The following is a 144,179-nucleotide window of genomic DNA, read 5'->3' on the forward strand; positions in this document are numbered from 1 at the left end:
AAAATAACAAAAACCAGACATCCTTGGAGAAATGACTAATTCTAGGCCTGGGGCAATGAAAACACAAGATGAGCCTGGAGCATTATGTAGGGCCAGGAAATAAGGCAGCACTCAAAAATCAAAAGGATAGAGGCAGATCAAAGGGACACAAGAACCCAACTGAAGGAGCACCTGATGGCCTAAGCTGGAACAATTTGAGTCATAAAATTAATTAAACTTTAAAGTTATAGAGAAATATAAAATAAATATTCATGAGTCCATACTGATAGAAATAACTGAATACATAGATAAATGGGGAAAAAGGTACAAATCTTTCTTACAAAGAATTTCAAATAACATATGTAAATACTCTTCCCTCCAGGAGATGGGGCTTAAACTCCCTCTTAGGAGTATTGGCTGGATTCCAAAAAATAGATTATGGAAAGGGAACAATAGTAACTTCACAGTGAAGAAATCTGGCAGACCTCACCTTAACCAAGTGACCAAGGTTAACATCACCAGTAAGTCATTACTGACACAAGGTGATGAGAAAGACATTTCACCTCTATGGTAATCTTCCCCAAAACCCCCAAAACCCTGGTCTGTCTAATCATGAGAAAAACAGCAAACAAAGCCAAATTCAGGGCCATTCTACAAAAGGCTGGCCAGTACTTCTCAAAATTATAAAGGTCATGGGAAACAAGGAAAGGCTGGGAACCTGTCAGAGACCATAGAAGAGAGATGATAACTAAATTCAATGTGATATACTTGATTAGGTCCGAGAACAGAAAAAAGACATAATTGTAAAAAAAAAATCGATAAATCTGAATAAAGTCTGGAGTTTAGCTAAAAGTAATGCACCGCTGTCTTTTTAGTTTTAACATATGTACTACGTAAAATAGTAACATTAGAGTAAGATGCGTGAAGAGTATATGAGAACTCTCTGTACTATCTCTGCAACTGTTTGATGAATCTAATATTCTCAAAAAAAGGTTTAGTTTTTGTTTAAGTGCATAGTTGCGTTGCATTATGATGAATCAACACAGAATAGCTATTAAGCATAGTAGAAACTGTAGCTCCTGTAAAATGCAGATTTGCAAAACCCCCTCTCTCCATATAAATTGTATCAGAATTTTCTAGAAATGGAGCCAAGCACCTGCATTTCATATAGCTATAGGTGAATCTTATGCACACCAAAATCTGAGGATTCCATTTCTAGAGCCCTGTGCCTTTTATAGTCCCAAAAGACTTTTAAAGGCTTTAAAAACCAAAGTAGTAATGGTATTATCCAAGGTAACCAAATTTGAAGAAAGTCAAAATTCAGCATATGCAAGATAGTAAGGAAAGATAATATGTATATAACTGGTGGGCACACAGGATAACAGGGTCATGATAGTTTGGCAAGTGGATTCAAAGTATGGTAAGTATCCAAGTGGCAGCTCAAAGACTAAAAGTGGAAGCAACTTGCTTATTCAATCAACCCTTCCTGGGTTGAAGAAAAGTGATATTGCTATGGAGTGCAGAGAAATTACAACGGGCCTGTTCAATCAATAGGCAACAACTGCCTTAGTATGAAGTGATACTACTCCAAAAATGAATAGTGCTGTACTGACAACCAAAACCAACACCACTAAGCTAATAAACAAATGCTCAAGCAAGTTGAAAGGCTCTGACTGGAGTGTTCTATAATGAACAGATGAACAAGGGAATGAGAATAAACTATGAAAATCAACGTGATGAAACTCACTGGTTAAATGAAGCCTAATTGGTCTCAAGTATGACATCCTGTGTGTCTCTGCCCACCCTCAGTTGCCTACCACATTTACTGTGGTAGAATTCATGCTGGCTCAGGGCACCAGTTTTGAGCCCCAACAGATTCAAGTAGTCCACAACCTTGCTGCCTCCTCCACCCACACAGCATATGCCAGCCCTCCTCTGATACCCAATCACATTCCCTCTGAATGAACCCACTTCGGCATTCTTCTGCCTGCATCAGCTAGCCCTCACTCATGTTTACCATTTATGATGGTTAATTTTACATGTAAACTTAGTCTATGGTGCCTGGTTCTTTGGTCTAGAAGCTGCTGTGAAGGTGTATTTTACATGTGATTAACTTGTAAATCAGGAGACTTTGAGAAAAGCAGATGATTCCTCCATAGTGTGCTGGACGTCATCCAATCAGTTGAAGGCCTTCAGAATGAAGACTGAAGTCCTCCCATGAATAAAGAACTATGCCTCCAGACAGCAATAGAGAAATTCTGTCTGAGTTTCTAGCTTTGGGACTCAAGACTGCAACATGAACGTTTACCTTAATTTCCAACCTGCTGACCTACCCTGCAGATTTCTGACTTGCCAAGCCCCAAAATCACATAAACCAAAGCCAATAGACAATTCCTTAAAAGAAATCTCCCCTCCCCACATATATACATTTGATCCTTGGACAACATGGGGGTTAGAGTGCAGTTAAAAACTGCATAATCCGGTTCTGCGTCTGCAGATTCAACCAACCACGAATCGTGTAGCACTGCAGTATTTACTGAAAAACATCCGTGTATAAGTGGACCCACACAGTTCAAACCCATATTGTCCAAGGGTCAACCGCAATACGATAGTTTACCCTATTATATAAAATACAATAACCTATTATATATCCAATCCAATCCAATATAATATAAATATCCTATTAGGTCTGTTTCTCTGGAGAACCCTAACTAATACACTACTCTGATCATTTTTCTACCAGTAACACTGTAACTATCTTCTCTTATAATGAAATACACTGCAGCTATTTTACCATTGCTACACCCAATGATATTTTTTCTTAGTAAGGTATGATATTTAGATAAGTTATAATCAATATATAGACTGAGAGATTCCCATTTTGTTCTTTGCATCAAATAGCATAGAATCAATATTCCATATCCTGGCTGAGTATCAGAATCACTTGTGGCACTTCTTAAAAGTACAGTTGATCCTTGAACCACACGGACTTGAACCGGGTGGGTTCACTTAATCTACAGTACTACTCAGTCTGGGGTTGACTGAATATGAAGATGTTCAACCATAGATACGGAAGGCCGATTGTAAAGTCATACTTGAATTTTCGACTGTGTGAGGGTCCACACCCTTAACCCCAAAGTTGTTCAAGGGTCAACTGTACATATGCCAGAGTTCAACCCCGAACTTGCTGAATCAGAATTTCCTCAACTGATTTTGATTCACAGCCAACGGCTGAAATCCCTGGGCATAAAATCATTTGACCACAGTATCTGCAACAGGATCTAGTCCAAGGTCACTTTTTTAAATAGAGAACTTGAGGTTAAGGGAGAATAAATTACTTATTCAAATTCCCAAAAAGGGTAAGAATGAACAGTATCAGGCTGCTATGTTTTTCATATTTCTATAAAGTACCTTTTATTTTCTTATATAGACATTTCCAGAAAAAAGATAACAAGTGGCATTCCAATCACTCAGTGCACACAGTTATGCATAGCTTATCATCTGATCCACAGCTCCAGTTCACTAATATAGATAGATTATAATATTTAGAAAATAAAAAGAGGCAGCTCTATTTTATAAGGTAGTTCATGCCATGTACACATCAAACTATCTGGTATATAGTTAGAAGACCTTGTAAATAGCTAAAATCTTGGCTATTAATTGTGTTGTAATAAAACTTTGAGGACATGTAAATGGTACTATGTTATGTTTGATGATTTAATCAAAGAAGGGTGACCTCACTTTCCTAGTGATGGAACTTCGGTAGATGCATTCAAAGAGCTAACATAAATCTTAGCTTATTTTCTAGTAGCTAGCAAAAAACTTCCAAAATCACTTCATATTGTGGATATGAAAACACAAAATAATCAATAACCTCAGTTTTTCACTACCGCTGACTTCTAACACTCCATGGCTTCTAATACAACATTTGAATTTTTTAAAGAATTAAAAATTGACAGAGTATATACATACACAATCAGCTAAGATGCATGTTTCCACTAATGTCTACTTTACCTAACTAACGTCCAATATTGGAAGGGTAGGCAAAAATATTCAATATTATTATTATTTTTAAATTATACCACTCTAACCCTAATTATAAAATACAGAATACTATTTTATATTAATAATCATATCTCTTTATAATAATTTACTACATATATATTCATACTACAATCCACATTAAGGTACAAATTTTAGCGAACATTAACATTAGTGATCAAAGCCCAATATGTACGTACGAATCTGTGCACTCCATACATACATACACACAGAATGGTTTTCTAAGATGTCACTGAACGTAGCGCAAAATGTGAATTGAGATGCTATTTTGTAGAGAGTTCTAATATTATATTATTACCTGTTTTCTCTTGTTCATTTGACCCAACAGCATTCTTTTGCAACAAGATAGTCTGAGGGATGCTCTACATCATCCAGCTATGAAACAGAGTTTTATAAACCCAAGTGTCCCATAGAGACATTTACTCCAAGGAACTGGTATAATTCAAAATGTAATCTAACCAAACATGCTTCATAGTCTGGCTAGGAGAAGCAATACCATGGTTTATAGAATAGTGTCTCTGGAAAGAAAAGGAAGTGGACTCTTGGTTCTGCATAAAATCTTGTTAATCCTACTTCCATTTCCCCCTCCTACATTTGTAATAACTGAATAAACTGATTATGTTTTTTTATCTTGTAGCTGCAATCTCTGTAGACAGACTGATTAAAATACTTACATTGATGTGATCAATATAGTTACCAATCAATAACGCTCCAGGAATTGATTTTTATAATCTGAGGAATTCTGCACCTTGATTCATTTATATACTATTGTCTTTTTTCTAAAAATTAGGGATTGTTAATGTGGAAAATAAAAAAAAGGATTAAGGGGGAAGGGCCACGAAGGGAAAATTGCAGTTCTCTACAGCATAACTGAGGAATACATGTGATTAAGGAAAAAGTGATGATTTGGGGGGGGGATAAAAGCGTGGATAATTGATAGAGAACTCGTGAAAGAGGGAAGCAATTGTAAATAGATTATTGTGGATGTGGAACTGACATTTCCAGTTATCATTACTGTTTTTTGTCCTTGACAGTTAAGATCTGAGGAATGTTAAGCAATGTTTCAATAGCTGCATGTATAAGAAAATAATATTCCCGCCACCAGAAGCTGCTCTAGTACAGCTTCCCCCTTCTACTCTAGGCCATGGACTCTACCACACAGACACTCAAAGGCAAGAGTGTTATCCCTTAAAATTGTCAGTAGTTCTCTTCCCCTCAACTCTCAGTTCCAACAGCCTCTTCCCTTTCTAATGGGCTGCCTTTAGCCTCACCTTCCTTCCCAGATCCAGCAGTTACTCCACAATAGATCTGCATTGCACGTCCTGTAAAGGAATGCAAGGTTTTGTCTTGGCGTTCAGTCTCTCTTCCAAGAGATACACACACACACACACACACACACACACATATAATGTATAAATTCATATTACTGCCAATGGTTTCAAAGAATCACTTTTCTGGCAGAAGAAAATCAAGGGATTACATTACTAATGGAGCATTGAGTCATACAGCTGACAGTATTTGGCAGATTATTAATGAGCCTTTAATCCTGGGTTGCTTGTCATGTATGAAATCAGAACTTAAGAGCACCATCTACATTAGAAAAAGCAGGTTGATAATCTTTCTATTTAAAGAACGTATGCCAATCTTTTAATTCACTTTATAATAAATGAGATTTAAAATCATTTGGGCAGAAAGTTACTAAATATCAGATATTTCCTAGAAATTTGAAACTTTAAATAGGTTTAACTGACCTTAACTACTCAGATATATTTGGAAAATGGCAAAAGACTTCAAGAAAATAAGTCAAAAGGACATTGTTTATTTTTCATGTATGAACTGAAATATAAAAAGGTCAGAGGAAAAGTAATAAATGTGAGTAATACACAGGAAACACTTTACAAAACATTTACTTTGGAAACTGTGCTTTTTGCTGAGTTTAACAGTGGTTGGTTGAGGTATCATATTTTTATAAAAAAGGAAATCAGCAAATAAGTCATTGAGAATATGGTTAAAAAGTTTAGAAAATTAGGGCTTCCCTCGTGGCGCAGTGGTTGAGAGTCCGCCTGCCGTTGCGGGGGACACGGGTTCGTGCCCCAGTCCGGGAGGATCCCGCATGCCGCAGAGCGGTTGGGCCCGTGAGCCATGGCTGCTGGGCCTGTGCATCCGGAGCCTCTGCTCCGCAGCGGGAGAGGCCACAACAGTGAGAGGCCCGCGTCCCGCAAAAAAAAAAAAAATTAGAAAATTAAAATGTGAGAGCATATTACTCATGTCAAATTATGAAGAATAATGATTACATTAAATACAAGCTTATTAACACATTGGGTTAATAGTATAGTAAGGTATGGAATCATAAGGAACATTTTATAAGGATTTTGCATTTTTTTCCTAACTTGTTTGGAAAAACTTACACTTGATTTTAGTGAAACAAAGTATCTACACCTTCAACCAAGACATTCTGGATTTGTAGGTTGACTAACACCATTCCACCAAAATTATTTTCCCTAAACCTAATTGCTATGTAGGAAAAGGTATGAGAACGTCTGTAGCAATTTCTGTATCTGTGACAATAGTAGTAAAGATTTCAAACAAAATATTATTGAATATATATGAATATTTCAATATATATATACATATTCTATTACCAACTCATTAGCATCTAATTTTACATCCATCACATATACATTCTGTCAGTGAACATAGTGAACTGAAACCGACTCTAGGGCCCATGAGATTAAAGTCAACGCCTGTTGCAATCATTCAGCATTTAGCACAAAGCTGGAATATATTAGGTCCTAGATAGTTATTGACTAGACATATGGTGTGTCCATGCCATTCTAACTCAGTGTTCTCTACCTGTATTTGTGAATTCCATGGATCTGTTCTTGTGTTTACATCCAAATGAAAAATTCCTGGAAGCATTTTCAAAATTATCTGGATCTGTCTATAGCTCAATGCAGCAGCACAAACTCACTGTCCATGCCTGCGTGTGTGTTTTGAATCACACTGAGTGTGACTGCTGCTAGGCTGGCATGTTCTAGTGTAAAAAGGACAACTGTCGCATGTCCACCCTTATAGTCACATTTTTACCAGCTGCAAACACTAAAATTTCCTTTTAAAGTGATGACTGGGAGGTGAAAAATAGTTTAATAGAATGAAACTCAAAGGGAAGAGTGTTATCCCTTAAAATTCTGTCCGTAGTTCTCTTCCCCCTCAATTCCCAGTTTGAACAGCCTCTTCAGTTATTGAAGTTACTGAGGCTTTTAATGGTATTTCATGAAATCAACAAACTGCATCAGAATTACTTTTCACAAACTAATAAAAAAGAACATGGACAGACACTATTTGAATGATGACTTCCACTACCTGAAAGCAGAAGTACATTATGAATCATCATATGAGCTAAAGTATGTCATGTCTTCAGTACAGAAGGGCGGTAGAGCACTGAGATCTTTCATGGATGTCGGGACACAGACACGGCGCACTCGAAAGGGAACCTGCATCTCGTCAACTAGTGTGTTCTCAGTGACAAGGGACTGTGTTTAAGACAAAAAGCATAATCGGGTGCATAATTGGAACTCCTTAATTTTAATAGTTTTATAGTTGTATTTGCATATATTTACAAATTGTCTGGTTTACAGTTATAAAAGCATACCAATTTCTATGCCTGGTTTTATGTTTATGCATATTAAACTAAAATTATAATAGTAATTTATCACCATTGGGTGTCTTTGATTTTTTTTCCTTCTAAAGGAAATAGAGTTTAAATATATATTCAACATCTACTCCCACTCATTTTTTTAATTTGGAGAAATAATGAGACTAAAACTTTTAATAGGCCACTCAATATTTTAATTTATATTTTTGAGCCCCTACTATGTGAAATTTAGCATCACAAGTTGAACAGTCTTTGTTCTAATGGAGCTCATGGTCCAGCCAAACTTCCCAAACTACCTAGAGAGGAATCCAATTCAGAGTGTCACTCTGCTATTTATAAGCTCTGTGTTTGATCATGTTACATACTTTAATTCACAATTTCTTTACCTGTAAAATATGGGTAATAATAATCAAATCTAATCCAGTATCTGTAATAATGAGGTAATGCAGAGTGAACAGCCCAGAGATATAGAATATTGATGTATCACTTTTCACTACCTCTCATTAAATGATTGATTTATACATATGTATACACACACACACACACACACAAAACACAGAGAGTGAGATAAGCCACCAACTGCTGCTACTTATGGTCTACTTCCTTAAGATTATACCATTGATCCTACTTCATCTATTAATTTTCAAAGAAGGAATTATATGTAACATTTACTAGCACTTAGCTACAAAAGAAATACAAATATGAGGAGCTTATAGAACAAGTTTTTATGTTAGTACCTATAAAATACCTGTCATATAATAGGTGCTCAATAGAAATATGCTGAATGAATGAATGAGAGTTAATCATTGACACGGAGTCAGAACTTATTGTCTAATATCAGTTGTGTAACTATTAGTTCTGTAACATTTGTAAATTAATGAAGGGAACTGAAAGTCAAAACAGTTTTTGCAGATTATAGCATGAGAATTTTTATTTGTTGACTCTGCATTTATCATGAGTAATACTGTGATAGCTAATTTTTATATGTCAACTTCAAAGGGGGAACCCAGATATTTAGTCAAATGTTATCGTTTGTGCCTGAAAGGGTGTTTTTCCATGAGGTTAACATTTGAAATAGTAGACTAAGTAAAGCAGATTGCTTTCCTTAAAGTCGATGAGCCTCATACAATCATTTGAAGGCCTGAATAAAATAAAAATGCTGACCTTCCTCTGAGTAAGCAGGAACTCCTCTTGCCTGACTGCCTTGGAGCAGGGACATTGTTTTTTCCTGCCTTCAACTTGAATTTCCTGGGTCTTGAGCCTCCTGGCCTTTGGACTGGACCTACACCATGGACTCTCCTGGTCTCAAGTACAGCAACTGCAGATTTTGAGACTTGTCAGCCTCCATAATCACGTGAGCTAATTCCTTATTTTATATAATATACAAATATATCTTCTATTGGTTCTGTTTTTCTGGAGAATCCTAACATAATACCAACACTGACCACAAACATTTCAAAGAAGCCTTCATCTTATAGTCCTATATTGATATTTTAAAAGACATTATCTTAGCACAGACCAAGTTATAAACTATAAAATTTGATTATCAAATTTTTTTAATTTCGGGGGCTTCCCTGGTGGCACAGTGCTTAAGAAACCACCTGCCAATGCAGGGAACATCCGTTTGAGCCCTGGTCCGGGAAGATCCCACATGACACGGAGCAGCTAAGCCCATGTGCCACAACTACTGAGCCGGCATGTCACAACTACTGAAGCCCAAGCACCTAGAGCCCGTGCTCCGTAACAAGAGAGGCCATCGCAATGAGACGCCCATGCACTGCAACAAAGAGTAGCCCCCACTCGTTGCAACTAGAGAAAGCCCACATCCAACAAAGACCCAATGCAGCCAAAAATTTAAAAATAAAATAAATACATTTAAAAAATAAAATTTAAAATTTTTCTAAAAACATCATCTGCTCTGAAGTTTTTTCATTCTGTGTTTGTATTTAGCTTTACATTCCTCATTAAAGAAAAACTGGATGCAATGTTTTTGTTTAGATATATGTATATTTCCTTCATGGAAATTTGAGGTTCCAGTTCATGCTAGTTTATTGATTTCCCTTTAAAAAGTTAGATTTTAAACCTTAGGTTTCTCTTAGTTATAAAATGTATTTTAACATTATCTTCTAACCTAGGGAGTAATGATGAGGGATAAAAAATCTGAGAAACACCATTATCACCCCTTAGTATACATAGAACCATTCAATAGTATTATTTTAATATTTGAAGAGTAAAGTTGTCCAGATAAATTAATTATTAAATGATCTTGGGACATAAGGAGAAAATGTCCTACAAAATCAAGATTTCTTCTATTTAAATAGATTCTTCCAGTGAAGCCTACAATGGACTATTCCAAGGAAATTTTTGAAAGATTGCAATTATATTAAGACTAAACACTGGTGTTAAGCAAACATAGAATACAATTTTATCTCACTGAGAAACTGAGCATGTAGTTCTTTTCCATCTCTAATGTATGATCCTATCATTAACATCAACTTATCAAATAGACATTGTTATTATTCTATTTCTTTACAGACTCAACAATTAAATGCCTCTAAAATTGCTTAGATAAGTGTACAAAGTGACAGTTGATATTTGATCCTTTGCTTCCTTCATAAACAATGATTATAGCACAGCATGAGCTTTCAAAGAGAAATAAAGGGACCCCCCAAAAAAGTACATTAGTCAAAGTCATGGTAATAAAACTGTAAGTGAAAACAGCTATTTTATCCAAAAACTTTAAAACCATTGAGAGCACTTAAAACAGTCCATCACTCTTTCTTGTACCTTGAGAACAGAGACCATGTCTGATTCTTCTGTGTATCTCCAGAGTCAAACACAAAATATTATTACACATATTTGGAATACTGTCTAGAAATGGCTGTTGAATTAATTAATTATAAATACCTAGATTGGTCTTATGTCTTCCACTATAACATCCTTAACTTCTAAGAAAATATTGACTTTTTAATATCATATACATGTGTAATATCTTATACGTATTTACTGGAGACAAGAAAGGGAGAAAAACAGTAGTTTTTTGTTTTGTTTTGTTTTGGTCTGCTTCTCCACTAGAATACAAACCTCATGGGAACAGACTTTGTCTCTCTGTTACTAATATATGCCCAAATCCCATACCAGTGCCTGGGCCATATTAAGTAATCAATAAATATTTACTGAATGAATGAATGAAAGATAATTTGAGATCAATGGTATTTCCTACCACTGTGGCTCATTCCATACAACATAATTGAGGCGTTACAAAAAATGCTTGCTGAGTGGCAGTGAAAGGACAAATGAGGCTGGAGGGGATAAATACATCCACACAGTTAAGCTCTTTCTCTAAGAATACACCTAAGCCTTTTGTTTTCTGACAAACAAAAGAGAAGTCTGCACTTACCCAAGACGAAGGAAATTGCTAAATCACGTGAAAGGGACTCCGAGACAGGTACCGCAGGCCCCGCGGCTTCGCCTTCACCTTGGCCTTCACACCCACCATGCTGCCCGCGCCGCCCTCACAGGTGCGCCAGAGCTACCACGCCGACTGCGAGGCCGCCGTCAACAGTCATTTCACCCTGGAGCTCCACGCCTCTTTCGTGGGCCTGGCCGCGGCCTTTTACCTCCACCGCGACGACGTGGCCTTGAAACACTTCAGCCGGTTCTTCCTGCGCCACTGTGGGCCCAGGGCCTGAAGCGCCTGCAGAACCAGCGCGGGGGGCCGCCTCAACTTCCAAGACATCAGGAAGCCAGTCAGTGACGAGTGCAAGAGCGGCCTCAAGGCCATGAAGTGCGCCTTGTTCCTGGAGAAGCAAGTGGTCGACCCGGAGCCTGCTCCACTGCACCAGCTGGCCACCGACAAGTGCGACCCCCACCTGCTCCACTTCCTGGCAACTCACTACCTCAGCCAGTAGGTGGCGCTCATCAGACAGCTGGAGGGTCATGTCACCACCCTGAGCATGATGGGGGCCCCAGACGTCGAGCTGGCAGGGTAACTCTTTGACAAGCTCACCCTGGGCGACAGCGACAAGAAGAACTGAGCCTGGACTGGACTTCCCCAGAGCCACGGGGTGACCAGAGCCCTGGTCACCATGCCTGCCATGCAGACGGCAAGAGTGCCCTTGCAGAAGAAGTTCACTTAAGTTTTGGTTCTGTTTTTTTTTTGGCAACAAGGGCAGGACTCTCTTTTCCTGGACTTTATCACTTAAGTTTTTTTCTTCCAGTTTTTCCATTTCTTCCAATAAAGTTATTGGTTCATAAATAAATAAAGGTCTCTGGTTGATTCATGTGGGCAAATCTCTCATTTTTTAAGTTTTAAAACAGGTATCCAGGAGTTTCTGAACACAGCCATACCCCAACCAGATGCAGCTCAGGATCTCCATAGTGGGAGGGAGAAGGTGTTCCGTGGGGCCCTGGAAAACACAAAATCAGTCTTCCCCTTATAAATAATGTAGGTATATGGGGGTAGACTGGGGTGGCGTGGGGTGAGGTAGGGGTACCTGGTGAATGTGGGTGCATGTGCATAGTGAAAGTATAGAACCATAGCCTGAAAATCATGATTGCAGTTGCCTCTGGGGAACAAGTGAAGGGAATGGGATTGGGCAGGAATTAAAATAAAGGGTGTCTTCAGTTTCACCTGACATGTTTATGTGCATTAATTATGCAAATACTAATGGTTAAGTATGAGTAGCAGGATGGGGGGTGGAGGGGTTTGGAAGTCTGAATGGTGGAGTATCTCTTTGACAAGTTCACTCTGGGCAACAGTGATAATGGAAAAATGAGTGTTAGGCTGTCTTGCTCAGAAACACGGAGGTGACCTCCCATGGTCACCAATGCCTGGCATGCATGTTGTAATAACAAAACATCCACTTATATATGTTTTCTTTCTTTGTATCATATGTATATATGCATGCTTGTGTGTGTGTGTGTGTGTATACATATATATATGTATAAACATATATATATATATATATATATATATATATATATATATATATATATATATATATTTTTTAACTCCAACAAGCAGCAGAGCTCATTTTGAAGTTCATTAGGAAGACGCCCTTTGTTGAAAAGCAGTTCGGCGATCACATTACTGGAAATGATATAGCTGCTTCCTAGACCTTTCCTGAGCCTGGCTGTATTTCTGCCCTTGGGTTTCACATATCCAACTTTGATTTAGTTTTTGTTATTTGCTACCAAGAGAACCTAAGCTAATATGTCCTATTATCAACACACTTTTACCAGCCTCCACTGTATTTACACTAGAGTAAATAGCTCTTCTAAGGTAGTAAATGACATTTTTCCCTTTATCCCTACTACAGAGTCCACTGAAAGGAAAAAGGATCAAGGGTGGAAGGGATCAAATAAGAACAATTTCCCGAATGGAAATACAGAATACTGAAGCCTGCTACCATATGCATCTCTTCTCACCTAAAAGTGTTTTCCTCATAATTTACAGAATTTTAATTCCTTAGATCAACCTTCCCAAGACTGTGTTCAGTATCAGCCAGTGCCTCAAAAACATTCACAAGTGTTCAGTGGAAAACTTGTATTAATCGAATTAGCAGGATTTTTTGTTTTGTTTTTTCAGTTTTTGTTTATTCTAGGAATTTTATCTCTGATGTAAAAAATATACATTTTGAATGTATAACGTGGGGATAAAATATTCAGTGTTTCCCAAACATTCTGATCATGGGATTCTTTTTCTACCAAATCTCACAGAACAGTATTCCAAAGAAAATAGCTTTGGAAACAACGTTAAAAGGTCCCACTGTGGGCTTCTCTGGTGGCGCAGCGGTTAAGAATCCATCTGCCAATGCAGGGGACATGGGTTTGATCCTTGGTCTGGGAAGATCCCACATGCCGCAGAGCAACTAAGCCCATGTGCCACACTACTGAGCCTGTGCTCTAGAGCCCACAAGCCACAACTACTGAAGCCTGTGCACCTAGAGCCCATGCTCCGCAACAAGAGAAGCCAGCAAAATGAAAAGCCCATGCACCACAATGAAGAATAGCCCCCACTTGCCGCAACTGGAGAAAGCCCGCATGCAGCAACAAAGTCCCAACGCAGCCAAAAAATAAAATAATATAAAAATAAAGTAAAAAAAAAAAAATAGGGCCCTTCGTGTGTTGTTCCAGAAGCACATACCTGGTAGCTAAACCTCATTCACTTTCACTTAGAGGTCATTATGAGGAACGGGAACCTTTGCTGTGAAGGTTTCAGCACAGTAAGCTTTAGACAGTAAGTGTAATGCAGGGCCCTCACCATGACAGTGGGTAGGTATCACACACATCCATTTTGTTTCCTGATAGGTAACTCCCAACACTGTATTTTTCCATCTGTTCTAATTTACATTTCTAAATGAATGGTCTCTGGGAATGATAACATTGATGTTTCTCCAGCACTTATATCAAAGTCAAGAGAAAGTTTAAGGCTGCTAAGTAGTTTATATTCTTCACCTCCCTCTACCTATGTATTCATCTCACCAGCAGCAGAATTCTTCATTTATTTTCCAGACTAGATGGCTGAATTTTGGTCAGTAATACACCTTTTGGTCAAAAACAGTCTGTGCCTGCATCTTTTTGAAAATAAGATGACTGTTCCTCTCACCAAAGCATGCTGAAATTTCTCAGAATTCAGACATTTAACTATAAGAAAAGAAATAAGGCATACATACTACAAAACATTGTATTAATGAAGTCCAAGATTGTTAAATAAATATATAATAAGTAATGTGTTTAATGTGTAGCATGTTTTTCCTCCAGTAGAGATGATCAACATTATTCACATCATTATTTGATTTTTGAATGAGCACCTTATGGCAATGCATTCCTCTTTAGGTTCAATGCAGGACTTATCAAGTTTCTCTCCAGCCCTAAAATACATGCTGCAATTCTATAAATTGAAACTGCATTATTCCCAAACAATATAGTGGGCATGAGACAATATCAAAAATCTTGTATATTTTTAAAATTTAAATGTGTTCCCACAACAACCCTTAGGTATCAATTCTCATGACACCTCCACTGAATTTGATAAGGTGTCTATTTTATTCCCAGGCAGATTCAGCGTAATACAAAACTATTATTTTCTCAATATGAGAAATATTCTATCACATTAATACACGATTATATAAGGCTGGAAAATAAGAAGGTGATTAAAGCAAGCTTCTCAACAAGAATACTATTTCAGTCTGGCCCATCTTATTAACCACAACTTTCATTTGTCTACTGTTTGGCTGATTAATTCGATTCAACAGGCATTTACTCTTTTTTTTAAAATAAAGTCCAATATTCTCGACTGTTTATTCTATTTTATTTTATTTTATTTATTTATTGGCTGCGTTGGGTCTTCATTGTTGCGCATGGGCTTTCTCTAGTGGTGGCGAGCAGGGGCTACTCTTCGTTGCACTGTGCAGGCTTCTCATTGTGGTGGCTTCTCGTTGCAGAGCAGGGGCTCTATGCATGTGGGCTTCAGTAGTTGCAGCACATGGGCCCTACAGGGCATGGGCTTCATTAGTTGCAGCATGTGGGCTCAGTAGTTGCGGTGCACGGGCTCTAAGGTGTGTGAACTTCAGTAATTGCGACTCACGGGCTCTAGAGCGCAGGCTCAGTAGTGTGGCGCCCAGGCTTAGCAGCTTCGCGGCATGTGGGATCTTTCCAGACCAGGGCTCAAACCCGTGTCCCTGCACTGGCAGGTGGATTCTTAACCACAGCACCACCAGGGAAGTCCCAAGCATTTATTCTTTTTTTTGTTGTTGTTTTTTTTGTTTTTTTTTGTTTTTTTTGCGGTAGGCGGGCCTCTCACTGTTGTGGCCTCTCCCCTTGCAGAGCACAGGCTCCGGACGCGCAGGCTCAGCAGCCATGGCTCACGGGCCTAGCCGCTCTGCGGCATGTGGGATCTTCCCAGACCGGGGCACGAACCCGTGTCCCCTGCATCGGCAGGCGGACTCTCAACCACTGCGCCACCAGGGAAGCCCCCAAGCATTTATTCTTAATAAATGAGTTTGTGCTGGGGAATCAAAGCTAAATAAGACATGTACTTGGTCCAGTTAAACTAAATATATTAGCACTTTGCCAATTTTCTAAGAGGAAAATACAAGTCCAATATGAGGTTATTTTAATAAACAATTAAATCAATAGTATAGCTAGGGAGTGTTTTCATTTATTACTCTCCATTTTAGCTTTATAAAGAGGTATGCTACCCAGTCGTTCAACAAACTCACAAATGGGAATGCAGCAATTTTTAATAAGTATGAGAAATAATGTAGGCCAGCTATTCCTCTCTGAATGGTGGACTCTAAATGAATCTAAAGCATCATCAAAAAAAGTAAAATAAATCAAAAACAAATGAAGCATCATCATAATGACCATCATCTGGGTAAATTATGCTGTCGAAATAACATGTTAAGGAACTTCCTCTTCCTAATAATAAGGAATGTTACCTGATGGAGAGAGAGAATTTGGGGAAGAGCAATAATACAACATGATCAACAGATTAAATTTTAGCAAACAAGGACACTCATTTGTTTACATATTTTACACTGCTGTTGCCTACAGACAGAGGAGGCACCTGAAGGTATATTTTACTAGTGTGGGTCACATAGGAGTCTTCTAAGGAACTGGTTTAAAAACATCATTCCAAAACTAGTAAAAAAAAAAAAAAGTTATTTCCACTGTAGATTTGAACCTGTAAGTAATCTATAGGTAAATGTAATCTAAAAAATATTAGGGCAGCCTTAATGGCAGTGCTTTATATAAGAAAGAAACACATACTTGCTGAAAGCTTTTACAGCATCACTAGCTTGCATCCAATAATAAAAACAGCCTACACTTTTTATTTTTACATCTTTATTGGAGTATAATTGCTTTACAATTTGGTGTTAGTTTCTGCTTTATAACAAAGTGAATCAGTTATACATATACATATGTTCCCATATCTCTTCCCTCTTGTGTCTCCCTCCCTCCCACCCTCCCTATCCCACCCCTCTAGGTGGTCCCAAAGCACCAAGCTGATCTCCCTGTGCTACGCAGCTGCTTCCCACTAGCTATCTATTTTACGTTTGGTAATGTATACATGTCCATGCCACTCTCTCACCTTGTCACAGCTTACCCTTCCCCCTCCCCATATCCTCAAGTCCATTCTCTAGGTCGTCTGTGTCTTTATTCCTGTCTTACCCCTAGGTTCTTCATGACATTTTTTTTCTTAGATTCCATATATATGTGTTAGCATACGGTATTTGTCTTTCTCTTTCTGACTTACTTCACTCTGCATGACAGACTCTAGGTCCATCCGCCTCACTACAAATAATTCAATTTCGTTTCTTTTTATGGCTGAGTAATATTCCATTGTATATATGTGTCACACCTTCTTTATCCATTCATCTGATGATGGAAACTTAGGTTGTTTCCATCTCCTGGCTATTGTAAATAGAGCTGCAATGAACATTTTGGTACATGACTCTTTTTGAATTTACGGATTTTGAATTATGGTTTATGGTACATGCCCAATAGTGGGATTGCTGGGTCATATGGTAGTTCTATTTGTAGTTTTTTAAGGAACCTCCATACTGCTCTCCATAGTGGCTGTACCAATTCACATTCCCACCAGCAGTGCAAGAGTGTTCCCTTTTCTCCACACCCTCTCCAGCATTTATTGTTTCTAGATTTTTTGATGATGGCCATTCTGACTGGTGTCAGATGATATCTCATTGTAGTTTTGATTTGCATTTCTCTAATGATTAAAGATGTGGAGCATTCTTTCATGTGTTTGTTGGCAGTCTGTATATCTTCTGTGGAGAAATGTCTATTTAGGTCTTCTGCTCATTTTTGGATTGGGTTGTTTGTTTTTTTGGTATTGAGCTCCATGAGCTGCTTGTAAATTTTGTAGATTAATCCTTTGTCAGTTGCTTCATTTGCAAATATTTTCTCCCATTCTGAGGGTTGTCTTTTGGTCTTATTTATGGTTTCCTTTGCTGTGCAAAAGCTTTGAAGTTTCATTAGGTCCCATTTGTTTATTTTCGTTTTGATTTCCATTTCTCTAGGAGGTGGGTCTAAAAGGATCTTGCTGTGATTTATGTCATAGAGTGTTCTGCCTATGTTTTCCTCTAAGAGTTCGATAGTTTCTGGCCTTACATTTAGGTCTTTAATCCATTTTGAGCTTATTTTTGTGTATGGTGTTAGGGAGTGATCTAATCTCATACTTTTACATGCATGTACCTGTCCAGTTTTCCCAGCACCACTTATTGAAGAGACTGTCCTTTCTCCACTATACATTCCTGCCCCCTTTATCAAAGATAAGGTGACCGTATGTGTGTTGGTTTATCTCTGGGCTTTCTATTCTGTTCCATTGATCTATCTTTCTGTTTTTGTGCCAGTACAATAGTGTCTTGATTACTGTAGCTTTGTAGTATAGTCTGAAGTCAGGGAGCCTGATTCCTCCAGCTCCATTTTTCGTTCTCAAGATTGATTCGGCTATTCGGGGTCTTTTGTGTTTCCATACAAATTGTGAAATTTTTTGTTCTAGTTCTGTGAAAAATGCCAGTGGTAGGTGGATAGGGATTGCACTGAATCTGTAGATAGCTTTGGGTAGTAGAGTCATTTTCACAGTGTTGATTCTTCTAATCCAAGAACATGGTATATCTCTCCATCTATTTGTATCATCTTTAATTTTTGACTCTTAATGGACATTTGGTTTGTTTTCAGTTTGTGCTAATGCAAATCATGGACAGGAATCCTGCTGTACCTGTTATTCTGGTGCATTTACACAGGGCGGGGGTGAGGGCTGCTGGCTCACAGGCTATTTATATACCTTCAGGTGATGGAGAGGGCTAAATGCTTTCCAAAGTAGTTGTGTCGATTTATACTCCAGTATAAACAGGGTAGAAGATTCCCATAGTACTTCAGGTCTACAATACCTGATACTACCAGACTTTTTATTTATGTATTTGTCAATCTGATTGACATGTAGTTTCCTTGGTTTTGACTCACTTTTCACTTATTACTTAATGAAGTCGTACACTTTTCTGTGTTTACTGGCTGTATGGATTTCCTTTTTTATGAGGTTTACATCAACTATTGTTATTTTTATTATTATTTTTATTATTATTATTATTTTTATTTTTTTTTCCATTTTTTTTTAAGTTTATTTATTTATTTTTTTAATTAGTTTCTGCTTTATAACAAAGTGAATCAGTCATACATATACATCTGTTCCCACATCCCTTCCCTCATGCATCTCCCTCCCTCCCACCCTCCCCATCCCACCCCTCCAGGCGGTCACAAAGCACCGAGCTGATCTCCCTGTGCTCTGCGGCTGCTTCCCACTATCTATCTACCTTACGTTTGGTAGTGTATACACGTCCATGCCTCTCTTTCGCCTTGTCACAGCCCACCCTTCCCCCTCCCCATATCCTCAAGTCCATTCTCAAGTAGGTCTGCGTCTTCATTCCCGTTTTGCCCCTAGGTTCTTCATGACATTTTTTTTTTAAATTCCGTATATATGTGTTAGCATACGGTATTTGTCTTTCTCTTTCTGACTAACTTCACTCTGTATGACAGACTCTAGGTCTATCCACCTCATTACAAATAGCTCAGTTTCGTTTCTTTTTATGGCTGAGTAATATTCCATTGTATATATGTGCCACATCTTCTTTATCCATTCATCTGATGATGGACACTTAGGTTGTTTCCAGCTCCGGGCTATTGTGAATAGAGCTGCAATGAACATTTTGGTACATGTCTCTTTTGGAATTATGGTTTTCTCAGGGTATATGCCCAGTAGTGGGATTGCTGGGTCATATGGTAGTTCTATTTGTAGTTTTTTAAGGAACCTCCATACCGTTCTCCATAGTGGCTGTACCAATTCACATTCCCACCAGCAGTGCAAGAGTGTTCCCTTTTCTCCACACCCTCTCCAGCATTTATTGTTTCTAGATTTCTTTTTTTTTTTTTAATTAGTTTCTGCTTTATAACAAAGTGAATCAGTCATACATATACATCTGTTCCCACATCCCTTCCCTCATGCATCTCCCTCCCTCCCACCCTCCCCATCCCACCCCTCCAGGCGGTCACAAAGCACCGAGCTGATCTCCCTGTGCTCTGCGGCTGCTTCCCACTATCTATCTACCTTACGTTTGGTAGTGTATATATGTCCATGCCTCTCTTTCGCTTTGTCACAGCTTACTCTTCCCCCTCCCCATATCCTCAAGTCCATTCTCAAGTAGGTCTGTGTCTTTATTCCTGTTTTACCCCTAGGTTCTTCATGACATTTTTTTTTTAAATTCCGTATATATGTGTTAGCATACGGTATTTGTCTTTCTCTTTCTGACTAACTTCACTCTGTATGACAGACTCTAGGTCTATCCACCTCATTACAAATAGCTCAGTTTCGTTTCTTTTTATGGCTGAGTAATATTCCATTGTATATATGTGCCACATCTTCTTTATCCATTCATCCGATGATGGACACTTAGGTTGTTTCCAGCTCCGGGCTATTGTGAATAGAGCTGCAATGAACATTTTGGTACATGTCTCTTTTGGAATTATGGTTTTCTCAGGGTATATGCCCAGTAGTGGGATTGCTGGGTCATATGGTAGTTCTATTTGTAGTTTTTTAAGGAACCTCCATACCGTTCTCCATAGTGGCTGTACCAATTCACATTCCCACCAGCAGTGCAAGAGTGTTCCCTTTTCTCCACACCCTCTCCAGCATTTATTGTTTCTAGATTCCTTGATGATGGCCATTCTGACTGGTGTGAGATGATATCTCATTGTAGTTTTGATTTGCATTTCTCTAATGATTAATGATGTTGAGCATTCTTTCATGTGTTTGTTGGCAGTCTGTATATCTTCTTTGGAGAAATGCCTATTTAAGTCTTCTGCCCATTTTTGGATTGGGTTGTCTGTTTTTTTGCTATTGAGCTGCATGAGCTGTTTATAAATTTTGGAGATTAATCCTTTGTCAGTTGCTTCATTTGCAAATATTTTCTCCCATTCTGAGGGTTGTCTTTTGGTCTTCTTTATGGTTTCCTTTGCTGTGCAAAAGCTTTGAAGTTTCATTAGGTCCCATTTGTTTATCTTTGTTTTTATTTCCATTTCTCTAGGAGGTGGGTCAAAAAGGATCTTGCTGTGATTTATGTCATAGAGTGTTCTACCTATGTTTTCCTCTAAGAGTTTGATAGTTTCTGGCCTTACATTTAAGTCTTTAATCCATTTTGAGCTTATTTTTGTGTATGGTGCTAGGGAATGATCTAATCTCAAACTTTTACATGTCCCTGTCCAGTTTTCCCAGCACCACTTATTGAAGAGGCTGTCCTTTCTCCACTGTACATTCCTGCCTCCTTTATCAAAGATAAGTTGGCCATATGTGCGTGGGTTTATCTCTGGGCTTTCTATCCTGATCCACTGATCTATCTTTCTGTGTTTATGCCAGTACCAGACTGTCTTAATTACTGTAGCTTTGTAGTATAGTCTGAAGTCAGGGAGCCTGATTCCTCCAGCTCCGTTTTTCGTTCTCAAGATTGCTTTAGCTATTCGGGGCCTTTTGTTTTTCCAAACAAATTTTGAAATTTTTTGTTCTAGTTCTGTGAAAAATGCCATTGGTAGTTTGATAGGGATTGCATTGAATCTGTAGATTGCTTTGGGTAGTAGAGTCATTTTCACAATATTGATTCTTCCAATCCAGGAGCATGGTATATCTCTCCATCTATTTGTATCATCTTTAATTTCTTTCATCAGTGTCTTATAGTTTTCTGCATACAGGTCTTTTGTCTCCTTAGGTAGGTTTATTCCTAGATATTTTATTCTTTTTGTTGCGATGGTAAATGGGAGTGTTTTCTTGATTTCATTTTCAGATTTTTCATCATTAGTGTACAGGAATGCCAGAGATTTCTGTACATTAATTTTATATCCTGCTACTTTACCAAATTCATTGATTAGCTCTAGTAGTTTTTCGGTAGCATCTTTAGGATTCTCTATGTATAGTATCATGTCATCTGCAAACAGTGACAGCTTTACTTCTTCTGTTCCAATTTGGATTCCTTTTATTTCCTTTTCTTCTCTGATTGCTGTGGCTAAAACTTCCAAAACTATGTTGAATAAGAGTGGTGAGAGTGGGCAGCCTTGTCTTGTTCCTGATCTTAGTGGAAATGGTTTCAGTTTTTCACCATTGAGGACAATGTTGGCTGTGGGTTTGTCATATATGGCCTTTATTATGTTGAGGAAAGATCCCTCTATACCTACTTTCTGCAGGGTTTTTATCATAAATGGGTGTTGAATTTTGTCGAAAGCTTTCTCTGCATCTATTGAGATGATCATATGGTTTTTCTCCTTCAACTTGTTAATATGGTGTATTACATTGATTGATTTGCGTATATTGAAGAATCCTTGCATTCCTGGGATAAACCCCACTTGATCATGGTGTATGATCCTTTTAATGTGCTCTTGGATTCTGTTTGCTAGTATTTTGTTGAGGATTTTTGCATCTATGTTCATCAGTGATATTGGCCTGTAGTTTTCTTTCTTTGTGACATCCTTGCCTGGTTTTGGTATCAAGGTGATGTCGGCCTCGTAGAATGAGTTTGGGAGTGCTCCTCCCTCTGCTATATTTTGGAAGAGTTTGAGAAGGATAGGTGTTAGCTCTTCTCTAAATGTTTGATAGAATTCACCTGTGAAGCCATCTGGTCCTGGGCTTTTGTTTGATGGAAGATTTTTAATCACAGTTTCAATTTCAGTGCTTGTGATTGGTCTATTCATATTTTCTATTTCTTCCTGAGTCAGTCTTGGCAGGTTGTGCATTTCTAAGAATGTGTCCATTTCTTCCAGGTTGTCCATTTTATTGGAATAGAGTTGCTTATAGTAATCTCTCATAATCTTTTGTATTTCTGCAGTGTCAGTTGTTACTTCTCCTTTTTCATTTCTAATTCTATTGATTTGAGTCTTCTCCCTTTTTTTCTTGATGAGTCTGGCTAATGGTTTGTCAATTTTGTTTATCTTCTCAAAGAACCAGCTTTTAGTTTGGTTGATCTTTGCTATCGTTTCCTTCATTTCTTTTTCATTTATTTCTGATCTGATCTTTATGATTTCTTTCCTTCTGCTAGCTTTGGGGTATTTTTGTTCTTCTTTCTCTAATTGCTTTAGGTGCAGGGTCAGGTTGTTTACTCGAAATGCTTCCTGTTTCTTAAGGTGGGATTGTATTGCTATAAACTTCCCCCTTAGAACTGCTTTTGCTGCGTCCCATAGGTTTTGGGTCGTCGTGTCTCCATTGTCATTTGTTTCTAGGTATTTTTTAATTTCCTCTTTGATTTCTTCAGTGATCACTTCGTTATTGAGTAGTGTATTGTTTAGCCTCCATGTGTTTGTATTTTTTACACATCTTTTCCTGTAATTGATGTCTAGTCTCATAGCATTGTGGTCGGAGAAGATACTTGATACAATTTCAATTTTCTTAAAATTACCGAGGCTTGATTTGTGACCCAAGATATGATCTATCCTGGAGAATGTTCCATGAGCACTTGAGAAAAATGTGTATTCTGTTGTTTTTGGATGGAATGTCCTATAAATATCAACTAAGTCCATCTCGTTTAATGTATCATTTAAAGCTTGTGTTTCCTTATTTATTTTCATTTTGGATGATCTGTCCATTGGTGAAAGTGGGGTGTTAAAGTCCCCTACTATGATTGTGTTACTGTCGATTTCCCCTTTTATGGCTGTTAGTATTTGCCTTATGTATTGAGGTGCTCCTATGTTGGGTGCATAAATATTTACAATTGTTATATCTTCTTCTTGGATCGATCCCTTTATCGTTATGTAGTGTCCTTCCTTGTCTCTTCTAATAGTCTTTATTTTAAAGTCTATTTTGTCTGATATAAGAATTGCTACTCCAGCTTTCTTTTGATTTCCATTTGCATGGAATATCTTTTTCCATCCCTTTACTTTCAATCTGTATGTGTCTCTAGGTCTGAAGTGGGTCTCTTGTAGACAGCATATATATGGGTCTTGTTTTTGTATCCATTCAGCCACTCTGTGTCTTTTGGTGGGAGCATTTAGTCCATTTACATTTAAGGTAATTATTGATATGTATGTTCCTATTCCCATTTCCTTAATTGCTTTGGGTTCGTTATTGTAGGTATATTCCTTCTGTTGTGTTTCTTGCCTAGAGAAGTTCCTTTAGCATTTGTTGTAAAGCTGGTTTGGTGGTGCTGAACTCTCTCAGCTTTTGCTTGTCTGTAAAGGTTTTAATTTCTCCATCAAATCTGAATGAGATCCTTGCTGGGTAGAGTAATCTAGGTTGCAGGTTTCTCTCCTTCATCACTTTAATTATGTCCTGCCACTCCCTTCTGGCTTGTAGGGTTTCTGCTGAGAGATCAGCTGTTAACCTTATGGGGATTCCCTTGTGTGTTATTTGTTGTTTTTGCCTTGCTGCTTTTAATATGATTTCTTTGTGTTTAATTTTTGACAGTTTGATTAATATGTGTCTTGGTGTATTTCTCCTTGGATTTATTCTGTATGGGACTCTCTGTGCCTCCTGGACTTGATTAACTATTTCCTTTCCCAAATTAGGGAAGTTTTCAACTATAATCTCTTCAAATATTTTCTCAGTCCCTTTCTTTTTCTCTTCTTCTTCTGGAACCCCTATAATTCGAATGTTGGTGCGTTTAATGTTGTCCCAGAGATCTCTGAGACTCTCCTCTGTTCTTTTCATTCTTTTTTCTTTATTTTGCTCTGCATCAGTTATTTCCACTATTTTATCTTCCACCTCACTTATCCGTTCTTCTGCCTCAGTTATTCTGCTATTGATCCCATCTAGAGTATTTTTCATTTCATTTATTGTGTTTTTAATCGATGCTTGATTCATCTTTAGTTCTTCTAGGTCCTTGTTAACTGTTTCTTGCATGTTGTCTATTCTATTTCCAAGATTATGGATCATGGAAATAGAATCTTGGATCAGCTTTACTATCATTATTCTGAATTCTTTTTCAGGTAGACTGCCTATTACCTCTTCATTTGTTAGGTCTGGTAGGTGTTTATCTTGCTCCTTCACCTGCTGTGTGTTTTTCTGCCTTCTCATTTTGCTTATGTTACTGTGTTTGGGGTCTCCTTTTTGCCGGCTGCAGATTCGTAGTTCCCGTTGTTTTTGGTGTCTGACCCCAGTGGCTAAGGTTGTTTCAGTAGGTTGTGTAGGCTTCCTGGTGGGGGGGACTAATTCCTGTGCTCTGGTGGTTGAGGCTCGATCTTGTCTTTCTGGTGGACAGGTCCACGTCTGGTGGTGTGTTTTGGGGTGCCTATGGCCTTATTATGTTTTTAGGTAGCCTCTCTGCTAATGGGTGGGGTTGTGTTCCTGCCTTGCTAGTTGCTTGGCATAGGGTGACCTGCACTGTAGCTTGCTGGTCGTTGACTGAAGCTGGGTGCTGGTGTTGGGATGGAGATCTCTGGGAGATTTTCGCTGCTTGATATTATGTGGAGCTGGGAGGTCTCTTGTGGACCCGTGTCCTGAAGTTGGCTCTCCCACTTCAGAGGCACAGCACTGGCTCCTGGCTGCAGTACCAAGAGCCTTTCATCCACCCGGCTCAGAGTAACAGGGAGAAAAAGTAGAAAGAATGAATTAGTAGAAGAAAGAAAGAGAGAGGGAAAGAAAGGAAGAAGGGAAGAAAGGAAGGAAGGAAGGAAGGAAGAAAGAAAGGAGGGAGGGAGGGAGGAAGGATGGAAAGAAAGAAGGAAAGAAAGGAGGGAGGGAGGGAGGAAGGAAAGGAAGAAAGACAGGAGGGAGGGAGGAAGGAAAGAAAAAGAAAGTGGAAAGAAGAAGGGTGGGAGGGAGGAAAGAAAAAGAAAGAAGGAAAGGAGGAGCGGAGGGAGGGAGGGAGGAAGGGAGAGTAGGAAAAAAAGAAAGAGCAGGTAAAGTAAAATAGAATAAAGTATGAAATATAGTAGCGTTATTAAAATTAGAAAGTAATTATTGAAAAAAAAAAAAAAACGGACCGATAGAACCCTGAGACATATGGTGGAAGCAAAGCTATACAGAGAGAATCTTACACAGAAGATTACACATACACATTCACAAAAAGAGAGCAGGGGGAAAAATCAAAAATCTTGCTCTCCAAGTCCACCTCCTCAATTTGGGATAATTCGTTGTAAAAAGAGGAAAAGGGCGAGAAGTCTGAAATCTTGCTCTCTAAGTCCACCTCCTTAATTTGGAATAATTCGTTGTAAAAAGAGGAAAAGGGGGGAAAGTCTTAAATCTTGTCCTCAAAGTCCACTTCCTCAATTTGGGATGATTCGCTGTCCATTCATGCACTCCACAGACGCAGGGCACATCAAATGGACCGTGGAGCTTTAATCCGCTGCCTCCGAGGCTGCACAGAGAGATTTCCCTGCCTCTGCTCTCACAGCTCCCGGGTCTCAGCCTTGGACCTGGCCCCGCCTCTGCGCGTAGGTCGCCGGAGGGCGTCCGTTCTTCGCTCAGACAGGACGGGTTTAAAGGAGCCGCTGATTCGGGGGCTCTGGCTCACTCAGGCAGAGGGGAGGGAGGGGCGCGCAGTGTGGGGCGGGCCTGCGGCGGCAGAGGCCGGCGTGACGTTGCAGCAGCCCGTGGCGCTCCGTGCGCTTTCCCGGGAAAGCCGTCCCCGGGTCTCGGGGACCCCGGCAGTGGCAGGGTGCACAGGCCCCCCGGAAGGCGGGGCGGACAGTGACCCGCGCTCGCACACAGGCCCCGCGGCGGCGGCGGCAGCGGCGGCGGCGGCGGCGGCGGGCCGCGGCGGGCGGCGGTGGCGGGCGGCGGCGGCGGCGGTGGCGGGCGGCGGCGGCGGCGGCGGCGGGCCGCGGCGGCGGGCGGCGGTGGTGGCGGCGGCGGCCCACGCCCGTCTCCGAGGTCCGTGCCTTACCCGCGGCTCGTGCCTGTCTCCGGCGCTTCCCCAAGTAGCCCTCTTAATGCCCTCTCCTCGCGCACCAGGAAACAAAAGGGAAAAAAGTCTCTTGCCTCTTCAGCAGCTCCAGACCCTTTCCCCGGACTCCCTCCGGGCTAGCCGTGGTGCACTAACCCCTTCAGGCTCTCTTCCTGCCGCCAGCCCCAGTCCTCTCCCTGCGCTCCGACTGAAAGCCGATACCCGAGCCTCAGCTCCCAGCCCCGCCCGCCACGGCGGCCGAGCAGACAAGCCTCTCGGGCTGGTGTGTGCCTGAGGGCACCGGTCCTCTGTGCCAGAATCTCTCCGCTTTGCCCTCCGCACCCCTGTTGCTGTGCTCTCCTCCGCTACTCCGAAGCTTTCCCCCTCCGCCACCTGCAGTCTCCGCCCGCGAAGGGGCTTGTAGTGTGTAGAAACCTTCCCCCCTTCACGGCTCCCTCCCACTGGTGCAGGTCCCGTCCCTATCCTATTGTCTCTGTTTATTCTTTTTTTCTTTTGCCCTACCCAGGTATGTGGGGAGCTTCTTGCCTTTTGGGGGGTCTGAGGTCTTCTGTCAGCGTTCAGTAGGTGTTCTGTAGGAGTTGTTCCACGTGTAGATGAATTTCTGATGTATCTGTGGGGAGGAAGGTGATCTCCGCGTCTTACTCTTCCGCCATCTTCCTCCGGGGTCCTGAAGCATGTCCTTGCCTCCTATCACACTGGAATCCCATCAAGCCTTCAGGCTTCCTACCAGCTTACAGGATGGAATCTGCTGGCGTCTCCCCGCTTTTCCCCTCCATTAATGGCAGGGTCCCAATGTGTACTTGCGACCCATGCTTTTCTCAAACCAGTGCTTCTCCCGTTTAGCGCGCGCCAACCCCCCTCGCGGGCTCCTTGCAAAAGACTCTATTATTTTTATTATTTTATTATTTACTTATTTGTGGCTGTGTTGAGTCTTCGTTGTTGCATGCAGGCTTTCTCTAGTTGCGGCGAGCGGGGGCTACTCTTCATTGAGGTTGCTTCTCTTGTTAGGGAGCACAGGATCTAGGCGCACGGGCTTCAGTACTTGTGGCACGTGCGCTCAGTAGTTGTGGTTCACAGGCTCTAGAGCGCCAGGTCCATAGTTGTGGAGCACGGGCTTCGCTGCTCCGTGGCATGTGGGATCTTTCCGGACCAGGACTCGAACCCATGTCCCCTGCCTTGGCAGGCAGTTTCTTAACCACTGTGCCACCAGGGAAGTCCAACTATTGTTATTTTGAATTCTTCTCCATTTCCAAGTAATACTCTTCCATGACTATTTTCTCACTAAATTGGAGGCATTATCTGTTCACTTTCTAACTTACTAATAAGTAAGGGTTTAGTTCCTTTACACTCTTTCCTATGTCCACACTGCTAAGTTATGTCATCATGAGTTATTCCAGTGCTCATGATCTCTGACTTGTAGTCATATACTTAAAAACCTACATTGTTGATCAACCAGAAACTCTCTCAACGTCACGCTTTGTAAAATGAGGACATTCATACCATCTTCCCTTTTTTCTACCTCCTGTCTATCTTCCAAACCTAGCTTTTACGTTGTCAAAGTTGAAATTTATATTCTATGTGCAGTTAAGTCTTCTGTTATTTGAGAGTCAGTACAGAGTAAGGTTTAAGAGAACAGGCGGAGAGCCTGAACTCAAAGCCTCGATCCAACCTTAAATTAGGTACAGCCTGGGCAAGTTCCTTCCCTGACTTAGCTTCCTGTTCTCAAAAGTGGGAATGATATTAGCACCAACCTCATAAGGCTATTCAGAGGATTAAATGAGTTAATATATGCAAAAACACTTAGAGCCTAATATATACTAAGTACATACTAGTACACAATACATTTCAGTACATACCAAGTTAATACTAATACATACTAAGTATAGTTTACTTTAGTTATTTGTGATTACATGCATGTTGACAATAAAAGCTGCAAACCAAGACAGTATTGCCATTATTACAATGAAATTAATATTGCCCACTGCAGATGTACTGTGTCTCTGTGTATAGACTACACCTCGTTCCATACTGTGCCAGTGTCACTGCCCTTGTGCAGGGTGACCACATACCCCAAGCCGCCTTGGGCTGTTCCAGTTTATACCTGTTGTCCTGATGTTACAGCATTAGAGTGCCTCCTTACACTATTGAAGTGTAAGGAGTTTGGACAAGTTCCGGTTTGGACAACCAATTAGACAGGTGGTCATTACCCCTGTGTGTCACTGAAAAGGGGGACATCTATAGTGTCAAGTTGAAGTGGATTCTTCCCTTCCTCACCAATAGTAGGTTAAAAATCAACCATAGTTCAGTGTGCTTCAGCTTTATGTCCGTATAGCCTTTTCTCCTCTGGAGTTCAAGTTCCTTCTCCTCTTCCTCTCCCTCCTCCCTTCCAACAGTGCCTAACACCTAGTAAGTACAATATGCCTCAAGGTGTTTCTAAGCTCTCAATCACACAATCAATAGAAGCCTCTCCACTCTAGACTAGCTGCAATCTGCACTGAATCCCCTATTACCTTCCTTCTTGGTTTATTGCCTCATTTTGCTGGATTATGTCTATAAATAGCTTAAGGTGTAGCACAGGAGGTCAATTTTTCAAATTTCTTTCTGTACAAAATATCTTCTTCAGCCTCCACGTATGACTGATAGTTCGGCTGGATACAAACCCCTAGGGTGAAAATTATGTGCCTGAAAAACTTTGGAGGTATCTTTCTAATGCCTTCCAGGATCCATGGTGCTCATGACAAGTATGATAAAGTCAGATTGTAACCTTTTTTTTTAGGTGACCAGTATTTTTCTCTCTGGAATGGATGTATCCTCTCAGTATTTTATTCTATTTTAATTTATTTTTTAAGTATTTGAAAGTTTCACAATGAAGGGTGCCTAGGTATGAGTCTATTCTTGCTCATCTTGCGTAACTATTTTCAATCTGAGGCCTGATGTCTACTTTCAGCTGTGGGGAATTTTGTTGCCCTTTGACAGCTTCCCTCTATTTTTTTTCTGGGTCTGGACTTTCTAATAGTAACATGTGGGATCTCCCAGATGCAGCCTCTCTAACATATTTCTATCACATTTTCCATTGTGTCTTGCTTTTTTATATATTGAGAAATTTTTTTAATTCCTACTGAATTTATTTCAGCACCCATATTTTCATTTCCAGGAGACCTCTGTTGCTTTCTGACCATTCTCCTTTTCATTAATACCCTAGTCTTCTTTTATAGTTGCTAGCTCTTTTTAAACCTCTCTCAGGATACTAATTAGGGTTTTTTCTTAAATTATTCTGTTCCCTAAATTGTCCCTGGTCCTACTAGGATATGCTTTCACTCTTTTTCCCCCTCTCTCATGTTGTAAGCTTTACTCAACTAACAGGCAAATGACACTTATTTTCTATTTAAGAATGAGCGCAGAAAGCTCCCTGAAGTCAACGATTGATTGGCCTCTTATGCAGGAAGGAGCGGGCAGTAACAGTAATAGGATCTCCCCCAAACACAATTTTCTAGGGTGTAAAAACTCACACTAGCTGCCCCAGTTCTCGCCAGTTTCACTGTTTTCAAAATGAAATCATCTCATTTCAGGAGGGTGAGGGCGGGGCTGGGAGTCCACTCCTCCAAACACAACCCTTCAATGAGCTCCCCTATTTCAGTCACACTTTTAACTAACTCCACACTCTCTCCTACATGCGCATCAAAGCGCGGAGCTACTTCTGCAGGTGGGGTCAGAATCCTCCTCAGTTGCACGTGGTCCCTGTGCATATTCTAGGTGATGCTTTTCCTCTGTTCTACTGCTTCAGTTTCACACTCTTCCACTTGTCTTCTGTCTTTCAAAACTATGTTGAAATCTCTTGATTTTTGTGGGCATATATACTTAAACACTTTGATACCATCATTGTAGTGTCTTGTCAAAACAGAGAAGAGCTAAAAGGGTTCTCAGTGCATTCTGAATCTGCTATTCTGTGGTCCCAGTGTTTAAACTTCTTGGATTTCCCCAGTGTCTATTACTGCTTTTACAAATACAATCTCGTGGGCTATTCGTGAAGGAAATGAATACACCACAACTAAAATGACAAGGAATGCGGGTTAGATGCTCTAGGGTCTTGTCATACTCTGCCATTTACTAATAAACCACTTACGTTCTACAAATTGTAGGTGCTCATTTATAAAACGAAAGGGAGTAACTCTACATGAACTATAGATTTCTCATACTCTAACGTTTCATAATTTTCTAAGTTCTTTTCTTAAAATTTCTCTATATTATCATTAATTTTAATTAAAAAATAAAAACCGGGGCTTCCCTGGTGGCGCAGTGGTTGAGAACCTGCCTGCCGATGCAGGGGACACGGGTTCGTGCCCCGGTCCGGGAAGATCCCACATGCCGCGGAGCGGCTGGGCCCGTGAGCCATGGCCGCTGAGCCTGTGCATCCGGAGCCTGTGCTCCGCAACGGGAGAGGCCACAACAGTGAGAGGCCCGCGTACCACAAAAAAAATAAAAAAAATAAAAAAAAAAAAAATAAAAACCTAACTCTTTTGAAAATCAAAGAGTAATTCCCATAGTCCTACAATAACGGGATAATTAGTTCTGAAACCTGTCAAGTGTCATGTTTCATATGAAGAGAAAATCATATTAAATAATTTTAAAAAATTAAACATGGACTTTGTAGCACAAAGACAAGGTCCCCCCCAAATGGTGTTCCTTTATTTACTAGAAATGTTCAGCTCTGCATTAAAGTTGAAATAAAATAAATATATTAATTTTGAGGTGCAAAAATTTCTTATGAAAATCAATTTTTCTTTTCTGTCCATACAAACAAAAGTATGGAATGACATTAGAGGTCAGGTTTATTTGGTAATAGAATGAAGCTTCTTGATATTTTTGATTTTAGGAAAGGAGAATATCAACATCGAAACGTTTTTCAACTTTACTTTTATTTAAAATGAGGCCATATTTTCCTCTTATAAAAAGAGAGTTCAACTAGAACTGTCCATTTTCTCATCTGTAAAACAAGAGCACTGAATCAGCTGACTGTATTCATTCAGAACTCAATTTCCTTATGATCACTAAGGTTCTCCCTAAATCTAATATACTAAGGTTCTAAGGAAAGGAAAATATATTACTAACGACATGTTTTGATTTTAGTTTCTTAGAGTTCAAATGTCCACCATTCACCTTGGTCTAAGCTTAAGGAACCATTCAAGGGGATACAATGCAGGTGGGAGGAGAAAACAGAACCCTCACACAAGCTGTGCTGTGTTGCAATCAGCCTTCCGTTTGAAAAATAATCTTCTCTATAGCTTTAAAGTGATAACTTTGTACCTGCAATGCTTCTTGTTTCAAACGGATTTTCTCTGGCTCCTCCTGAACACGTTCTGAGGAATCATCGACCTCTTCGATTTCTGAGGAGGAAGGACTCCCTACTGTCACAGTCACAGGAAATTCTGATGGACCTGAGTGTCACAAGAAGAAGATAGGAAACCACAGAGTTGTTACACTAAAGTGCAAAGAAAGAAGACAAGATTGTATAAAAGACAACACAAGCCAGATACCAAATATCCAAATATTAGAGGACATTTAACAAAAGTGATCTGAGGTATCATTCTTTATAAATGTCTCTCACTGCTCTTTAGTGTAAAACAGGCAATGACTAAGTAAAAGTACAGGAACTTATTTTTGCTATGTTACTGTACAGACCTCTGTTGTACGTGGTTAGGATTAGTAATGGGAATTGCCCATATTATTTTACTACGTTTCTTTCACAGAAGCCAAGTGAAGATCCAAGGTAAACATTTTTTCTCAGATCAACTTTATGCTGCAAATGAAAAATTTATTCTTCACCATCAGACAAAAACAGTCTGGAAGAAAATGTAGTTTTTCAGAGGAAAATACATCAGTAAAGGGACTGATGAATAATCAGGAAGTCAACATATCTAAGCTGTGAATAATAGACATTAGAATTTAAAAAAATAAATCACATACACATACACAACTAAAACTGACCCATCAAAAATTTCATCTTCTCACCACCCTTAAGCCAAAACTAGGGCAACAATTCTCCCAGCAAGCTTCACTGCCACTGCAATGTTGTTCAATAGGACATTTCCAAACATTTAAAAACTGACCTGGCCACAACCCCATAAAAGTCTACAGATCATAAAGAACTGTGCTGGGATTATATAACCACGCAGAAGACAAGTCACTAGGACATCATTTTGACAACAAGCAGCAAACCCTGCAGCATAGGAAAACCCTAACAGGAGAACGAGGTGCACACCCCTCTCTCTGGGAATGCAAGGCCAGGACTGACACCCAAAATGCTCTTCTCTCAACCTCAGCAGTGGTGCCTTTCACAGAGCAACTATGCAGTCTCCCAAGACCACTGGGAAGGAGAATCTGATACTGACAGTATTAGCTTGCCATGAGGCCATATGCGAGAGAATTTGTGCGGCCTTGGTGAGAGAGCAGAGGTTTGGGAGATGTTGCTGTATATTGGCTTTCAGATCAGGAATTTGTACATATAGCCCGCAAACAACGTTTCTTGAAAACATGTGAACATTCTTGAGTATGACAGCTCCATGTGAGGGGTCAGAAATGGCAGTCAAGTTCGTCTCACTGGGTAACAGCTGATTTGCAGACTGGAAAACAGGATTCCTTGTTTACAGACATCACCACAAGGCTGCCCGTTGTGTGCCAAATCCACACAACTACACAGTTGCATTGGGAGAGCGACCAAACATGTTTTACATGGATTTATTTCAGAGAGGGAAATGCTTCTTGTAAGGCTCTGTCAGTTTAAAAAGCAAGAATGACCATCCACCTTTCCGAATTCAAGCCCTATATATCATAAATATGATAGCTACACACCACCAACTGATTACATACATCACGAGCTTTGATGAATGGAAAGCCCCTAAAAAGATAGCAACAAAACGAAGTTAGATCTTCATGTAAATACATCACCAGTTAAACCCAGTTAATACAACTATTTAGTAGTATGAACAGTATCCATATAGAATTGTGTATAAAAATAAATAAGCTCAAAACAAGGACCTGGAGGGCTCTGCTACGGAGAAAACAGAACAGAATTCAGCCTACTGGCTTGGTAATAACTCTCTGAACTGCTGAGAGGCCCCTTCAGCTCCTGTGTTCAGGATGGTTGAGATTTCAGTCTCTCTTCTTTAAATGGTGATATTAATCGTTCTCTAATTTACCACCCTGTGTGACGAGGATGGACCTGCGATTAAGTGTCTCAGCAAGAAGATAGGAAACCACAGAGCTGTGAAACTCAAGTGCAATCGCTGGGGATTCAACACTATAGTTTATACAACAGCAATTCACATTACCATTTGCAAAAAAGTAGTCGGTTGTCCAGTGGGGATTAGAAACATCCATTTAACATGAGCAACTGAACAGATATTTTACACAGTAACTACTTCAAGTACTATTTAAAATCAATTCTCTTTGTTTTCTTAAGCAATTGTTAATCCCCAATTTCCTGATTACTACCAAGTAAGTCACCTGAAGATCATCTAGAGCCATCTATTTCACTTAGCAAGCCTAAAGCTATAATTCAACCATTTTATTTACTGTTCTGTGACAAAAATTACTATGAACAGCTATCCCCTGGATAAGAAATCAGGTAATGCTAGTTTGACTCACTAAATCTGATTTACTGAGTTAATAAGCCAGTTGATTTAGAATAGGTCTAATGCATATTTTCCATCCATTCTGCATTAAACTATTTCCCATGCCTAAAATGTCTTTTTTCCCATTCGTACGTATCCAAATTCCTACTTCTGTGCTGTAGGGCTTCGCTCAACTACACCTGCCTTTAATCAAACTTTTCTCACATGCACAATTGGTGATCATTTTAGTCTCCTCAAGACTCCCACTGAGTTACCTCTGTTGTGACACTTGAGAAACAACTTGAAACTCCCAATTACTTTTAATTTTTCTTCCTTAGAGCGCTCATTAGGCAGAAGCCATGTGTGAGTTACCTTTTTTCCTCTACACAAAATACCAGAGACCACCCACATAATACAAGTTCCAAAATAAAGAACTCTAAATGACTGAAAAAGACAGGGAATGCAAACAGGTTACCTGTTGCTTTTTGCACTTTCTGCAGGACACAATGGCCGGAAACCAGACACTCCAGGTGGTAGCGCTTCAGGAGGGTAACATTCTTGACCAGCAGAGTGTTTCCTTCCATTACTTACAGGCTTCTTTGCGGCCAAGACTACGTTTGACAAAGCATGAAAACAAGGAATCAAGATGCACCAAAGGTCTACAGAGCAACTGTCACACGTGCACACGTCGAAAGGAATCAAAAAGGCACTTGACAATGATGCCAAGCCCATTAAAAAGAGGATCGGTTTTGTACAAAGGTTTTACAAAAGCCAGCATTTTAAAAAAATATAAGTTCTCTACAGTAACAAGTTATTTTAACTAAAACAAAAGTATTGAGATGTGCAGAAATGCAAAAATAAAGTTTAAAAAAAATCCCAAAGTATGATACATTTTATGTATCATGCAGAAACACTCAAGTTTCCTGAATCTTAGAACACCTTTGGCATTTCTGAATCTCAAGGACACAGAAACACAGATACACCCATGACTTCTGCCAAACAGAATCTTCAGAAGTAGACCAAAAGTTAAATTTAAGATGAATTTTTCTATGTAAAAACAATACAAGTTATAAGGCTGCAAGTTGCTGGGGGGTAGGTGAGTCAATTTTACCCTCCTATAAGCCTGTCAACCTTCACTGCTCCTTTGATTTCATATAGAAAACACACAAAAAAACAAATGAAACCCACTGGATGAAAGAGTGAAATGTGGAGACTTACCCTATATTTCAGTAGTAAAGAGGCAAGTATCTTTATAGGAAACATTTGGTTGCAAAAACTAGACCTACGTGTTAATATTTTACTTAGAACAAGCCATATATTAAAATTCACATTTAAATATTTAATTTGAATTTACTGAAAACAAACATCATAGGTTAAAATGGTTATATTTATCCTTCAAAGCTACTGTATTTTATGTTATTTTATTTATTTATTTTAATAGATCTTGATTGGAGTATAATTGCTTCACAATTCTGTGTTAGTTTCTGTTACACAACAAAGCGAATCAGCCATATGCATACCCATTTCCCCATATCCCACCCTCTTGAGCCTCCCTCCCACCCTCCCTATCCCACCCCTCTAGGTCATCGCAAAGCACCAAGCTGATCCCCCTGTCCTATGCTGCTGCTTTCTACTATATTTTAGCAGCATTAGGATGCAGGGTAAAATGGAGTGTATGCGGTAATACAGGACAAATATTTCATAGAGTGTAGCTTATTGATAATCACCACACGATCCTGTGTGATTTACATGCCTCTTAAAAATATATAGGAGGGCTTCCGTGCTGGCGCAGTGGTTGAGAGTCCACCTGCCTATGCAGGGGACACAGGTTCGTGCCCCGGTCCGGGAAGATCCCACATGCCGTGGAGCAACTGGGCCCGTGAGCCATGGCCGCTGAGCCTGCGCGTCCGGAGCCTGTACTCCGCAACGGGAGAGGCCACAACAGTGAGAGGCCCGCGTACCACACACACACACACACACACACACACACACACACAAATATATATATATATATGTATTAAAATTTTTTTAAATTACACTTTTCTTGTTAGGAGATTAAAAAATTTCTAATAAAAGTTCCCATCTTTTATTAGGCATACATAAGTACAATATAAATGTGACACAATTCACACCATTATTTCACCCCTATACTCACCTGGATCTAGGTATATACCCAGATACTGATTTGGCTTACCTCTATGTCTCCAAATAACTGAGGCAAATACAAAAAAAAGCCCAGGAAATAAAATTACTCTTAAAAGAGCTCAATGAGCTTGTATACTTCAGTTACATTTCCACTTTGTTTAATCATGCTAACTAAAAAAAAATGTTTAACTGTTCTCATTCCATGATGCCCTATTATTCTGTACTAATTTTACAGAATTCCTAATATGTTTTACATATACATGTTTTATTTATTATATCTATCCATTTCTAATATCATAGCAAAAGTCAATGTAGCTATTTTAAGAATGCTTTACATATGATATAAATTTTTAATAATAATATTAGTGTGATATCACAAATCTTAACTTCTTTGAATGTACTATTTGATTATTAAAATATCACTCTCTTGAAATAACAATGGGCAGACGATCATAAGCTTTTTTTGACTTCATAAACACTCTTAACAACTTATTTAATACACTATTGTCCAAGCAAGTTGATGAATAGAGAATCAAAAACATACAACTTTAATTAGAAAAAAAAAGCTGTATTTATGAAGATGTTTACAATAGTTTGAGGTTATTTCCAATTTTTCACCAATTTAAAAACTTGACCAACTCAATGAAACCTTGTGAATGCAATGTTAGAAAGTATAACTATGAATCACAGAATTTAAATTTAGTATGAAAAGAATGGCAAATTATATTGAAGCTATGTGGAATTATGTGTATAGACAGCAGGAAGAGAAAATTAAAAAAAATAAAAATAAAACCCAAAAATCTTCAAACAACACATTTTTTAAAATTTGTGGTAAACGACACAAAACAGAAAATTTATAATTTTAACCATTTTAAAGTGGACCGTTCAGTGATATGAAGTCAACAAAGTTTTAAAACTTTCAGAGGGCACCTGAATAAAAGATGTGTTGTCCACTGGTGATTTTAATGTATCTGGTATATAACTAAAGTCACCACAAAACTCTTTCTGGGAAATTGGCAGATCATAAACATAAACAATATGCTTTTTATTAAACCTTATTGTTTTGCTGTTTCAATATTCAAATTTACTCACAAAAAAGAGTCAGTTTCATTAGATTTGGTTTCACAAATGCTGCTCCTGCTATTCATTCTTATCACCAAAAAAAAAAGACTATGTGTGACTAACGATAATATGTTACAGAAAATAAAAAGTTAAAAGGTTTTCAATCTGCATATCTGGGAACCTAAATTAAAGCATCACACAACATTTTCAAAAACAGAAAAGCCATTTGATTTGACTCAAATCTTAGTTTTAAGATGGCAGAAAGTACCTTGATAATTTTCTTTTAAGAAAGAAAGAAAACCAAGCCATTAAAGAGAAATTCTTCCGAGAGAACTGAAACATGTTATATACCTCTGACTTGGCACTCCTTCCATCTGGAGAACTTGTTTGGTAACTGTTTTCATCACAGAATGACCTAAAGTAAAATGAATTGAAATTAGAGTAATTATTTTCCAATGAGTGGCTATTTCCATTTAAAACCCAAAGCCAACTAATTATTGCTTTTCCCAGACATTTAAATATGAAATCTACATTATATAATTATACACTTATTTCCCCCTTTGTGTATTCTAATTTCTTCCTCAGAAACCTAAGATGCCATCTTGCAGACTGCCCACAGTGGCTACTATTTTGGCAGCAGCAAAGGTCAACTTGAAACATTTTGCATCTAAAGTGGCTTTGGATACCTTTGGATACAAAGTACAGTCTGAGCACCGTCCAGACACTTAGATACCTAAAGAGCATCTAAGATATCAAACCAGGGCATCCAAGATAACAAACCAAGTCCTGATATTCCCTCAAAAGCTGCTCCTCCCATCAGCCCCCTTCTTCTAAGGGATACTACCCAGTTGCACACATAATCATCAACGACTTGTCTCCGTGTTACTATTTCCTTCATACCTCACATCTATCTGCAGGTCTTGATAGCTACACCCTCAAAACACAACCTGAATTCAACCACTTTTCACTTGCTGCAAACTTCCAACCTAACCTAGGCCATAAACATCTCTTATTTGGAGCACTGTGATAGTCTCCTAACTGGTCTCCCTGTTCCTCTTCTTTTTTCTTTTTTTTTTTTTTTTTGCGGTACACGGGCCTCTCACTGTTGTGGCCTCTCCCGTTGCGGAGCACAGGCTCCGGACGCGCAGGCTCAGCGGCCATGGCTCACGGGCCCAGTCGCTCCGCGGCATGTGGGATCTTCCTGGACCGGGGCACGAACCCGCGTCCCCTGCATCGGCAGGCGGATTCTCAACCACTGCGCCACCAGGGAAGACCCCTGTTCCTCTTCTTTATCCTCCCAAGTCCCTTCTCTATACCAGGTCACCTTATTCAGATACGATTTGGATCATGCCTTTTTCCAGTTCAAACCCCTCTACTCATTTAGAATAATCCACATCTTTACTCTGGCCTTCAAGACTTTACAAGAGCAGACCCCTGGCTAGCTCCTTGACCTCATGTCCTACCACACTCTTCTTCACTCGGTACTCTGCCCAGATTGGCCTCCTTGCTTTTCCTTAAATACTCCACCCACCTACATGCCTACATACTCATTGCCTCCTTGTCCTGGAATGTGCTTACTCCACATCTTCCATGGCTTGCTCCTCTCTTCATTCAGGTCTCCGTTCAAATGCCACTTCTCCAGTGAAGCTGTCCCCTAACAAACCTATCCAATGGAGTCCTACCTGCTCTCCCTCACTCTCCTTACATTAAGATACTTTTGCACTTCCTACTCTCTAAAGTTACATGACTTATCTGTTTACTCATTTCTATCTGATCTCCTTCACTAGAATGTAAGCTCCATGAGGGCAAGACTTTTGTCTGTCTGGTTCACTGCTTTATCCCTAGTCCGTAAACCCGTATCTGGCACACAGAAGATGATTACAAAATTACTTGTGAATCTGACAAATGAATAAAGTACTCCTGGCAAGAATTCAGAGGTTGCAAAGGAAAGAAAGAATGGTCTTGGTGGAAGCAGCCTTAGTATCTAGGTTCACCTCTATTCAGAGTAGAGATAAGAAAAATTGACAAGTATAATTCACTTTAATTAGTACAGTAGCTGCTAAAAACATAAGGGAAGTGCAACACTAGAAAAGTACAGTTGAAGCTTGAACAACATGGGTTTGAACCTCACGGGTCCACTGACACACGCATAGTTTTCAATAAATAGGTACTATCGTCCTACATGATCCGAGGTTGGTTGAATCCACAGATGTGGAACCACTGACTATAAACTTATACCCAGATCTTCAACTGCGTAGGGGTCGACACCCCTAAACCCACGTTGTTCAAGGGCCAACTGGATATGATGAGGAAAGTTAAACACATTAAGTTTTAAAAAACTGTCAATACCTGAACAAATTCTTTTTGTTTTGCTATGTGTTTATCAATTTTAAAAAAGTGACCACATACCAACCAGCAGATTTTTTCTTATATCCAGAACGAGCAGAGTTCTGTTGGTTTCAAGGGCCTTTAGTAGAGCCTTTGCTCCTTCACTGGTGAGGCCGCACTGCTGCAGGTCAAGTGCTTTCGATGAAAGACAAAAGGTCACTTGCTAACTCTACAGATTTAACATATAGACAACTCTCATTTTCTCACGTGTGGAAGAGTCCTGCACAAGACAAGTCATGGCAGGTTTGTAATTTTGGGTATGGAAAAAAACAGAGACATATACGCACACACATAATGCATAATCCAATTTAAAAACCTCTTCTTGGATGTGCAATGATAACCCTGGCTTTAGTACCAATAGATCAGACAACAGATTTTACAATTACAGAACTGAAGAATAACTGTATATAACCTATGAGCAAAAAGCATCACAAAATGAATCTCAGTTCATAATTAGCAAGGGCGGCAGGGGCATGTAAACCTCACAAGCAAAACCTGGTGGAGCTCAGAAATGCACTGCATTCTTTTGATCATGATCTTCAGCTCCAAATCACACTTGAAACTAGTTCAAAGGGGAAAACAAAATAGAAGAAATGTAATAACTGTTAGTTTTAGAGGAAAAAAGACAAGTCTAAGAGGATACAAATAATAAAAACTTTCAACAATGTGTGAATAGAGCATACTAAAAACCTATCATGAAAGTAGGATGGTCAAGAACCCTCGCAGTAAAAGGTCAGACAAAAACCAGAAAAACTGATCATGAATTCTAGTAGTTCTGGGGCTGAACAACCTACTCATTTAAACCAAAGGGATCATCACTAAAGCGCAGGGATTAAAAAATATTACATGAAAGGAAACTATCATGAGTCTTTTGTTTAAGTGTTGTGTGGACCATCACATTAAAATAACTGGAGTCTTTCAACACCCCCATGACACACAGAAATAGCAAGTCAGACATACGGATCTGACAGGATATGATACAACCCTTACAAACTCTCACTACAGAAGAATGGACACAGGGTATAATTAACCAAATAGCCAAATTAATACAAACAGCCAGTAAACCTCACCAGTCAATCAGATGAATACAAAATAAAACAAAATGTGGTTATTCTCCTATCAGATGAAGCCAAGATTCTGTAAGAAAAGCCTTTAAATAATGTCTATACCCTTTGGATCCAAAAACTCTCTTTCTAAGAATTTAACCAGAAGAAATAGTCAGAGATATAGGTAAGGATATATATCAGAGTACTATTTGTAACTGAAAAACTGGACAAAGCTTATATACAAGAATGGATAAGCTATGTGCACTGTGGCATATTCATATAATGGAATACTGAACAATCACAAAAAATGATGTAGGAGATGCAAATTTACTGACTTGCTAAAATGCTCATACTAAATTAATTGAAAAAAGTTATAAAATTTGGAGTAATCCCACTTGCATAGAAAATGGAGAGGTACTCATTTTTGTAGTTTCACATTTTTTTACAAGTGCTACAGGCCAGTGTTTGTGAGAGGCAGGCTTCCCATCTACTGTTGGGGTGGACTACAAATTGGCATAGCCTTTCTGGGTGGTAATTTGGCCATGTGTATCAAATGTCTTAAAAATAGGTCACACTTAGTCATTCCACTTGTAGTACCTTATTCTACAGAAGTAATCCCGATGCACACAGAGATGTATATACAACGTATTCACATTGTTTCTGACAGGGAAAAGCAAACTGTCTAAATAGAATTGCAAAGAATTGATTAAACTATGGGACATCAATACGACGCAATACTACATGATACATCATTAAGTGAAAAAAGCAGGCATATGAAATAGCAAGTATACTACAATTCTATTTTTGTAATCCCTAAGTGTACATATATATTTGTAGAAAAAAAAAGACTGAAAGTATATACACCAAAATGAACAGTGATTATATCTGGGTATTAAAATTATAGGTAATTGTTCTCTTGTTACTCTGTATTTTCTGTAAAGGATATATGCAACTCTGAGAGAAAGTTGAAAAGCAAAATAAAAGCTATCAGTAAAATGAGGCTTTAAAAAATCCTATCACAATAGTATCATGCCAAAAGCTAAGCATATTTCATATTAAAAATTCAATATTTTCAATTTTAGAATTTCCCTCTAAGCCATAAATCCTCACTAAGAGATTCTGCCAAAGCACTTGCACCCAGGTCACCAATGAGCGTGTTGCAGTTCAGAGTGATGCGCCTCAAACCAGCCATGCAGTCAAGATCACGTCTCCTGGAATGAGGACTCTCAGCCCAGGTTTCTTCATGCCTTCTGGTAGTCGGATACTTCAAAGATTTAATGGGATGAAATTAAGATGCTTGAATAAGGAAACAGGGTGTGCCTGAGTATGGCTTATTCTGTCAGAGATTTACACACACACACAGATCAAGCATATATGCCAGGAGCATCAACCTGAGAAATTCAACAGTCACTTCTGGTTTACGAGTCCAGTGACCCAGATTCTGCTTGGTCAGTGATTAGATTCTAGCCACTGCATTTCCTGTTTCTGAACACTTATGCAAAGTTGGACAACTCAATTACAGTCTATGAATTATTTTCCTTATCTTCTAAGTCAGGGAATTGGTTCTAAATTCTATCTTTGCTGAGGCCCTATATTTCATCATCCTGTCCTCCAATGGCCTCCAAACACCTGACTGGGCAAACCATAAGAAAACTTTTTAATATGCATCTTATTTATTAACAAATTATATACACAAAGTTCCATACCTATAATTTATGTACATGATAAACTACACAGATTTTTAAAAATAATACAAAGGTAAAAATGTTCTAATATTTTCTTTTCCTAACTCCTAAGGCATTATTTTATTTTACTTATTTTTTATAAAGATTTATTTATTTATTTGTTTGTTTGTTTGTTTGGCTGTGCCAGTCTTTAATTGCAGCATGCCGGATCTTTTAGTTGTGGCATGTGGGCTCTTAGTTATGGCAGGCACTTGGGATCTAGTTCCTTGAGCAGGGATCGAACCCAAGCCCCCTACATTGGGAGCACATAGTGTTAACTGCTGGACCGCCAGGGAAGTCTCAAGCATTATTTAAAAAACTATATTTACAAAATGTATCTCACATGCTACCTAGGGTGTGCACACAAGCTTTAGAGGCCTGGGCTATGCAGAGCCAGTTTGATGTACCTTGGGAAAATAATGGTTTGACATTTAAGCAAAAGTACTGTCCTGAAGACATTCAATTCTTTATATTCATAAAGTAAATTTTGGTAACAGGGAACACTGACTGTCAATGAAAAAAGTCTTATTACATTTCTGAAAAAGTAAAAGACTCAAAGTGCCTTTGTTACTCTAAAAGGAAAATCATTAGTGTCATTTTTCTATTAACAATAACTTATTAAAACTCCAAGCAGAAACAACAGCAATCACTTACACAGCGCTTAGTATGTGCCAGGCACTATTTATACAAATAAGTGCATTTAAACCTCATAAGGAGGCATAGAGGTTAAGTGATTTGCCCATGGTCACTAGCTATGAAATGGGAGAAAGGGGATTTGAACCTAGGCCATTTGGCTTCCGCACCCAAGTTCCTGACTGTTTTCTACCTCAGGGGTCAATGCACTTGCCCTGTATAGGCTCAAAGAATTTTTCAATTTTTAAAATCTAAATTTAAACATTTCCAGATTTGTGGGCTGTACAGTTACTGTTGCAACTACTCTGCCCCACTGGTGTAGGGTGAAAGGAGCCATAACTACCATGTAAACAACGGGTGCGACTATGTTCCAGAAAAACTTCCTTTACAAAGCCAGGCGACGGGCTGCATCTGGCCCACCAGCCAGAGTTTACCTATCCCTGATCTGCACCATCAAACTATTAAAAAGCCTTCATGTCAAATTATTAACTAACTTTAGGCCTAAATACAGTCATTATAACCACTGTAAAGTTGTTAAGGCATTATTTTAAAAACTGTATTTACAAATTGCTGATGTACTGACTTTTATTAGTTTAAAAACTACAACAGCTAATAAACACTTGATTCATTTAAGTCTTGAAGACTAGAATGGCATAGTTTCTTCAGAGTATTACAATAAAAGTTTTCAGTAAAAAAACATTCATAAAAGTATTATTAGGTATTATATATTAAATCTATTTCTAAAATTAAGTGGACTATCTTTACTAAATGGTAGAATCGCAAACTGAAAACTGGTCACATTCTTTCAGCAAAATGAAAGCTGCGCTCACATGTATCAAAAGACAAAAATTAGGGCTTCCCTGGTGGCGCAGTGGTTGAGAGTCCGCCTGCCAATGCAGGGGACATGGGTTCGTGCCCCGGTCCGGGAAGATCCCACATGCCGCGGAGCGGCTAGGCCCGTGAGCCATGGCCGCTGAGCCTGTGCGTCCAGAGCCTGTGCTCCGCAATGGGAGAGGCCACAACAGTACCACACACACACAAAAAAAAGACAAAAATTAACTGCCCTCTGTATCAATATATTAATGTGTTTCAATCACATATGTTTTCATGAAAGTTTAAACATAAAATCACCTTTAAGATCTAGGCCATGGGATCGGCTCCATGCCATGACAGAATACACCCCGTGAAGTTTACTTAACTTGTCTTAAGTGTGATAGAATTCTTTATACCTTGACAAATAACTAAAAGGAAAAAAAAAACCCACACACACAATAAGATGAAGAGCCTATACATTTGTCAATCTTGACTTATTTGCTTTTCTTGAGTCAGTTGGAAGTTTATAGCCACATTCTCAAAATCATTAACTACAATCTTCCCAAACAGGTAATTGACAAACAGATGCATTCTAAAACTTGTCAGTAACAAAGTGCTATTCCAGTTTACAGCAACAGTTTAATTCTATTTAGATACTAAAACTGAATACACTGAATACTGCAAACTTTATTGCCAACCACTCAGCAAAGTACTACATACCTTTTCAGATATAGGAAAAAAAATAAAATAAAAAGCATACGACTCTTCCTATTTTCATTTCCACAGATACATCCCAATCTTAATGATCAATCAGCGATTTAAACGTCAACTATAAACCCAGTATACTGCTGCTATGCAGTGTACTAGAGCAATAGAAGAGAGAGGACCTCAAACCCTCTGGTTCCCTCAAAGTCAAAGGCAGGCTTCCTGACCCCTCCAGACCACTACTGGACACAGGGAAGGCACACTAATGTTTCAGGACCCCAACCAACAGTCACCTGCTTTGTGATTACTTCCATGACACACCCTCACCAACACCACTGAGTTTGCTGCTCCTACGGGACGTTACATGTATTTCCTATTTTAACACATACCACAGTGCATCATAATTATGATTTCAGATAGATGTTCTAACAATTGAAAGAGAATGATGACTTTTTTGCTCTTTACATCTTGCTATTTCCCTTCCCATAATATTTCTTGAAGCGAAACCATAAAATATAGACAAACACAAAAAACAGAAAATATACAAAACGTGTGCTTTGCACCTTAACGCAAACTTAAGTAAAATTAGTTCTGACAGTATCCGGCATGACAAACTTCCATGGTACAAATGAGAATGGACCAAGGTTTGAGCAGGTACAGGAGACAATCCAGGCATGAACAACACCAAGGAAAGGTAGACAGGAAGTAACATGGTGTGTAGGAAATCACGAGACCAGTCTGATGGGAAGAGACTTAAACAAGACTGAAACTCACTTTCTAAACCTCCATCTCCAATTGGACAATTCGCAGGACACAGGTGCACCAAAGTGGCCAATTTATTCAATCCCTTTAATATGGAGAAAGAGTTTAAAATTTTACTGGTTTGATTTGCCCCAAAAGCAACTCTCAACAGTTATGGCCTCTGTCGTCGGAGCTTTGTATGAAATTAAGTCAAAGTGTGGAGCTCCTTTGCCTTTTTTTTTTCTCCTTAAAAAAGAAAAGAAACAATTGTTCCGAGTAAAAACAAACATATTCCAAAGCATGTGTACACTGAAAAGTAAAGAAACTTTATTAACAACTTCATAAAAACTGACTTAAAATTTTAAAAAGAAAAAAACATGTTTTGAAGTCCTTCTGACTGGAGTCGTGTCTCATAGTGTCCTTTCTTTACAGAAATAGTCGTATTAGGACACATATGCACAAGGATTAACACCATGAAACACTGTACACGGCGGGCCCCGGCGAGCTCACCAGTCGTCGTCTGAGTCCAGGTCTCTGGGGAGGATCCACTCCACGGATGAGCCCAGGAGAGTCTGAAGCTCGTTCGTGAACTCCACCAGATCTAAGAGCTCCTTACTTTCCGGATTAAAGGACTCCAGGTCTTTGGGGCAACAGAATAAGAGACTTGCTGACACTTGCCAGCAGAACTCGGCCTCTGCGATGGTGACAATTTCCACATTTGGGAAATTGCAGCGGAATATGCAGGAGGACATTTGCAGTTTCTTGAGCAGGTCTGAGAGCAACAGCCAGTTACGACGCCTACACCAGAGAAAGGACAGTGGTTTGAGTTTCCGGCAAAATTAGAGGCGCTCCCAACTATGAACTACCCGTCTCCTGGCGGTGAAAGGGCCTGCTCCTTCCACTTTGATTACCCCACCCCCACCCCACTTCTCACTGTCCTCAGAAGATCTACTTCTTCTTCTTTTTTTCTTTAATTTTATTTATTTATTTATTTTTGGCTGCGTTAGGCCTGTTGCTGCGCACGGGCTTTCTCTAGTTGTGGCTCACGGGCTCTAGAGTGCAGGCTCAGTAGCTGTGGCGCACGGGCTTAGTTGCTCCGTGGCATGTGGGATCTTCCCGGACCAGGGCTCGAACCTGTGTCCCCTGAACTGGCAGGCGGATTCTTAACCACTGTGCCACCAGGGAAGCCCGGAAGATCTACTTCTAGCGGGGGAACTCTGGACTCATGTGCATGTGTTAAGAGACCACCTAGGGCGGATCAGCCAACTTAGACAAAAGCAGGAGCAGCGCCCCTGAACGAGCCTCGTTGCAGGCCACCCCAGTGCTGCCTTGGCTCTGGCCACAACTCAGGTCACCCCTCTCCAAGTAAGTGCACCCCGTTCTAGTCACTGGGGAAAACCAGTCTGTATGCCAACCCAAGGGAGATGGCAAACACCTCTTTGACCTCTCCTCTCCTCCGGCCCTCACGGAGAGAGCATGAGAAACACTCGAGGTCACCTAGCTTTCCTTGCCTCTCCCACACCTCCAACCCGCCCCTCAATGCTGCCGGGAGTGAGGCTTTTTCGAGAAGGGAGGTGGTACAATCCTTCCTGATACCCTGCCACGCTTTATCATCTCTATCCCGAATAGAATGTCACCACAAAGGCAGACACGTTCCCAGCCTCAGAGTCCAAGGAGGATGCTACTCCTTAAGCACCGGGGTCAACACACAGCAGAGCAAGGTCTCCTGATGTGTTCACTCCAAAGGGTTGGTCATGGGGCACAGTGGCCCGACTGTGGGGACAAGACTCGATCTAAGCAAATCTGAAGACACATAAGATCCCAGGTGCCACATACGGCTTTCTCTAATCTTATACGAGAAGACGGTACACATCAGTATCGTCCCGTGGACCTCACGCGCCTTGGACGGCCCCTATGGTAGCCGTTTGGGGTGGATCCCTTCCCCAAGAGTTTACTGACTGAAACTGTGCAATTGCAGTCGCTGACTCCCGTGTCCTTTGGGCTCTAGGGGTGTGTTCCAATGAGGGCAGTTGGCTGGGGAGCCCTCCCACCCCACAAACTTTTCTGGAAAAGTTCCACTGCATTATGTGAGGTCGGTGGACACTTGGTGAGGGATTCACTCACCCCCCAACCCAGCCACCCTCATCTGCTGAAGGGGATTTCTAACTCCTGCCACCCCACAGAACAGCTGGGCTGGCTCTCGACCACATGCTGGCCACGCTCACCCCTGAGCGACGGACACCTGGACGTTATAACACGACAAAACGGGGTCTTCGGAAAATTCAAACTCCAATAGGTCACCATAGGCCTCGTTGCTGTCATCCTGGTCCTCCGGTCGTGGGGGATTTGCTAAAACATCGTAACCACTTTCATCATCTGGTTCTAACCGGGGGGGGGGGGCGGCAAACAAGAGAGAGGTCAGTAAGCTGGAGCAAGATTCCAGCTGTTCTCCAAAAAGGACCCTGGAAAAATTCTTTCCCAAGCAAGTCCTGCTCACAGCATCACCCCCACCCCCACCCCCACAAGCCCAGCTGAAACGAACAAGGCTGCTCACCACACACACAGCTGCCAGAGAACTCCGAAGAGCAACCGGGGCTACCGTCGTCAGGAGCCTGCAGGTTATTTAAACAGTCTGCAGAGAGAGGGGGAGAGAGAGAGAGAGAAAGAGAAACAAGATAACACCTGCTGGTAAGAGGCAAATGCTGCTGGAGTTCGGGAACATCTCACGCTGGGGCTGGTGTCACCTCCTGACAAGTCCCACTGCACACGCCTCCAGGTATCTGACTGAAACCTCCCCACGCGTCCACCCGCCTTCCTGAGGGACTGCCCGCCTCACCGCCCCAGCCTGCCAAACAAAAGCTAGCCTGGCTAGCTAAGAGTTTTCCAGCCCCCCACCTTGCAAAACTCAAAGTATGTATCTCTTCTTTGACAGACTAACATTGGGCCGCTTTTCCCGGTAAAGGGTCACTTAGAGTAAACGGGGGGTGGGGGTAGGGGGAACGCAGGTGAAAGGCTGTGAAGTCACCGTCTAGATGCTTGAACAAGACCGTGTCTTGACCTCTGCCGTACCTGTTAAGAACTTCTCCAGAAGTTCGCTGTGGTTCACTTTCTTGATGGTTCTACCTGAGTACGTAGCCAGGGTAGCATCAGCACCGTAGGAGAGGAGCAAGCGGACAATTTCGAGATGATCATTCTTGACAGCATCGTGGAGAGGCCTAGGAGAGGTGCGGAGGATTACACCTGTGCACGCGACGCTTGCTTCTAAGGACACGGGGCAAAATCGAGCGTGTGCGGCCAAGCCTCATAGGCGCGCTATTTCACCGAGGAGGTGAGTGTACGGTCGCTGCGACAAATTACTCTGTTATTTCAACACATAACCCTTTACGGGACAGGTGAAGGGACCATCTCAGGCCTCATTCTTCAATGCAAATCTCTCTTAATGCATGGCCCAAGGAGGAACTCAGGCCACGATGAAAACGTTTCCAATGAACTTAAATAGTGACAGACTGTATGAAGGTAACATACGGCGGGGTGGGGGGAAGAACCCCAGCATCACGGAAGCAGATACGACAAGCCATTGTTATACCATTACAAACAAAACCCAAAAAGTGCAGTTTGTAAAAGAAACTAGGGGCAAAGTGGAACCTCTCCTGAAACCAATTTGGAGATGAGTGATCAACCCTCTCGCCCAGAAGCAGTCGACAGGCAGGGCGAGTTCTCAGGAGGATACAGAGTCCTCCTGTCCGTGTCCACTGGGGTCAGGAACACTGTCCGCAGTCCCATCCAGAAAGGATGCTATTTGGAAACCATGAACCACCAAATACCTTACGGTTTTGCTCATTTTATGACTGTCAGGAAAGCCCCAGTGCCCTGCCTCGTGGTGGCATCCCAGGTCCAACCAGGAAGATGCTTGGGCTGACTCACACCTGGGCCTCTGGCCAATAAACCGAGGTCAAGGACAGAGTGGGGGTCAGGCCCGGGGATGTGGGTGGACACGGCAGGTCCTATCAAGCCAGTTGCCACTGGACCTGTCTGTACTCCTGCAACTTTCAACTCACATATATGTTCAAGAGTGAGATTCAACAGACGCTGGTGGAGAGTCCAGGGTCTTAAAAGAGAACACCCCTGATTATTCATGCAGGCTCAACATTTTCAGGGACTTCTGTCCATAAGAGTGTCACAGAGTTTTAAAGTTCTATGTAAATTTGCCAGAAAGATCTGTCCGATTCCATTCTAGAGGACTCCGCCACCAGTGTGCTTACATGGCACTCACTCTCCATCTTTCCTTCTGGGGTTCCCCGCACACCCTGAGAACCACTGCCTATGCCCCAGCAGGGCCACACCAAGAGCAACACCGCCACTGACCCGGTTCCATCCTGGGCACTGCAGTTGACATCGGCACCATATTCAAGGAGGTGTCGTATGATGTTGAGCCAACCTCTTGCACAAGCCTCGTGCAGGGCACAGTAACCCGTGTTGTCGCGGTGGTTCACATCACAAATCTTGTTCTCCAGGCAGTACAAGACCACTTCCTACGGGGAGAGGAGAGGAGAGGAGAGGAGATACCATCAGACAACCATACAGTGAAACTTGTAAGGGTGACATCCCCATAGCTTGGCCGTGCCCACTTTCAAAGGCATACATCCTTGGGGCCAAAAGCCCACCATGGCGCGGGGAGGTGGCAGGCATCCTGGTGGGGCATGAGAGTGTGTGAGAAGGGCTTGGAGATGCAGACAGTGTTGTCTAAGGCTCTGCTGCACCAGTGGCCTGGCCATGGGCAAGTTACCCTTGAACTTCTCCAAGCTTCCACAGGGCTGCTGAGAGGATGCATTCGGATAGCGATGAAAGCCCTCAGCCCAGGGGCCGAAGTGACCAGTACAGAGGTGTCACGGCTGCTAACATCTTAGATGACACATTGCCAAGCACAGACCATTCTCACTTGATGGGTCTGTTCAGTCAGTGGCAGTGGACGATAACACAAGTTTAGATAAAAGTATGGATGACCAACACTTAAAGAGAGCTTCAATCAGCCGGAGAACATTCCCCAGCTTAGAGAAGCAGGGACACCCAGGTCAGCTACATCCTCGCGCCCCCTGTTAAGACCCCAAATCAGAACCTGGGCCTCAGATGCTCTTGTCTGTATGTTAAGTAGAGTTAAAGAGAAGCTCTCTCCCTCCATTCTCGAGGAATGACACAAAATGCCTCCAATAACCCCACCCTCTATTTTGCCTCACTCCACCCTCTCGAGTAAATATGAAAATTTTAGACTGATTCTGCCCCAAGTTAATGACAGAAACCTGATACACCACAGGCTGCAACCTCCACATTTCAAGAATCAAATAAAATGTTCACCCCCGCCCCCGGAGATGTTCTGTGTCAACACTGTGCATTAGAATCACTGTTATTAACCTTATTTCTTTGGCTTGTTAAAATATTAATATGAACCACTCCCAGTAAGCAGAGCAGGAACTTATTCAATGTTTTATTACCTTAAGAAAGTTTTCAGACACATCGAAAGCATTTGCCAACAGAAAACACGTTATACTGTTTATACTGGGTAAGTCGTGCCCAGCAGAGAGCTGTCAGGTTCTGAGAGCTGGGAGTAGGCAGAACGTGCATGTGGCCCAACACATGGTCTGCTGGGTAAGGGGGGATGGGATGGGGTCAGAACAGGCCTCCTTGTGACATCTCTCAGGTAACTCATCTGTTAAACCTAAAACGGGGGTCATTCTAGCCGCCCATAAGTGCGAGATGGGTTCTGTAAAACCTTTTATGCCCTTTGGAGGACACGCCAATCAAAGGTGACCACTCACTTGGGAGCAAACTAGAATGTTCCATTTGCTTACCACGTGAACCTAATGGGGCATGCTGGTAAACCTGGCCATCGGTGCCCTGTTACTTCAGGTCACTGCAGCAGCTCCCTTCCAAAACAAGAGGAGGAAGAGAAAAGGCACGCCCACGAATGCGTTTCTCCGTTTACATCCCAACCTGCCAGAAAGCCCACAATCCTCTGGGCTCCCAGGCCACCTGCCCCGAGCCCTGGTATCCAGGATACCGCATGAAGCTGCTGCTCTTTTAGCAGGCCCTCACTAGCCAGACTTGAGTGGACGGCTGCAAGCTAATGAGTTGTGTGCCCCAGCCAGGGAGAGGCCCTGTCACGTGGCTCTGGGATCAGGTCTGAACGCCACCAACTGCTGTGCACACATCAATTTACTCAACCCAGGGTTTATTTGCTGTGACAATCATGGCCTTCACCTGGAAACCTTCATCACTACTAGGGCAGATTCAAGGGTACCTAGAAATGAAAGGCCGTCCAAGCTGATGGGTAAGTCAACTCTCTTCTCCTGGAAGATGGCAGCAAAGGCAGCAGTAGCCCCACGGCCAGGTCAGACTTTTTGCCACGGGCTGTCCTAACTCAACCACGTTGATCCCACTATTTACACAGTGCTTCTCATTTCCCCAGATGAGGACGTCTTCTGTCACCCACAGGAACCCAGGAGATAGCAGGAAAGGAAGGTAGTACTATCCTCATTCAACACTTGGAAACTGAGGCCCAGAGATATTAAACCCCAAGTTCAACATGAAGTACTAGACCTATAACTCAGGTCTTTGGTACCTGGTCAGCTGGGAAGATTCAAAAGGCCCCAGAGGGCCCCAGTTAGAGGGATGCAATCCAGCTGTGACGAGCATCCCACAGGCCTTCTCTGTTGGGGGTCAAGTGGGCTAACTACACTCTCCTAGCTAGGAGGGTGATGGCCTCTAAATGGATGGCAACCATCGCCACCAACACTTTCTCTAACTGAAAGGTGAAGAAGCGGGGCGAGTCTGTCGACGCAACAAATTCCTTGGTCTATTTTCTCCGCTAGAAATAAACGGGAGTGTCTGAAGGGCAGCCCAGCCATTCCCGAGCAAAGTCAAACTGCTTTTGTCGGACAGCTCTCTGTTCAGCAGCTATAAGCCGAATGCCATTACCCGGAAAATGTAACCATAAAGGCCATAAGCCCGACGTTGTGAGTTAATTAAATGCCTCATTAACTTTTTAAGAAACATGACATTCAATTCATAGAAAATTTAACCATCACCGCTAAAGGCACAAGCATGTGGTTGCACACTGGCGTTTTAGCCTAAGAAATAGAAGCCTTTTTCCCAGGAGGGAAAGGTTTGAGGTCTTTGGCCACACAAGTGATCTATTTAACGCGGATCTGAAGCCAGAGTGTGTTTCTAAACTTCCAGAACCAGATTATCATGACATAAAGATCAGACAGCCTTTATACTGCACATGGTATCTTTGGCTAAGCAGAAGAAAATAACCAAGAATGCTGAAGACAAAACTTCAGGAAAACCCTCCCAAACCACACCCTTATCTGCTTAAGCAAACTGTCCTTCAATTTGAAAAGGTTGAAGCTGCCACATCTCCCAACTGGGCCATCATCCCAACATTTAAAATTCTGCCCAGAGAAATCCCAGAAAGTTGGATTCAAAGTTGAAAGCGTTCATCTACTTGTCACAATGTTCAGCATCAACACTGGTGATCTGTGGAATCTACATATTGAAATTTACATTTGAAGAAAAAAACAAATCCGACCGTAAACATTCCCAAGGCTTCCTGTGCAATCAAAGGCCAGGTAGCCTAAAAAAGGATGGATCAAGTGCCCCTTGGTCCAGGCCTCAGAGCCACCAAACCAAAATGGAAACTGTCTTAGAGGACCAACGAGGGTCTTTTGACCTCTCTGGTCCCAAAGGGAGGCTGCTGGAAATGATGCCAAGCTCACAGGTGGGGCTCGGAGCCCCGCCCTCCACGGCGGGTGCAGCAGCACCCCGCCCCCCCATCTCCAGCATTTGCTGGAAGCGGGAGTCTACTTTCTCAACCCTAACCCAAAAGTTGGGGTTAGGGGTCTCCCCCGCACCTCCAGCGTTTGCTGGAAGCAAGGAGACTATCTTCTCAACCACGGGGGGGTCTAGCTCAACACTATGTGCAACATCTGCTCTGTCCTCCTAGGCGCCCGCTCTCAGCTCTTGGGAAACCAACTGGGTGCTCCTTGGACTTCACCTGCAAGTAACTGCGCTAACTACCACAAAGTGCTCTCTAGCTAATGGAGAGGTCTCCAAGAGACGTGTAGATAGAAACAACAGCACATTCAACCCACAACAACAACAAAAAAACATCCCAAACTAAGCATAGCCCTAGTGCTTCCAACTTCCCACCCACAGTCATACCTTAGGGCCAAGGCAGGCACACTTCCAAGGGCTCACGGCACTATGGACCGGGGTGGGGGGACACGACGGGAGACGGGGGACAGGGGCACAGAGCTGGCTGAGGGTGTGGGCGCCAGGGCTCCGGGCCAGCCTGGGTCCTGCCACCCCAGTGCTCAGCCACACCTCCACGCTCAGCCTGCTGCACCGCGTTTTACTGTCACCATTCAACTCCCAGAGGGCTGATGCCAGCACAGAAAAATGCCTTTGCCCTGTGGGCTATTACATCACAATTGCTACTGACAAGTATGGTGGGGGAACTGCACAGGGCAGAGAGAGTCATCTGTCTCACAGAGGTTTTGAACTGTCAAAAGGGCAATTCCAGTGTGAGCCAGTCTTGCTGAGGAGCGTGGTGGGCTCTGGAGCACTGCTGGATTGCTACCTGTACGGGTATCAGCTAACCCCTCTGAGGCTCAGTTTCCTCATCCGAGAGTGGGCTAGTACTCGTTACTCCCAAGTGAAGATGTTAAAAGGGTGAAAGGACTTACTACAGATCACACGGGCTTAGGCAGATATCAGTTATCTTTCTATGTTGCTCTAGCAATAGAGGCCATCACTGTCATCAGCCGTGCTGGGTTGGGATACAGCAGTGTGGACAGGGAGTTTTGTGCAAGGCTCAACCCGCCCATCAGCCCTCGGCTCCCGTGCCCTCTCAGAAAGAGACTGCTCAGGTCTGCCCCACTCCCACCCCTACTCTGCACAGACACTTCCCACCCGCTACCCCACAGGGGCATCACTCTGCCCCAAACAGCACAACTTAGTAGAGCTAATAACTACTCTCCTTCTTGCTATTCAGAATCCAAAAGGGCTCATTAAAATTCCCCTGGTCGCCAAGCCCTGGGTTAGGTCAGATTTTATATCAGAGATAAGTGAGCCGGACTGGCCGAAGCAGCCTACCTGCCTGAACGGGAACGGAACATCAGAGAGGCCTGCCTTTCTTTTCACACCACGACTGAACAAGCCACCAAAGAGCCCGCAGTGTGAGCGGGAGCCAACGCAAACACCCTGCTGGAACACCCAGCCCAGCCCGCCACGTGGAGGGGGCTGGGCTCTGAGACCCGCCCCCCATCCCCAGCCAGTGTGTCCCCCACCCAAGGAGCAGCAGCCGGCGGATCCTGATCCGGGGCACCCACAAGGATGCTCACCTCATAGTCAAGCCGGGAGGCCTGCTGTAGGAGGGTCTCGCCCGCATTCTTATTGACAATAAGTCTCCGCGCTTCCGGTGGCATCGGGCGGGACTGGGTGGTCTCTGGAGGGGAGCTTGACCATGTCAGCTGCGAGGCCTGGGAAGCTGGTAACAATTGCTGCAAACAGTCCAAGGGCTTCTGGTCCTGCTTGGCCGGCGAAGGATCATAGTCAGAACTGGGCTCAGGCCGCTTTCAAAATCTCCGGACGGTCACCTATCACGAAACCAGGCAGCGCATACATTTCAGGCTGTCCTTCCTCCACCCGGCTGGTTCGCCTCCTCCCTGAGTTACAAAGCTGAGTGGAGGAAAGCACTTTTCCTCCTCTCTGTCTGGGGGAGGCAGGGTGCGAGGAAGGGGTTGCATTTTTACTCGCTGGAAACTTCACCGCCACCCAGGAGACAGGTCCCCTAGGAAGGGGCAGGGACGTTTTGGGGGGAGGGGTTCAGGAAAAGGAAAGCTTTGTCCCCAGAAGCAGAGAAGTAGGCAGGCGGGATGTGCCTGCATGGGCCCGGGGGGCGGGGGAGAGCCAGGGGCAAGAGGTACCTTGCCATCCGCATTGTCCACCTAGGAGTCCCCTGGCAGCGGCAAGCCCCGCCTGGGCTCCTGAGGGATCAAATGCTTGGTTTTGCACGGTCGCTTCCCGGATGGTTTCTCGCTGTTGTCGGTGTATTGCTGCGGCAGGGGCGAAGGCTGCCAATCCATTTCTTCGTCCATGCACAGCACATCTGTCAGGGGAGAAGAAGCGGGCGTTACACAGTTGTAGCCGGTGAGGAAAGAAAAGCCCATTGTTAGCACTGATCGTTGGAGCAGCTTCAGTTTTTAAAGATATACCAATTATGTTTTCAAAGCACTAATATTTTAATCATCCCACATTCAACCGGCAAATAGGCTAACCCACGAAACGCCAAATGGCAAGTCGCTTCAAAGGGCCGCAAGAGAGGGCAGAAGCCAGCCCTTCGTGCGCTCCCGGCCCCACCCGTGGGGGGCCTGGGTGCTCGGGACAGGGCGACTGGGGACAGCCTGAGGCTGGAATGAGGGCACTGACAAGCGCCCGGGGTCACCCAAGACTTCCCTTCCTGCCCAGCCGCGGGCTGGGTGATGAGGAGCAGCCCAGGAAATCGAGCTCCCGCCTCACTGTCCATTCCATAAGGAAGTGTGCAGGCTGAAAGGACCTCATGAAGAAAACTCCCCGCTCGCCACACGCTACTCTTGTCAACTTGGATGGCCCTCAGGTCCCCTCCAGGGCCGTTTCCCACAGAGGGCGGGTGATCCAACCTCCAGGAGCGCCCCCCGCCCCGTGCGTACCTTGTTCATTGTCACTGCATTTAAGGGACTCCTCCAACCAGCTGCTGTTGCTTTTGGCCTCTGCCCTTTTCCTGCCAGGTTTCTCTTCGGAGATGCTATTGCCCTGGGGGGTGACCGCAGGCTGAACCGCCTGGGTCACTTCCTTCCTGCCCTGCCGGCCAGGTTTGCTCTCTGCTCCCGCCGTCCTCTAAGGTGCAGCAAGCGGCGCTGCTTTCTGGGATGGAGCCCTGTTAATTCAATGCACACCTCAGGTTGGTCAGCTCACTATAATGTGGCTCTTCTAAGTGGTTAGAGGAACTGTTTGTCATTTCCCTCTCAGGCCAGTCAGCTAATGGAGAAATAACTACAAATTAATGAAGAAGCCCCCCAGGGCAGGGTGGGGGAACAAACTGTCTTACACATCACTAACAGGGGTGGGGGAGGGGAGAGGTGTGGTCACTGTGTTGGCTGGAACTTGTCACCAAGTCTCGGGAGGGGGCCTATTTGCCTTTGGCCACCTTTGGGCTCCAGCCCCGGCACCTCGCTTTGGGGGGGTGGGGGGTGGGAAGGTGTGAGTGGCTCCCCCCAGGGCTCCAGGGTGGGACTGGAACTTTCCACTGCTCCGCTCCAGGACTTCCGAAGGGTGCCCTGCGGGCCTGAAGCGACATCGAGCTCACCTTTGCAGACCCGTTTCCGCTTGGCTTTCAGCAGAGTCCTCGGGGAGCACAGTGGTCTCAGTGTGGTTCCTATTGCCAGACACCTTGCGCTTTCTGTTCAGCCGGAGGGTGGGGCTGCGTGACGCGTCCGGGGCCGCCTGGTCGGTGGGGGACTCTCTGGGGGGCTCCGTGTCCATGTCCTCAGGAAGATCACTGTCTTCTGGGGCTTCAAAGCGGTCAGGTTTGCTTCCATCATAACACTCCCCTAGGGGAGGGGAGACAACCCGGAAAGGAGGGAACAAAGGTCACCAGGAGCAGGCAGGACCCCCATGCCCAAGGCAATCTGCTACCAACAGACCACCCCCCTTTGGAGACCAGGGGCCTCACACGCCGGAAGCACAAAACCCTCAGAAAGACGTCCCAAAGGAAGGACAGCTGAACACAGCCAGCAAAGAAAGCAGAAGATGAGGCGTGTAGCCCACTCACAATCCATCCTTCAAGGGTCAAGGTGAGGCATCTACACCATCCCTCTATAGGCATGTGAGATCACTCCCTAACTGCTTAACTCTCCAAGGTGGCTTACTTTTAAAGGGGGGGTGAGTGACCTCACAGTAAGATCCAACCAATCAGGGCATAGCTACAAATGACTATGGAAACAGCTGCTAGTCAACAAAAAAGGCTGATGTCATCAAGAGACCAAATAGCCCCCAACTGCCATGTACACAGACATAGCACCAATGTTACTTGGGTCAGCAGGGGCGAGGGTGAAGAAAAAGGGTACGGAAAGAATGGTGGGAGGCTGGGAAGCTGGGGAGACCAAGGCAAGAGGAGCCTGGCAAAGGGAAAGGAAAGGCTTCCTGGTGCACACACAAGGGTCAAGGGCAATTTCAAAGAACTCAACCAGATTGCTACAAGTCCGTCTGTCCTCCTTCCACACCCGTGGGGGGAAAAGCATTTCACTGCCATCGAGCGGCTGCTCCTAGTTCCTGTCTAGGAAGAAGGCCTTCAGTGACACCAGTCACCCACCTGGCACGTCTCCACGCCTTCCTTCCCAGGCAACAAGCATCTAAGGACATTTCAAAGACAAGACTCCAACCCCCTTCGTGGGGGTGGGGTGGGGGGGTGCGGCGGGCAGGGCTGAACTGCTCACACCTCAGCTCCGCCTGTGTTGCTCCTGCCCCCTCTGCTCAATCTAGCATCCACTTGGGGCTTTTCCTCCAATCACCCCAGCCTAACATCACTCCTCACTTTTGCTCTAGCCAAAGAAACAGTTCAACTGCTTTGCTAGTCACATTGTTTCTAACACACAAATAATTCCATAATGATCACTGTGCTGTTAAAGAGTTCCCCGAAGATGACCCTGTGTCCATCACCGGCCGGGGGTGGGGGTGGGCGTATGAGTTTGGTATTTTGTTAACACCTGAGCTAAGCTCCCACAGCCCGTTTTTCTAGATGAAATCATGGACACACCCCTCACATGCTGCTCGCATTCCTCCTCCTCTCCCTAGACCACTTCAAGTATCACTCCCACTTCTGCCCAGCCGGCTGGTCCCCTGATCAGCCTCTCTTGGGGGCATTCCCAGCATTTAATGGCAGCCAGTTGTGGGGATGAACCTCACCCTGGCCTGGGCTAGCCTGACCTGTGTTCTCAATGGTGGAACACACTTAGCTTTTCTCCAAGGGTATCCCAAGGTGGGAGAGATCCCCATCTACTCTTGCCGGAATGGTGGAATCACCCCAACCGCGAGGGTCTCCTGCCATGGCAGCAGGAGAAACCCCAAACTCCTGGCCTGTGCTTACGGGTGATGCAGCCCAGGCTACCGCAGGCCCGGTGAAGACGGCGTGCTGCAACTCTCACTCGGGCTGCTCTGTGACCCTCTTAAACACTCGGGCAGGAATGGCGCCGCTTTACAACTCGGCCCCCTTCACTTGTAAAGTGGGAATGTTACTGCTAGCCTCCCTCCAGGGTGGGCTTCATAATCACGGGCCGGGCTCAGCACAGAGAAAGGCTGGAAAAATCCCTTTAACCAAAAGATGCCAAGACTTTCAGACCAGCCTGAATCTCAGGCCTGAAATGTAGGAAATTTTAAGAGGTGAGCCCTGCTGGTTACACCATTGGACTTCTCTGGTCCAATCTGGTCCAATCAGCCTTCCCTAAAAGCTCCGTGGGAGGGGATCCATGGAGGAATGGAAGGGCTACCTTAAGAACCCCCATGTCCAATTTGAAAGTTTCTTTTTCCAAACTAGGTCCATCTACCCTTCCCCCAACCCCGGAGCCTTTTAGGGCAAAGATCTCAATTCCCCTCAGCTAAGGCCCCCCAAGACCTTACGCTAGTGTGACCTTACCCAGGCCAGTAATAACCCTGAAGGACACCCACCCCGACTGCCCAAGATGCCCATGGCCACCAGCCATAGGGTAGAGGCTCCGTGTCACTTAGAGCTTCTCAAAGACTGTTCTAACCATGACCCACAGGAGGATTACCCTTGAGGGCAAAGGAGATGGGGAGATAAATAGATACACGGGGATCCTAACCATCAGGCTTTGCCATCATTGCTACTTTTGGCCCTTCTAAAAGTGGGAAGCCACGTGCCCTTGGTCACCCAGTCTAAGCAAGATGTGAACGTGGTCCCTGCAGCATGGTCCTATGACTCACAGCACATATATCCCAAATTCATTATGATTGTACCATAGCATCACCTCACAGAAGCATCACCACAGCAACATTTACAAGTCACTGTGGCAGCAAAGCACCCTCACCACTGTTGAGCCATGCCCAGTGAGGCCTAAACAAGGTGAGAGGGTTCTGACCTGCTGGAAGGCTCCCCAGGATTAAAATCCCCTTCTCTGTAGCTTAACTATAATAGCACCTCCAGTCAGGGCTAACCTTGTTCAAAGTTACACCCGCTACACAAGGAGTGCAGGGGATCTCTGTTCCAAAGTAGTTTACAAACGTGCAAGTGCTCAGCTGGAAGAGAAGTTCCCTGAGCAAAGAAGTTTCATGAAGCCCCTCGACTGAGGCTTCCTCCAGCTCCTGGCCAGGCACTGCCACTGAGCAAGTCCTAGGCCTGTCCCAGCCAAGTGGTTGGCAAGGGAGATGGTTACTCCAAGTTTGAGAAGGAAGGGACCAGTGCCTCCTTGCCCCGCCCCATCTTCAAATGCCACTGAGGGTTCCTAGTGATGAACTTCCAAGTCTGGGGAACCACCCAACTCATTTGGTGAACTTCCAAAATAAAAATTTCACTCAGCCACCCATGTGATCATAAAGAATAAATGAGTATCTCGGCCACTGTGTTTTCAAGTTAATTCCTTTTTTTAAACAAGCCCCTAGCAACAAGATGCACCCGCACCAGGACAACCAGGGCCACGCAAACAGCACCCACCACCTTGGAAGCTCCTGGTCCCTCCATGGGTAGGGGCTGCCTCAGAAGGGGGAAGGCATCTTGAAGGCATCCTGGACCCTCTCTGTGACCCCTGCCCGCCCCAAATCCCCGCCCCAGCTCCCATGTGCTCACAGCTCGGCTCTCGGCCACACCTACACCCATGAGAAGGACCTGAGCCCATATCAGCTCAAGACATGATGGCCCAAGAACAAGAAGGCCCATTCATATCCAGCTGAATGGAGTGAACACCTGCTGGGCCTTGGACGTGGAGGCCGCAGTAAGAACAGTGGCCCCTTCAGGTGACCTTTCCTGACCCGCTATTTACAAACCCCACGTCTCTACAAGATAGAGGGTGGGTGGGGAACCCACCTCCGTTGCCCCAACCTTTCAAACGGAGCCCCTCACCTTCCCCAACCCTTCTCCTGCCCTCCCATGGTGGCCATTCATGGCTCACTGGGCCATGTCCCGGGTGCTCCAGGAAGAGACCCGTCGGTCGGTCTGAGATTGAAGGCAGGCGGTGGGGGGAGGGGGCTTTCGGAATCATCTGGGGCTCAGGCCCTGCTCCCCATCAGCCACACCGAGTTCTCGTCTCCACGCTCAGCAGGAAAGACTGGGAAGGACGCACACAAACGTCTCTGGGAAGAAGGGCGGGTGAGGCCACTGAGACGTGAAGGGCAGCGGCCACCCTGGGTTTGGCCACGTTGCTGGAGAAAAGGGCGAGAAGACTCGAGGCCGGTTAACTGCCCGCTCCCTTCCTCCAGCCTCCCTCACCGTCCACCCACAACAGGCAGATCCCATCCTCAGAAAAGTGCAGCCCCGTGAACTTGGCCTTGCCCACTTTTATCACATCTCTCGGAGAAACTTCCCCAGGAGCTGAGTTATGAGGCCACTCAGGAGGGTAAGGGCTGCGTGTCAGCTGTGAGCACAGGCAAGGAGGGAGGCCTTCTTGCTGCTTCACTCCAGGGTGGCCTGGACCCTCCGTTTTTCATTCCAATCCCGAGGGGGAGGAGCTCGGAATCGTCTACTCCAGGCACATCAAGAGCCCCATCCCTCGGGTAAGGCCGCCACTGACTAGCCCCAGAAATCCCCTTCTACGGGAGCCACGTGGGACACACCGGTCCCGCTGTGGCTTACCCAGAACCCTGGCCACAGGCCTTTGTCTGACCCCAAACATAAGCTGGGGGAGGGCAGTGCTCCAAGCAGCACAGAGAAGCACACGCTGCTGCTGACCACAATTCTCCCGAACTGCATCAGGCACCCACGACCTAAGCGTGCGGGCGAACGCCGACCCTACGACCGGGTCCAAGGGCCTGGGCCTCCCAAACGTGCCCACCACCCCCGACTGTCCCGTCTCAGGAGGATTTCATGCCCACCCTGTCCTCGACGTTCACCGAGGTGCCCTCACTCACCATCACCGGTGAGGTTTCTGGGGTCCGGAGCAGGCTGCAGGCCGCAGGCCACAAGCACGCACACTGAAGAAAGCGGGAGAAAGACCTCCACTTGCTGCCAACGCATCTCATTCGCCCAGGAAGTCTCGAGGGCCAAGCCCGAAGTCAACCCCAGTGTGGGAGCAGCCGAGGGGACCGCAGAGTGTGACTCGAGGCCAACACGAGCTTTCTCTCCAGTTCGGCCTCCAGAACAGAACACACCCGTCTGGTGGGAAGAACGGCCTCGCTGATCCCACGGCCTGGGAGCGTGGTGTCAGCTCCTCATGACTGCAAACGAGCCTCCACAGAACACAATGATGCTCATCTCTCTGGGGCCTTCATCAGCCCTCATCGCACTTGAACGAAACCTCTGCCTCTGGAGGGAGAGTCCGAGTACTCTCCACTCCCACCCACAGGAGACTGTCACTCTGGAGGGTCTGGCTCTGGCTGCAAGTGCCATTCCACTGCTACCAAAAACCCGTGTCCGTACCTGCTACAGAACAGAACACATACCTGCTACGCCGGAGGTCCTGCACTGCCATTCCTCTGCTCTACTGTATCAGACTATTACTAACTACAGGACTAGCATTGCTCCGGAAAAAGGAGACGCGTGCCAGGGAACAGCATTTCATAGGTGCTTCACTCCTGGATGCCGCAACGCTCAAAAGGACAACCAGCCTTGCAATCCACAGCTGGGAAGGGTGGCCAGAGCAGCCCGTTCTCCGAACAGCCAGCACCCAGACGCTGGGCCGTCGGAAGCGTACTGTTTCCTCTCACCTCCCTCGGCACTGGGAGCGGAAGCGCCCCGTTCCCACCGACGTGGTACCACACACGAGCCGCCTGGGTTCACTTACATCTCTCACTGTCGTTCTGGTTGGCAATGGCCTCCTCCGGGGCGACCGACTTTGGCTTTTTGTCCTGACTTCCTTTCAGCCTTTCCCAGTCAGCGGGGCTGAATTTGCGCACCTCGGAGTCTTTGGTCGTGGGGTGGCCACCTTCTCGCTCTTTCATCTCCAACTCTGAGAAGCGCATCACTGCACGCTACAAAGAGAACGGAGATGGAAAAAAGACACACCTTACCACCAAAGCTATTTCACTGCCCTTACCTTAAAGGAAGGTATCTTCAAAGAAAAGTTTGCCCAAAACCAACCACAATTTATGATACAACTGAGATATTTTAAAATTGAATGATAAAAACGGAAGAGTGTCTATGTGTAACTAGTCACACACTCTTTCTTCGTAAAGCCATATGTATGTAGATATATATGTGGTGTGTATGTAAAGCCATACATACACTGTGGCATACAGACAGACATTCTCTTTCGAAGGTAAATAAAACAAAACAAAAACACAACGCAAAGAAAGCGAAACAAAAACACAACAGAAAAGAAAACAAATGCACAGTGAATAAAGACGACCATGGCCCACAAACTTCCCTTTGTATATTTGGAAATGAAATTTAACTCAAAAGGTTTATGGAAGATTCTAGTAATAAAAATTTGAAGAATTGACCTCACAGTAAGCAGCGGGTAGACATAAAATACTGTCCTCTTGTAATCCTTCCATCTATGTAATTAAAATCGGCACTCAATGGATCATTTAGATAACTTCATCCATTTTTATAAGCATAAACCAATTTTTTTCTTAACATTGCAAAACAATTTGGCTTTATTTGTGTTTTAATTAAAAGTAAAATATCTTAAGGAAATTCCTATACAACATCTATCATTCACTAGCAAGTTAAATACATACTCTATCCCTTTAAGCAAGGTTTGTGTTTTTGTTTTGTTTGTTTGTTTGTTTTTTGGGTGGAAAAAAAAATTGCACGAATCTCACAGACATGCGGCCGCTACACACCTCCACCAAGTATCACGTAAGGCATTCTAAGCAGCGCTTTTAGGTATATTTGTTAACGTACAGTAACGGCAGAGAAATCAAAGCGATTGATAGGTAAATGTCATGCAGTCTTTTAGATATCCTTCGCAATAATTAAAACTTCCGTTATCAGCATTCGAGTGGAGTTCGCTTAAAATCTACAGAATAACTTAAAGTATCCACTTACGTCCCCTTACTGGACACATTTCAAACATTTAAATTATCCTAAGCTTCATTAACCAAATCAGCCCAGTGTCCTGCCCTATCATACCCCCGGCCCCCTCCTCTTCACACATTAAAAAAACCTGACAACTGGTCAGGCTCCTGAAATTCGGGTGGTGGGGGCTCACCTGCAATGCCCGCTCCTCCCGGCTGAGCTGACGGGAGTCTGCGTACAGTCCGGTAGCGACACACTTGAACCGGTCACCCACGTAACCAGCGGAGTTTGCGATTCTCTTTGCCAGCTTAGATGGCTTCGGTTTCAGAACTTTGCCATCGGTTGATCCTGCCTCGTCAGCTCCGTCTTTCGTGTAGGTGGGGGTGACGTCCACACTCGGTGGGGCACTGCCCACGCAAAATGGTTTGGGATCCTCTTGGGTTTTCCCGAACGTGGCCGCAGAGCCGTCGCTCCCCAGGGTCGGCTCCAGGAATGCAGTCGATACCGGCGTCACCAGGTTCTCCTTGTTGGTTACCGCTGGAACATTCTCCTTGCTTAAGCCGGAAACTGGCTGGCCCAGAGCCTGTTTGAAAGTATAGGCTTCGTGGAAGTCACTGATGCACCCCAACTCCTCTCTCAGAGCAATGAAATCCCGGTGTGGCTGTAGGGCCATATTTTACTTTTTTATTTTTTAATATATGTTCACATGTTTCCATAAAGGATCCAAGGTGGCCCATAACGTAAGGACACACAATATTAGCTTTAAAAAAACATGAAAAAAAAAAAAAGGGAAATCATGATCCTGGAAATGGGTTGCATCCTTTTAAGGGGTGAGAATAACAGAATGAGTGAGCCAAAGATTTGGGAAAGGATCTCACATTTCCAAACGTCCAAATCTTAAAATTGCACCAAGTGGGAATGTAGCTGTGGCAGTATTAACCTGAGAGAGCTCTATGATCGTTGTCTTTACTCATCACTTGGTTGCAAGGTTATAAATGACAGGGTAAGTGAAGGAGGGCAAGTAGACAGATAAGAGTCATTTCCTGATTCTCAAAAGAAGGGGCATCACCTAGGAAAGGGGACTGCAAAATCCTACAGGAATCCTCTTCATATACTAAATTTTCTAGGTGGCAAAAGTATCTCCTTTGACCCTAGCAGCCAGATGGAACTTAGAAAAGTAGTGAAAAGCTACTCAACTGAATGCAAGTCATATGACTAGGAGCATGTCAGTGAAAAGTTCAAGGGAAGATGCTGTGGAAGAGCAGTTCACCTTGTGGTTGAGCGTCCTCAGAACGTGCAATGGGAGGTGCAGTACCTGCTCTGTCTCACAGGGACCCTCCAACCTCTAAATGCATCTTTCCTGGGAAGCTGAATTCAAAAAGTCAATTTTAAAAAAAGATAGGGCTTCCCTGGTGGCGCAGTGGTTGAGAGTCCGCCAGCCGATGCAGGGGACACGGGTTCGTGCCCCGGTCCGGGAAGATCCCACATGCCGCGGAGCGGCTGGGCCCGTGAGCCACGGCCACCGAGCCTGCGCGTCCGGAGCCTGTGCTCCGCAATGGGAGAGGCCACAACAGTGAGAGGCCCGCGTACCACAATAAATAAATAAATAAATTAATTAATTAAAAAAAGATAAAAGTCTCTAGTAGAGAAATTGTATCAGAGCCTAGTATTAAGAGCTGTAGAGCCACAAGTTTCCCATGATACGGCCTTAGCAGAGGCTGTTAAGGCAGTGACAGAAAATTTGTACCGAGGGAAATAGCAGAAGAGTTTGCCTACAATTCACGAAAATGCTCCCTGCACTTGGCCTGAAGGAAATCAGCAAAATTTGTAACAGCTTGTGTATTTGTATGCGGGATGGAGAACGAGTTTAATTTTTAAATTTCTCTGAATTATCACGTAAGATTCAGAAGATGCTCTCTCTGCCTAGAAGCCACCCCACTGGGATAACTATACCTACGGAGTGCCTTTGCCTATGACTCCTACTTGCTAACAGACTGGCAGCCTGGCCCCAGGGCCTGGTCGCTGCTCCCAGTGCAATGGTGGATATGGTGTCAACGGTTGCAAAATCAAAGCCCCTTACATCCTCTCCATGCCTCGGTCCCACCCCCCACCCCACTCACCATTGATGTTCAGGAAGGGGAAGGTGTCCTGGATGGGAACGTGGTGCTGTGACTGGTCCAGCTCACCTTCCTCATCTTCTTCATCCACACCATTATCTTTCTCATCCCAAGGAGCAGATCCAGTGGATCCTACCCGAGAAACACACACACACACACAAAGGTCAAAAGTGAGGCGCTCACGTTGCACTGTCACCCCTGCAGCTGACCCACTGTTCAAGCTAGGCACTGCCAGCACAGAGGTTCCTTGGGTTCAGTGTGAACCCTCAATGCCAAAGAGTGGGAACCAAGGGTGTTCACCCCACTCCCAGCTCCTCCTACGGAGCCCCAGTGCAAGCTCTCATCCCCTCCCCTATCCAGGAGCTGCAGACCCTACTCCCCTCTCCTAGAAACCTTTTAATTCCTACTCTAAACCCCTTTCTACACATTCGCATCCCTTCTAAGGACCCAAGGAGCACGGCTTCTCTCCTTTATAAGCTTACTGTGAAGACAGACCCTTCCCTCATGGCAGAGCCTCACTAGATTCACTGGAGGTCAAGTCTAAATTATCTGGCTCTTAGTCGGAACTGGCTCAACATTGAGTAAATATAGGGATCAGGTGGTATTCTCCTAGGAAAAATACCATACAAATTAAATGATCACTTACCCATCATTTATAAAGAGAACTTAATAGCCTTCGTAATGTCATGGCAATTGATTCTTAGAACAGCCTTTGAAATACGCAGGAAAGATGAGAACCCAGATTTTATAGTGGAAGAAGCTGAGGCTCAAAACGTTGAATGACTTGATTCAATGTCCCACAAGTAGTGAAATAGAAAGACCGAGGTTTATAACTCAGACCTTCTAAGTTTTAAGCCCTCCTTCTTCTAAACTACCTGGCCTCTCTTCTCAGTGTTGAGTCCCAAGAGAAGTTATTTTTTTTTTTTTTTTTTTTTTTTTTTTTGCTGTACGTGGGCCTCTCACTGTTGTGGCCTCTCCCGTTGCGGAGCACAGGCTCTGGACACACAGGCTCAGCGGCTATGGCTCATGGGCCTAACCGCTCCGCAGCATGTGGGATCTTCCCAGACTGGGACACGAACCCGTGTCCCCTGCATCGGCAGGCGGACTCTCAACCACTGCGCCACCAGGGAAGCCCTGAGAAGTTATTTTTTATAGAACTCAATACCCCCTCTTCTTTCTAATGCTTTACTGTTCCACTGGGTGGGCAGGAAGACTGTGCTGAGTTTATATCTTTTGTTCTCTGGGTTCTTTCTAGGGACAGCATTTCTTGCTTTATTTACCAGTCTTCAACTTTGTAAGCGAGGCGACTTTCAAGTCGACTATCGCTTTTAGGGTCCAGCCCGGAACCTGGCACACTGTCCACCTTCTCCCCAGCAGCTGAGGCCTCACCTGGGTTAATGATAGAGCCCTGGGGCTGGGGGATGTCACACACTTGATATATCTTCACTGGGTTCATGGGCACCTCCTTGGTGCCGTCGTACATCAGGTTGAATTCCCTGCTCTTGTTGAGCGCACAGCGGAGCTGGGCCTTCCATTTAGCTGGGTCGGGGTCGTCCACCCCTTCCTGGTACTTCCCCTGTCTCCACAGCCCAGGCCTGAGGGATAGGAAACTGCAGTGAGTGCCTGCTTGTTGCCCAGAAACACTGGAAAGTGTGCCCCTCCTCCCTCGTACAGACACAGATACACACAGCCCTGCCTGACCGCCCCATCACCCCAACTCCAATTTACAGAGACTGCAGCAGAAAACACCACGCTGGGGACCAGGCAAGGCAGGGCCTGAGACAAATTCAGCCAAATGCAAATACAGTATTTTAAAAAGAGGAGCCTCATCTCAAGTGCTTGTGCCAGCATCAACTGTCAAGACTACAATGGCCTTAATGAAGGGTTAAAAATAAAGAAAAATCTGGAACACGTATACACCAAAATACTAATGGCAACTTTTGGATAGCAAGATTTCAGGTAATTTTGTTTTGTTTGGCTTGCCTTATTTCTTTTTCACATGAATTGCTTATATAATAAGAAGAGAAAGGGAGGTGGCGTATGATATGAAGAATTTAGGCTTGCAGTTCCCTCTCCCTTCAGTCTTTAACCTGATGCACAAATAACTGTTGAAACCAAGTACCTTTAGGAGTAGCAGCCCATAGGAGGGCAGGAAGCACGCTCTGGGGGTTCAGCTGGCCTCAGTGCGAGGCTGAGGGCCTCAAGTCCTAATAAACTCACACCACCTGCCTTTCCCTGCTTCCTCAAACTCCCACATTGGGAACATTTTGCTGGGAACACCAGTGGCTGGTGGCCTGGGCCAAAACCAGTGTGGCCCCGCCTCTCTGGTTTTCAATTTCCAGGTCTAACAGGCATCTATGTGTCTGTTCACGGGATATCAGCCCTCCCCCACTGTTAACGTATCTCAGATGTCTACACTTTCTTCAGGGCTGTGACGTATGTGCTGGTGCAGAAAAGGGGGATGTCTTTTGCAGAGGACTCAAGATCAAGAGAACGAGATGGACCGGCCAGACTGCTCCCACTTGATGTTAGGAAGATAAGGTGGCCATGTAGTTAGAATTCTGCAGGGGAACATAGCCTATAGAGTCTATGGGTTTGCGGATCCACAACTTTTATTTTTTCAGTAATGCCAACCAAGCTCGTAAGAGACTGACATATAATCCAGAATGCCAGTCTACTCGTTTTCAAAGGGGGATAAAGCTGGTCAGTGACCAGCATGGTTAAGTCCAATAACCTGGACATAACCATGTATGATCTCAACCAGTAACTCCTGTATCTGGTTTCTAATGACAATTCCAAGAACATAAGACCCACTCAACATTTAAATCCAAATTTTCAGATGACTCCAAAGCTAAATGGAAATGATTTGATATTGAACTCTAAATCTGCATTATCTAGACTATCTCTTACCCAGTTGGGTAACCCAGAAGCGACAGTAAGAGGCTCCTGCTTTCCCAAAAATCACAGGGCGTAAAGATGAAAAGCACTGGAAAGGCAAGACCCCCAGTGAATTTGCAAAGCTGCTCTTGTGTCTTTGTCTTTTTGACCTTGAAGCCAGGAGAAATTCTAAAAATACAAATGTATTCATTTTTAAAACTTGACTTTACTGACTATTGTTCAGATCCCCAAGCCTACAAAAATAATTTTAGTTTTTTTAAAATGCTCCCTCTTCAGACTATACTACAAAGCTACAGTAATCAAGACAGTGTGGTACTGGCACAAAAACAGAAAGATAGATCAATGGAACAGGATAGAAAGCCCAGAGATAAACCCACACACATATGCTCAACTTATCTTTGATAAAGGAGGCAGGAATGTACAGTGGAGAAAGGAAAGCCTCTTCAATAAGTGGTGCTGGGAAAACTGGACAGGGACATGTAGAAGTATGAGATTAGATCATTCCCTAATACAATACACAAAAATAAGCTCAAAATGGATTAAAGACCTAAATATAAGGCCAGAAACTATCAAACTCTTAGAGGAAAACATAGGCAGAACACTCTATGACATAAATCACAGCAAGATCCTTTTGGACCCACCTCCTAGAGAAATGGAAATAAAAACAAAGATAAACAAATGGGACCGAATGAAACTTCAAAGCTTTTGCACAGCAAAGGAAACCATAAACAAGACCAAAAGACAACCCTCAGAATGGGAGAAAATATTTGCAAATGAAGCAACTGACAAAGGATTAATCTCCAAAATTTATAAACAGCTCATGCAGCTCAATAGCAAAAAAACAAACAACCCAATCCAAAAATGGGCAGAAGACTTAAATAGGCATTTCTCCAAAGAAGATATACAGACTGCCAACAAACACATGAAAGAATGCTCAACATCATTAATCATTAGAGAAATGCAAATCAAAACTACAATGAGATATCATCTCACACCAGTCAGAATGGCCATCATCAAGAAATCTAGAAACAATAAATGCTGGAGAGGGTGTGGAGAAAAGGGAACACTCTTGCACTGCTGGTGGGAATGTGAATTGGTACAGCCAATATGGAGAACAGTATGGAGGTTCCTTAAAAAACTAAAAATAGAACTACCATATGACCCAGCAATCCCACTACTAGGCATATACCCTGAGAAAACCATAATTCAAAAAGAGACATGTACCAAAATGTTCATTGCAGCTCTATTCACAATAGCCCGGAGATGGAAATAACCTAAGTGTCCATCATCGGATGAATGGATAAAGAAGATGTGGCACATATATACAACAGAATATTACTCAGCCATAAAAAGAAACGAAACTGAGCTATTTGTAATGAGGTGGATAGACCTAGAGTCTGTCATACAGTGTGAAGTAACTCAGAAAGACAAAGACAAATACCGTATGCTAACACATATATATGGAATTTTTTAAAAATGTCATGAAGAACCTAGGGGTAAAACGGGAATAAAGACACAGACCTACTTGAGAATGGACTTGAGGATATGGGGAGGGGGAAGGGTAAGCTGTGACAAAGCGAAAGAGAGGCATGGACATATATACACTACCAAATGTAAGGTAGATAGATAGTGGGAAGCAGCCGCAGAGCACAGGGAGATCAGCTCGGTGCTTTGTGACCGCCTGGAGGGGTGGGATGGGGAGGGTGGGAGGGAGGGAGATGCATGAGGGAAGGGATGTGGGAACAGATGTATATGTATAACTGATTCACTTTGTTATAAAGCAGAAACTAATAAAAAATAAATAAATAAATAAAATACAAAAAATACAAAAATAAAAATGCTCCCTGCCTCAAAGGAGTTTACAATCCCTTAAAGGAGACAGATGAGTCAATAGATCAGAAATATAGATACTATGTGAACACCAGTAAAACTGCCTAATCCATAAAGAGTCGGGGGGTAGGTATGGTTGGCCAAGTTTATCAGAATTTATGATTCTAGGGCTGAATCTTGAACATGGGTAGAAGTTAACCATGTGAGAAGCGTGGGTCACGATACTCTAAGCAGAAGAAGCTTTATGGGCAAAGGCAGAGGCTGAAAAGCACAGTGCTTAGGGGACCTACAAGCAGTTCAGCTTGCGTGGAGGCAGCATGAGATGAAAGTCTGGGCTTGTAAGTAGGAACCATGCCAAGGAGTTTGGACCTGATTCTTAGAACACTGAGAACCACTGAGAGATTTAAGCAGGTTGTGATGGGATCAGATTTAAGTTTTAGAAAGAACCCTCTAGCTGCAGGACTGAAAAGGGTTTGGAGGGAGGCAAGGCATGAAGATAACACATAGTCTCTATATAATCCATATAATAGTGTCACTAGGGTCTGAACTAAGGAGGTGGCGGTAGGGATAGAGGATACAGGTAACGAAGGAGCCGTTAAAGACGCTGACTTGACAGAGCTTGATGATGAACTGAGTCCTTGAAGAAGGTGAGAGAGAAATCAAGGATGATTCCCTGGTTTAGGGTTTGGGAGACTGGGTGGGGGGTGATGCTGGCCACTGAGATAGGAGCAGGTTTAGAAAGATGATTTCCCTTTGGAAATGTCGGATTTCAAATGCCTGTGGAAGGCCTAGGGGAGAAGGCCCAGCATGCCCAGGGCAGTTTTTTATCCCCACTCACCTCTCACATCACCTGAGGGACTCTCCCTGCCTGCCTCCAGCCTGGAAGAAGGTCCACCAGATTACTGACATCTCTGCCCTGTGGGCAAGGACCAATTTCGTTTCATTTCTGTATCCCTGCTCAGGCTTTAGCACACAGTAGGTCAATGTGTATTTGTTGAATTGCCTCAAATTTACAGAAATACACTTCTTGGGGAATGAATAAGTTGCTATTACGGATGGAAGACCAGGAAAACAGCTATGAGCAGAAGGCCAAGGAGACACTGCAGAAAGTGCTGGAGGAGAAAATGCGTGCACAACAGCAACTGCAGAGCAAACAGGTGTGGGGATGCTCCATAATCCTTGGGGCTGGGAACCCTGGGGCAGTCTGGGTGGCAAGGGAGCCAGCTGCACAACTCCCTGGAACCCCCAAGGCACCACCCTCTCCTCTGATCTCCCTCAGCGGTCCCTGGCCCTGGCCGAGCACAAGTGTGAAGAGTGGAAGAGCCAGTACGAGAGCCACTCCCAGCATGCAACTGTCCCCTACCCTGCCAGCCCAGTAATCATGAACGCCGTCTTCCTTCTCTTTTTTACAATGTGGTACATATGGATTTTTTTTGAATGAGATTTAACCAGCTTTTAAACCTTTCTTCTTTCTAACAATATCAGTACTCTCTGACTCTCCAAATGCGCCTTTTCAAGTTGATTTAATTTATGGAAAAATCACCCTTCATACTTTCCCTTTCTTTTTTAAACCTCCCCATGGTAGTGGAATGTAGTAGAAGGAGATTTGGCCTGGGAGTTTGGACACCAGGGTTCTAGCGGCAGTAACCCACAGTTACACACGTTATATTATTAAAGAAAAAAGTAACTTACAGAAATGTATGAGGCCATTATGCACATACACACAAATATATATTCACTCATATATCCATAAAAAAGTAGTCTGGAAGGTTCTATAAAATGTTAAAGGTGTTCATCCCACGGTGGAGGAGATATACGTTAACTATATTACCCTCTTAAATTTTTACAGTAAATATATATTACTTTTATAATTTAAAAAGCCAAACTTTTCATTTTTAAAAACCTAAAACATGAAAGAAAACTGGAAAACCAACAAAATTAAAACAATCCCTAAGTCTGAGGCAACGATTTTTTTATCCGAGTCCAAGTGATGAATGAAAATACTAAGAATGGTGTGTGACACCTTAAAGTATAGAAAAAAATACAGTAAGGCAAGTAGGCATTAAGATAATAGAATATAAAAAGCTACCCAGATATATTCAGACAATGGACTACTATTCCAGTAATAAAAAGAAATGAATTACTAATATGAGCTACACGGATGAGTCACAACAACATGAGGAGCCAAAGAAGCCACGTGCAAAAGGGTACTTATTGTATGCTTCCATTCATATGAATTTCTAGAATAGGAAACACTAATACATAGTGAAAGAAAGCATGTCAGTGGTTGCCTGATGCCAGGCCTGGGAAACTGACTGTAAAAGGACAAGAAGGAACTTTTTGCAGGTATTGGAAGTGTTCTGTATCTTGACTTTGGCGATGACAATATAGATATACACATTTGTCAAAACTTATCAAATTACATGCTTAAAATGGGTACACCTTGTTGAATGTAATTCATACTTCAATAAAGTTGATTTTAAAGTTAAATTAAAAAGTCACCTATGGGGACTTCCCTGGTGTCACAGTGGTTAAGAAATCGCCTGCTAATGCAGGGGACGTGGTTTCAAGCCCTAGTCTGCGGAGATCCCACATGCCGCCGAGCAACTAAGTCCGTGCGCCACAACTACAGAGCCTGTGCTCTAGAGCCCGTGAGCCACAACTACTGAGCCCGTGTGCCACAACTAGCGAAGCCCACGTGCCTAGAGCCCATGCTCCACAACAAGAGAAGCCACCACAGTGAGAAGCCGGCGCACTGCAACAAAGACACAATGCAGCCAGAAATAAATAAATTAATGATAATTTTTAAAAAAATAGTCACCTAGATGTCTGAGTGAGACAGAGTCCCTTTCAGCTTTCAGTCCCAGCTCTTCTCTGAAGCCTCCCCTCGTTTACGCTGGCAGCATGTGACCAATTTGCATCTCTTTAACACCTTATATTTATCGGTTCCATTCAGATTTGATGCTTGAAAAGTTTTGTATATTTTATGTCTATCTTCCATTAAACTTGGTTCCTCTAAGGCAGGAACAATCATCTCTTTCATAAATTGAGACCATTACAAAAACAGAATTATGTTCCCTTTCCTCCCAATCAGGGGAATTTGAAGTAGGATTGATGAAATCCTGGAAATCATAAGCAAAAATGTCATTTCTGCATTTTTATGGCCACAGGGTCCTGTGTTTTCATCAGATTCTTGAAGATATCACAGAGCCCAACAATGTTAAGAATCTCTGCTTTGAATCCATGTGCTTTCACCCAGCTCTGTGGTACAAGGCACCCTGCCCCTGGGGCAATCTGTCTGTGGTCCCTGCAAAGATGATAAACCCACATCAGAGACACTCACTCTTCTGCATGTCAGTGGACTCCACTGCCAGCTCTTCCTCCACAATGACGTCACTATCGCCATCTTCAAGATTCATTTCTGTCTCATCTAGAACACTGTCTTCCTCCTCTTCCTCCTCCTCATCTTCCTTGGAGACATCCTTTAATGTGGCAAGTAGTCTGTTGTAACCAGAAACTTGTTCTGGTTCACTCTATGCTTCACTTTCAGAACTTGAAGTATCTATAAACTCTCTGACTAAAAGGAAAATGGGGATTTTAAAAACAAAAATTATACTGGTCTTGTTGCTACCCCACGACTATCATCAGGCCCACAGTGGAACCAAGTTCAGACTTTTCTAAATAAAAACTAGCTTTTCTGCAAATATGCAATCCTATCTATTCAACCAGACCGAGCACCAAATTTGTTTAAAACAGCTAATCTAGCTATGATTCTAGAAGCGCTTCCTCTTCTTTGAACTGCTCATGTTCCATATGGGAAGACAGCAAACTAAACACATGGAGCTTTAGGCTATAAGGCGATCTAACCTATGTGTCAGACATTTGGCACCTTTAAAGGACCAACAGGAAAACTTACAACAAAAAAGTGTACTTTATTTCTGAGTCTGTGGTAATGAAATAAGACCTTTGATGATTTTGCACTCTATTTTATGTTAAGCAAACATGACATGCCCTCTTAGGATTCACCAAGAGCCCTCTGGTAAGCCTCCTTAACAGGTTCTAACAGGCTAATCTCTCAGGACAGTTCCATACTCTATATTAGTTATCACAATGGCATTTTAACAGACATCTGCACTTAAAACTAAGCAATATTACTAAAATATAGCTTACATCTAAAATCAAAGAGAGTGGAAATGTAGCCAAACTTTAGTACCATATATAATCTTAAAAGTAACAGTCCAGAATCTACTATCATAAAGAAGGTATAAAGCATTACCAGTTGACAAGTCTGTGGTTTTGCTTCCTTTCTGGAAACCCTGAGAAGAAACAGGCAATGTTAAACTTTAACTACTAGTAGGCAGCAATTAGGAAAAGTCTAATGATACAACTTTAAATGAACATGGCAGACTATACCGTTATAAATACATTATATCTATTGTCAAGTAAAAACTCCATATGCATTTGGACAGGTTTTGGAAGGATATGCCAAATAGATAATAAGAGACGAATGAAAAAGTCTAACAAGACCACATGACAAATACTACAGTCACACAGTAACAGGCTCTCATCCAAAAGATGGGAAATTTTGGCAAATAAAAGCCCTCGGGGTTCACCTTTTCTAGCAAATTTCTTAAGTAGACTATCCCTCTAACTGTTTTTTTTTTTTTTTTTTTTTTTTTTCTTTTTGCGGTATGCGGGCCTCTCACTGTTGTGGCCTCTCCCGTTGCGGAGCACAGGCTCCGGATGCGCAGGCCCAGCGGCCATGGCTCACGGGCCCAGCCGCTCCGCGGCATATGGGATCCTCCCAGACCGGGGCACGAACCCGTATCCCCTGCATCGGCAGGCGGAATCTCAACCACTGCGCCACCAGGGAGGCCCCTCTCTAACTGTTGATAAAGCAGCCCAAAGGGGTGGGATGAGCACTAAGATCATAACTGAGAGTCTGGACACTTAGAGAGGAACCCACAACTACCCAAACATTAGTTTCCTCATGGTCATTGAATAGATAGGTGATGTCGAGGGTTCCAAGCAATTCTTTTTTTATTTTTTTTTAACTTCTTTAATTTATTTATTTTGGCCTGCTATGGGTCTTCGTTGCTGCGCCCGGGCTTTCTCTAGTTGCGGCGACAGGTGGCTTCTCTTGTTGCGGAGCAGGGGCTCTAGGCTCGCGGGCATCAGTAGTTGCACCAACCTGGCTCAGTAGTTGTGGCTCGCGGGCTCTAGAGTGCAGGCTCAATAGTTGTGGCGCACGGGCTTACTTGCACCGCGGCATGTGGGATCTTCCCGGACCAGGGCTCGAACCCCTGTCCCCTCCCTTGGCAGGCGGATTCTTAACCACTGCGCCACCAGGGAAGCCCCCAAGCAATTCTTTAAAAACATAGAAAACGAACACAAGCTTATAAAACCTCTGCCCAGTCGCCACACAGGAGGCGTGCCGTCTAGCATAAAACTACAGGCTCAACAAAGGGTAGGAAGGCCGGCGAAGAACCCCATCTCAGGCGGGAAGCCGCCAGGATCCCCGGGCGAGCTAGGGCGGCGCCGGGGCAGCGTGGCACGCGGCGGGAGCTGCCCTGTCACTACCCCCGGGGCACCGGGGACACGCGGGCTCCCACCGGGAAAGGACGCCGGCAGCGCCGGTCCCAGCCTCGCCTCTCCATACCTGTCATAGAAGGGATGCTCCTCGCCGAAATCCCTTAGATGCTTCTTCTGCCTTTTAGTTAGGGAGTTGAGCAGCTGGCTCTGGCTCCGGCTCCGGCTCCGGCTCCCGCGTTTGCCCATGGGGAAGACGTCAAGTCAGCCAACCTCCAAGAATCGCGTTTTTCACCTGGAAGTCGTCTCGTCAACCCACTCACGCGGGATTGCCAACGGCGCTTTACGGCGGAAGCAGGGTGCCATAAAGCAGACCCGCTTTACGTCGCGCTTGTACGACAGGCGTTAGAACTTCCTGTTTCCCATTCCGCCCCCTAGCGAGGCGCTTTGGAAGCACGCGCACGCATGCGCAGCTTTTCTCTGAGCCCCGTAAGGAAGGCAGGCAAGGGAGGCTTCGGGCTTCCCCAGGTATGTAAATGGGTGGGTGTACTTTGTGCGTCTGTTTTGGCTGTGAGAATCAGCCTGCATAAACGTGTAGTAACTGAGATGGTTGAATGCAGTGCCTTTCTATTATGCCATAATACAAATACCAACTAACATTTAAGGCTGCCGGTGCATCTCAATTCATCCTCACAACAGTAAACAAACAGACCTTGTTAATAAGCCTGATATTGGAGATGAGAAAGCTGATGCTTACAAAAGGTTACATACACACTAGCAAGAGAGGAGATGGAAACCTAATTCTCTCTGATGCGACCACAGGCTTTTCCCACTAGAATCTGCCACATGCGTGTGCTGTGTGAAGAATGAGGACGCAAGGCTGAGATTCCCGCCCTTACCCTACCCCCTCATTTTCTGAAAGTATTGCAAGGGCCCTTGGTAACACATCTGTTCTGGCATTTTTCATGTTATAAAAGCAAAAACACATCCAGAGAGGTAAAGTGACTTTCCTAAATCACCCAGAGAGTCGATGTTAGAGAAAGCAGTAAAACTCAATAAAGTGTCTCAAAACTGAATTGGGGCAAATTGGGATGGAAAACTTTTAAAGGGTAAGTAACTTTTCTATATCTGGGTCGTGGTGGTGGTTACACCTGGTATACAATTACCAAAATTAATCAAACTGTACCTTTGAAATTGGTACATTTTAATGCAGGTAAATAATAATCTCAATAAACAAAGAGGTAAAAACAGCGCAACTGGACTTAATACTCTAGAGACAGGCAGAGTGTGCAGGGATACTTAAAAACCACAGGATAGGGCTTCCCTGGTGGCGCAGTGGTTGAGAGTCCGCCTGCCGATGCAGGGGACATGGGTTCGTGTTCCGGTCCGGGAGGATCCCACATGCCGCGGAACGGCTGGGCCCGTGGGCTATGGCCACTGAGCCTGTGCGTCCGGAGCCTGTGCTCCACAACGGGAGAGGCCACAACAGTGAGAGGCCCACGTACCGCAAAAAAAAAAAAAAAAAAAGAATGCATATTGTAGTCTTCAGGATGACTACTAAGAGAATAGTAGAAGAGTGAAAAACTTAAATTAATGTGTGATTTTGGTGAGTCAAGGATGAATGCTATTGTCTTACTATTACTAAAAGAATAGTAAAAAAGTGAAATATTTCCAAGCTAATAGAGGGCGAAAGTGGAATAAGAGAAAACCATCCACTCAGAAGGAGGCAAGAAAGGAGAGAAAAAGGAACATAGCACAGATGGTACAACTGGTATTGAGCAAGAAGGTAGATTTAAACCCCAGTACACGAGTAATTACATAATATAAATGGACTAAAAGTCAAAGATTGTCAAACTGGATTTTGTAAAAATGATACGCTATTTGAAGGCATATGTCTAAACCTTAAGACAAAAATTGACAGAGAACATATGAAAAAGATATGGTATGAAAACTCTAACCAACAGAAAGCCAGTGATGAAGCTAAATGACAAAGGAGACGTTAAGGGAGAAACACTAGTAGAGATGAAAAGGGACATTTCATGATGATCTAAAGTTTTGCTCTACAGGAAGTATTAGGATTCTAAATTTATATGCACCTAGTAACACAGCCTCAAAATATATAAAGCAAACATCGTTCATATTAAAAGAAGAAACACACAAATGACAAACATGTTGAGATTTTTAAAAACATTCTCAATGATGGAACAAAAAGACAAAAAAAAATCAATATGAGAATTTAAGTTGGAACAACATCATTGGCAAACTTGATTTAATGGATCAATTCTTTCTTAGATAATTTCACAATTAAGATCTGAAGGCCGTCTAGGGTTGTGGTTACACACAGGAGCTTTGGAGTCAGGCAGACCTGGATTCAAGTTCTGCCACAACTACTTTATGCAAGTGAACTTGGATAACTTCCTTCACCTCTGTGAGCCTCAGTTTTCCCGACTGTAAAGTGGGGTGAATACCAGTATAGACCGCATGGGGTCATTGTGAGGATGAACAGAGATGATGCAGGTGGAGTGCTTGCCCCAGAGTGGTTCCCAGGCCGACCTGTCCCTGCCATACCTTGCTCTTTTCCCGCAGCATCATAGAGATCAGGCTCTGCTCGGTACTGCTCCTTTTCAGCTCCACCCTGAGCTTCCTCATTTCTTTTTCCATGTCATGGATTTGCTGAAAGAGTTCCAACAACAGGGAAGTCAACTTCAGAACTCATTTCATCCGGTTCATTAAGGCAGAAACCTAGTCTGGGATTCGCTTCATTCCTTCCCTTGGGGTACAATTCCACATCTTTGAGGCAAAGTAGACTTTCTTTCAACGGATGCAATGAAAGGGCTGGGTGAGGGAAAATTTGAGTTTCTTTTGAAGATCAGCATGGATCCTGGATTAAACAGTACAAGATACCTATCCACTCATTAGAGTCTCTTTCCTTGGGGCACATTTTTGAGTTCAATCTAAATAAGGGCTGTTTGGAAGACACAATGGGCACAGTTTGGAAGAAAAGAACAATGACATTTTTCTTTTATCTCATTTGAGGTAGAGAAGTGTGCTCCTGACAGAGAGAAGAACACACGTCTCCTCCCCCCGTCCCAGGCACCGTCCTTCCCAACGGATGGAAAACGTATGCCTGGTGATGTGCACGAGGGTTCGGGCCGGTACAGGGGGTGAACATTTACATTGAGTGGTCATCTTTTCATTGTATTAATTTTTATGTTCACCTTCCATACAAGGCCAGTGATACATTTGCTTTTTATTTTGTTTTTATGAATTGTTGTAAAATTGAATGTATTTAAGTAAAAATACTTCAAGAAGAGTTGTGTTAATAACAGTGCTCAGGGCTGTGCTAAAACTTGTGACAGTGGATCATGAAAGTCTGGGCATCACAAGTCCAGGGGTAGGGACCACGTTGAATTTCTAGCAGCATACGGTGGCCACCTCTCGTCCCTTTCCCCAGGGGAATCCTGATGAGGGGCCTTGAGCCAACTGCCCAGAAAATCTGGGGAGCGTGTGTTTTCCATGGTCTTTTCACCCATGTCTTTGAGGCTAGCAAATCAAAGAATTAGGAGACTACATTAACACACAAACACCCAGAAAGCCCCAGAGCTTGTGCTAGCTAATGGGCCAAGGAACCCCTCCAAAACACTCAAGGCCACAATCAAGGCTTTCAGTGGACACCTAGGGGTCAGGAGGTTCAACACACGGTTTTGCAGAGTTTTAACTCTTTCTCTTGGGCTTCCCACTTCTCCTTCTGGGCATCTTCCTTCTGTAACTCTTCTTTCAGCACTGAGCACTGTGGAGAAAAAGGACAAGGCCACGGGGGCTTGGCAGGGGTTCGCAGTACCTGTGTTCATGCCCAGGAGTGTTTCCTGCTGTATAACCCAATCACACCTCTGAATTCTGAGAGGCGAGACCATTTGTGTGATGGGAGCACGGGATCCTGCAGTCCTTCCCAGTTCACCCCTCTCATGAGTTCTGAGGAATAGAGCATCTAAATTCCTCTGCAAAAGCCAGCAAACTTCACTGCAGGCGAAATCCAGCTTTGTAGAGTCTGGGTACTTAGGGTGAAGGAACTGGGATGTTTTCACGCTGTGACCGGTGAGGGTGGAGGGGGCCGAGCCAGTGAGCTGGGGTCCATCTTAGGGCTTTTGTGCAGGTTGCATCTCAAAGACACAACTGCCCTGACTGGTGTGGAGGGGTAAACGGAGCTGTCTTGCCCGAGGGCGGCTCGGCAACAGGCATTAAGGGCATAAGGATGGATGTGCCTTCTTTTGACCCAGCAATTCCCACTTTAGGAATGTACCTTAAGGACAATGACTGGAGAAATAAGTAAATCTGTAGTTTCAAGGATGCTCTTCACAGAATTGTCAGTAACAGTGGAAGAAAAAAAAAAAAAAAGAGGAAACAACCCAAGTGTTGTTTAGAACAGCAGACCACTTTATAACACTGGGTACATCCAGGAGAAAGTATGTAGCTTTTAAGACGAATGATAAGAGCGTTGATTTATTAGAATGGGAAAATAATAAGTATTTAAAAATTTAAAAAATGTGCATAGTATAAATTCACTATAAAATGATTGATTGATTGATTTCTAGGCAATATATAGAAACAAGACTGGAAAAACAGACATGAACATATTAACACTGATTTCTCAAGGTAGCATTTCCTCTCCTCTTTTTATTTTTTCTTCTCAATGTCATCTACATATTTTTCTAAAATTAACACACATGATGTATGTCATTAAAAAAAAAGGCATCTCAAATGTTCACAAGAGCAGTACCCTTGGTGGTGACGAGCCCTTGTGCTATTGGCCAGCACAGTCTAGAGGAGAAGGGACCTCATTCCAAGGTCAATGAGGAAGGGGAAGTGGGGACATAAATCATCCAAATGCACTTCAGGAGGTAGAAGAGCCAAGCAGGTGCTGTCTGTGCAGATTCCTTCTACATAGCACCAGCTCTGCATCCCCTTCCCGTCCCCAACACACACACACACACACACACACACACACACACAGACACACACATACATAAAAAAGCTATAGCACATGCCTGGGAAGACACTCTGCTTGGGAGAAACGAATGCAGAGGGCTTGGCCAGGCAGCCAACCTCGGGCAGAGGCAGAAGAGCACAACTAAAACCAGCCTCCCACTTCTCGGAAAACGATTTTGTCATCCCCATTTCACAGATGGGGAAATGGAGGCCAAATAAGTTACAATAAAAGAAAGCTCTGGGATTGGACCCTGGTCTGTCTGATCCCAAAGCTCATGCAGTGCCTTTCACCAGCTCCAAACTGGGTATGGTACTACGTACCAGGTATTACCTACTGTGCCTTTTCCTTGGAACCTCAAGATCTGTTCTCACCCCACCCCCATGCAGACCTAGCTATCGGGTAGCCTCTGGGAATCTCTGAGTTGCCACCTGAGATGAAAGCTTTGAGGTTTTACCTTGACTCACAGAAACAGGCACATCATGCAAATACTGAGAAATCTTATCCTATAGAGTCAGGATTCTAAAGTTAGCATTGAAGGCAAGATTTGCAAATAGTCAAAGTTACATGTAAAAAGCTCTTTGCTTGCCTACCACGTTCATCTTCCATAGAGGCATTCGACACACTAAAGTCTAAGGAAGAAATGAGACTCTGCGTGTTTGCATCTGGATCTTCAAACGTTCTGCTTTGAAGACAATTATGAGAACCAGTGGTGCTGGGACCACGATGCAGCCGTGTGGTCATCCTTGCTCACAGAGAGATCGTATTCTGCTTAATATTAAACGTTGAAATGGCAGTATATGCTCATAGGTGTGTTTGTTGCTGGGATTAAACAAACTCATTTATAATAGGGGTTAGAAAATGTTTGCTTGATTTGAAAATCTATTACGCTTATTCTGAGCCACATACATGCTGTCCTTTGAAAGGCTTCAGAGAAGTTGGCCACCTGCCCAGCAGCTACCCTCCCTGTGTCCTTGGGCACTGGCCTCATCTCACCACCGTGTGTCATGTGACTCCACTGTGTCTGCTTTTCGCAGCTACAATTTGCTGATGACCCGACACTCACTCTGGAGCTGAGGGCTTCGAGCTGGTGATCCTTTTCTTTGTTCTCACTTTTCAGTTGATTCACCTCCTGTTGTAGTTGTGGAACTTGACCATCCTTTACTAACACGTCTCTTTGCAAAGATGACACCATCTCTGTAAAAGAACCAAACCAAACCAAAACAAAAGACTCATGGAGGTCAAAGAGGCAGGAAGGATTATTGGCAACACCATGGCTGTCAGCCAACGTTCGGACAAGACCTTCCAAGCCTGGGCCACCACCAGTGCCCTCCTAGAACTGGGGAGGCTTTTTTCAAGGGTCCCAGAGCAGGAATGGAAATGAGAGCAAAGTCCACGGAACAGGGTTTGAGGCTTCAGTGAGAATGAGGGGCAGTCAGCACCAGCGAAAGGAGAAACCTTTGAGGGCCCCTTGTGGGCACAGGCCAGGCAAAGCTGGGAGGAGAGGCCACACCATGGGCCTGGGGAACAAAGGCCCAGCACAGGGAAGTTCAAGGAATTCTTCTCCAGAGGCCAGGAGACGGCCGTGTGGCAGAGGGCACTGCTGGACACTATTGATGGGGTGGTTGGTTTCACAGTCCTCTGAGTTTGGACCCCTCTCTACCACTTATTAGCTTCATGGTCTTGGACAAGCTATTTCACCTCCCACTGTCTGTCCCACACAGATTTATTGTAAGGGTCAAATGAGACGGTATGTCACAAGAACAAGAAGTGGCTAAATTATGTTTGTTCCATGGCGCCTATTATTTTTCTCGGCAGCCAGCTTCCAAAATGGCCCCAATGATCCCTGCCGCCTAGAATTCATGCCCTGTGTAGCCCCTCCCACCCTGAATAGGGCTGCCATGGGTAACCAATATGATACTGTGGAAATGACGGACTGTTTCCTCTCAGGCTGAGTCATAAAAGACACTGTGGCCAACTCTTTGCTCCCTCTTGAATCACTCACTCTGGGGGAAGCCAACTGCTGTGTTGTGAGGACACTCAAGCAGCCCTAGAGAGAAGCATGTGTGCTGAGGGACTAAGGCCTCCAGCCAATAGCCACATGAGCAGCCATTCTGAAGGGGGATCCTCCGGCTCCCCCCGAGGCTTTAGATGACATGACTGATGCCCCAGCTGACATCTTGACTGCAACTCATGAGAACTAAGTCACCCCCCGCTCAAATTCCTGAACTACAGAAACTGGGGGAGATAATAAATATTGGTTGGGGTTTTATCCATTACATTTTGGGGTAACTTGTTATGCAGCAGTAGATAACTACTCCATTACTGTAGTATCATTTTTTTAAACATCTTTATTGGAGTATAATTGCTTTACAATGGTGTGTTAGTTTCTGCTTTATAACCAAGTGAATCAGTTATGCATATACATATCTCCCCATATCTCTTCCCTCTTGCATTGTAGTATCATTTTGAATAAAAGTGGGAAGAAGGGTGCATAAATGCATTGGTATTGGGTTATCTCCTACGGTTCTTTTCTTGAAAGAACATCAGGCCCAGTTTTAGTGGTAGGTATCAATCAAGAATGTCTATGAAATAAAGCACAAAATGCTCCAGAATTTCATTTTAAAAATGAGCTTTGCCTCCAGGACACAGTTCAGTTACTTGGAAATCCCTCTGGGGCTTGCCACACTTTGAGTGGGTCCAGCCCATCTCAAGCGTTATCCCAACCCAGGTCTGTCCGACTCCCTGATCAGAGAAGGTGGGATCTGAGACAGGCTTGATGCTTGGATGAGGTTTCACTGGGCGACATACGGGAGGAAGGTGAGGACCAGCGAGTTCATCCTTCCATTCCTGGTGCCCAGAACAGCACCTAGCCTGGGGGAGGTGCTCAGAAAATATCTGAGGACATCCCAAGTGAGGGAGGAGCATAAGCAGAGACCTGGGGGCAGCAGGGGGTGGGGCTGGGTGTGATTAAGTTGCAGAGTGAGGCAGAAGAAAAGCACAGATTCATACAGAGATGGGGATTCACGTGCGACTCAATGCTATGCCTGGCTTCTACAGCTGTGGGCATGTTTCCTGTTACGCGCCGGCTGCTTTCAGAGTGATGTGCCCCTCCGAGGCTCACTGCCTCCGCCCTGTCACCTGCTTCTCTCCCTCCCCTCGTCTGTGAGTGGTCCCATCCTCTTCAGGTCTCTAGGCATGTCAGTTTCTGCTTAAAAACCTCCACTGGATTCCCAACACCCTTGGAATAAAAATCCAGACCCCCTGACCCTGCCCAGCCCCACAATCCCCTGTTCACTCCATGCAGCCTCTCTTGCCCTTGGCTTGTCCTTGCCCACGTGAAACAGGTCCTCTCTAAAAGAAGGACATAGCCGTGGAGGATACAGCATAAACTGGTTAGAATCAGCTAGGTCCAAGGGGGCGTAAGATTCGACTTCCAGGGGGACTGGAGCCTCATTACAGACTCATTGTAATACATGAGCGAAATGACACACCCACCAGGACCAGGACAGTTACGAGGCTGACCATAAAGGTCAAAAAGTGGGTGGTGGGGCTTCCCTGGTGGCGCGGTGGTTGAGAGTCCGCCTGCCGATTCAGGGGACACGGGTTCGGGCCCCTGTCCGGGAAGATCACACATGCCACGGAGCGGCTAGGTCCGTGAGCCATGGCCGCTGAGCCTGTGCGTCCAGAGCCAGGGCTCCGCAACGGGAGAGGCCACAGCAGCGAGAGGCCCGTGTACAGGAAAAAAAAAAAAAAAGTGGGTTGTGGCCCAATTCCTGGAAATCCCCGCCCCTTCCCCAAAATATTAGAGTTGTCACAATCCTCCCACTCATTAGCCAATAAAATTACCCACCCCATAAAAACTAACCACCCCACATTTAGGGGCCTCTAGCCTTCTGAGATGGCCCACACTCTGTCTGTGGAGTGTGTTTCTCTCTAAAGAAATCCACTTCTTACTTTGTCTCTCACTGGATTCTTTCTGCATGAGACATAAAGAACCTGAGCTTTATTAAGTCCCGAGACCACATGCGTGATCTCGATTAAAAGATAGTGGGTTCTGACTGGGTTCGAGTCCCAGCCCACGGGTTCAAGTCCCACCTGAGTTCCATGGTTGCACACCCACTAAGCTGGTCCCCCTTGGCCTCCCCCCTTGAAGCGCTGGCCACCACGACACACAGTTTATTTTCTCCACAGCACCACTGCTCTCTGAAGTGGGCTTGTTTATTCATCCGTTTACTTTTATTGTCTGTCACCCCCTCCCGAATCTGTGAGTACAGGAATCTGACTGTCTTGCTTGGCTCTCCCTCCCCGGAGCCTGGAACGGGGCCTGACACCTAGTAGGAGCTCAAGAAACATGTGGAAGCAATGAAGGAATCCAGGGAATCAAAGCTCAGCCACAGCTGTGCGTTGGCTGCCCCTCTCCCAACCCAGGCCCTTTATCAGGTAACAACCTCTGATCAAATTAGAAAATGGTTTCCCTTGGGCCCAAGTGCACTCGACTGAAATGGGTGAGACCATGGGTGCCTTAAAGGAGTGACCGCATTTTGTCCACGCTCTAGTTTGCACTCAGGCTGCTTTGTGGAACCACCCAAGCCACAAGGCGACCTGTGTTCTCCCTGGTGGGGCCAGTGCTCAGGAGACCTTGTAGCCAAGAGATACCATTCTCTCAAATATTTACCAGGCCCTGCCCTCGGAACTGGGCGGCAAGAAACCTCCACTGAGGGAGAACTCTAATGCACCGACACGGGTGATCCCTGAGGCTGCACCCATGTCACGGGCACAGGTGTGCTGGTTGACTGGTGATGTCTGCAGGGGGAGGGCAAAAGCTCTGGGGCCTGAATGCAGAAGCGCCTCACCTGACGTGATGGCGGTCTCCCTCCTTAAGTTCTCGGCCTCGTGCTTCCGGGAGGTGATTTGTAAGTTTCTCTCAGACAGGGTCTGGCTCAGCACCTGGTTGTAGCCTTGCTGTAGGGCACTGATCTGTGGAAGGAGGCAACACACAGTCAGAGGGGGCCAGCCAGGCCTGCAGGACACGCCGGTACTTCTCCAACATTGGGCAAAGAGTCGGGTTGATCTTGGATCGGGGTGTTGGGGAAACCAAAGTTTTCAGTTGTCACTAGTGGAAGGGGCAGGAGGGGGCCTGTTCCTTCAGTGACCACCATGTCATCGGTCCTCGAGACACGGACCTTATCTTTGTGGCCACCCAGGGGCTCCGGTGCTGCTGTCTTCCAATGACCTGTGGGTTTTCAGCCATAAATAGACCAGTTGTTGGTTCCAGATCATCCAGCACTGACTGGATGCACAGCAAAGTTCAAGAGCCAGGAGCAGGTTATGAAATGAATTCCCTCTAATGAGAATAGAGGGTAGTTTATACCTCACAGAACACTCCAGAGTTTACAAAGCCCATTCACACATGCTACACTGATACTCGTCACAGCGTTGCTGAAGGCTGACGTTCCCATTAATGTGCCCATTTTGCAAGGGAGCCAGGTTGAGACTCAGAGAGGCGAGGCCCCCTGCTCGGGATCACGTGGCTGGTCAGACGTGATGTCTGATTCCAACCCAGTCTTTAGTTGCCTGGTTCCTCCTTCCCAGGTGGCTCTAGGAATGAGCGTGAGAAATTGGAGGCTGTAAAGCATGGCATGGACTCGGGAGCCGGACTGTGGCCTTCAAGTCCTGTCTCTGCCAGTTAACGGGCTTTGTGAACACAAGGAGGACACCATATTCTGTTTCCTTTTGTTCAGTCTGTACGCAGGGTGATGGTAGTCCCAACCTGATAGGATTGTTAGAAGTATTTTAATAAATTAACATGTGTACAAGTGCTCAGATCATGCCTGGCACACGGCTCAGGGGGATGAGCTGTGACCGTCCTCTCCTCTGACTACCCACGGGGTGTTTTTTTGTTTTGGTTTGGGGTTTTTTTGTTGTTTTTTTTTTGCGGTACGCGGGCCTCTCACTGTTGTGGCCTCTCCCATTGCGGAGCACAGGCTCTGGACGCACAGGCTCAGTGGCCATGGCCCACAGACCCAGCCAATCTGCGGCATGTGGGATCTTTTTGGACCAGGGCACAAACCCGTGTCCCCTGCATTGGCAGGCGGTCTCTCAACCACTGCGCCACCAGGGAAGCCCTCACGGGGTGTTTTAGCTTCAGCTTCCCTCTTCCGTCTCTGTGGAAGGTAGTTGGTAATCTTTATGTGTGCATTTGTAAGCCTAGCCAGGCTCACTTAAATGCCAGTGTGGTTGTTATTAAGAGGAAATACAGGTGCCCCAGTCCGGAAGGATCCCACATGCCACGGAGCGGCTGGTCCCATGAGCCATGGCTGCTGGACCTGCGCATCTGGAGCCTGTGCTCCACAACAGGAGAGACCACAACAGTGAGAGGCCGGCATACCACACACACACACACAAAATTAGGAAACTCCATTTTGCTGGTGTAGAGAGGAAGGCTCAGAGGGATCCAATTATTTGCTCACGATCATCCTTCTAGGAAGCAGCAGTGCTTGGATTAAAACAAAGTCCTCCCCAGTTGAAAGCCCATCTCTCGCCCTCTGTGCTTGCATACAGAACAGGGGCTGTCCTTTTGTACCTCCACACTTAAATACTCAGCACAATTTGTCCTAGGAGCTAAATGGGCCTGGCCAGGGCCCTTAAGGCAACAACTGAGACCAGTAATCCTCAGAAGGGCTCTTCGTGTACTGCCCATTTATGGCCTGTGGTTTGATTGATCCATCCATTTCCAGGGATAAAGCTGTGTCCCATTTTCAGTTTTGCTCCACAGTTGTGGGTTTAGTTTAGATTTCCCATCTCACACATGTTCATCCAGAGCCAAGGCGTCTCAGAACATTTGGCATCAAGCAACAGAAACCCACTGCAACTTGTTTAAGCATAAGATAGGACTTTATTGAAAGTAGCCTGGGGCATCCTATAGGACAGTGAGTGAGGCCAGGCTAAGGAGAGCCCAGAACTATCTCTTTCTATGAAGGACTGTTTTCTCGGTGAACCTCTGCTTCATGAGTCTCCTCTTGCAGACCAGCTTTCTCTGTGCACGTGGCTCCCTGGTGGCTTTCAAGTTGATTAGATCCAGTGCAAGTAGCCAGTCCAAAATGACCATGGTCATTGTCACCCAAGGCAACGGGACCCACTTTGGGAAACACTGTTCAAGCAAGGACCCTTCCCATGGAGAGCGGGGCTTCATGCTTTATCCCCAGAACCCAGAACAGTACCCTGGCACATATCTGTGGAGCTCCATACTTATCTGTGGGTGGATGCAGCTGACTTAGCTGCACACACACACCAGGCAGCGCTCTGCACTGCAGTCACAGTTGTGCTCCAACACGATCTTTATCTCAATCATCTGCTTGTGGCTCCCCTTTTCAGAACTGTAACTGGTCTGAGAAAAGTGAAAATCAAAATTGAGACCAGGTGGAGTATCCACTGTGGGCCCAGCACTGCCTGATATGATGAAAAGGCAGGGCCCACCTTCAAGGACATGGACTAAATTTAGGATCCGACCTTAAAAGGGGAATTTATTGGGAGGACACAGCATTTCTTGTGGAACCCAGGGGCAGAAGTACAGCTGGGCTTTCCAAGGCATCAGGATCAAAGACCAGAAAGTCATCAGGACACAGCTATGTCTGAGGTCTCATCCTCATGTCGGCCTCTTTCAGCAGTCACCTTCTCTCTGTGCTGAGGTACGTCCCCTGCTTCACTCACCTTTGGCCCCTTAATCCCTGATACCACATTGCCCAGCCCAGGACCTGGGAGAGATAAGCCTAGCCCAGCCCAGCTTCTGATTGGTTTTCCTGGGTCAGGTGAACACATACCTATCAGCTGTGACTTGAGAGGGTGGAGGTCACATGGCACCAATATGGCTGCTGAGATTCCTCCTTTTGGGTGGGGGGGGAGTGCTGGGGGAATTTTCTTTGCTCTTTCAAAGCCCTGGGGCCAGTTAGGGCCCAAGAACAGGTGAGGTGGGTGGCTTTTGATTTTTCTCCCCTGTCTCTGCCTTTCTTATATTTAGTCTAAGAACAAAAACACGGCGGAGAGGAAAGGAAGGGCCAGGGTCTTTCTTCTGGTTTTTACCTTTTTAGCTTTTTCTGTAGTGAAAAGAGAGAGAGCTCTGAGAAGTCTGAACCAGTGAACAAGCAGGATGAGTGTGCCTTCGGGAATTTTGAGGTGAAAGTGACCTCCTGCTTTGGTTTTAATTTACTCTTGCAGATAACTTCCTTGTCTTCCTAGGCACTATTCAGGGCTCCAGCCTATTGCTACCATTCCCAGCTAACATTCTCCCTGCCTTCCTTTTAGACGGAGGTGCATCCATGCTCCATATTTTACGTACTAAACATCCATGAGCTATTCTCTGAACAACGTGAATAATTTTCTACTTGATTGTTTCCACACATACAAAACAACTAAGGTCCTTTGTGCAATTCCCACAGCACTCCTGCCGTATAAGAAGAGTCCAGAAGTGTTCAGATCAAAGTGGGGGGCTGGTCTCTAATGAGTTGAAGATTGAGCCCCGTGTTGGTTTGCTAAACACAGTGATGAATTCCCACAAGCTTAGTGGCCTAAAACAACAAACGTATTCTCTCATGGGTCTGGGGGCTGGAAGCCCCAAATCAGCATCAGCTGGGCTGCAATCAAGGTTTTTCAGAAGGACCAAACTCCCTTGGATGCTCTAGGGAGGAGTCCATCCCTTGCCTCTTCCAGCTCTGGTGGCTGCTGGCATCCAAGGAAGCCCTGCCCTTTCTTTTTTCCTCCTGTTTTTCCTCAACAGGGGGAAGCATTAAGAGTAAATGAGGGGCTTCCCTGGTGGAGCAGTGGTTAACAATCCGCCTGCCAACGCAGGGGACACAGGCTCGAGCCCTGGTCCAGGAAGATCCCACATGCCGCGGAGCAACTAAGCCCGTGCGCCACAACTACTGAGCCTGCGTTCTTGAGCCTGCGAGCCACAACTACTGAAGCCTCCATGCCTAGAGCCTGTGCTCCGCAACAAGAGAAGGCCATGGAATGAGAAGCCTGCGCAACGCAACAAAGAGTAGCCCCTGCTCACAACAACTAGAGAAAGCCCGGGCGCAGCAACAAAGACCCAATGCAGCCATAAATTTAAAAAATAATACTAATAATAAAAAAATAAATGCATTAGCAGATTTTGGGTTTCCTCTCATCGTTAGTGTATTGCTTTCATTCCTAAGACGCTAAAAAATTGGAAACCACTCCACTTACCAGGAACACACTTTGCAACACGGATCCAGGGGAAGCTGTTTTCTTCCGTAGACACTTCATGACCCTGGTTTCCACAACAGCAGGCACTGCTGGCTCTGCCAAGTTGCTGGAGAAGGGCACCTTATCTGCAAAGTCACGAATCCAAATGGGCCCCCATTGGCAAGGGTGGAAGGAAGTTGTTTGGCTTAGCTTCTTTGGGGATCAGAAGATTGGGAGTTCTGGTGGGGGGACTGCAGGTACCTTGCTGTCCCTTGGTACAACGTCAGGGGAAAGAAAGGTCGCTGGTAGCTTCTCAGAGCTACCAGTTGGGGCTGTGCAGAGCGTCTTAGTAAATGCCATTTTGGTTGCAAATAACAGAAACTCAAACCGGCTGAAGCAAAAAAGGGGACATCTACGGGGAAGAAAAGATGGCTCCTGCCTGTCCAGACTCCTCCGCTTTGCTTGCCCGTTGATTCTCTAACCTTCCGCATTTCCTTTCAGTAAACTCCTTTTCTCTTTAAGTTAGCCACAGGAGATTTCTGTTGGTTGCAACCAGAGAATCTTGAGTGATACAAAAAGTCCTAGTGGAACCCAAGGGCAGGCATTGGAATGGGCCTTTCCAAGGAAAGAAACCAAGAACCAGAAAGTCATCAGGAATCAGGGCAACTTTCTGCATCAGTTGGAATGCCTTCAGCTTTTTTTTTTTTTTTTTCCTTCATGGAGCTCATAATCCATTCATTTATTCAATAAGCAATTATTGAGTGTCTATCCTGTGCCAGGCACCCTGCTAGGTCTTAGAGTTCCATCCAGGTATAAAATATGCCAAGACCCCTGCCCTCAAGTAGTTCACATTCTAGTGAAGATAAGACATGTGAGCACATAGAGTATATTCACAACACAGAATAAGAAGACCTATGCCATGGACACATATACACCAGCAAACATAAAATAGATAGCTAGTGGGAAGCAGCCGCACAGCACAGGGAGATCAGCTCAGCGCCCCGCGACCACCTAGAGGGGTGGGACAGGGAGGGTGGGAGGGAGGGAGACGCAAGAGGGAAGAGACATGGGAACACATGCACATGCATAACTGATTCACCCTGCCACAAAGCAGAAACCGACACACCATTGTAGAGCAACTACACTCCAACAAAGATGCAAAAAAAAAAAAAAAAAAAAAAAAAAAACAAGAGCTATGCCAGAGGGATGAAGCATGACTGTCTTCATAGACCTAGAAAGCACAGATGCAATTACCCTGGTAGAGAGGGCCTGGGCAGAGAATCGCAGGTAGGTGAACCTGTGTGCACAGAGAACATGGTATGTATGAGTAGCTGCAAGTTTTCAACATCCGTGGAGCAAAAGAGTTCTTGCAAAAGTAGTGGGAGACGTGGCTGAAGAAATTGGTTGAGGATGAAGCATAAAAAACCCACTGAAGTGTGATCTTTTTTTCCTGAGGAGGCATGGGGGAGCCCTGAAAGGTTTTTAAGCTGTTTGAGGACATGGTCAATTCTCTGGGTTTCAGAAAAGTCCCTCTGGAGTCTGGGATGTGGTGAAAGTTGGGCTGGACCTTTCACCACTGGGCATGCTCAGTCGCTCAGGAAAGGTTTTTGCTTTGCCTTGGGAAATTTTTCACGCCGCTCTGGCAGAGGAGCTCGCCCCGCCCACGGCTTCTCCTCACTGGATTGGTTGAACTCAGGGAGGCTACCAGGAGGCCCAGTTGACCTCCCAACTCCACACCCCCGCCCCCGCCCGTTAACGCTCTGGGCGCGCGCTGCCTTCAGCTTTAAATAACAGAAACCTGGATGTGGGTAGATGGTAAAAATTTGGAGCCCCTCCCAAATGAACTCTAGCCATGTGGCTTGCTTTGTCTGATGAGATGTTGGCAGACACATGGCAGGTGGAGACTTGAAAAGTGTGCTTTGGGGCTTTCTCTCTCCTGTTGCTCTTGGAATCCTGTACCCACCACACGTGGCCTGGTCTGGCCTGCTGGGTGATGAGGGACCACACCAGGCAGAATCAGACATCCCAGCTGAGGCCTTTCTAGACCAGGGTTTCTCATTCTCGGTACTATTGACATATTGGATCAAACAAGTCTTGGTTGTGGGCAGCTGTTCTGTGCACTGCAGGATGTTTAGCAGCATCCCTGGCCTCTACTCCTAGAGGATAGGATCACCCCCACCCCAGTTTAACAACCAAAGTGTGTCCAGACATTGCCCAATGCCCCCTGGGTGGCAAAATCGCCCCTAGGTGAGAACCACTGTCCTAACCCAGCTTGCCTGGCAATGACCAGGCAGGCATGTACATGAAGCCACCCTAAACTAGCCCCAGCCAAACCAACCAGACCAGTACAAGGGGCCAGCTTGATGCCTGGAATCATGAGAACTAATAGTTGCCATTTTAAGTCACTAACTTTTGAGTGATTTGCTCCACAGCACAAACAGGTACATCTGACCACAGTGGCTTAAACTGATAGGATTGATTTATTTATACAACAGGATGTACAGAGGTAGGCAGTTCAGGTACAGTGCAGAGCACAGTGATGCCACTAGGCTCCCACCCAGGCTTTTCATGTCTTTCCACTCCACTGTCCTTTGAGGTGGGCTTTGGTCTCTTGCTTGTTACCTGGTGATCCCCAACATGGCTGCTCTAGCTCCAAGTCCGAGCTCCAGGAGAGGAAAAGGAGACAAGGCAAAGGGACAAAGAGAAAAACTTTCTCCTAGCAAAGCCTTGCCTTTAATTCCAGAAGGGAAGCCCTGCCCAGGGCCTTCACCTGCATGTCACTGGCCAGAACTGAACAACACAGCCAGGTCTAGCTGCAAGGGAGGCTGGGAAATGAGGGCATTTCCCGTGCTGCTTATACAGTAGAGGGAGGCAATGACTAAGGGGCTTGTAGTGTCTGCTGCACTGTCTCACTGGGGGTCGTCTTGGTTTCTTCTTCTTTTTTTTTTGCCACACGGTGTGGCTTATGGGATCCTAGCTCCCTGACCAGGGATTGAGTCCGGGCTCTTGGCAGTGAAAGCGCAGGGTGGACTGCCAGGGAATTCCCTGGGTCTTGGTTTCTTGTCTCTACCTGTTGCTTATCTATCCTGGCCATCTCTTTCTAACACTGGCTTTGTTTCTCCAAACACAGTGGGAGAAATGGCCACCCCAGCTGGGAACTGCATCAAGACTTTCAGCTCCGGGCCATTAATGACCTGTGTGGTAACTCCATGTCCCACTTCCAAATATCAAGGGCACAGGTGCTGATTGGCCCAGCTTGGGTTCGAAGAGAAACCTGATTGGTCTGGCTTGGGTAGACTATCTACTGATCAGCCAGTCAGGTGTGGCCAAGAGAGCAGCAGTAGGTAGGGTAAACCTGGTTGGGGAATGTGCATTCTCAGAGAAAGGGGTGTGTGGCTGAGGAGACACCTAAAGAACCATCTAGTTCAAGGAGTGAAGAAAGGACATTGCCATTGTGGGTTGCAATGTTGATATGATAAAGATTAACACGTCCTTTGAAAGACCTCAAATACAGTGGAGCCACATAGGCATTACATTTAACTTATGCAAATTCAAATATTTGTATTCAACCAAAGTATTTTTTTCTCACACAATTTGGCTTCCAAACATGAGCCAGCTACTTAACTACTGCCTGACCAAGTGATCTTTTCTGGTGCTGGAGATTGCTGTTTTGGATTTGGGGGATATGGTACAGTATAAGTAATATTTTCTTTATGGAAAACTGCTGGGATTTTCAAGATTATTTTTAAGGTCAGGTGATGCTCACCCTTCTCACTGTGTAAGAAGTACTTTTAGAGGAAGATGATGCAAATCATTTTTCCCATTTCCTTCTAGTTTTAATCAGTATAAAGAATGCATTTGGTTTTAAAATATCAAAATACTTTTATTGTGGCTTTTTAAAAATAAAAAATAAATGATATTCATGGCTTCTGGCTCTTCCTCCTGTTTTGTTTGGTGGTCTCTGGCTGTACAAGAAAGGCAGGGAGAGAACAGATGGCTGGAGAGAAGGCAAAAATGAGGGTCTCTTCAAACACCACGGGAAAGGGGTGTGTCCACCTGGGCAGTGTGTGTTCTTTGATGACTGGGTACTTGGTCTGTCCTGATGGCCTGGGACTTGACCTACTGGGCTGTCTTGGTGCGGCAGAATGGGCAGCGTGAGATGGAGTTAGAAACCTGGGTTCCAGACCCAATTCTTGAATTTACTAGCTGTGTGACTTTAGACGGGCCATTTAACCTCTCTGGGCCTCAGCTTCCTCATTTGTAAAATGGGGAACATAATGCTATTTACCTCCCAGGGCTTGAGAGAGGATTAGACGAGAAGTGTTTTGAACACCGCAGAGCGCCATATAAACATGACTCACTGTTATGGAAGCGATAAAACTGGTTGCTGTTCACACTTATTATAATCAATTCAGATATAAATGCACTATACCATGGCCCCAACAGCCCTGAGGTTACCATTCTGTCCTGTGGCCCCAGTACATGCCCTGGGTTTTCTCAACTGCGGGCTTCTCAGAGCTCCTTGGAGGTGTGACATTTGGGTTTGTCACTACCCAAACACATAATTGCATCTACCAGGCCTAGGAGTCTGAATTTCAAACTTATTCTTCATATGCCTGCGTATGTTTACATTCATAATATCTGTGAAAAGAACCCCTCTCCTCACACACTCCAAAATACAGTATTGTGCAAAATACCAGTCTAGGAAGCAACACACTAGGGTAGCAACCTTTAATGTCCTAAAAAAGCATCTTAGTAGTTTGACGCAGAAGAGTTACACTGACTCATGGAGGATCACGCGAGGCCCAGCGGGACGACGTTTCTAGTTCCTTCCACCAGGTTTAGAAAACAGAAGGCTCTGGCTGGATTTGCTGGACATTTCTCTCTTCAGCATCTCCCTTCCTTGGTCCATCTTTGGGGTGCCTTTTCTGGCTCCAACCTACAACAAGCAAGAGCAACAAATGCCCAAACTCTACAATTGTAGGGAGATCCCCAAATATTTCTCAAATGGCATTTTTTTTTACTCAAAAAAAAATCTTTGTTGTAAAAAGTATTTATATACACACATAGACGTGAGCAAAACGAAGGTAAAATGATCCGCCATTATCACACTACCCACAGGTAACCTAATTCACATTTTGGTGTACACTCTTCCAGATACACAGATAACGTTTTCTTCTGACATTTGCATCTTTTTTTGAACCAGCAGTTTCTGATTATAGGCAATTTCATTGGGATGGACTTTCTCTCGAAAAGCTGTTACTGAACTGAATGCCTTATGTCTCTGATGTCTTAGGAGGGTAAAATGCAGCATACTCTAGGGGGCCTGTCTAACCCTTTTCTGAGCACTACTCCTGGATCCAGGCAGCCATGTGTGTGACTCTGTCCCTGGTCATAGCTGATCGGGCACTTGGCACGGGCTGGGCTTTTAAGATGGTCACTCCCAGGATTTGGGTTATGGGTTCTAAGATGCTACTTGCTTCCTGGGCTGGTCCTTTGAACTGGGGGACCATGAGGTCATTCCTTCCTGTCACATGACTGGAGAGAGCAGAGATCAGGGGAGCCACACAGAGACACAGAGAGGAGATACGGCCTGTGTGTGCATGTGCGCATGCTTGTGTGTGTGTAAAAGAGATGATGCCTGAGATCTGATGGCTTACCAGTTCTATTTCGAGGCCAGGCTCTCTTTCAGCTCCCAGTTTTTATGAGGCACTCACCCCTATATCCTTAAAAAAGCCCCCTCCACCCCCCCTTTTTTTTTTGCGGTACACGGGCCTCTCAGTGTTGTGGCCTCTCCAGTTGCGGAGCACAGGCTCCGGACGCGCAGGCTCAGCGGCCATGGCTCACAGGCCCAGCCGCTCCGCGGCATGTGGGATCTTCCCAGACCGGGGCATGAACCCGTGTCCCCTGCATCGGCAGGCGGACTCTCAAACACTGCGCCACCAGGAAGCCCAAGGCCCACTCTTGGGGAAGGAGTCGCCCAAGTTACACTTGGCAAGGAACCTGGAGGAAACCTTTCTGTACTGAGGAGATCCTAGACACCAAACTTCTAAGCTCAGGCTGGAGGGCAGGGAGAATGGGAAGCTGGCTCTTTGCTCTTAGCCGAAGCACCATCTGCCCCGCTTCTGTTAAAGCCAGAGGCAGCGTGAAGTTCCAGGGTGTCTCACATCTCAGAGAAGCACAATGTTCCCACAACATCTGGGGCCCATCCCAATATCTCCTCTGCCATTTCACATCCGCAGGTGGTCCTCAGACAAAACCTAGATGTAGGGCAGTTTCTGCCTCCTCCCAGCTCAGTCATATATGTGAGTGAATAAGTAACAAACTTCCAGTCGTTTCCACTTTGCAGGGTGGCAAACGTCTCAGATCAAGTGGGGCCCTCAGGATGCTCTCTATCCTCTTAACATCCTGCTCTGGGGAGTAACCACCTTCTGGTCTTAGCACAAGGATGCTGGTTGAGAAGCTTCTATTTTTCAAATATATCCCTCACCTAGAATATCTTCGTTTCTTCCCATGATAATTTGGTTGCCTCAGCATGACTGTGGCCTTTTATCAAACTTGAATGTCTCCTCTCTCATATTCAACCAAAATGTGTTTGGCTTTCTAGCTTCCTGAGAGCTCGCCTCTACTGTCTGCAAAGTGGGAACGTGGACTGGCTTAATTCCAGTTCCAGGGCTGATTTGTCAATGGCAATGTTTCAACATGTTCAAGATTTCATAGTCTTAATTCTCAACTTTGAAGAGAATTCTAGAGGATGCTTCCTTGAAATTTAAGACAAATGCCACTGGAAATGTATCAGGTTTATTACCTGGAGGTTTATAACCTAAAGGAGGAAAAGCTAGCACTCCCCTGGGTGTCAGATCTGCACTGATTCCCAGCTCTCCTACTGAGCTGTGTGGCTCTGGACAAAGAAAGTCTCTGAGCCTCTGACACCTCATCTGTAAATTGGGTATAATAACAACACCCACCCCATAGGGTTGTTGTGAAGCTTAAAAGAGATACTGCACGTCAAGTGTTTGGCTCTGTGCCCAGCACATGCCAAAGGCTCAGTACATAATAGATGTGGGATAACTGTCCACTGGGCTTCCTGCTGACGTCCTAGGGTTTTCTCTCTTCTCTCTTCTGGCTCACCTGGAAATGTGAGTTCTGCATCTTTGAGTTCTTCATCAGCTCTCCAAACATTCGTCTCTTTAACACAGAAAGAATATTGACAAAATTTAGCTTATGTTCTTATTTGCCTTTTGCATCAGAGAAAAATGGATTTTTCTCAACTTTCAGATGCTACCCATTTGGATGGAATGTTGAGCCTTCCTAGGTGAGGAGGTGAGGATAGAGGTCTGCAGAAGGGGGTGTGGCTTTGGGGTAACGCTACACTGTCCTGCTGCACCTTTTAGGGAATCTCTGTTCCAGATTCCAGCAGAGAAGGAGGTGGTCAACCAAGAAGGCTATGAAGGATACTGCATTCTTCTTGGAGGACAGATCTGCTTTAGCTGGAAGCAGAGCCTCCTAGATCAGTGGAAGAGGCTGTAGATGTCCAGTGGCTTTCCACCCAGTGGAAATGTTGAAAGCCCCAGTGGCTAACCTCCCTGGCAGGGACTACAGGGGCCTGTTGGGAAGCCAGCATCACTGAAAACCTGGAGCTTGCCGCTCCCCTGGGGTTTGATGACTATTGCTGACCCTGATCTGCTCAAGACCCTGCACCTCAGGGGCAGCTCATCAAAGAAAGAGCATCCCCTAGGCACTGGAGACACAAAAGTCAGAGGGAACTGGGCTCTCCCTTGCAGACTGACACTCCGCAGGTGAATGTGCAGTGGTGTCAGGAAGGAGACGTTCTCCTAGAGCCCTGAGCATCCACTGGGGTCGCCAACCTGATTCCTACAGCGGCCAGGAAAGTAAAAGAAGTGGGTGAAGTGAGCTGGGGTGGTGGTGGACAGCAGCAAACACACGAGCCCAGCGCCTTTCTAAGGGGCCTGGAAGATGGAAGCTTGTGATGGTGGCTTGTGGGTCTGTGGGCCTAGGGTCGCCAGATCTTCCAAGTTTCCCAGAGAAGATGGAAATCCAGAGTATTCCAGGAAACTGCCCTATTTTGAAATGTAACTTAAAAAAAACTCCCATGAGCCAAATGGAATATATCTGTGGGCTGCCATCTTGCGACACCTGGTTCAGAACCTCCCTGCTTGGTGTCTAGTTGGTGCTCAGTAAATGTTGGAGGGGTTGCCAGATAAAATACAGGATGCCCAGTTAAATCTGAATTTCAGAATGAAGCCAACAAATTTGTGAGTGTGAATATGCCCCGTGTAATATTTAGGACATTTATACCGAATAGCTTTTGTTGTTTATCTGAAATTAAAATTTAACTGGGCATCGTGTTTTTGGTTTGTTTGTTTTCCCCTCAATCTGGCAACCCTACCGGGTAGTCACACAACTCAGGGAGGAAATAAGGCTGTCTTTTGGGACAGGGCATAGGTGCTTACGAGACTCTTCCATTCTCCCAGAAGGATGCTGACTCTACCCTCAGAGGACTGTCCGTGAAGGCTGATGGGCCCGTATTGACCTGACAGTTACCCTCCAGGCATTTTCCGTGGAGAAGCCTCGAGCCTGCGGCCACTCGGTATTTATCACAAACTCCGTTGAGACAATCACTATCCAAATGCCCAGATATTATAGAGCAGGGGTTAGTTTTAAACCAACAGCCTTCTTCTCTCCCACCCCATCCCCCGCCTTTTTTTTTGCAGAACCGTTTATCCAAGCAAAATCCCATGAGGAACTTGGGGTATAATATAATGGAGAGCTTCTCTGGCGGGAGAAAGGTGTGTGTGCTTTGAGAGTCACACCCTTCCATGGCACCCAAAGGCTCCAGGGAACCCCAGTTTGAACATTGCTGCAAAATTCCTTCCTGGATTAAGTTCCATCAGTGGGCAGCTGGGCACTGAGGGCAGAGCCTGGCCCCTGTGCACCTGCTTTTCCTGAACTTTACTGAACTCACTGGGATGTGATGAAGGGGGTGCGGGAGGGTCTTTTTCTTTAGCCTTCTTCTATCCGTATGCTGCATAGGCCTGGCCACATGGTTCTACTTCATCATTGTGGGCGGAAGAGCACCACCCGAAGCCCCTCCAATCCCACGCCCCTCCTACACAACATCTACCAATTGTGGGGCTTCCCTGGTGGCGCAGTGGTTGAGAGTCGACTTGCCGATGCAGGGGACACGGGTTCGTGTCCCGGTCCAGGAGGATCCCACATGCCGCTGAGCAGCTGGCCCGTGAGCCATGGCCGCTGAGCCTGCGCTTCCGGAGCCTGTGCTCCGCAACGGGAGAGGCCACAACAGTGAGAGGCCTGCGTACCGCAAAAACAAACAAAGTAACAAACAAACAAAACACACAAGTGGCACGGAGGAAGCCAGAATCTTGAGAATACCTGGGCCCAAGGAAATCTTGGAAGATAGTGAGTTAAAGAGAATAGTGAGGATAATGACGATGGTAGGAGAGGGTGAATGCTTTGTGGTCCTATGTGCTAAGGCTTTTGTATACAAGCTCCCATTGGGAAGGCTACGAGCTAGGTGCCATTTTTATTCTCATCTTAAAGAAGAGGGATCTGAGCTAATTAAGCAGAGGGAAGGTTAGGGGGTTTTCCTGGCTGAGACCACAAGGCAAAGCAGTGGTCACGCCGCTAGCCAGGACTTGATTGGCTGGAAATTTGATTGGCAGGAGAGCTGAGCGGCTTCTCCTGCCAGAAGCAGCCGGTGCCCTTCAGCCTTTCTTACACTTCAAGCCCTAAGAAAGGGCTTGCGTGCTTCCCAAGTGGCAACTTCTGTGCATTTAAAAATTCCCTCTTGAAAATCCCAGCCTTACCCATTCACAAAAAGTATCTGGGTCCTTTCTTGGCCGTGGCCCTAGTCGTATTCACCAAAGAGAAGAGCGCGTCTCATAAGAGCTGGCGGCTTTGGGAGGACCGGGGAAGGCGTCGGCTGGCTGGAAGCTCCCTGAAAGAATTAGAGGAGTCCCCACCCATCCATGAGCTGCCTATTCTTCCCCCTTAGAAACGGGGCTTGTGATGTGCCAGGCACTGCAGGCATTTTGCCATTTAACCCTCCCGCTGCCCCACGCAGTAGGCCCCTTGCTAACAGTTTTGGTTGCTTTTGTTGAGGAACCTGTGATACAGAGGTCAAGCCACTTACTCAGGGTCATTCGGGGCAGCGGTGGGGCTTGACCCCTATTTGTTTGACTCCAAATCTGGCCTCTGAACTCTGAGAGACACTGCCGGCTTCTCGAGTGATGTGGGAAGTGGATTCGAGTGAGCACGGCCTGGGCCGCGGTTCCCGTCCCTCTGCCACATGGACAGAGCCACAGGCCCAGTTCGCTGTGAAGGCCCAGCATCTTATACCAAGTCTCATTTTCACAGCCAGAGATATTAGTGTGGAAATAGGACTTTTGATTCTTGAAAGGTCTGCTTGGTGAAGAGATGGTCAAACATTAAAACTACAAACTCCATTTTTTTGGGGGGGGGCAATTCTGAAGCTTAAGATGTGTCATTTCATCTCAGTGCTTCAACCTTGCCACCTCTGTGAACGGGTGAAGAGTTTCAAAGTTTTATACAGGAGGCTAAAAAACTAAGGCTCCTTGTGAAAATACTAAGTGTAAAACTTAGAAAAGAGGAATTCTACTTTCTGTTCATTTCTGCTTAAAGACAACGAAGATCTACTCCCTGGAAGGAACGGATGCCAAGACAGATGTATACAAGTGCCCTTTAGGATCCAGCAAAACATAAAATGTAATATTGTTTTCTTCCTGACAAACAGGGATTTCTGACAACATATTAACAACAAGCCTGAAATGCAAACCTGAGTCCTGGAGTGAAACCCCCAGGAGCAATGGTGCGATGTATCCAAGGGGGCCACCCTGGTAAGGGAGACACAGAAGGAAGGGGTGTGGAAAAGTGAACCTGGGCGGGGGAGGGCAGCAGGTGGGGAGGAAATCCTGTTTCTGCCACTTAGTAGCCAGGGAAGGGTACCCTCTGTCAAATCAGCTTTCCCCTCTCTCTAAGGGGACGACACTTGCCAGCATCCCTTGCGGGTTGATGGGAGAGATGAAGCATGTGCGGTGTGGAGCAGGTGCCTGCCTCTTGGTAAGTCTTTCCCCCAGTTGTGAATTCCACGAATTTGAAAGCTACTAGCTGTAGCTCTTCTGGGGACCCTGACACAGGTTCAACTTGGCCATTTCAGACCCTTCTCGGCTGAGGGATGTCTAGCGCCAAACAGGCAGGCATGTCCCTTGCCATGCGTGTGAATGAGGCAGCCCAGGAATAAAGCATGTGAAGCCTGATTATGTAAATCCTCAGGCTTTCAGTACATGACAATGGCCTTTTTTGGGCCCTTCGCTGTCCCATTCTGTGGTCTGGTGTCTCTGCTTTGGGGCCTAGTCTGCCAAGCCCTGGGGGCGGGGGGGGCACTTCGGGGAGGGGTGAGCTCTGCAGAGGGCACATCAAAGGGAAAGTCACAACTCTGTCACTGGCCCAGCTCTCCCTGGCATTGCTTGGTGTGAAAGGAAACTGTCCTCTGCCTGAGGCAGCCCCATGACATATGCAGACTAAGGTCTGTGATGTTTAATTCACAGCAGTGAGCACTGGAAACACTTCATCCAGGCTCCCTCAGAGCAGGACAGCCACTTTTCATTTCTGGGGCTCTAAGCCAGAGAGCCTGCTGTCTGGAAACCTATTGCCTGGAAGGTTCGCAGGATGGGGGGCAAGCTTCTGCAAGGAACTATCTGACCATCACCTCCTGGTTGAGCAGAAGGGCACCCTTCTATGACCTTGGCCTCCTTAGAGCTCATGCAGGCAACAAACACACACATACAAATACACACACATGCCAACACACAGCACATACTCACATGTACACACATACACGCAAGCATGCGTGTACAAATACACAGCCCCAAGTCAGAAAGACTGGAGTACTATTCTGGCTACTCAGAAGAGCAAACCCAGATCTTTATTCTCAGAGAGCTTATTCCTCGGTGTATCCCTGGCACCTGGCAGAACAATGACAGTCAGAATCGCCGCCTTTGAAAACACTCGGGCTGTTCACTCAACTGATTGTGGTCATCATTGCAGGAGGCAGGGAAGTCAGATCATGACGCTGGACACCCTTAAACTCAGTACAGTGCTATGTGTCAATTATGTCTCAATAAAACTGGTGGAAAAAATAGTTATCTGGATAGAAAGAACAAAATAAAATACACGAATTATCAAAAGTTAAAAAAATACAGACGAGCTAGACTATGAGTCTCAGAAAGCACTGTTCACAACAGCCAGGACATGGAAGCAGCCTAAATGTCGATGGAGGAGTGGATAAAGAAGATGTGGTACAAATATACAGTGGAATACTACTCTGCCATAAAAAAAGAATGAAGTAATGCCATTTGCAGCAACATGGATGGACCTAGAGACTATCATACTATGTGAAGTAAGTCAGACAAAGACAAATATCATTTGATATCACTTATATATGGAATCTAAACAAAATGATACAAATGTGCTTATTTACAAAACAGAAACAGACTCACAGACTTTGAAAACAAACTTATGGTTACCAAAGTGGAAATGTGTTGGGGAGGGACAAATTAGGAGTTTGGGATTAACATATGCACACTATTATACATAAAATATGTAATCAACAAGGACTTACTGTATAGCACAGGGAACTCTACTCAATATTCTGTAATAACTTATATGGGAAAAGAATCTGAAAAAGAATAGATATATGTGTATGTATAACTGAATCACTTTGCTATACACCTGAAACTAACACAACTCTGCAAATCAACTATACTCCAATATAAAATAAAAATTAAATTAAAGAAAAAGAAAGTTTAATAAAATAGAGGCAAGCTAGACTATGAGTCTCAGAGAGGTTAATCTAACACATATATATGGAATCTAAAAAAAAAAAAAAAAACAAGGTTCTGATGAACCTAGGGGCAGCCAGGAATAAAGACACAGAGGTAGAGAATGGACTTGAGGACATGGGGAGGGGGAAGGGTAAGCTGAGACGAAGTGAGAGAGTGGCATTGACATATATACACTACGAAACATAAAATAGATAGCTAGTGGGAAGCAGCTGCATAGCACAGGGAGATCAGCTCAGTGCCTGGTGACCACCTAGATGGGTGGGATAAGGAGGGTGGGAGGGAGACACAAGAGCGAGGGATCTGAGGATATACGTATGCATATAGCTGATTCACTTTGTTACACAGCAGAAATGAACACAACACTGTAAAGCAATTATACTCCAATAAAGATGTTAAAAAAAAATGCTGCCTGAAGTCACACAGTAAATGGCAGAACAAGAGTCTAAACCTAAGTCTGCCTAATGCTAAAGCTATTCTGCCACCTTCCTTTGCAAAGAGTGAATGCATTCTTTGCTGCCTGGATCCCACTGGGGCCTCAGTTGGCTGTTTCTAAAGGGAGCTGAGGGGCAGCCTCAGAGGCTCTGCTCGGAGGAGGGACCTCTCACCTTCTGCTGCCTGATCGCCCTGGTGACCCTCTTCTCCTGGTGCAGCCTCTCTTCCATGTGCGCCAGGGCCTCCTTCAGCAGCGCCTTTTCTTCGGCCTCTTTGGAGATGTCGTCCTTCAGCTTTGCCACCTGTGACTGGTACATCTGAACCGACACTTTGCTCTGCCTGAGCACACAGGAGAGACAAAGTCTCTTTTCTCCTCAGCTTTCTCACTCACCACCAATGCTACCGACCTGGGAGATCCTCAGAACACTTCCATATATGCCTGGCTTCGCGGTTTCCTTACAAGTGGGGGGAAGGCTGAAGATGTGGGGACTAGAGGGCAGAATAAATAGCCCATTGGCTGTGGACGTGCAGCACGAAGGGGGCAACGGTTATGCTACCAGCCCCTCCCAATTTCCCAGAGAGGGTGGGGGAACGGATACCACTGAAAATAGGGTGGAATTACGAAAAGCACACACATGGTGAAACATCAGACACATTTATAAAAGGTGCACCTTATTCCTTAACAGTAGGGTACTTTAACTGCTGCTTTCTTGCCCAGAGACTTGGGTCCATCAGGCCCTGAGTCACCATCCCGCCTCCCCACTCCACACCCAGGCCTCTGTCCTCTTGTCCTGGTCCCTACGGGTCTGCAGCTGCACCGAGGTTTAGCCTGGAGAATGGAGGCCTGGGCCTTTTGCCGGGGACACGGGCCATACTTGAGCTGTTCAATGTCCTCCTTGTATTGTCTCAAAAGCTCTTCTTTTCTCTGCAGCTGGTTCTTGAGTAGGGTGATCTTATCAAACACCAGGTACAGGTCTCTTTGTCGAAGCTGGTAGACTCTCTCCCTCTCTTTTCGGGAGAGGTGTTTCATGGACACGTGACCTGACATATCTTTGATGTTCATCAAAGTCCCGAGGGTTTTGCTCATATCCATGTACTACGAGAAAGCATTTCTCAGGTAAGAGGCCTGGCCCAAGACCGCTGGTGGCCACTTTGAGGAGGCAAACATCTAACTCTGTTTCATTCATTTTCTGCAGTTGCAGAGAAGAAACACATGCTTTGCAAATGAGTGCATTTGGGGTTTTTAGTACGACTTTCATTTTCCCCCGCATCCATTTACACTATGCCTTTTTGAGAATTGGGGTGGGGGAGGGGGAATGACAACAGACATAAACATTCATTCTTACTACCCAGTCTTCCAAGGAATTGGGCTCTGCAATTTCCAGCCCATGCTGGGAAAGGAGATGGGTCTCGTGGAGCTACTGTAACAACTAAACATGTATGTGGAGTTGATGTTTAAACTATCTGCAGGGCACACAGGTTTGGACAGGAGGGGACTGATGCTGGGTATACCTACCAGGTTTTCACTGAGATCTAAAGCGTCAGCCACATCCATTTTCCCTGACTTCTCAGAGACCATGATGGACCCTGGGCTGGAAAGGCCATTTTGAGGCTGAAATTAAAAAAAAGAAGAAAAACTCTCTTGGCATTCCATTATGATTTTCTACATCCAGAATAATAACCCAAAGAATAATGGAAGAACTGGAAAGTTACTAAAGAATAATTTGAGAGAGTTAATTTTTTTAACATCTTTATTGGAGTATAATTGCATTACAATGGTGTGTTAGTTTCTGCTGTATCAAAAAGTGAATCAGCTATACGTATCCATATATCACCATATCCCCTGCCTCTTGCATCTCCCTCCCACCCTCCCTATCCCACCCCTCTAGGTAGACACACAGCAACGACCTGCTCTCCCTGTGCGATGCAGCTGCTTCCCACTAGCTATCTATTTTACCTTTGGTAGCGTGTGTGTGTATATATGTCCATGCCAAGAGAGTTGGTTTTAAATCCACTCTGACTCTGTGAACTGCTTTCTTTATGACTGTGCTCCTACCCCTTCAGAGCACAACTGCCTTTGAAATGATGCATCACTTGTGCCGTTCTTTGGCCACTGTCTCGTCTGTCTTCCCTTTAGGCCAGTGGTTCTCAACCGGGGGTGACTCTGGCCACCCTACCCCCTCCAGGACATTTAGCAATGCCTGGACACATTTGTGGTTGTCATAATTGCTGCTGGCGTCTAGTGGGTAGAGGACAAGGATGCTGCTAAACACCCCATGATGCATAGGGCAGTCTCCCAAACAAAGAGTTACCTGGCTCAAAAAATCAGTACCGCTGATGTTGAGAAGACAAGCTCCAGAAAAATGGAGACCATGTGGCTTTTGCTCACTATCTCCCTCCTTGTGCCCAGCATGGCACCTGTCACCGAGTGGTGCATAGTGGTCATGTTTGTTGAATGAACGAATGAAGGTTAAGTGGAAAATGGCCTCCCTCCTTTTTACTAAAGGAATCTCATTTCTGTGCAGCAGAAACCATACCCTCACAAAATTCGGCCCAACCTTCTCCTAGCTCTGGAACCTGGTGGGTGGGCATCCGTTCAGACCCTTTCCAGAGACAATGCAGATAGTGTTTGCAGCTGCATCTCCCTAAGACCCCAACCAGCCAGCTGGCTGCTGGAAGCCCAACTGACTGCATGGAAAGGCCACCAGACTGAATAGGGGACCTGATCTGAATGACTACAAATAACCATAACAAGCCTCCTTAAAAAATAAATTGGCTTTTAATGCTTGCCATGAGCCTCTCTTAGCCCTAGCATTTGTTGGCACTACCCTGAAACCCTCTGAGATTAAAAACAAAACAACTACAAAAATATAAATGCCCCCAAAGTGACTGTGATAGATAAGAGTATACATATTTGTCTATGTACCTATGGAGATGAGAATAAAAGAGGGTATCTGAAGATGACAATAAACCGGGCAGATCTGCTGCAAAAAGAACCTGAGATGCTGTTCAGTGTCTTCAGCTACCCTGAGCTGCATCCTCTGTACCTCTCCAGACGCCCCCTCTTTTCCTGAGGGAAGGGTCACTAAGGAAGAGCCTGGGCTACAGGATCCAAGCACACAGTCCCCACCCGGTCTCTGCAGGCTCGCAGACACACCACCAGGGACACACCCCTGGTGTGTCTTCAATCATTATTCTGTGACCTTGGGTGAGGTACTTGACCTCCTGAAGCCTTACTTTTTCTTATCTGTTAAATGGGGACAATAATAGTAACTATGACACAAGGCTGCTACGATGGTTAAATGACATAAGGCATGGAGCCGGCTGAGCTCAACGCCTGGCACACAGTAAGCAGTTCACAGATGTCAGCTATTCTTCCTCCTGCTCTTTCCTTTAATTACTGCCAACCTTGGAGGATTGAGAGTTGGGAGGTTTCCTGCTCTGTGGTGTCAGTGGTGGGATGAGGGCTTGTTGCCAAGGGGAAGGTCAATCTTGGAAGCAGGACCATCAGGACGTGAGATCCAGCTGAGCTCCCCACCTGGAGACGGTCCCTCTACTCCCAACCTCAGAGAAGGAAGATTCGATTTTACCAGGAAGACCAACACGTTTCTGAAGACTCACATCTCTAGACGTGTGAGCAAATGTCTAGAAAAATTGTAGGAGAAAATGCTGGTACAGATAGGATGGCTTTATTATGTTTTCCAAAAGCTGGTTTAGACTAGCTGCCGCAGCAAGCCACGCTGACCTGAGCTGTCCATTGTCATGTGTCAGTCAAACACCTGATCAAACATCCATTTAGGATACACGGCACCTTCAACCTAACAATCAAATTACTTCTGAAAATCCTGGAAAACACAAACTATGCTCCCTAAGAAAGGAAGGTTTTCTTGGATAATACTCTTTAAATACTGTTTGACAATAATAACTATCATCTATTAAAGTGCTCGCTATGAGCTAGGCACTGGGATAATCACTTTACATGATGATCTCCTTTAATTTTTCCATCATCATTTTACAGCTGGGAAATGAAGTCCCAGAAAGGTTAGGAGCCTGCCCAAGGTCACAGAGCTTGCAGAGCTGGGATTAGGACACAGGTCTCTGATTCTAGAACTTGTGTCTTCTTAATCATCATGGCTCCCTTCTGCTGCCCTTTATGTGTTCATGTTTTTCAGTTTATAGCAAAAAGCAAATGTTAGGCAAGCTCATGACATAATGTTGTACATTAGCTTGTTGGATATTTTCTGCAGAATATAACATGTGAAGTGAAAAGGAGGGCCCAGAGATTGACCTGGCCAGCATCAGTGCAATGCTATATCATGCTGTACATGATGGGAAGCAGCCTTTCTATTCAAACATTGGATCGCTGGTACGGCCAGGCACCGACCAGTCCATACAGGTGCCAGCCCATCAGGGAGGACCTGGCCTCGAACCAATGATGTATACAGTGGTGCCAGGGCACACGGCTAGTGTCTGTCCTCATGCCCACCCTCCCCACGTGTCAGTCAAAGCAGAGACAAAGTTTCTTTGGTTACCGTTCCGATCTCTACTCTTGAAAAAGTTGGCAAGTCAGGTTTTACATCCAATATTTTCCGAACATGTTTTTCCATCCCGAGGGTCTTTAAGTCTAGAAATGATCCATCCATGTGGTCCTTGTGATCTATAAAAGAAAAAAGTTTACACTCAAAAGAAAGGCTCAGGAAGAAGTTACTGCATGTAAAAGTCACAGCTGCTATTTACTGGACCCTTACCACAGGCCAGTACTAATTAGCTCACCATCCTCCCTTGGCAGGTGAGGCATCGAGGCCCAGAGAGGTGACATGACTTGTCCAAGGCCACACAGCTCATATGAGGCTGCAGCCTCCCAGGGTGGGGGCACTGAGGGGGAACGTTCGGCCACAGGTGTGAGGATGGACTTGAACCCAGGCTTCTGTGTCCTAGCCCAGGGCTCCACCCAGCAGCAAGCTTGGCTTCTTGAAAGCCCTATTCCCTCTAAACAGGGTATTTATCCTGGGAAGTTCCCCAAGGTTGGTCCTTGCACAGCATCAGTCTATGAAAAAGTTTTCACTGGGCCACAGTGAAATAAGAAAAAGAGGGACAAGGTTCTGAGTTTTTCATGAAATCCTGTTTATTTAATATCAAGGCCTGCTCTTGACTCTGAGCTCATGCCTACCCATCTATTTTTTTTTCCTGCCCATCTTTTTTTATAACTCTGTTTTTTTAGTTATGAAATGATGGGGATAGAAGATGGTGGTCCTGGCAAATTGGTTAGTCCCTAAAGTGAACCCTCAAGTCTGGGGTCCACGGTTCTCAGCACAGAGGGGGTGACTAGGCAGGAGGAAACTTACTTGACAAGCAGGCCTTCTCAAGTTCTTTAATTCGTGCACGAAGCTCAGATAAAGCCTTTTTCTGACACTGAATGACTTCCTCATGTCGGGACGCTTTGCACTTGGCCCCTAGATCACTGAAGGACTGCTCCTGTGGCCAGAATGGTGAGGACAGCAGCTTTATCAGTGATCACAACCTCCCTCTCTTGTATTTGAAGAAACATGAACAAATCATGGATTAGCAGAAACCCTGTCACTTACTTAGTACCTTGGAAAATATCATTACAGGGCTTCAGCAGAGAAGGAATTTAAAAATTTCATTTCGAATACAAAGTCACATCTAGGAAGATTTCCAACTTTCCTACCGACTTAGCATCACTGTAAATAAGAGATCCCCCCTGTGTTCCCTCCCCACGTTTTCTTTCTCTTGTTCTTCTAATGCTCTTCTAAGCTGGGGTTTCCACTTGTTCTCATTCTGGTCTCATCTCTGAACAATCACATCAGATTTGCTCCTGGAGGGGCTTTTTTTTTTTTGCCGGCACCATGCGGCATGCGGGATATTAGTTCCCTGACCGGGGATCGAAACCGCGCCCCCTGCAGCGGAAGCACAGAGTCTTAACAACTGGACCGCCAGGGAAGTCCCTGGAGCGGCCTTTTTTTTTTTTTTTTTTTTTTTTCGTTACTCGGGCCTCTCACTCTTGTGGCCTCTCCCGTTGCGGAGCACAGGCTCCGGACACGCAGGCTCAGTGGCCATGGCTCACAGGCCCCGCCGCTCCGCGGCATGTGGGATCCTCCCGGACCGAGGCATGAACCGGTGTCCCCTGCATCGGCAGGCGGACTCTCAACCACTGCGCCACCAGGGAAGCCCCAGGTGGTTCTTATCGGCCAACTTGGGGAAAACCTTCTTCTAAGACTTTGTGGCTGAAAATGTAGTCTGCAGAGCTGTGCTATCGGTACCAGCTGGGAGCTGTTCAGAAATGCAGAATCCCAGGCTCCCCCAACCCGAGACCTGCTGAGTCAGAATCTGCATTTCAACAACATCCCCATATGATCCGTGGACACCTTTGAGTTGAGAGGCGCCACTGTAAACTATCCTCTAATTGGCTGGTTTCTGGAAAAGTAAGTTGAAGTTTTGGCCATGTGTTTCCCCTGATATGCATGAAGAGAAAGACTGAAATACTATTGGTTGGTCTTGCACACACTTAGACACAAACCAGGACCCGCAGTAACGACTGGGATTTGTATCAATAAAATCAGCTGCGGTATATAAACAAAGTACCATTTCTAGACATTTCAATAACCTTGCCTCTTCAAGTTGATCTTCAAGTTGATCTCTGAGTTTTAGGATTCAAGCTTCATGTTAATTCCTCCTACATCATTCACCCTCTTTAATTAATTTAGTTCCCAACAAGGAGTTGCTGAGATTCCTCCATCTAAGTACGTGCCCTCTGTTTCTCATAGGAAAGCCCATTTCATCAGTTTCCAGTAGTAAAGAGAAGGACGGGGACCACCTTACCGATTTCTCTTCCATTAGCCGCTTGACTCTGGCTTTCAGCTTCTCGTCTTGCTGTAGCCTTTCCTCGGTCAGCTTCTCCTTCTCTGCCAGATGCTGCCGAGTTTCCTGAGAACTGTTGATCTGCATCTGAAATGAGGGGAAGGGGAACTGCAGCTGATGGGCGACAGGACTAACACAGGAGTCATTTCCACTACCTTTGGGGGCGGGACAAAGGTTCACGAAACTTTCTTCAAAACACAGAAAAATGATGCTTAGCTTAGTAACTAATAGCGAAGTAGTAGAGCATCGTGGTTAAGAGCTCAGACTCTAGATATGGATAGAATCTCAGCTCTAGATCTTTCTAGACACTTCTTCGTATAGAAAATAAGTGGGTGAAATAAGGCAGGCCGTCTTCCTCCTCATTCATCCCTGCCGGCCGCTTGGGTGCGGGATTCCGTGGAGAGCACGGGCCCGTGAAGGGGCTCTGCAGCATGCCTACCTGACCTACTGCCCTTTCCAAATTGGCTTTAATGAGGTTTGCTCTGTTCCTCATTTCTTGCAGCTGAAGCAATTTCCTTCTGGAATCCTCCCGAAGCTTCTCTTCAACCTGAAAGGATGATGAAACCGAGGGCTTGCTGCTAATGTGATCATCATGCCCCCTGGGGAAACTCTTCTGGGGGGGCTGCTAATGGCAGTGGGGGAGTCCCTGAGGGGTAGTGACAGCTGCAGACCAGCAGCCGGGGTCACAGGCATGCACAGGGTGGAGGCAAACTCACAGGGAGTTGCCCCCTAAGGGAAAGGGATGAGCTCTGCACCCGGGGCTCAACTATGTTCTACCGCACACTCCCATCCCAGCTCGGTCCCTAACAAGCCGTACGACACTCGGAAAGTTATTTCACTGCTCCGTGACTCAGTGTCCTCATCTGTCAATTGGGGATGATGATACTAGTATCACTGCATAGAGTTATTGTGGGGATTCAATGTTTGGAATAGTGCTTAAGGGCTCTGTGAGTGTGTTAAGTACTGTTGTAACCTATGAAAGGTGGACGGGAATGTCCGCCGTACAGTCTCGTTCTAATAACTCGTGATGGGTACTTGGAAATAGTATGATTGTGTTTATTATCATAACTGTTTGTCGTTACCACTTTGAGCACACTCACTGGTGGTAACCTCTCTGGAGGCTTGCCAAAGCAATGTCTATTAAGAATTGCAGCCTGAAAAGGAAGGCCTTTAAAGTGGAGAACCTTGCCTACTTTTCCCCCCTTGCTTGGGTAACAGTCAACACGCGGTAAGCTTGGACGTGCTCCACGCTACCCTTGGCTGGCCAGTGTAGGCCTCGCAGCTGCTCAGTTCTTGGATGCACCTGCTGAGCCCTGGGCCCTGGCACTAACAGGAAATGAGGCAAACTCTCGTAAATAAATGGAAAGTTTTTGTGCTGAAACAAATTCACAGGCTGTTTTTTTAGGGATCTGAAGAGGGGGATCACAGGGATGTAATAAAAGACCCAGACAAGCCCTTAAGAGCTTTCTTCTGAGCAGTGTGGTCCAGTGGAAGAGCCTCTACCCAGCTCCGTTACCCTGGAAAAGTCATCTAAGCTCTCTGGGCCTTAGTTTTCTCCCAGGTCTAAACATGCTCTGACTTCTATGTCAGCAGCCTTTTTCATATGCTGCAAAAGCCAAGTCCAGCCTTGGACTCTGCCCTTATCTGTGTTCTGCATGAACAGCCCCCGTTCCCGTCCCCAAGCCTCAGAGTCACCTTCAACAGCCGCCCCGCTCCCTCTCTCACACTCGGGGGTCTCATGCCTGTCCTCCAACCCCTCTCACATGAAAGCTGGACTGTGACAAGTGGCCTTCTCGCCTCGAGTTTAGTTTCTTCCAGTGCAATCTTAACGGTACTGTGAGAGTTACCCAGCTGTAAGGCAGCTCTGTCCAACAGAACTTTCTGCAACGGTACAGGTACTCTGAGCGAGGCTGTGTTGTCTAATACGGCAGCCACCAGCCACATCTGGGGATCGAGCACTAGAAATGGGGATGATGTGACGGAGGAACTGAACTAAAAATTTTAGTTAATTTTCATTAATTTCAGTGTAAACAGTAGCATGTGGCTGTTTGCTACGCCAGGGTAACTGAAGTCAGACGAACCTGGAGTCAGACAAAACCGACTGTGCCATTGGGCTAGTTACTTTACTAGTAACTAGTAGCCTTGACTTTCTCATCTGTAAAATGGAGAGGATGATTTCTAGATCACAGCACTGTTGTGAAGATGAAGAGATGAAATGTTCAAGGTAACGCCTAGTACGTGAGAAATTGTAACTATCATTTTCACCCTGATTACTGTCCACGAATGTCATTGCATCAGCCACTTGTTCAGGAGCCTTAGGAGCTCCCCACTGCCTGTGTGGTACAGAGCCCAAGCACCTGAACTAAGGCAAAACACCAAGCCAGGGATTCAAGAAGCCCCTACGAACTCAACGAGGTATATAAAACTGAATCCACACCTAGATAAACCATAATAAAACTGCTGGAAATCAAGGGAAAAGACAATCTTAAAAGCAACTGGAGAAAAAGACAGATTATGCAAAGGTACAACAGTTAGGCTTACAGATGACTTCTAAATAGAAATAATAGGAGCCACAAGACAATAGTGACATATCTAATGCTGTATCTAATGTGCTGAAAGAAAAGAATTGCCATTGTAGAATTCAATACGCAGTCAAATGTGTTTTAAGAATGAAGGTTAAATATACATCTCCAGACAGACACACAGGCACATTTGAGAATTTGTCATCAGCAGAGCCACAATGAGGGAAAACATTAAAGGGTATTCTTCAGACACAAGAAAAATGAACCCAGGTGGGTGATCAGAGATGCAGAAAAGACAAGCAACAGTAAGGGTAATGTGTGGATATGATACTGACTATAGCAAAACACTAATAATGTCTTGTGGGGTTTTAAGTATGAAGAGGAGTTTAGAAAATGACAGCAATGGCTTATAAATCTGGAGGGGGTAAGTGAAGTTAAGGTGTTTGAAACTCATTGCACTGTCAAGAAGAAGGGCATAATTATCAACTACTATTGCCTCTTGGGAAGTTAAGAATGCAGGGCTTCCCTGGTGGCGCAGTGGTTGAGAGTCCGCCTGCCGATGCAGGGGACATGGGTTCGTGTTCCGGTCCGGGAGGATCCCACATGCCACGGAGCGGCTGGGCCCGTGAGCCATGGCCGCTCAGCCTGTGCATCCGGAGCCTGTGCTCCACTACGGGAGAGGGCACAACAGTGAGAGGCCCGCGTACCGCAAAAAAAAAAAAAAAGAATGCATATTGTAGTCTTCAGGATGACTACTAAGAGAATAGTAGAAGAGTGAAAAACTTAATTAATGTGTGATTTTGGTGAGTCAAGGATGAATGCTATTGTCTTACTATTACTAAAAGAATAGTAAAAAAGTGAAATATTTCCAAGCTAATAGAGGGGGAAAGTGGAATAAGAGAAAACCATCCACTCAGAAGGAGGCAAGAAAGGAGAGAAAAAGGAATATAGCACAGATGGTACAACTGGTATTGAGCAAGAAGGTAGATTTAAACCCCAGTAAATGAGTAATTACATAATATAAATGGACTAAAAGTCAAAGATTGTCAAACTGGATTTTGTAAAAATGATACGCTATTTGAAGGCATATGTCTAAACCTTAAGACAAAAATTGACAGAGAACATATGAAAAAGATATGGTATGAAAACTCTAACCAACAGAAAGCCAGTGATGAAGCTAAATGACAAAGGAGACGTTAAGGGAGAAACACTAGTAGAGATGAAAAGGGACATTTCATGATGATCTAAAGTTTTGCTCTACAGGAAGTATTAGGATTCTAAATTCATATGCACCTAGTAACACAGCCTCAAAATATATAAAGCAAACATCGTTCATATTAAAAGAAGAAACACACAAATGACAAACATGTTGAGATTTTTAAAAACATTCTCAATGATGGAACAAAAAGACAAAAAAAATCAATATGAGAATTTAAGTTGGAACAACATCATTGGCAAACTTGATTTAATGGATCAATTCTTTCTTAGATAATTTGACAATTAAGATCTGAAGGCAGTCTAGGGTAGTGGTTACACACAGGAGCTTTGGAGTCAGGCAGACCTGGATTCAAGTTCTGCCACAACTACTTTATGCAAGTGAACTTGGATAACTTCCTTCACCTCTGTGAGCCTCAGTTTTCCCGACTGTAAAGTGGGGTGAATACCAGTATAGACCGCATGGGGTCATTGTGAGGATGAACAGAGATGATGCAGGTGGAGTGCTTGCCCCAGAGTGGTTCCCAGGCTGACCTGTCCCTGCCATACCTTGCTCTTTTCCCACAGCGTCATAGAGATCAGGCTCTGCTCGGTACTGCTCCTTTTCAGCTCCACCCTGAGCTTCCTCATTTCTTTTTCCATGTCATGGATTTGCTGAAAGAGTTCCAACAACAGGGAAGTCAACTTCACAACTCATTTCATCCGGTTCATTTAGGCAGAAACCTAGTCTGGGATTCGCTTAACTCCTTCCCTTGGGGGACAATTCCACATCTTTGAGGCAAAGTAGACTTTCTTTCAATGGATGCAATGAAAGGGCTGGGTGAGGGAAAATTTGAGTTTCTTTTGAAGATCAGCATGGATCCTGGATTAAACAGTACAAGATACCTATCCACTCATTAGAGTCTCTTTCCTTGGGGCACATTTTTGAGTTCAATCTAAATAAGGGCTGTTTGGAAGACACAATGGGCACAGTTTGGAAGAAAAGAACAATGACATTTTTCTTTTTTCTCATTTGAGGCAGAGAAGTGTGCTCCTGACAGAGAGAAGAACACACGTCTCCTGCCCCCGTCCCAGGCACCGTCCTTCCCAACGGATGGAAAACGTATGCCTGGTGATGTGCACGAGGGTTCGGGCCGGTACAGGGGGTGAACATTTACATTGAGTGGTCATCTTTTCATTGTATTAATTTTTATGTTCACCTTCCATACAAGGCCAGTGATACATTTGCTTTTTATTTTGGTTTTATGAATTGTTGTAAAATTGAATGTATTTAAGCAAAAATACTTCAAGAAGAGTTGTGTTAATAACAGTGCTCAGGGCTGTGCTAAAACTTGTGACAGTGGATCATGAAAGTCTGGGCATCACAAGTCCAGGGGTAGGGACCACGTTGAATTTCTAGCAGCATACGGTGGCCACCTCCCGTCCCTTTCCCCAGGGGAAACCTGATGAGGGGCCTTGAGCCAACTGCCCAGAAAATCTGGGGAGAGTGTGTTTTCCATGGTCTTTTCACCCATCTCTTTGAGGCCAGCAAACCAAAGAATTAGGAGACTACATTAACAGACAAACACCCAGAAAGCCCCAGAGCTTGTGCTAGCTAATGGGCCAAGGAACCCCTCCAAAACCCTCAAGGCCACAATCTAGGCTTTCAGTGGACACCTAGGGGTCAGGAGGTTCAACGCACGGTTTTGCAGAGTTTTAACTCGTTCTCTTGGGCTTCCCACTTCTCCTTCTTGGCATCTTCCTTCTGTAACTCTTCTTTCAGCACTGAGCACTGTGGAGAAAAAGGACAAGGCCACGGGGGCTTGGCTGGGGGTCCCAAGTACCTGTGTTCACGCCCAGGAGTGTTTCTTGCTGTATAACCCAATCACACCTCTGAATTCTGAGAGGCGAGACCAATTGTGTGATGGGAGCACGGGATCCTACAGTCCTTCCCAGTTCACCCCTCTCCTGAGTTCTGAGGAATAGAGCATCTAAGTTCCTCTTCAAAAGCCAGCAAACTTCACTGCAGGGGAAATCCAGCTTTGTAGAGTCTGGGTACTTAGGGTGCAGGAATTGGGATGTTTTCACGCTGCGACCGGTGAGGGTGCAGGGGGCCGAGCCAGTGAGCTGGGGTCCATCTTAGGGCTTTTGTGCAGGTTGCATCTCAAAGAAACAACTGCCCCGACTGGTGTGGAGGGGTAAACGGGGCTGTCTTGCCTGAGGGCGGCTTGGCAACAGGCATTAAGGGCATAAGGATGGATGTGCCTTCTTTTGACCCAGCAATTCCCACTTTAGGAATGTACCTTAAGGACAATGACTGGAGAAATAAGTAAATCTGTAGTTTCAAGGATGCTCTTCACAGAATTGTCAGTAACAGTGGAAGAAAAAAAAAAAAGAGGAAACAACCCAAGTGTTGTTTACAACAGCAGACCACTTTATAACACTGGATACATCCAGGAGAAAGTATGTAGCTTTTAAGACGAATGATAAGAGCGTTGATTTATTAGCACGGGAAAACAGTAAGTATTGAAAAATTTTAAAAATGTGCATAGTATAAATTAACTATAAAATGATTGATTGATTGATTTCTAGGCAATATATAGAAATAAGACTAGAAGAACATACATGAAAATATTAACACTGATTTCTCAAGGTAGCATTTCCTCTCCTCTCTTTTTATTTTTTCTTCTCAATGTCATCTACCTATTTTTCTAAAATTAACACACATGATGTATGTTATTAAAAAAAAGGCATCTCAAATGTTCACAAGAGCAGTACCCTTGGTGGTGACGAGCCCTTGTGCTATTGGCCAGCACAGTCTAGAGGAGAAGGGACCTCATTCCGAGGTCAACGAGGAAGGTGAAACGGGGACATAAATCATCCAAATGCACTTCAGGAGGTAGAAGAGCCAAGCAGGTGCTGTCTTTGCAGATTCCTTCTACTTAGCACCAGCTCTGCATCCCCTTCCCGTCCCCAACACACACACACACACACACACTACATTAAACAGCTATAGCACATGCCTGGGAATACACTCTGCTTGAGAGAAACGAATGCAGAGGGCTTGGCCAGGCAGCCGACCTCGGGCAGAGGCAGAAGAGCATGACGAAAACCAGCCTCCCACTTCTCGGAAAACCATTTTGTCATCCCCATTTCACAGATCGGGAAATGGAGGCCAAATAAGTTACAATGAAAGAAAGCTCTGTGATGGGACCCTGGTCTGTCTGATCCCAAAGCTCGTGCAGTGCCTTTCACCAGCTCCAAACTGGGTATGGTACTACGTACCAGGTATTACCTACTGTGCCTTTTCCTTGGAACCTCAAGATCTGTTCTCACCCCACCCCCATGCAGACCTAGCTATCGGGTAGCCTCTGGGAATCTCTGAGTTGCCACCTGAGATGAAAGCTTTGAGGTTTTACCTTGACTCACAGAAACAGGCACATCATACAAATACTGAGAAATCTTATCCTATAGGGGCAGGATTCTAAAGTTAGCATTGAAGGCAAGATTTGCAAATAGTCAAAGTTACATGTAAAAAGCTCTTTGCTTGCCTACCACGTTCATCTTCCATAGAGGCATTCTACACACTAAAGTCTAAGGAAGAAATGAGAGTCTGCGTGTTTGCATCTGGATCTTCAAACGTTCTGCTTTGAAGACACTTATGAGAACCAGTGGTGCTGGGACCATAATGCAGCCGTGTGGTCATCCTTGCTCACAGAGAGATCGTATTCTGTTTAATGTTAAACTTTGTACTGGCAGTATATGCTCATAGGTGGGTTTGTTGCTGGGATTAAACAAACGCATTTATAATAGGGGTTAGAAAATGTTTGCTGGATTTGAAAATCTATTATGCTTCTTCTGAGCCACATACACACTGTCCTTTGAAAGGCTTCAGAGAAGTTGGCCACCTGCCCAGCAGCTACCCTCCCTGTGTCCTTGGGTACTGGCCTCATCTCACCACCGTGTGTCATGTGACTCCACTGTGTCTGCTTTTCACAGCTACAATTTGCTGATGACCCGACACTCACTCTGGAGCTGAGGGCTTCGAGCTGGTGATCCTTTCCTTTGTTCTCACTTTTCAGTTGATTCACCTCCTGTTGTAGTTGTTGAACTTGACCATCCTTTACTAACACGTCTCTTTGCAAAGATGACACCATCTCTGTAAAAGAACCAAACCAAACCAAAACAAAAGACTCATGGAGGTCAAAGAGGCAGGAAGGATTATTGGCAACACCATGGCTGTCAGCCAACATTTGGACAAGACTTTCCAAGCCCGGGCCACCACCGGTGCCCTCCTAGGACTGGGGAGGCTTTTTCCAAGGGTCCCAGAGCAGGAATGGGAATGAGAGCAAAGTCCACGGAACAGGGTTTGAGGCTTCAGTGAGAATGAGGGGCAGTCAGCACCAGCGAGAGGAGAAGCCTTTGGGGGCCCCTTGTGGGCACAGGCCGGGCAAACCTGGGAGGAGAGGCCACACCATGGACCTGGGGAACAAAGGCCCAGCACAGGGAAGGTCCAGGAATTCTTCTCCAGAGGCCAGGAGACGGGCGTGTGGCAGAGGGCACTGCTGGACACTATTGATGGGGTGGTTGGTTTCACAGTCCTCTGAGTTTGGACCCCTCTCTACCACTTATTAGCTTGGTGGTCTTAGACAAGCTATTTCACCTCCCACTGTCTGTCCCACACAGAGTTATTGTAAGGGTCAAATGATGTGGCATGTCCCAAGAACACAAAGTGGCTAAATTATGTTTGTTACAGGGAGCCTATTATTTTTCTCGGCAGCCAGCTTCCAAAATGGACCCAATGATCCCTACCACCTAGAATTCATGCCTTGTGTAGCCCCTCCCACCCTGAATAGGGCTGCCATGGGTAACCAATATGATACTGTGGAAATGACGGACTGTTTCCTCTCAGGCCGGGTCATAAAAGACAGTGGCCTCCCCTTTGCTCTCTCTCGAATCACTCACTCTGGGGGAAGCCAACTGCTGTGTTGTGAGGACACTCAAGCAGCCCTAGAGAGAAGCATGTGTGCTCAGGGACTAAGGCCTCCAGCCAATAGCCACATGAGCAGCCATTCTGAAGGGGGATCCTCCGGCTCCCCCCGAGGCTTTAGATGACATGACTTATGCCCCAGCCGACATCTTGACTGCAACTCATGAGAACTAAGTCACCCCCCTCTCAAATCCCTGAACTACAGATACTGGGTGAGATAATCAATATTAGTTGGGGATTTATCCATTACATTTTGGGGTAACTTTTTATGCAGCAATAGATAACTACTCCATTACTGTAGTATCATTTTTTTTAAACATCTTTATTGGAGTATAATTGCTTTACAATGGTGTGTTAGTTTCTGCTTTATAACCAAGTGAATCAGTTATGCATATACATATCTCCCCATATCTCTTCCCTCTTGCATTGTAGTATCATTTTGAATAAAAGTGGGAAGAAGGGTGCATAAATGCATTGGTATTGGGTTATCTCATACGGTTCTTTTCTTGAAAGAACATCAGGCCCAGTTTTAGTGGTAGGTTTCAATCAAGAATGTCTATGAAATAAAGCACAAAATGCTCCAGAATTTCATTTTAAAAATGAGCTTTGCCTCCAGGACACAGTTCAGTTACTTGGAAATCCCTCTGGGGCTTGCCACACTTTGAGTGGGTCCAGCCCATCTCAAGCATTATCCCAACCCAGGTCTGTCCGATTCCCTGATCGGAGAAGGTGGGATCTGAGACAGGCTTGATGCTTGGATGAGGTTTCACTGGCTGACATACGGGAGGAAGGTGAGGACCAGCGAGTTCATCCTTACATTCCTGGTGCCCAGGACAGCACCTAGCCTGGGGGAGGTGCTCAGAAAATATCTGAGGACATCCCAAGTGAGGGAGGAGCATAAGCAGAGACCTGGGGGCAGCAGTGGGTGGGGCTGGGTGTGATTAAGTTGCAGAGTGAGGCAGAAGAAAAGCACAGATTCATACAGAGATGGGGATTCACGTGCGACTCAGTGCTGTGCCTGGCTTCTACAGCTGTGGGCATGTTTCCTGCTACGCGCTGGCTGCCTTCAGAGTGATGTGCCCCTCCGAGGCTCACTGCCTCCTCCCTGTCACCTGCTTCTCTCCCTCCCCTCGTCTGTGAGTGGTCCCTCCTCTTCAGGTCTCTAGACATGTCAGTTTCGGCTTAAAAAACTCCACTGGATTCCCAAGACCCTTGGAATAATAACCCAGACCCCCCGACCCTGCCCAGCCCCACGATCCCCTGTTCACTCCACGCAGCCTCGCTTACCCTTGGCTTGTCCTTGCCCACCTGAAACAGGTCCTCTCTAAAAGAAGGACATAGCCGTGGAGGATACAGCATAAACTGGTTAGAATCGGCTAGGTCCAAGGGGGCGTAAGATTCGAATTCCAGGGGGAACTGGAGCCTCATTACAGGCTCATTGTAATACATTAGCAAAATGACACACGCACCAGCACCAGGACTGTTCCGAGGCTGACCATAAAGGTCAAAAAGTGGGTGGTGGGCTTCCCTGGTGGCGCGGTGGTTGAGATTCCGCCTGCCGATGCAGGGGACATGGGTTCGTGCCCCGGTCCGGGAAGATCCCACATGCCGTGGAGCAGATGGGCCCGTGAGCCATGGCCGCTGAGCCTGCGCATCCGGAGCCTGTGCTCCGCAACGGGAGAGGCCACAACAGCGAGAGGCCCACATACAGAAAAAAAAAAAAAGTGGGTGGTGGCCCAATGCCTGGAAATCCCCGCCCCTTCCCGAAAATATTAGAGTTGTCCCAATCCTCCCACTCATTAGCCTATAAAATTACCCAGCCCATAAAAACTAACTGCCCCATATTTGGGGGCCTCTAGCCTTCTGAGATGGCCCACACTCTGTCTGTGGAGTGTGTTTCTCTCTAAAGAAATCCACTTCTTACTTTGTCTCTCACTGAATTCTTTCTGCGATGAGACATAAAGAACCTGAGCTTTATTAAGTCCCGAGACCAGATTCGTGATCTCGATTAAAAGATAGTGGGTTCTGACTGGGTTCGAGTTCCAGCCCACGGGCTCAAGTCCCACCTGAGTTCCATGGTTGCACACCCACTAAGCTGGTCCCCCTTGGCCTCCCCGCCTTGAAGCACTGGTCACCACGACACACAGTTTATTTTCTCCACAGCACCACTGCTCTCTGAAGTGGGCTTGTTTATTCATCCGTTTACTTTTATTGTCTGTCACCCCCTCCCAAATCTGTGAGTACAGGAATCTGACTGTCTTGCTTGGCTCTCCCTCCCCGGAGCCTGGAACGGGGCCTGACACCTTGAAGGAGCTCAAGAAACATGTTGAGGCAATGAAGGAATCCAGGGAATCAAAGCTCAGCTACAGCTGTGCGTTGGCTGCCCCTCTCCCAACCCAAGCCCTTTATCAGGGAACCACCTCTGATCAAATTAGAAAATGGTTTCCCTTGGGCCCAAGTGCACTCGGCTGAAATGGGTGAGACCATGGGTGCCTTAAAGGAGTGACCCCATTTTGTCCACGCTCTAGTTTGCACTCAGGCTGCTTTGTGGAACCACCCAAGCCACAAGGCGACTTGTGTTCTCCCTGGTGGGGCCAGTGCTCAGGAGACCTTGTAGCCAAGAGATACCATTCTCTCAAATATTTACCAGGCCCTGCCCTCGGATGGGTGGCAAGAAACCTCCACTGAGGGAGAACTCTAATGCACCGACACGGGTGATCCCTGAGGCTGCACCCAGGTCACGGGCACAGGTGTGCTGGTTGACTGGTGATGTCTGCAGGGGGAGGGCAGAAGCTCTGGGGCCTGAATGCAGAAGGGCCTCACCTGACGTGATGGCGGCCTCCCTCCTTAAGTTCTCGGCCTCGTGCTTCAGGGAGGTGATTTCCAGGGTCTGGCTCAGCACCTGGTTGTAGCCTTGCTGTAGGGCATTGATCTGTGGAAGGAGGCAACACACAGTCAGAGGGGGCCAGCCAGGCCTGCAGGACACGCCGGTACTTCTCCAACGTTGGGCAAAGAGTCGGGCTGATCTTGGATCGGGGTGTTGGGGAAACCAAGGTTTTCAGTTGTTACTAGTGGAAGGGGCAGGAGGGGCCTGTTCCTTCAGTGACCACCATGACATCAGTCCTCAAGACACGAACCTTATCTTTGTGGCCACCCAGGGGCTCCGGTGCTGCTGTCTTCCTATGACCTGTGGGTTTTCAGCCATAAATAGACCAGCTGTTGGTTCCAGATCATCCAGCACTGACTGGATGCACAGCAAAGTTCAAGAGCCGGGAGCAGGTTATGAAATGAATTCCCTCTAATGAGAATAGAGGGTAGTTTATACCTCACAGAACACTCCAGAATTTACAAAGCCCATTCACACATGCTACCCTGATACTAGTCACAGCGTTGCTGAAGGCTGACGTTCCCATTAATGTGCCCATTTTGCAAGGGAGCCAGGTTGAGACTCAGAGAGGCGAGGCCCCCTGCTCGGGATCACGCGGCTGGTCAGACGTGGAGTCTGATTCAAACCCAGTCTTTAGTTGCCTGGTTCCTCCTTCCCAGGTGGCTTTAGGAATGAGCGTGAGAAGTTGGAGGCTGTAAAGCATGGCATGGACTCGGGAGCCGGACTGTGGCCTTCAAGTCCTGTCTCTGCCAGTTAACGGGCTTTGTGAACACAAGGAGGATACTTTTGTTCAGTCTGTACGTGGGGTGATGGTAGTCCCAACCTGATAGGATTGTTAGAAGTATTTTAATAAGTTAACATGTGTACAAGTGCTCAGATCAAGCCTGGCACACGGCACCGGGGGATGAGCTATGACGGTCCTCTCCTCTGACTACCCACGGGGTGTTTTTTTTCTTTTGTTTTGGGTTTATTTTGGGTTTTTTTTGCGGTATGTGGGCCTCTCACTGTTGTGGCCTCTCCCATTGTGGAGCACAGGCTCCGGTCGCGCAGGCTCAGCGACCATGGCTCAGGGGCCCAGCCACTCCACAGCATGTGGTATCTTTCCGGACCGGGGCACGAACCTGTGTCCCCTGCATCGGCATGCGGACTCTCAACCACTGCGCCATCAGGGAAGCCCTCACGGTGTGTTTTAGCTTCAACTTCCCTCGTCCGTCTCTGGGGAACGTAGTTGGTAATCTTTATGTGTGCATTTGTAAGCCTTGCCAGGCTCACTTAAACGCCAGTGTGGTTGTTATTAAGAGGAAATACAGGGGCTTCCCTGGTGACGAGGTGGGTGACAGTCCGCCTGCCGATGCAGGTGACGCGGGTTCGTGACCCAGTCCGGGAAGATCCCACATGCCGTGGTGCGGCTGGGTCTGTGGGCCATGGCCTCCGAGCTTGCGCATCCGGAGCCTGTGCTCCGCAATGGGAGAGGCCACAACAGTGAGAGGCATGTGTACCACAAAAAAAATAATAATAATAAAAAAATAAAGGAAATACAGGAATCGTGGGTGGGAGCACCACAGGCCGGCTCTATCTATGGCTGCTGTGAGCACCCTCTAAGTCCATGGCTCTGAGCCCCCTCAAGGGCGGTCTCCCCTCCAGGGGTCTAGGTCTACACGTGGGGTGCGGAAGGCTCTCCATCAAATGCAACGTTGGTAAGGGCCCGAAAGTAGCTGCCAGGCCTCGGCCTCCACAGAGCAGGTACCTGAGAGGCCAGGAAAGAGAGCTGGGCCGGGAACACCCTCCCTCTCGGTTTGATGTGGCCAGACTGCTTGTTCTGAGTGGCCCGGACTTCCCCACCTCAAGGTGCACTGTGGGCCTTTGCCCTGTGATTTTTCAGATGTCAGGCCTCAGTACTCCACAGGGACACGTTTATTGGGGCATAAATGCCACGCAATCCGTAGACAGGACAAGAACTACCTTGTTGTTTTGTTTTGTTTTGTTTTGTTTTTTGCTGTACGCGGGCTTCTCACTGTTGTGGCCTCTCCCGTTGCGGAGCACAGGCTCCGGACGTGCAGGCTCAGTGGTCATGGCCCACGGGCCCAGCCGCTCCGCAGCATGTGGGATCTTCCCGGACCGGGGCACGAACCTGCGTCCCCTGCATCGGCAGGCGGACTGTGAACCACTGCACCACCAGGGAAGCCCCACTAGCTTGTTTTGATAGATCAAAACGGAAGTGACAAGGAGAAGGATGTAATTTCTTTTCTTTTTTTAAAAATAAATTTTATTTATTTATTTATTTATTTTTGGCTGCGTTGGGTCTTTGTTGCGGTGCATAGGCTTACTGAAGCGCCTTCTCTTGTTGCAGAGCATGGGCTCTAGGCGCACGGGCTTCAGTAGTTGTGGCACGAGGGCTCAGTAGTTGTGGCACACGGGCTTAGATGTTCCACGGCATGTGGGATCTTCCTGGACCAGGGCTCGGGCCCGTGTCCCCTGCACTGGCAGGCGGATTCCTAACCACTGTGCCACCAGGGAAGTCCTGGGTGCAATTTCTTTGTTTTCCTAAGGTAAGTTTGCCAGATTTAGGGGAGGAAAAAAGGATGTTCACTTAAAATAGGATTTCAGATAATGAATAATATTTCAGTGCAAATGTGTCCCATGCAATATTTGGGACACACACTAAAACGAAATTCTAAAATTCAAATTTAACTGGGTGTCCTTACTTTATCTGGCAACCCCACCCTAAGAGAGTTCCTAAACTTCAGTCATTCATATACCACTTTCACCATTTTTCCCATGTCTCTTGGCTAGCCCCACTATAATTTCTTAGCATTTTTCGTAGAAGCAGCTCCCTTTTTAAACTTAAAAACGTGCATTAAATTAAAAATAACTGTTATAAGAGTAAATAGAGACTCAGTGTCTTAAATAAAAATAATCCCTCCAAAAGAAGAAATACAGGAATTTCCCTGTTTACCATCAGACCAGGTTGCAGGCATCACACTAAAGGGAAAAAAAAAAAGATTTGGGGGAGGTGGTGGGCATGCCCAGGTAATGGAGATCGGGCGTGCTGATATGGCCACCAGATGGCGCTCACAGCCTTTGGTCTTGGTTTGTGTCCTTGGAAATCTTGTCATTATTACTCTGGTAGAGTTAACAGAAGCGTCAAGGTCTCACAAGTTTTCTGACTCGTTTCATGCACCATCATGGTTCAGAGTCTAGGACATTTGGGGCAGTTACACTTACCTTTTCCCTGGGGCACCTGAGACATTATTGGGGGGGGTCTATGCTAGAAGTTGCGGGGACACAGGCCACTCTGACCCCCACTCTCCCCAAGGCTATACTTTTGCATGTTTGTGCTTTGGAAACTTTGAGTGAAACAATTCTTTCACATCTTACTTTTCTCTGTTGGGGGGAACTACAACTTTTCCATAAAAGGTCCTTGGAACACTGAAAGTGTTTGTAAGCTCTTCTCAGCTTAATGCTTTTATTTGCATGATACCAGAGATAGAACACACAGAGACAAACTTCCAGAATGGAAAACATATGTTCCTCTCTAAGACTCCAGTGGTTTTGACAGATTGAAAATATTTCAATCTGAGTGTCAGAGTTTTAGGATTTCGGATTGCTGGAAAACTCCAAAGAGTCTTCAAACCTCTTTGATACTTTTACTATCAAAATAAATATCCATATTGTTTGTAATGGCATAAATTCCAAGATGTTTAATGTCTGTTAAGCTGTGTAATAAACTGGGCACTGAATCATAAGAAAGTTAAGAGTGCTAGGAGGAGTGATTGTTTCAGGATGATAATTTGGCTTCTAATTACCACAGGCGTATAAGAGCACATGGAGGTAAGAATTTTCTAGTGATACTGTAGCAGATCGAAGATCTCTGAGAGCAAATCATTATGCACACACCTTCGGGGACCAGGGAAAACACATAAAGTAATCAGAACCATAAATCAACCTGCCATGTGGCTTACACTTCTGGTGGAATGCTCTGCAGGCAGTAGAATAGTTAAGAAACTAAAATGTCAGTGGATGAAACTCGATTTGAGTTCAAACCGATGGAGCCTCTGGTTCATATATGCCTTGCTATAAAATATTCTTCTTCAGTTATAAGTGAAGCTCCAGTGGTAGGGGAGGCAAGAGCATGATGCATCAGTGTAATTATTTCTAGATAATTTCTTTGTAAAAAACATTTTTTCCCCCAGATACCGGCAGCCACTTTAAATAAAACTCAAATTGGGACCGGCTGATATTCAAAGATATGTGGTAATTATATAATATTCTATGTCAAATATATTTCAATTATTTAAAAAAAGGTATGTGGGGAATTCCCTGGCAGTCCAGTGGTTAGGACTCTATGCTTCCACTGCTGGAGGCCTGGGTTTGATCCCTGGTCAGGGAACTAAGATCCTGCAAGCCGCGTGGTATGGCCAAAAATAAAAAAGGTATGTGGGAATAATTCAGCCTCATCCATGTACCTGAAAAAGACATGTCATTTTCTCAGGAAAGCTCTGAAATGGGAGAATAACTGAAAGGAATATTTCAGCAAAATTGGGTTCAGTTCAAGAAAAAGATGCTCATTAATGTGTCAGCTACATGTCAAGGTAGCTGTTTGCACTAATAATTCCTACAGGACCTGTTACTTTCCTTGTTTTTTCAAAACCAGGTTTGAAGGAGAGTCATTAGTTCCTTTAAATATTAGAGCATGTATTTGTTGACTTGTTTATTCTGTCTCCCTCACTAGAGCATAACAGGGGGAAGGATCATGTCTGTCTTGTTCTCTGCTGAATTCTCAGAGCCTGGAAGAGGGCATGGCACGGGATAGGCCCCCCAAAATATTTCTTTGGATTAATGGACGGATGGATGGATGGATGAATAAAGAACAAACAAACAGACACGGTCCTAACAGAGTTCTAGAAGGTTACTGGGCCCAACCTTTGCCTTCATGGAGCTTACAGTTTCCTGCTAGAATCTCCTAGGTTCACTATACACAATCTGTGTCCTTTCTAGAGCACCATTTCTAGGATTGAAACTGTGTACCTAGAATCGGTTACAGAGGGAAAGACAGTAAACAGAGAACAAGAGAACAAAGGCCTCCAAGCATTGAGTACGGTTTTTTTTTTCCTCTCTCCTTTTTTAAAATGTTTATTTATTTATTTATATTTTTCTTATTAGTCACCCATTTTATACACATCAGTGTATACATGTAAATCCCAATCTCTCAATTCATCATACCACCACCCCCACCCCCTGCCACTTTCCCCCCTTGGTGTCCATACGTTTGTTCTCTACATGTGTGTCTCAATTTCTGCTCTGCAAATTGGTTCATCTTTACCATTTTTCTAGGTTCCACACATATGCGGTAATATAGGATATTTGTTCTTCTCTTTCTGACTTACTTCACTCTGTATGGCAGTCTCTAGATGCATCCACGTCTCTACAAATGACCCAATTTTGTTCCTTTTCATGGCTGAGTAATATTCCATTGTATATATGTACCACTTCCTCTTTAACCATTCGTCCGTCGATGGGCATTTAGGTTGCTTCCATGATCTGGCTATTGTAAATAGTACTGCAATGAACATTGGGGTGCATGTGGCTTTTTGAATTATGGTTTTCTCTGGGTATATGCCCAGTAGTGGGATTGCTGGGTCCTATGGTAATTCTATTTTTAGTTTTTTAAGGAACCTCCATACTGTTCTCCATAGTGGCTGTATCAATTTACATTCCCACCAACAGTGCAAGAGGGTCCCCTTTTCTCCACACCTTCTCCAGCATTTGTTGTTTGTAGATTTTCTGATGATGCCCATTCTAACTGGTGTGAGCTGATACCTCATTGCAGTTTTGATTTGCATTTCTCTAATAATTAATGATGTTGAGCAGCTTTTCATGTGCTTCTTGGCCAGCGGTATATCTTCTTTGGAGAAATGTCTATTTAGGTATTCTGCACATTTTTGGATTGGGTTGTTTGTTTTTTTAATATTGAGCTGCATGAGCTCTTTATATATTTTGGATATTAATCATTTGTCAGTTGCTTCCTTTGCAAATATTTTCCCCCAGTCTGAGGGTTGTATTTTCATCCTGTTTATGGTTTCCTTTGCTGTGCAAAAGCTTTGAAGTTTCATTAGGTCCCATTTGTTTATTTTTGTATTTATTTCCATTACTCTAGGAAGTGGATCAAAAAATATCTTGCTGTGATTTATGTCAAAGAGTGTTCTTCCTATGTTTTCCTCTAAGAATTTTAGAGTGTCTGGTCTTACATTTAGGTCTCTAATCCGTTTTGAGTTTATTTTTGTGTATGGCGTTAGGGAGTGTTCTAATTTCATTCTTTTACATGTAGCTGTCCAGTTTTCCCAGCACCACTTATTGAAGAGACTCTCTTTTCTCCACTGTATATCCTTGACTCCTTTGTCATAGATTAGTTGACCATAGGTGTGTGGGTTTATCTCTGGGCTTTCTATCCTGTTCCATTGACCTATATTTCTGTTTTTGTGCCAGTACCATATTGTCTTGATTACTGTGGCTTTGTAGTATAGGCTGAAGTTAGGGAGTCTGATTCCTCCAGCTCCGTTTTTTTCCCTCAAGACTGCTTTGGCTATTCGGGGTCTTTTGTGTCTCCACACAAATTTTAAGCTTTTTTGTTCTAGTTCTCTAAAAAATGCCATTGGTAATTTGATAGGGATTGCATTGAATCTGTAGATTGCTTTGGGTAGTAGAGTCATTTTCACAATATTGATGCTTGCAATCCAAGAACATGGTATATCTCTCCATCTGTTGCTATCATCTTTAATTGCTTCCATCAGTGTCTTACAGTTTTCTGCATACAGGTCTTTGTCTCCCTAGGTAGGTTTATTCCTAGGTATTGTATTTTTTGGTTGCAGTGGTACATGAGAGTGTTTCCTTAATTTCTCTTTCAGATTTTTCATCATTAGTGTATAGGAATGCAAGAGATTTCTGTGCATTCATTTTGTGTCCTGCAACTTTACCAAGTTCATTGATTAGCTCTAGTAGATTTCAGGTGGCATCTTTAGGATTCTCTCTGTAGAGTATCCTGTCATCTGCAAACAGTGACAGTTTTACTTCTTCTTTTTCAATTTGGATTCCTTTTATTGCTTTTTCTTCACTGATTGCTGTGGCTAGGACATCCAAAACTATGTTGAAGAATAGTAGTGAGAGTGGACATCCTTGTCTTGTTCCTGATCTTAGAGGAAATGTTTTCAGTTTTTCACCATTGAGAATGATGTTTGCTGTGGCTTTGTCATATATGGCCTTTACTATGGTGAAGTAGGTTCCCTCTATGCCCACTTTCTGGAGAGTTTTTATCATAAATCAGAGTTGAATTTTGTTAAAAGCTTTTTCTGCATCCATTGAGATGATCATATGGTTTTTCTTTTTCAATTTGTTAATATGGTGTATCACATTGATTGATTTGCATATATTGAAGAATCCTTGCCTCTCTGGGGTAAATCCCACTTGATCATGGTGTATGATCCTTTTCATGTGTTGCTGGATTCTGTTTGCTAGTATTTTGTTGAGGATTTTTGCATCTATATTCATCAGTGATATTGGTCTGTAATTTTCTTTTTTTGTAGTATCTTTGTCTGGTTTTGGTATCAGGGTGATGGTGGCCTCAGAGAATGAGTTTGGGAGTGTTCCTTCCTCTGCAATTTTTTGGAAGAGTTTGAGAAAGATGGGTGTTAGCTCGTCTCTAAATGTTTGATAGCATTCACCTGTGAAGCCTTCTGGTCCTGGACTTCTGTTTGTTGGAAGATTTTTAATCACAGTTTCAATTTCATTACTTGTGATTGGTCTGTTCATATTTTCTATTTCTTCCTGGTTCAGACTTGAAAGGTTATAACTTTCTAAGAATTTGTTCATGTCTTCCAGGTTGTCCATCTTATTGGCATAGAGTTGCTTGTAGTTGTCTCTTAGGATGCTTTGTATTTCTGCGGTGTCTGTTGTAACTTCTTTTTCCTTTCTAATTTTATTGATTTGAGTCCTCTCCCTCTTTTTCTTGATGAGTCTGGCTAATGGTTTATCAATTTTGTTTAACTTCTCAAAGAACCAGCTTTTAGTTTTATTGATTTTTGCTATTGTTTTCTTTGTTTCTATTTCATTTATTTCTGCTCTGATCTTTATGATTTCTTTCCTTCTGCTCACTTTGGGTTTTGTTTGTTCTTCTTTCTCTAGTTCCTTTAGGTGTAACGTTAGATTGTTTATTTAAGATTTTTCTTGTTTCTTGAGGTAGGCTTGTATAGCTATGAACTTCCCTCTTAGAACTATGGGATGCTTTTGCTGCATCCCATAGGTTTTGGATCGTTGTGTTTTCATTGTCATTTGTCTCAAGGTATTTTTTGATTTCCTCTTTGATTTCTTCAGTGATCTCTTGGTTATTTAGTAACGTACTGTTTAGCCTCTATGTGTTTGTGTTTTTTACAGGTTTTCCCCTGTAATTCATTTCTAATCTCATAGCGTTGTGGTCAGAAAAGATGCTTGATATGATTTTAATTTTCTTAAATTTCCTGAGGCTTGATTTGTGACCCAAGACGTGATCTATCCTGGAAAATGTTCCGTGCGCACTTGAGAAGAAAGTGTAATCTGCTGTTTTAGGATGGAATGTCCTACAAATATTAATTAAATCTATCTGGTCTATTGTGTTATTTAAAGCTTGTGTTTCCATATTAATTTTCTCTTTGGATGATCTGTCCATTGGTGTAAGTGAGGTGTTAAAGTCCCCCACTATTATTGTGTTACTGTTGATTTCCTCTTTTAGAGCTGTTAGTGATTGCCTTTTGTATTGAGGTGCTCCTATATTGGGTGCATATATATTTATAATTGTTATATCTTCCTCTTGGATTGGTCCCTTGATCATTACGTAGTGTCCTTCCTTGTCTCTTGTAACATTCTTTATTTTAAAGTGTATTTTACCTGATATGAGTATTGCTACTCCAGCTTTCCTTTGATTTCCATTTGCATGCAATATCTTTTTCCATCCCCTCACTTTCAGTCTGTATGTGTCCCTAGGTCTGAAGTGGGTCGCCTGGAGACAGCATATAGATGGGTCTTGTTTTTGTATCCTTTCAGCAACCCTCTGTCTTTTGGTTGGAGCATTTGATCCATTCACGTTTAAGGTAATTATCGATATGTGTGTTTCTATGACCATTTTCTTAATTGTTTTGGGTTTGTTTTTGTAGGTCCTTTTCTTCTCTTGTGTTTCCCACTTAGAGAAGTTCCTTTAACATTTGTTGTAGAGCTGGTTTGGTGGTGCTCAATTCTCTTAGCTTTTGCTTGTCTGTCAAGCTTTTGATTTCTCCATCAAATCTCAATGAGATCCTTGCTGGGTAGAGTAATCTTGGTTGTAGGTTCTTCCCTTTCATCACTTTAAGTATATCATGCCACTCCCTTCTGGTTGGTAGAGTTTCTGCTGAGAAATCAGCTGTTAACCTTCTGGGAGTTCCCTTGTATGTTATTTGTCATTTTTCCCTTGCTCCTGTCAATAATTTTTCTTTAATTTTTGCCAAGTTGATTACTATGTGTCTCAGTGTGTTTCTCCTTGGGTTTTTCCTGTATGGGACTCTCTGTGCTTCCTGGACTTGGGTGGCTATTTCCTTTCCAATGTTAGGGAAGTTTTTGACTATAATCTCTTCAATATTTTCTCGGGTCCTTTCTCTCTCTGTTCTCCTTCTGGGACCCGTATAATGTGAACGTTGTTGTGTTTAATGTTGTCCCAGAGGTCTCTTAAGCTGTCTTCATTTCTTTTCATTCTTTTTTCTTTATTCTGTTCCACAGCAGTGAATTCCACCATTCTGTCTTCCAGGTCACTTATCCGTTCTTTTGCCTCAGTTATTCTATTGATTCCTTCTAGTGTGTGGTTTTTTTTCAGTTATTGTATTGTTCATCTCTGTTTGTTTGTTCTTGAATTCTTCTAGATCTTTGTTAAACATTTCTTGCATCTTCTCGATCTTTGCCTCCATTCTTTTTCTGAGGTCCAGGATCATCTTCACTATCATTATTCTAAATTCTTTTTCTGGAAGGTTGCCTATCTCCATTTCATTTAGTTGTTTTCTGGGGTTTAACCTTGTTCCTTCATCTGTTACATAGCCCTCTGCCTTTTCATCTTTTCTGTCTTTCTGTGAATATTGTTTTTGTTCCACAAGCTGCAGGATTGTAGTTCTTCTTGTTGCTGCTGTCTGCCCTCTGGTGGATGAGGCTATCTAAGAGGCTTGTGGAAGTTTCCTGATAGGAGGGACTGGTGGTGGGTAGAGCTGGCTGTGGCATTGGTAGGCAGAGCTCAGTAAAACTTTAATCTGCTTGTCTGCTGATGGGTGGGTCTGGGTTCCCTCCCTGTTAGTTGTTTGGCCTGAAGTGACCCAACACTGGAGCCTACCCAGGCTCTTTGGTGGAGCTAATGGCAGACTCTGGGAGGGCTCATGCCAAGGAATACTTCCCAGAACTTCTGCTGCCAGTGCCCTTGTCCCTTGGTGAGCCACAGCTGTCCCCTGCCTCTGCAGGACACCCACCAACACTAGCAGGTAGATCTGGTTCAGTCTCCTAGGGGGGTCACTGCTCCTTCCCCTGGGTCCCAATGCACACACTACTTTGTGTGTGCCCTCCAAGAGTGGAATCTCTCTTTCCCCCAGTCCTGCCAAAGTCCTGCAATCAAATCCCACTAGCCTTCAAAGTCTGAGTCTCTAGGAATTCCTCCTCCCATTGCTGGACCCCCAGGTTGGGAAGCCCGACGTGGGGCTCAGAACCTTCACTCCAGTGGGTGGACTTTTGTGGTATAAGTGTTCTCCAGTTTGTGAGTCACCCACCCAGCAGTGATGGGATTTGATTTCATTGGGATTGTGCCCCTCCTACTGTCTCATTGCGCCTTCTCCTTTGTCTTTGCATGTGGGGTATCTTTTTTGGTGAGTTCCAGTGTCTTCCTGTCGATGATTGTTCAGCAGTTAGTTGTGATTCCAGTGTTCTCGAAAGAGGGAGTGAGAGCATGTCCTTCTACTCCGCCATGTTGAACCAAATCTGACTATGGTTTTAAGCAGAATTATGCACTGAGGCCAAAATTCATCAATGACCTATTGCTTTTTTATCAACTTTGTTGAGATATAATTTATGTACAAGATCAGGGGCCAATTTTAAAGTAGTTCTTAAAACTTAAAAAAAAATTTTTTTTCTTTTGGATTTAGTTTCAGGAGGAAGGAAGTTGACTGGTAAATCCAGACATTCTGGGTGGAGAATTTTTGGTGAAATTCCCTATAAATGAACCAGCAGCTGCCTTCAGGGTTTGATAAAGGCCTCAGTGTTTGGAACACTGTGGGGTTCCTTCTCCCCACCTCCAGCTCTTTCTGGCTGGGTCCGGGTGGGTGTGAGAAGTGGTCACTGAAGCGACAGGACTTGGGTGGAAATTCAAAGTGGGTGTGAAAGCATGAGGTGTACAAGGTGGCAGAGCTGAGCCCAAGTCACATCACTGCCTCTCACTTGCTGTGCAAGCTGTAACAAGCTCCTGGGCATCTCTGAGCGTGCCTCAGTCTCCTCATCTGTAGAATGGCATCTGCCAGAAGACTGAGGTTTAACTAGCTAATGAGGGGACTTCCCTCATGGTGCAGTGGTTAAGAATCCCCCTGCCAATGCAGGGGACAGGAGTTCGAGCCCTGGTCCAGGAAGATCCCACATGCTGTGGAGAAACTATGCCCGTGGGCCACAACTACTGAGCCTGCACTCTAGAGTCCGCGAGCCACAGCTACTGAAGCCCTCATGCTGCAACTACTGAAGCCCACGTGCCTAGAGCCCATGCTCTGCAGGAAGAGAAGCCACTGCAATGAGAAGCCCATGCACCACAGTGAAGAGTAGACCCTGCTCACTGCAACTAGAGAAAGCCCGTGCACAGCAACGAAGACCCAATGCAGCCATAAATAAATAAATTAAATAAATAAATTAAATAAATAAATAAATAAATAAATAAGCTAATGCACCCAAAGCACCTGCACCGGGGCCTGAACATGGTAGGCACTTAACGAAATCTAATATTGTTCTTACAAGGCTAGAAACTTGCCAACCCTGCACTCCCTGGAACTGTACTCCTCACCATGCTGTGCTGACTGCCCATTTCTAACTACCCGGGTGGTTCCCCCCAGGCTCTACCTGAGAGCTGTCACCCTGTGTTGTGACCCCAAGGCCCCGACCCACTTGTCTCTGAGCCCTACCTGGTTTTTCAAGCTCTGGATCTCTCTCTGTTGGGCATCGTCCTCTTCATGCAGAACCTGAAACTTGGGCGGGATCACCCTCTCCTTCTGCCTGGAGGCAGCTGTTTCCAACAGCTTCTGCCTCAGGTTGGCCACTTGGTTCTGCAGGCTTGCTATCACCGTGTCTTTGTATTTAGATTCAAGTTCAAAATCGGAGAGACGGCTGACTTCTTTTCCCAGCAGCAGAATTATTTCATCCTGGGTGGAGGCCAGATGGGAAATTTACTAGGTGTGGGTCTGGGTGTAAGGCTGAGCCCATTTAAAGAAAGACAGGAAAAATATGGTATGATTCTTTGGGAAGGTGAGGGCAGGCAGGGAGGGAAAAAGCAGACTTTCAAGGCTATCTCTGTCACTTGGAAAATCTCATAGAGACAAGAATTGGGTTAAAATGATGTACTTGTATATAGACTCCTGTAATGGATGTCTGTACCTCACAGGTACGGAAACTTTCCTTTCCCCGAGAATTAGACTTTCATATTAAGAACAACCATCCCACTTGGGAACTTTTGTTGCTACAAAGTTTACTTAGAATGTTTTCATTTACAATATTCAGCCTAGCACACTGGGGACCTAGGAAAGGTAGTTAGGAAAACAACATTCTGTTTGACCACATTCTGCTTATAATGAGGGTTATTTTTTTAACTTAAAACATTCTGAAATATTTGTTTTCCCTTTCCTCTCTTCTAATATTTCCAGCCTCTTTTGGCTCTTCATGTATGAAATTTTTCCAGGTAACTCAATCTGGAAAGTAAATGAGACAGGAATAGTGATTTATTTGCATGGGCTCATGTAAAGTTTTGGCTGGAAAAACAAAATTGCTGGTAGACTGTACCCACAGGTATAATTCACCCTGTCCTCCATCTCTCCAGTGATAAAGCTCTGCAGCCAAAGAATTGGTTAGGTTTTCCAAAAAAGGAAAAAAAATTTCCCCCAAACTTCTCACCAGACGTTATCAATAAAATGTCAGAAAAACTGAAGAAGAAGAAGAAGAAGAAATTCCCCAGAGGCCTTTTCCAAAGCAGTCACGGGAGGAGGTAAACGGGCAATTTCTGGGCCAGCTCATTCCCAGGAGAGCCGTGCAGTCAGCCTCACGACCTGCTAGCTCCGTGACCTGGGGAAGGACAGGGTCTTGCTCACGAGAAAGCCTGTCTGACATTGCCAGCTGCTGCCAGGGGCCTTCCTTTGGGTCCTTGTGAAAGTTGGTGGCAAAACTTCAAGAGAGAGCATCAGACATATTCCCTACTCCTGGGCAGTTTCCCCTGTTTCACCCTGTTATGATCAGCCAGGTGCTTATTCATTTTTCATGCAACAAACATTCATCGGGCAGCAACTAAGTGCCAGGCCCCGTGCCAGTGCTGGAATATAAGAAGTTTGCAGAAGGCAGTGGACAGCTGTGGGTTCTGCTTTCCTGCTGAGGGTCCCCTTGCCCTTCTTGGAGGGAGTGTTCCTCCTTCCATTTGGTCTGGGTAGGACTGTCAGTCATGTGCCCTGCTCCTTCCTGTCCCACCTCCCCATGTGCATGTGGCCCAAGCTGGTCAATCAGAGATTTCACACATCGATTACAGAGGGAGAGGATCTTGCCTTCTTTTGGATCATGTAGGCTTGTTTGCCTGAGTTTGTCTTTTCTAACACACAAAGCCAGCCTTATGAAGAAAGCCAGACACTGAGGGAAACAGAGGGGAGAAGTTGGTAGTGGGGAGGTGTTCTGATGACATTATTCAAGCTCCTGGATCTAGCCATACCTGAAGCTAGTGGCCCTTTAAGTTTTCCAATAAGATGAGCTAATCAATGCTCCCCCTCAAGCTAATTTGTTTAATGTCACTTGAAGGAGTCCTGGCAAGTCAGGGTATAAACGACTTATAAAGAGAAAGAATTATTTCTATTATAAATAGAAAAAATGATAAATGGCTTATAAAAATTTTCTATAAATAGAAAAAATTATAGTGGTTGCACTATATTTCCGAGTTAAAATTGAGGCAGGTTGAAAAATGGCTACAAATACTTTGCAGTTTTGCCATCCAGTCTATTTCCCCACCCTCTAGTCTGGGCTGGCCCCGTGACTAGCTTTAACCAACGGAATGGAGTGGAAGTGATGCTGCATGATCTCCAGGCAAGTTCTTACAGGCTGTGCAGCTTCTGTTCTGGCCCCCTGGGAACCCCGAGACCACCGTGCTGTGATGAAAAGCCACATGCACAAAGGGGCCCACCAGTCCAGGCGTCCTGGCTGAGGCCTTAGATGTGGGAAGGAGGCCAATGGAGACCGACAACCAACCTGGCCAAGCCAGCGGCTGACTGAGGCCGCATGAGTGAGGCCAGGGGACACGAGCAAAGGAACCTTCCAGGTCAACCCATAGATTCTGGGGAATAATGAATTGCTGTTGGAAGCCGCTAAGTTTTGGGATGGCTTGTTACACAGCGATAAATACAGAATCTGAGTGTGGCTTCTCGCCTTTCTGCAACATTTTTCAGAGTCTGGTCCCAGGATGCCTGGGATGGAACCCCCTGCCTCCTGAAGGTTTGGATTTCCGTGTCTGACAAGAACCCCAGGTAGGTCTGCTCCTCACAAACTCTGAGGATTGCTGCAGGAGCAGGCCCTGGCCCTGAAGGAAAGCGAGATATTATAGACTGCTTCTTTTAGAGTAACTTTCGAGTCGTGTCTAAGTGGGGAGAAATTGACCTGGGCCCTTCCCAGGATGGCTTGAATCCACCTGTTCTGCTCGCATCCCTGCTTTAAACCTCTCTGGTTCTTTAACGAGTCTCTCGGCCCACGCCTCCCTGACTTCAGGGCTCACGTCCTCCTGCAAGGAACGTGTTTTTGCATCACTGTTCCATCACTGAAGGTTGACCAAGTGATTACTGTGTGGGAGTTAGAAGTACCCGCTGAGAAGCTAACCAGACCTCGGTTTGAATCCTAACACTGCTCCTTGCACTGGGCAGCCTTGAACACATTACTGAACCTCTCTGAGATTCAGTTTCCTCATCTGCAAAGTGAGGGTGATAAAATCTATTTTGAAGATGGTGAAGATTAACAAGCTAATAAATGTCAAGTGCACAGGAAATGGCCCAGCACACAGTAGGTGCTCAGTACCTTGTAGTTGTAGATGTTATTTGGGATAAAATGAGCAGTGGCCAAACCTGGCTGAATGTCTTGGGAGGAAGAGGTGGTTCCTTGGAAGTAGGAAAAAGGGACAGTCCTTGAGACACAGAGAACAAGAGGCAGTGGCAATCGCTCCATGGTCCCTCTTGCTGCTGTAGCTCTGTGCTTCCCCAAGACCCCTCACCTTATCGTGCTGGGACAGGTCCTGGTCCACAAAAATTTCTCTGTAGGGCTCTGCCACAGGAATTTCCTCGGCCACTGATTGTTCCGACAGTTCCGCCGCGTTGGTCCACACTAACACACAAGGTCAACAGAGAATGCAGAGGAGACTGTGAGTTTCCCCAAAGTCTTAAAAAATATTTTCAGATTAACCTTCACATTCATGAGACTTATGCACTGAAAGCATTACAGGAGGACTGGAAAGGGTAAGAGCTGCCTCATTTCTCTTCCCCAGCATTAACTGCACTGATGCACTGTGGTGTGTCTCTTTCCAGACTTTTTTCTATGCCGCATAAGAGCTGATGACCTTGGGCAAGTCATTTGCTCTTTCTAAGCCTTAGTTTCCACATACATAATTTAGGATCACTGATAGTCTCTGCTATAAAGGGCTATCTGGAGATTAAATAGAATAATGATATAGAGCGGGGCTTGGCAAACTATGGCCCTGCGGCCAAATCTGGCCTTCTGCCTATTTTTGTAAATAAAGTTTTATTGCAACACAGCCACAGTGATTGATTTACATATTATTTATGGCTGCTTCCCAGCTACAAAGGCAGAGCTGAGTAGTTGCAGCAGAGACCATGTGACCCACAAGTACTAAAGTATTTACTATCTGGCTCTTTACAGGAAAAGTTTGCTGACCCCTCAAGTAGAGCATTTAGCCCTAAACATTAGCTATGTTTGTTTTATTGCAGCCATATCTTTTCAAAAAACAAAAATGCATTTACATGACAGAGATGCTTATCCAGCTTACTTTTCAGCTAACAATATCAAAAACATCTTCCCATGTCAGTATTTGAGGCTGTACTTGGTTGTTTTCAAGGGTAGCATTGGGGTCCATTGTACAAGTGTGCCAAACGTGTTTAACTAGGATCCACTTGACAGCCATTTAAGCTTTCCTAATTTTTTTCTTATTTACCCCAGTATTACAAGGCCTTTTGATATGACTTTCAGGGAGTATGGCATTGTGTTTGGGGGCCCCACTCTGTATCACATCAGACATCTCGCAATTCACTCACATCAACACTGAATACATTTCTTTTTATTGGTGTAGAAACGTTTGTAAAGATTTCTATAATTCTACGTGTGAGATCACTTGGGCCCAAGCAGCGTATTTTAAATTTCCAAGTGACTATGGTTTCTGGACAGTCACTGCACATTCTTATCTTCCTGTGAAGTGAGAAGCTGAACAAATTGTTTTCAGTGGTGATGAAACTTTCATGAGTCTTAACATTAATGAGGAATGAAGCACTCACTGTCATGTTTGTGGACATTCATCATTTATTCATTTTGCTTCTGCCTTTTTTATTTATGCATTTTAGAGTCAAAGATTCCTGCCCCCCAGCCAGGTCTCAAACCTCTTTGTGGACCCCAGAACCTCTAGTGGACATAGCTGATGGCCTGTGGTGCCCAGAGAATGCACAGCCTTGCGTGTTGAATGAGCAGCCCTGGCCACAGTGTTCCCTGGGGCGCGAGGAACAGAAGGGCCTGGAACTTCAGCAGCTGCCCATTTTCTCTCCCTCCACCTCCCCAACTAGGTCCATGATTAGAAAACTTTTATTTGAAGCTCACTGCCCCCATCTGACTCTCTTGGATCCTGAGCAGCTAAGTCCTAACTGACTATAGCAGCAGTGCCTGATAGAGAAATGATGGGAGCTACAGAATGCAATTTTCAATTTTCTAGTAGTCACGTTAAAAAGGTAAAAAGAAGAGATGAATTTTTTAATGATCAATTTGATTTAACCCAATACATTAAAAAACATCATTTCAACACGTAATCGACAAAAAATATGGAGATATTTTATATTCTTTTTCTTCGAGGCATGAAGCCTTTGAAATCTGGGGTTTATTTTACACTGATTGTGTATCTCAATTTGGAAACTGAATTTTCAGGAGGAAGACTTGATCTGTTTTCAGATTCCTCAAGAAATCGTCTCCCACTGGAGGAAGGTACTGCCTGGCCTGTGTCCCCAGGGAGGGCCACGGGGTCTGACCCTAAATGGGCCCCTGTCCAGTCTCAGCTTAGAGTTCTGGCATCTGATGCCATCTCTAGGGGTGACTCCGGCTGCCTCTGCGACCCTGTTGTGGCTGTCTTGAGGGACCCTTCCCCGCAAGATGATGGCCGGAGGGGGGACTTCATCAAACTTACAGAACAGGCTGATCGATGGGGTCCCTTTATTAGGGAAGGTGTGTTTACCGAAAGTCTTTGTGGGGCTAGAATTTGCTCTGAGACTTGCTTTCCTTACACCCAGGCAGGGAGGTGCTGGAGCAGTTACCCCTCACCTGCCCCAAACTTCTTTACCGGCTACTGTTATTTATCAGAAAGAACCTAAGGGCCATGTATGACCAAACCAACTTAACTCTAGATGCTGGATCCTTCGGAGGTCCCAGTGGGGAGAAGCCCCAGGTAGGGTCGGGAGGGCTGGGGCGGTGGGAAGGCGGATATGGGGACGCAGGCACTTTAAGAATTTTCGGGCATGAGCTGTTGGCCAAAGGGCAGGGAAGTTACTTTAATATTTTAACAACCCCCAGCTGTCCTGGTGCGCTCCAATAATCACCAGTCTGCAGCAGGGGCAGTTTGTGTGCACCTTAACTGTGTCTTTCAGACATTGTAAGTTGTAAATAAAAGTTAAATAACAATCATGGTTAGGTAATAACTTAATTTTTAAATTTTAATATTTAAAATTTAAATATTAAAATTATTAAAATATTAAAATTTAAATATTAAAATATTAAATATTTTAATATTTACTGAATGTTCGCTATGCACCTGGCGCTGTGTTCCGCACTTACACGCAGGATACGATTTCGTCTTCATAACAACCCAGTGAGATAGGCATTATTATTCCCATCTCCATTTTATACGTGAGAGGTATGAGGCACAGAGAGGTCAAGTCATCTGCTCAAGGACACACAGCTGGTAAGTGGTAGAGTCAAGGGATGAACCTAAGTTTGTTGGATTCAAAGCCTATGCTTTTAACCACTATGCAGTCAATGTATTGAAGTGGGAAGATGTTTATGATATATTATTGAATTTTAAAAATCAGGTAGGGAATTCCTTGGCAGTCCAGTGGTTAGGATTCTGTGCTTCCACTGCAGGGGGCACAGGTTCCATCCCTGGCTGGGGAACAAAGATCCCGCAAGCTGAGCGGCACGGCCAAAAAAAGAAAAAAAATGAAGGTTACCTATGTTAGGTTCATATGATCCCATTATTGGGAAAAAAAATATATATATATATATGAATCAAGATGCTATTTTAATAAGTCACTCCACATATTTTCTTTTCTCAGTAATTCTTCCCCACCTCCCATGAGCTCTTGCCATTAAGATTTGGCCTTGGAGCTGACGTTTTATTGCCTTGTGGTAAAGGAAGGATGAGTATTAACTAAAACAGGGTGATTTTTCCCCCAGGCAAAATGACATTTTGATTTTTGACAATGTCTGGAGACATTTTTGAGTACCACAGTTAGGGCGGTTGGTGGTGGTGGTGTTGCTACTGGTATCTCTGGTGGGTAGGAGTCAGGGATGCTGCTAAACTTTCTACAGTGGACAGGACAGATCCTACAACAAGGAGTTATCCGGCCGCACATGTCACTGTGCCAAGATTGAGAAACCCTGACCTGATCTGCAGTAAATAAATCCTTGGCTTTGGGTTTTCAAATAGAATTTTTCAAGTCTAAAGCAAGGTGACAGTCTAACAGTAAACCAATTTAATTGGAAGAGCCCAGCTTTGCCAAGAGAGGAAAGAGCTTTCTCGGAACCCTTAAAAAGAGGTGTTTTCTGTCAAGAGACAGCATGGAGGACTGGAGCACAGAGTTTTCTCTAAAGCGTGGAGTAGAGAGGCCCAGACAGAAAGGAACTCCCCATGACACGGGAAGATGAAAGTCCTTTTCTGAGGATGGGGAGTGTGTCAGGGGAACGAGGGCAAACGTTTGGAAACATGAGACCTGGCTGAGAGGCTGAGGAAATAGAGCCCAGGTAGATGTGAGGGAATCTAAGCCATACGAATCATCCTTCATTTCTCCAGGGGGGATGCAAGTCTTTTAGAGAAGCCCCAAGTTCAACATGGCACTGGAGAAACCGGTGATTACAGTGGAAAAATTTAAATGGCGGAGTGAAAAAAAGAAAAGAAACAGCCTATGTGCCATGTGTCCAAAGGACGCATTAAAAAAACAACCCCCAAAACCCTGTATATATGTTCATAAAACAGAACATGATCCATACAAGAAAATGAATGAATCTCAGAAATACAATGCTGAGTGAAAAAAGCCTTCCACAAAGGAACATGTACTACATGGTTCTGTGTACTTGAGATTCTAGAACAGGAATATCTAATCCATAGCGGGAAGAGAATTCAGAAGAGTGGGTGCCTCTGGGGCCTGGGGCTGGGAATTGACTGGGCAGGGACATGAGGGAACTTTCTGGGGTGATGGTAATGTTCTATATCTTGATAGGAGTTTGGGTTACATAGGTGTACACGACCGTCAAAACTCAATGAGCACACTGAAGATCTACACCTTTCATGGTGTGGTAGCCAGTCTCCAAGATGGCCCCACTGATTCTTGTCTCCTGGTATTCAGACCCTTGCATCATCCTCTCCAATACTGGATGGACTTTATATTAGTTAGCTGGGGCTGCCATAACAAAACACCATAGGAGGTCTTAACAAAAGAAATTCATTTTCTCACAGTTCTGGAGGCTGGAAGTCCAAGATCAAGGTGTGGGCAGGGTTAGGCCTCTCTCCTTGGCTTGCAGACGGCCACCTTCCTGCTGTGTCCTCACATGCCCTTTTCTCTGTGCACGTGCATCCCTGGCGTCTCTCCCTCTCTTCTTACGAGGACACCAGCCCTTGGATTAGGGCCCACCCAATCATCTATTTAAATACACTATCTCCATATATGGTCACATTCTGCGATATTGGGATTGAGGCCTCAACATATGAATTTTGGGGGAATGCAAATCAGTCCGTAACAAAGCTTCTCTATGTAACCAAGGATATTGCAGAAATGACACAGTTTGATTCCTGAGGTTAGATCCTAAAAGACATTGCAGCTTCTGCCTCACTCTCTAGGACCACTTGTCTGGAGGAGCTGGCAGCTTGAGGATGCTCAAGCAACGTATGGAGAGGTGCACTTAGTGAAGAACTGAGGCCTCTTACCAAAAGCCATGGGAGTGACCCATCCTGGAGGTGGGTCCTCCAGCCCCAGACAAGCCTCCAGAGGACCACAGCCCAGCCACCACCATTACTGCCACCTCATGGACAATCCTGAGCAAGAATCCCCCAGCGAAGCCATTCCCAACTTCCTGACTCAGAGAAACTAGGAGATAATAAATGTTTACTGTTGTTTTAGGCCATTACATCCTGCAGTAATTTGTTATGCAACAATAAGTAGCAAATACAGGTTTGGGCACCAGGAGTGGTGCAAAATTTAACAAAAACCCTACAATGTGGAGTGGTTTGGGATGGAACAGTGGCCAGAAGCTGGAGGACTTTGGCCAAGAGTCTTTGAGAAAGCCTGAATAATCTTAGTAGAAGCCCGATGGCCTTTGAGGAGGCAGTGAGGGAAGGGTTCCAGGAAAGTGAGGAAAATGTTACTGGGGTTAAGGGATCCTTGTCAGGTGGTGGCAGAAGGGTTCCTAACACATTGCCTGTGGTCATGAGGAAGGTAGAAAATGTTTGTGATGAGGCTGAATGGTCTAGCTAGAGAGAGTCCCAGACAGAGTCTTGGAAGGTGCTGCCTGGTTACTTCTTGCTACTTATAGTGAAATGTGAGGGGGAGAGACAGTTAAAGGAAGGGCTGTTAAACCAGGGCAATGCTCTGGGCTTGAAAATTCCCTGCCTCTCCCGGTGGCAAATGAAATGTAAGAAACAGGTTCTGGGCAAAGATCAAATCAAGGGCACTCTCAAGAAAACACAGTCTAGAGAAGAAGCTGAGGGTGTGGTTGTAAAATCCTTTGTTAAGAATACAGATCCAGGGCAGTGTCCAGGAGAACCATTCGGTCAAAGAACTGGGCTTCTAAGAAGCTTCGGTCCTTTGTCAGTCTTTGCAGAAGTCCATGGTGGAAGGGCTTGGGTCCAAAAAAATCTGTGGGCGTGGGTTTTGCCTAATAGGATGAACCCCAATAAGAAGCACTGCCAACTCAGACTGACAGAGACCCACAAAAGTCAAAGAAGCGTCTGGACCCCCAAGCTTCTACAGGCAGGAAGCAGGCTATAAAACTATGCAGCCACATCCATGGGACACCTTTCATAGGGAAGGGAGGACGACTCAGAAGGCGGAACTCACGGACCAGGGGCAGAGCCAAGAGCCCTGGAAAGTCATTTCTGGACAAGCGTTGGACTGAAGCCCAATCAAGGAACTGCCGATATTTTCCCAGCTGGACTTCAGAACTGCTTTGGGTCAGGGACTCCTGTGTGTTTCCTGTTTTTCTTCTTTTGGAACAAGAGGAGTGTATGTAGCAGTTATGCTATGTCTGTCCCACCAATATATGCTGGGTGTGTGAGGGACAGACCCTTTGTTCAGAGGTCTTCAGATTTCTGGAAGTAGTACTTGATGAGCTGAACATAACGTACTACACC

The 144,179-nt window shown here is 44.8% G+C and overlaps 2 protein-coding genes, 1 long non-coding RNA gene and 1 pseudogene across 5 annotated transcripts in view; 1 reads left to right on the forward strand and 3 right to left on the reverse strand.

Moving 5' to 3' along the window:
* Nucleotides 1–10,708: 10,708 nt before the first annotated feature.
* Nucleotides 10,709–12,060, forward strand: LOC308620220 (ferritin heavy chain-like; annotated as a pseudogene). The gene has a single exon. The product of its transcript is annotated as a ferritin heavy chain-like (transcript).
* A 4,076-nt stretch (nucleotides 12,061–16,136) lies between these two features.
* On the reverse strand, nucleotides 16,137–64,490 carry LOC308620764 (BCL-6 corepressor-like; the record flags this gene model as incomplete). The annotated part of the gene is made up of 7 exons (XM_081240675.1): nucleotides 63,876–64,490; nucleotides 62,505–62,691; nucleotides 56,864–57,107; nucleotides 55,446–55,627; nucleotides 47,688–47,844; nucleotides 46,141–46,260; nucleotides 16,137–16,140 (listed from the first exon to the last, which is right to left on the reverse strand). The coding sequence occupies exons 1-7, from the start codon at nucleotides 64,353–64,355 to the stop codon at nucleotides 16,137–16,139; spliced, it is 1,374 nt and encodes a 457-aa protein (XP_081096801.1). The 5' UTR covers nucleotides 64,356–64,490.
* A 7,990-nt stretch (nucleotides 64,491–72,480) lies between these two features.
* On the reverse strand, nucleotides 72,481–76,483 carry LOC308619967. The gene is made up of 3 exons (XR_014016282.1): nucleotides 76,187–76,483; nucleotides 74,804–74,843; nucleotides 72,481–74,104 (listed from the first exon to the last, which is right to left on the reverse strand). It is a non-coding gene; the product is annotated as an uncharacterized lncRNA (long non-coding RNA).
* Nucleotides 76,484–85,919: 9,436 nt separating this feature from the next.
* The window catches only part of LOC308619852 (uncharacterized protein), an 811,674-nt gene continuing 753,414 nt past the window's right edge, over nucleotides 85,920–144,179 (reverse strand). Inside the window, exon 3 of one of the 2 annotated variants that reach the window (XM_081239077.1) lies at nucleotides 85,920–86,020. In XM_081239077.1, the coding sequence (XP_081095203.1) occupies nucleotides 85,968–86,020 (53 nt within the window). In that variant the 3' untranslated portion in view covers nucleotides 85,920–85,967. The remainder of the gene's footprint in view (nucleotides 86,021–144,179) is intronic. The other variant, XR_014016247.1, reaches the window with a different exon arrangement.

This window comes from Mesoplodon bidens, assembly GCF_964165515.1.
Source record: "Mesoplodon bidens genome assembly, chromosome: 7".
NCBI lineage: Eukaryota > Metazoa > Chordata > Mammalia > Artiodactyla > Ziphiidae > Mesoplodon > Mesoplodon bidens.